Source organism: Artemia franciscana, chromosome 14 (genome assembly GCF_032884065.1).
Source record: "Artemia franciscana chromosome 14, ASM3288406v1, whole genome shotgun sequence".
Lineage (NCBI taxonomy): Eukaryota > Metazoa > Arthropoda > Branchiopoda > Anostraca > Artemiidae > Artemia > Artemia franciscana.
In genome coordinates, this window is record NC_088876.1 from 16,978,778 (window position 1) to 17,087,925 (window position 109,148).

Genomic DNA, 109,148 nt, shown 5'->3' on the forward strand with positions numbered 1-109,148 from the left:
TTTTCTGCTAAAGATTTTTAGTGCTTTAAAAAAAACTTCTTATTTTAATTCAATGGCCCTAGTGTTTCAGCAATCCTTCTTATAGAATTAGGGCAAAAAGTCAAAAGTTTAGTGCAAAGAGCAAGGTATTGAGGAAGGGAGAGTCCCCTTCATACACGGAATAATTTCTGTTCGTTTTAAGATTCAATGTTGCTCCTTACTTTTAATTGAAACAGAAACATTGAATTTAATATCATCATTTTTCAAATCATGCCCAGACCTAGCCAAGATATGATGTGGGCTACTGGCCCACGAACACAAAACTCAATTTCTTTCTGTTAAAATCTATGTATGAAAAATTGTAAACTGATTACCAGCGTTCTGCTTTTTCAATTTTTCTGCTTAAGAATTAAAATGTCGAACTATAGTTAGAATGTTGGACAAAATTCGCATATTTAGTTTGAATATTTAGTATTTTGGATGAAGAGTAGTTTTAGTCCTTAATAATATTTTCACTACAGAATTTTGGGTGGACGGAAAGGGGTATTACTGTTCATAGAGATGGAAATTATGTGTGACTTTTGACCTCCTATCCGGCTGCTGAAGCCATCGCCATGTCTTAAACAGGAATTCTGATGTTTACATGCATTATTTACATATGTTTAAGGACATTGAAGCGTCGTATATAAACAAGAAAAGAAATAAATTACCATTTTAAATGGCTGAAAACAAAGCTACTGGTAACACTTGCCTGACCCGCAGCTGGCATCACCCCACATCACCATTACTCAGGCTTAGGCCCAGCGCCCACTGGGCAACTGTATTGAGACAAGAGACACTAATCAATTGTGCAAGCGACTGTTTTGTGACCATGGCCGTGAAGTAGAGCGGGGGCCCGCCCACGAGGCAATCCTGATGAGACTGGTTTCCATTCATTCCAAAACTGGTTCAGTATGAGCCTCCAGCCGTGGTCATAGTTGCATTGCAGAGTGTTGTCCCACACATTTTCAGGATCTACAGCGTTTATATCGTCCAATTATTTTGGTTCTCAAAATGTCAGACCAGGAATTAAACGTGAAAGTTGTAGGAGAAATGGAGATACATGAAGAGCTGTACAGCTATAAACTTCCAGCGTACTCAGACTTCTTTTGCTGCTAAGAACAGACGAAACTTTGCATTGTGTTCTAAGCTGGGATGGACCCAATACTCCCTCTGAACCCTAAGAAACCCGCGAAACCTCCTCATAGTAATCAAATATGTCTTCCTCGTCGGAACTCAACATAGTTAACCACACTTCACTGCTCAATAAGCTAAACGCAACTGATCCACAACCACTCGCGTCCGTGGGCAGAGACACGTTTCATTTTGGCTGTAAACTGGTCTTAAGGCAGATGCAGATCAGACTAGTTTCTAGCCACTGTCTTGAAACAGTTGCCCCGTGGCCGCTGGGCCTTACTCTAAACTAAGAGAAACTTAATTCTTAACCCACCCCCAGCCGCTTTTTATATATGTTTGAAGGTTCATGGAGATTTGGATAACTTGAGTATTCAAATGCACTCTTTAAGGCGTCAGACCCCCCTCTCTACACACTGAACCACCACCAATCCTTCATAAAAACTAATACTTATTTATGCATTATTAAACATAATTCAACGAAAAATTAATTGACTCAAGTTAGTTAAAATAAGCATTAAAATAAATGTCCATGCTAACCATGCATCTAGTATGGATTACGTTACTTTTCAAGATTGAATGTGACACTATGCGGCATTACTTCCTCTTCAGCTGAGAAGCTTAATAAATAGTTCTTTTTTTACTTTTACGATTGGTTGTCTCAGAATATTCAATTGACAGCAACTTGGTCCTCTTTGGGGCAGTATCGGAGTTCGGTGCTACAAAATGGCAGAGAACTCCACTTTCCCAGGGAAGAATTTTTTTGGTAACTTACAAAGGGCACTAGAAAATTTAATTTCCATTTCATTGAGCCCTCTTTCGACATTCTAGCACCACAATCACCCCTGGATTTTTTATACAATCACCCTTGGAAAAAAAAAACAAGAAAACAAGTAAATACGCATCGGTGATCTTTCTACACCCAAATATACAAAATTCCACATTTTTCTAGATAGAAGCCCGAGACCTCTACAGTATGGTTTTCTGATATACTAAATCTGATGACAAGATATTCATTAAGATCTCTTGATGATTCGGGGGTTTTCCTCCTTCTACGGAAATACGGCAGATTTTCTCAGGTTCGTAGCTTTTGATGGGTAACGTTAAACTTAATGAATTTTCGAAAAAGCATAAAAAGCCAGTTATTTTGATGTTATTAAATTAAAAAAAAAGAAGTTTTTTTCAACTGAAAGTAAGGACCACCGTTAAAACTAAAAACAAATAGAAATTATGTCGTATATGAGGGGGTTAACCCCCGCCTGAATACCTTGCTCTTCGTGGTAAAGTGTTGAGCACTTTTAAAAAAGCTTCCTGTTCTAATTATACAGGCCTTGTTTTTCAGTAGTTGTTCTCAAAAAATTGGGACAAATAGTCAAACTTTAGCGCAAAGACCAAGGTATTGAAGAGGGAGTTATCACTTCAAATACGCAATATTTCTGTTCGTTTTGAGTTTTAATGCTGCTCCTTACTTTCAGTTGAAAATACTTTTTTTTTTATCTAATTTCTGATCATTTTTCAAATAATGCCGGCCAATCTGGCTCACCCTCCATGAAAAATTTCGTCCCTTAAAAAGGAAACTCCTCCATGGAAATTTCCTACCACAAAAAAAACACACACCTCCCCTTAAAAGTTCTTCCATACAATTCCATTTTCGCTGAAAATTTCCACCCCATCCGTAAAATTTCTTGCAAAAGATTCAGCCTGAAAAACTCTCCTTGGCCTACTTTCATTAAAAAAAGACTTTAGTTCTAATCACTTTTGTAATCACTCCAGAAACTCCCCTTCCGTGGAAATCTTTTCCCGGAAGTCAAAACACGCTGAAAACTTCCCCAGGACAATTCCCCCGTAACATCTCCATATACAAAATTGAGTAGAAAAAGAGAAAATATGACATTAAGAATTTCGTGTCAGAACTCTGTCAAATCCCCCCAGTGTAAAATTTCCCCTGGAAAGTTAACTCCTGGAAATTCCCCTCTACAACGAAAACTGTCCCATGGAAACCAACCCCAAGCACAAAGTCCCCTCCCGAAAAATGCCTAAAGACACTAGAACTTTTTAATTTCCATTCAAATGAACCCTGTCCCGATGTTCTAAGACCATTGGTTCGATAGAATCACTTCTGGGAAAAACAAATAAAACACGCCTCCGCGATATTCCTTCTGACAAAAAATTCAAAATTTCACATTTCACATAATTTCAGCGATGACAGGAGCTTGGAACTTCTACAGTGTAATTCTCTGATATACTGAATTGGATAATGACTTTGACTTTTAGGAGATGTTTCACTCTTTTTCTAAGATCAAGCAAATTTTCTCCGGCTCGAAGCCTTTTATGACTAACACTAAGCTTAATGAATCTTATATATTTGAAACCAGCATAATAAGCCAATTCTTCTGATATAATTATTGATATCAAAATTCTCTTTTTAGAGTTACGGTTGCTATTGAGCTGCGTCAATCCTTAGTTACAGTTCGGTACCACCAGCTGTTTGATTAATTGCTGTAAAATTCTCTTTTTAGAGTTTCAGTTACTATCAAGAAGAGTCGTTCCTTACTTACAGCTCGTTACCACAAATATTTCAATTGTCGGTCGAGTTCTCATTTATATTGGGAGAGCTCCCTCGATTCATGACTTTTATATATACTATTTGTTTATATTAAGGGCCTTTTTGAACCAAACATTAAAAGATTAAAAAGGTAAAAGATACGGCATTAGGCTTTACAGTCCCTACCGGCGGTGCTGATCTCCGTTTCTTGGCCCTTCAGCCAGGAAATGCAATGGGGGGTTGGGGGCCAACTATCCTGTGCTTTCGCACACCCTTCCTGTTTACCTTCCCAAGATTTCTCCAGGTACCCATTTAGAACTGGGTCGACTCTGGCTAAGCTTACAGAGTGACGCCACTGACCCCCGTCCCAAACTGAATAATTGGGTACACTGGGATTCGAACCCGCGTCCTCTCAGGCAGAGGATCCTGAATCCAGCGCACCAATCCACTTGGCCAGGACGGCCAAAGCTTCAAACAAATAGCGTTGGCTTTATAATGTTTTATATGTCTCCCATACATCCGTAATTTTTCCTCGAGTTCTAGTGCTCTTTTAAAGATAAAAAGTGACTGGGAGCAACCAGTCTCTCGCAATTTCTGGCCCCTAACCTTGACATAGTCCCAGCTACCTTCATCATTGCATTTAATCAAAGTTTCTTGAGAACATTTTCTCACAAGATAGTCGAAAGGTGTAAACAAATGAGCCTCCAAGGAAGAAATAATCCATGCTGGAACATCTGGGAAGGCTAAAAATCTTAGAAAATATCCTATTAGAGGTTGAATGACGTACGATTAATTATCAACTATATATATGCTTTTTGAAGTTTAATCTATATATATATATATAAAAATAAGTTGTCTGTCTGTCTGTCTGTGGATCAGGTGACGTCATGTTTCTGTGTTGACTGACGTCATGAAATAAGTAAGAAAAGAAAGCATTCCGAGGAATCACAAGAACAGCAAGAAAACAGGCTTGCGGCTAAAGAACGCAAAACCACGCAGATGAAAATCCACCTGGACAGCGAGAGTCAAAACATATCAAAACTGAAAATGATAGCGATGATGATTGGGTTTGGGATTTTGACTTGGATAAGGTCATCAATGCCTACCAGATTTAAGTTAAAAAAACAAAGGTTCGTCGATATGTACTTCATAGTGACACTGAAAAATAAAGAAGAAAAAGAAAACTGAAAAAAGAAAAAAGGTGAAAAACTAAAAAAAAAAACTAAAAAGAAAAAACACTCAAAGAGAAATTACAGACCGGGACACAAATGACGACCGAGACAGAGGGAATATAAGTGACGACCGGGAACCTCAAAGAGAAATTACAGACTGGGACACCCGGACACAAATCACGACCGGGACACACGGAATATAAATGACGACCGGGACACAGGGACACAACTACAACGGGGACGCCGGGGGCACAGGCGGGATATATAAATGACGACCGGGACACAGGAATTGTTCGAATAGAAATTACAGACCGGGACTCCGGGACACAAATGACGACCGGGACACCGGGACACAGGGAATATAAATGACAACCGGGACACTCAAAGAGAAATTACAAACTGGGACACCGGGACACAAATGACGACCGGGACACAGGGAATATAAATGACAACCAGGACACAGGGACACATCATTAGAATAAAGAGGTATAGATCTGAATACAGATTGTTTTTCCCATGGACAATTATATGTTGCATGTTCAAGAGTCAGTAAACCTGACAATTTATTTATAAAAAACAAAGGTTCGTCGATATGTACTTCATAGTGACGCTGAAAAATAAAGAAGAAAAAGAAAACTGAAAAAAGAAAAAAGGTAAAAGACTAAAAAAAAAACTAAAAAGAAAAAACACTCAAAGAGAAATTACAGACCGGGACACAAATGACGACCGAGACAGAGGGAATATAAGTGACGACCGGGAACCTCAAAGAGAAATTACAGACTGGGACACCCGGACACAAATCACGACCGGGACACAGGGAATATAAATGACGACCGGGACACAGGGACGCAACTACAACGGGGACGCCGGGGGCACAGGCGGGATATATAAATGACGACCGGGACACAGGGATCGTTCGAATAGAAATTACAGACCGGGACACCGGGACACAAATGACGACCGGGACACCGGGACACAGGGAATATAAATGACGACCGGGACACTCAAAGAGATTTTACAAACTGGGACACCGGGACACAAATGACGACCGGGACACAGGGAATATAAATGACGACCGGGACACAGGGACACACCATTAGAATAATGAGGTATAGATCTGAATACGGATTGTTTTTCCCATGGACAATTATATGTTGCATGTTCATGAGTCAGTAAACCTGACAATCTATTTATATGCACAGACAATGGGACAGCGAAGAATGTTGTATATTCGCATGTTTTACGTAGTTAAAAACATATATTTATATCTATCTCTATTCACAGGTGGGACACAGGGACACAACTACAATGGCGCGTAACTAATATGGCGCGTAACGACTTACGTGCGCGGGGGGGCTTGGGGGGCGCGAAGCGCCCCACCAACTAGGTGTTGGGGTGGCGCGAAGCGCCACCGCAACAGCTAGTATATATATAAATAAGTTGTCTGTGTGTCAGTCGAGTGACGTCATGTTTGTGTGTCGACTAACGTCATGTTTGTCGACTGACGAAATTACAGACCAGGACATCGGGACACAAATGACGACCGGGACACCTATCTTCTATAAATATAAAAATAAGTTGTCTGTGTGTCTGTCGAGTGACGTCATGTTTGTGTGTCGACTGACGTCATGTTTGTCGACTGACGAAATTACAGACCGGGACATAGGGAATATAAATGACGACCGGGACACTCAAAGAGAAAGCGACAAGCACCGGGACACAAATGAGGACCGGGACACAGGGTCTATATTTATAAAAATAAGTTGTCTGTGTGTCTGTCGAGTGACGTCATGTTTGTGTGTCGACTGACGTCATGTTTTTCGACTGACGAAATTACAGACCGGGACATCGGGACACAAATTACCACCGGGATACCGGGACATCTATATCTTCTTCTATATATATATATAAATAAGTTGTCTGTGTGTCTGTCGAGTGACGTCATGTTTGTCGACTGACGAAATTACAGACCGGGACAACGGGACACAAATCACGACCGGGACACCGGGACATAGGGAATATAAATGACAACCGGGACACTCAAAGAGAAAGCACTCTTACTACCAAATACAAACTAATTCAATTCTAAATATTGATAGTACTTAGCTGGTTTAACGTTTTCAAGTACAAAGACAACAGATTACTGACCAATCAACTTTCCTCCAGATTTTGAGTGTGACTTATAGCTAAATTGCTTGCTTCCTTTTTTTATGAAACCAAGAGAACTTTCACATACATGAAACTTATGGATTTATAATCAGCTTAATTTATTACACTTAATTTCTCCGTTGAAAAATCTTAAGTTTAGCTTGGGACACGAATCATTCCTTAATAAATCACACAACGTGTATATGATGAATTAAAAGGGTAAAAATGATATTTCTTATTCCAATGTTCCTTTTTTGACTATTTACACGGTTCTTTACTGTAACCGATTTCAGAGACTCTTACCCTATAAACAAATTAAGTCTTCGATGTACATCTCTGAGAAGAATATCAATTCCAAAGTAAACTATATATTAAAAAACATATTTAAATTGTTTAATGTGAATCGTACAAAAGTTAACAAAAGGTAACTTTTTAAAAGCTAGGGACGAAAGGTTTATCTGAATACACACCTTAACCTTAAAAATTTTGAATTTCACTAAGGCTTCTCGTAGTCTAAAAAATGAATATCATGTGGTTTAATAACAGTAATATTCAATTTAGGCACTTCCACATTTAGAAGCGCCTTAATATTTTTAAATTGTGGATCACTATCCTTAAAAAATCCTTTAGCTCCTTCAATTTTCTTCTGCAACTCCAAGAAAGATGAATCAAAAGCTTTCATGGTCTTGACAGCCTCTTCTATACTTTCTTGAAGCTCTTGCTTCGTTTTAGCGAAATTCCCCATACTAGAGGTAGCTGATGTTTCAGGTATCGCACCACGCTCCGAGGTCAAAGTAAGGGTATTTGAGGCTATACTTTGTTCATTCTCCAATGGTTCTAAAACAGAGTTTGTCAAGGATGAAGGATTGTCTGCTGTATCTGCTGTTACTGGATTAAGGGTCGAAAAACGATCAGTCATCTGAATTGACTGAAATTCCTTTGCGGGTTTATGTGTAAACAAGTCACTGGTAACCTTCTGGTGTGTGTTTTCTACATTTGTGTTTTTTTTAATATTCAGTTTTTTTAATTTCTGTACGTCACTTGCTTTGTTTAGATCTTCGAGGGTTTGAATGTTTTCATTTTCGAAGCTTCTTTTCGGTCGCTTAGATTTTTTCCCAGTAATTTCCTTCAGCACATCTTTACCGTCATGTTTGCTTTCTACTAAAAAAATTTTGCCACTTGTGTCGTTGGAAAAGCTCTTAGAAACACGATTTTCTGATGCTAAGAGCGATAGATCATACAACCCTAAAGAATTATCTTGGGGGGAAAGATGTTCAACAGGAAAGTGAGACTCGTCAATATAACTTCCGGCCAACTGGAAAAGCTCGTACATGGTAATATTTCCGAGAGGCCCTTCTGTTGGAATAAAACCATTCAAACTTTTCTCCTGAATAGGTAAAAAATCCATAATTGTTTGCAAATCGCGGTAAACACTTGCATCACTGCTATATGGTTGATAAGACTCCAATAGCTGAGAAACTTCTGAGATACGCTTGTTGAGAATAGTCTCAGGAAAGTAAACATTTCCTCCCTGGTCATTGTTAAGATACTCCTGGGACAGAATAACAGGACGACGTGTAGGAAGAGGTTTAGCTCCACCTAGGAAATAATGAAAAATGTTAGAAGAGTATATTAAATTCTGCCATCCCTGGGAATATCTATGTAGCTTACGCTGCAAAAAAAAAACTGAAGGAAAAGATTCAAGATCCGTTAAATATCTTTAAATTTAATTAACAAATAGATCGTACAACCATAGACAAAATTATTATTCAGAAGATTGGAGATGTTTTTTTTCTTTTTTTTTAACTGAGTAGAAGAATATTCATAAAACGGTTACAAACTCTAATTTAGCCAGTCTCTATTGCCAATATTACCAATATATTAGAATTGAAGTTAAAATGTTGAGAAAAAGACTCGAAAAAACTTTCGGAGTGACCCCTTCCAGAGTTCTGCCTGCCGTAAGTATAAATCATTAGAGCGTAGAGGTCTAAAGTATAGTCCCATTACAAAAGCTAGTTCAACAAGCAAACCCGATTTAACTGTTACAATTCAAGACCATTTATCTCTAATACCTACGCTAAGACTCACTCACACATAAATTCTTAGCAAGCTGATTTGGAAAAGTGTTACCAAGATCATAACTCTTAAAATCCCACTTATTGACACGTCAATAATACTAAAAAAAAAGTCCAGTTGTCGAAGACATATCCTAGGTCTTTCTTAAAAAAATAGGTATGAAACCTACTAGAAATTTCTAAGATTACAAAACATGAACAATATAATCAATAAAAGACTTGCAAAAAAACGATATCCTAAAGTATTCCAGCGAATATCTAGATATTTTCCGATACCAAAATTTGCCAAAAACATTCTGACATTAGTTTCATATTTTCAGAGGAAAATCCCCATCTGACACTGATTCAGAAGAAAGGGCTGTAGGCTGTATCGGGAGTATCAATCTCACACGCATCGTTATGGTTGCATTGATATCAGGCGTATTGGTGTTTTTTCTGATCATGGTTTTCCAATTTTTTTTTTAGGATTTAAGGGTGGAATTTCGCATGGAGGGATATCCCATGGGAAGAGATTTCCATCCGACACTGAATAATAAAAAAGTTTTTCAGAGGGTAGTAAAGCGTAAAGTTAGATCGGGCGTATTGGTACCGGCGTATCGGTGTCAGGCGTATCGGTATCGGGTGGTTTTTTTTTCGATCATGGTTTTGTGCCTTCTATATGATTTTTAATTAAAACACATTAATTTAAAAATCAAAGTTTTTATGAAGGAATTAAAGAGCGATTTTGAAACTTAAAACGACCCAAAATTAATACTTCACAACCTCTCTAATGTATATCGATAAAACTAGTCCAAGTAAACCAACTGGTGATGTTTCCCTATATTTGTAGGATTATACAAAACTAGCGCTTTACTAAAAACAATAAAGGAGTTTTTGTACATTAAAAGTAAAAAATTTCAGGACACTTTCGACAGTATAAAAACAGAGCATTTTAGGATTGTTGCTTTATTTTATTTTTTTATTTAATTTGGCATCACTTCCGCGCAATGAACTCAGTCTAATGATTGACTGTTGTTTTGGATCTGAAAAGGAGACCTTATGATTAATTTGTAGACAAGCGAATTAAGACCAAGATGGTGAAATTAGGTGAGACCAAGATGTTACCTGATGAATCAATCCATTATTTTGTACACCGTTTAATGACTTCGCACATATGAAGATAATATTTATTTTTAAGCCTCAGTTTTTAATGTAATTTTAATTATATACTGAAAGTTACTGATATTACAGCTCGTTCAAAGACTATGTAAAGCGTTTCACATTAGTTTGTTGTTAGACCAGGGTAAGTATTCACTTTCGACTCCTAAATCAATATTTTTTTACACTTGGCTTTTATGCTTTCAGTAAAGCGCTAGTTATCTATAATCCTACAAACATAAGGAAATATCACCAGTTGATTTACATGCACTAGTTTTATATCCATTAGATAGGCTATGAAGTATTACATTTTTTCGTTTTAAGACCTATTTTTAGGAAATTTAAAGCATAAAGCTTTCCAAAAATGACTAGTTTCAAAAAGGCATCCAACAGTTACAAATATACTCTCTTTTGTTAGAATATTACACACTTATATCGCGAAGGCAGTTGGCAATTACTTGTCCCTTTGGGACCAGCTATATCTGAAAAGCTCATTAAGATACAGAGGATATAAAGATCTAAGATACACATATTAGAACTCCGTTTTAGGGGAGGAGGTAAAATGTGGCTTAGCCTGTTTCTCTTTAGGCAATTTTTAACATATATCCACAAATTAGCAGACAATTCCCGTTAGACAGAAAAGAATACAAAACATTAGTAATTGGAAGGGTCCTTTTGGACCCTTTTTGCACAGGAGCTTCGTAATTTAAAATCTAAGCCTCTGAACGCCTTTAAAATATTTCAATTCGTTTATAGAGTTTTACCACCAATTAGACATTTTGTTGTTATGAAGTTTCGTCATATTTAAATGTGATGTAAAATACTCTTGCTATTTTGTTAAACAAAAGTTATTGCTTAAAAAAAAATTTATAAACATATTAACTGTCTTAGATACCCTTTCTCTTCTACCCTTGTCGTGATACCCTTGTTCTGATGTCATAGTTTTATCTAGATATGGAATAGTACAGAACGACCCAGAGGAAATTAGGTAGCAGAGTCATTGAAATATGACATCAAACCCCTGAGAAGTAACTACTCAAAAGACCAATCTATGTATATAAAAATAAGTTGTATGTTTGTTTGTTTGCACGCATATGACGTCATTCTAAGTATATAAGGCTTTGTATAGGACGTAATTATAAATATATAAGGGGGCGATTCAAAGAGAAATTTTAGTATAAATCCTACAATGGCAGAAGAAACAGCCGAGGAAGCTTCTCAAAGAGTTAATGCCAAAAAGGCTTGCGGCTAAAAAAGTAACAAAAGAAAGCGTGCCGAGGAATCACAAGAACAACGTGAAAACAGGCTTGCGGCTCAAAGAGAAATTACCAAAAAATCGTGCCGAGGAATCACAAGCGCAACGTGAAAACAGGCTTGCGGCTCAAAAAGAAATTACCAAAAGAAAGCGTGCCGAGGAATCACAAGAGCAACGTGAAAACAGGCTTGCGGCTCAAAGAGAAATTACCGAAAAAAATCATGCCGAGGAATCACAAGAACAACGTGAAAACAGGCTTGCGGCTCAAAGAGATATTGCCAAAAGAAAGCGTGCCGAGGAATCAGGTACAGCCCAGCCAATGATTATAGCTTGAGTAGATGTGTTGCGCCTCAGGAAAAGTTAAACTTCCTCAACTGGCTGCACCACCAGAGCCATTGAAGACTTTGCTTACTGGAACTACGTCAGAGTCTAAGCAATTTTTATTAAACATCAGAAAATATAACTCATGTTTCCAAATGACGTCGTTTGGTGCCCAAATCGAAAATCAAGATCAATAAACCGGGACACAGGGAATATAAATGACGACCAGGACACTCAAAGAGAAATTACAGACCGGGACACCGGGACAAAAATGACGACCGGGACACAGGGACACAACTACAACGGGGACGCCGGGAGGGGGCACAGGGGGGATATATAAATGACGACGGGGACACAGGGAATATTCGATTATCAATCACCATCAACAAAGCTCAAGGGCAATCATTAGAAAAATGCGGTATAGATTTCAATACGGATTGTTTTTCCCACGGACAATTATATGTTGCATGTTCAAGAGTCGATAAACCTGACATTCTATTTATATGCACTGACAATTGTAGTTGTTTTTTTAAAACAACTATTTTTTAAAAAAGCAATTTTTATTAAACATCAGAAAATATAACTCATGTTTCCAAATGACATCGTTTGGTGCCCAAATCGAAAATCAAGATCAATAAACCGGGACACAGGGAATATAAATGACGACCGGGACACTCAAAGAGAAATTACAGACCGGGACACCGGGACAAAAATGACGACCAGGACACAGGGACACAACTACAACGGGGACGCCGGGAGGGGGCACAGGGGGGATATATAAATGACGACGGGGACACAGGGAATATTCGATTATCAATCACCATCAACAAAGCTCAAGGGCAATCATTAGAAAAATGCGGTATAGATTTCAATACGGATTGTTTTTCCCACGGACAATTATATGTTGCATGTTCAAGAGTCGGTAAACCTGACATTCTATTTATATGCACAGAAAATGGGACAGCGAAGAATGTTATATATTCGCAAGTTTTACGTAGTTTAAAACATGTATATATATATATATATATATATATATATATATATATATATATATATATATATATATATATATATATATATATATATATATCACAGGTGAAACACAGGGACACAACTACAATGGCGCGTAACGACTTACGCGTGCCGGGGGGCTTGGGGGGCGCGAAGCGCCCCTAACCAACTAGGTATTGGTGGCGCCCCTAACCAACTAGGTATTGGTGGCGCCCCTAACCAACAGCCAGTAAGCTATATTATCTTGTCAAAAGATACGTATGTTGTAACATCTTATATGTTAAAATGCAGTTTTCATGGAAAACTGCATTTTATTTAGATTTTGCCTTTTGTGGCTTACAAAATGCACTAAATATAGCTTCTTCCTTTCAGATGAGCCGTTATAAGTCTTACTATGATGTTTCAGTGCCCCACAAACGGCAAATAAAAAACAAAGGAGGACTTAAAATCGATTTAAAAGGAAACACATTTCTGCTACCCATACGAAAAAGGGATTTTCCTTGTTTTTCAAGAGGGGGGGGGGCTGTAATTCTTCCACATAAGATTTTCGCCTAAATCCTAAAATCAGTTTGAACTGAAGTCTTTTCATCACTTGATAGTTTTTTTTTCAAAACGCGTTTTTGAATTTTTAATTACAATCGGCTAGATTTCGTTCTTTACTAGGTTGATGAGGTTTGCTCTTTACTAGCTTACCCTCCATAACAGCAGGAAGTAACCTACTACAATAACACAACAAAATCAAAAGGAATTATCGTTTACAATACAATAAGACACGGACAAGTTCACGGGCAAGTTAAATACATGTTCACCTATGAGACCCCTCCGAATGTGGGCTCGTCAAGTTATGAATTGGTCGGAGACTAAGAGACAACAATATATATTACATAAATTACTTGAGTATATGTCACTTGTTTTCTAATTAAAGGAGAGATAATCTAAAAAAATCAAAAAAGGAGAGAAGAATATTGATGGTCCGTTCGCCTTTATCTATTTGCTGGAGTACTCCCAAAAACTTATCAAGCTTAACCAAATATTAATATTCCTTAAACCTCAGCAAATATTTACTCTATATTAATCGTAGAACGTAAAACCTTCAATTTTGAATGATAATGACAAAGAAGTTAAAACTGATAAGGATAAATTCATAGTCCCTATTTAACTAAAAAGTAAAAGAAACTATCAAAAAAGACTACTTTTAACGCTTTGTGTGAAAAAAAATTCTTTTTTTTTGTTATTTTTAAGCAGAAATTTTCTGTAGTCTTTTATTATCTTTTATGCATGACAAACGCGAAAATGACGCTAAAACTTCGCTAAACAAATTTCTGTAGTCTTTATTGCCTTTTATGCAAGAAAATACGAGAATGACGCTAAAACTTCGCTAAAAACATTTATGTAGCCTTTATTATCTTTTATGCAGGACAAACGCGAAAATGCCGCTAAAGCTTCGCTAAAAAAAAATTCTGTAGTCTTTATTATCTTTTATGCAGGATAAACGTGAAAATGACGCTAAAACTTCACTAAAAAAATTCTGTAGTCTTTATTATCTTTTATGCAGGACAAAAGTGAAAATGACGCTAAGACATCGCTATACGGCTTTATAATTTTTTCTTTTGTGTGTGTGTGTGTGTTACGTTAGTAAAAATGTTAAATTTTCTTACGTCACTAAGGATTAATGAGCCAAATATTTCAAAACTTAAACTTTAAAAACCCATACTTAACTACCCCCTCCATCACCCTCACGTAAGTGACCATTAAAAATATCTTGATTTTCTAGATATGTAGAATATATGGAGCCCATATTATTAGGTAAAGTTCTATTTAAAATCGGTCTGACAAGCAAACAATCTAAACTTAAAGTCATAAAAAAGAACAAGAATTGCTAAAAACATACAAATCTGTTTAATGATAACCAACAGTAAACAAATAAAAAATAAATATCAAACAGTTCGTGGTAACGAACTGTAGTAAGGAGCGACCCGGCTCATTAGTAGCCAAAACTCTAAAAAATGGAACTTTGATATCAAGAGCTACATCAAAAGAATCGCATTTTAATGCTGATTTCAAATATTTAAGTTTAATCAAGTTTAGTCTTACCCATCATAAGTTACGAGCCTGAGAAAATTTGCCTTATTTTAGAAAATAGGGGGAATCAACCCCTAAAGGTCATGGAATCTTAACGAAAATCACACCATCAGATTCAGCGTATCAAATAACCCTATTGTAGAAGTTTCAAGCTCCTATCTACGAAAATGTGGAATTTTTTTTACCAGAAGACAGATCACGGATGCGTGTTTATTTGTTTGTTTGTTTTTTGTTTTTCCCCAGGGGTCATCGTATCGACCAAGTGGTCCTAGAATATCGCAAGAGAATATCATGATAAATCAAATGATATCATTTGATATCATGATATCAAATGATAGAATATCATTTCCATTCTAATGGAAATGAAAAGTTCTAGTGTCCTTTTTAAGTGACCAAAAAAATTGGAGGGCACCTAGGCCCCCTCCCACGCTCATTTTATTCCCAAAGTCAACAGATCAAAATTTTGAGATAGCCATTTTGTTCCTCATAGTCGAAAATCATAGTAACTATGTCTTTGGGGATGACTTACTCCCCCACAGTCCCTGGGGGAAGGGCTGCAAGTTATAAACTTTGACCAGTGTTTACATACAGTAATGGTAATTGGGAAGTGTACAGACGTTTTCAGGGGGATTCTTTTGGTTGGGGGGTTGTGTTGAGGGGAGGGGGCTATGTGGGAGTATCTTTCCTTGGAGGAATATGTCATGGGGGGAGAGAAACTCAAGGAAAATGGCGGAGGATTTTCTAGCATTGATAAAAAAAAACAATGAAAAAATAAACATGAAATGTTTTTTCAATTGAAAATAAGGAGTAGCATTAAAACTTAAAACGAACAGAGATTATTAAGCATATGAGGGGTTCTAAAAATACTTTAGCATAAAAAGCGAGGTATTTAGGAGGACATAAATACGTCGCTCTTTATGCTAAAGTATTTTTAGTAATTTCAACTACTTATTCTAGGGCCTTTCTGATTCAGGGGTCATTCTTAAAGAATTGGGACAAAACTTAAGATTTAGTATAAAGAGCGAGGTATTAACAAGGGGACAAACCCCCTCATATACATAATAAAAATGTAAGAATATAAAGTTTTTTACGTAAGTTTATTTTTAAGCTACGTATATTTTTTACTAATAAAAACGTTCGTATAAAATTAAAAGTTCTAGTTGCCTTTTTAAGTAACCGAAAAATTGGAGGGCAACTACACCTCCTTCCCCACTCCTTATTTCTCAAAATCGTCTGATTAAAATTAAGAGAAAGCCATTTAGCCAAAAAGAGAATTAGTATGCAAACTTCATTTTAATAATTTATGTGCGGAGAGCCAAAATCAAACATGCATTAATTCAAAAACGTTTAGAAATTAAATAAGAAAACCTAGTTTTTTTTAACTGAAAGTAAGGAGCGACATTAAAACTTAAAACGCACAGAAATTACTCTGTATATGAAATGGGTTTTCCCCTCCGCAATCCCTCGCTCTTTACGCTAAAGTTTGACTCTTTGTCACAATTCTAATTTTTAAAACAATAAAAACTTTAGCGTAAAGAGCGAGGGATTGCGGAGGGGAAAACCCATTTCATATACAGAGTAATTTCTGTTCGTTTTTTTGCTATTTTTAGTAAAAAAAATTAAATAGTTTTTTACTATTTTAAAAAGTAGAGTTAAGAGAAAGAGTCAAACTTTAGCGTAAAGAGCGGGGCGTTGAGGAGGAAGCATCCCCTTTCATATACGAAGTAATTTCTGTTCGTTTTAAGTTTTAATGTCGCTCCTTACTTTCCGTTAAAAAAACTTGTTTTTTTATTTAATAACCCAAAAGAGCTTGGAGTTTACTTTGATAGAAAGTATTAAGACTTATTAAGCTTACAATAAATAAAAAAGTTTGCATAAAAATAATTTACCTGGATTTAAGAAAACTGGAAAGTAGCAGAAAGAAATGCGAGATTGATACAGGTGCTAATTAGAAGTGAATATACTAATTAAACATATTTATATATCAAAAATAGTTGTCCAAAAAGAAGTCCTAAATTCTTTTCTTGTCGACTCAAGGATAAAATCATAAACTCTAATATCGTCCCTTTTTTCAGTTATTTATCTATGTCTTCGATAAAAGTGAGTATTCATCTGCCTAGCCTCACACATTAAAATCTACCTGTCATTTGATTTTCTTTATTTTATAAATGCTTCGCTTTTATACCATTTCCCGTGGTTCAAAATCACACGAGGGAAAAAATTTCTCTGCTTGCATTTCATAACATCCTAAATTTTATCCTCGGTAATTGTCATAGAATTGGAATTTATGGATTTTTCCCAAGATTTCGAGGATTTTCGTATTCTGTTAATGCATTTATGCCCTAGATCAACTCCCCATTGTATTTAAAACTTTCTAAAGTTCCCACAGTTTACAAAAGACCTTAACAAAAAGTAGCCGCACCTAGGAGTGCCTCTGGTGGGTTTTAATTGAGGTACAACAAAATAACCGTAATAATAGCTCTAAAAAAAATAACCACCATTAACCCACAGTAGGTATTTTAAATTTTTCGGAAGCTCTTTAAAAATTCAACCTTATCCCTAACGAAAAAATTCATCTTCTGTAGTGGTGAGCTTTTCCCTGGGGCTTTTGAGTGAGGCGCAACAAAATAACCACTACATAAATTAATAAAATAACCAGCCAATTAGCTCCAATTTTGAATTTAAAGATTGTTGGAAGCTCAAACAAATTAATTTCAGCTTAACTTAAAAAGTAATCTCACCTGGTAGGAGTGCCTCTGGAGCCTTTAAGTGAGGTGCGACAAAATATCCACTATATCTACCTGTAGATAAAGCCTCCCGTAAGCGGGCAAACGCAGCTTCAGGAATATATTTTCCGTTTTTGGAATGGGGTATTGGTATCGATGACTGCGGATACGGTAAGGGACGGACGGAAGTGATTGATTTCTACGATAAAACACAATTTTCATAAGGCAACAAAAAACTGAATCAAAATAAAATCAAACAATGATTTGGCAACGTTAGACGTTGAAATAGCTTTTCACGGTACAAATCTTAATTATGGAGTTCAACGTTCTAAAATTAATATGGTGACATTGACATCAGTGAAAGGGTAATATTTCATGTGTCACGGTAAATCAACTACAACATTCGAGAGTTGTGATAACTTTAATGGTGAAACAGACCGCAGCACATATTCCGAATTTGGAGTAAACTTGCACATTCGAATATGCAACTTTTGCTAATGCTGAACTGTCCACAAGAGTAATTCTATATCAGAACAAAATTTATGAAATCTAAAAAAAAGTACGGAAAGCTTACAGTGCTCAGTAAGAATCATACCAGTGAATTCAGCCCGTAAGAAATCCAGGAGTTTCAGTTTTATAATAATTTAATCTCCAATAGACAAATTAGCGTCTTCTTGCAGCCTAGCATGGTAACTCAACTTAGACCCATCAAAAACACAAACACTGTTATTTCACAATTCTAGTAATGCACAACCAGAGAGTGGCCAGTAAAAAAGCTTCAGTATACAACTGACGCCTTTGCAGATTGATTAGTTTCCATAGACTGTATTTAGTAAAGAACCCTAAAAGCTTGTCGATAAAGGACCACAGAGCCTTTGACTAGTATGAAGTAAAATAAAACAAGTTTTTCTAAATGAGGGTAAAAAGTGACGTTAAAACTTAAACAAACATATATAATCCTATAAAAGAAGGGGGAGCCCCAGCTCTATGCTAAAGTTTGATTATTGGCTTATTAAAACCATTTTAGACTAAAATAGATATAACAAGTTTTTTACCGACTCCTTTTCAAGACACCAGGACAGTAAGTTACATTTAGTCAATTCACTTTACAGCCATCGTCAAGTCAGTAAAGAAAAATTGGGATTTTTTCCCCCTAAAGATGCATAGCAGACTTCAAATGGTTTGATTCTGGCTGAAAATTGAGAAATTGCCTGAATCTAGCCAAGCGAAACCCGTATGATGATAGACTCGATGAGGGACAGGTATTGGCATTTCCAGATTATTAATTTAAGAAAAAAAAACTTAAATATTTTTCAAAGAAAAATAAAGAGCCACATTTAAAACTTAAGACGAGCAGATATAAAATCCTATAGTAATCCAAACTTTAAACTGACCAGAGATTTCCGTCAATGAATAATTGAAACTCAGAACGGACAGAGATTAACATAAATAATCAAATGAAACTCAGGTATTGATATAGATGAACAATTAAACGCTAAAGCGAGAAAAAATCAAATAAATACACATGTCAAACTTAAAATGAACAAAAATTTATACACACAGGAGTTTGACTACTGCCCCTCATAACCGTAAGCCTTCTAAAGAGTATTGTATTATTTATGTTTTGTTAAAAAAATTTGTATTTTTAAAAGTGTGCTTCAATTTTAAAACATCGACAAGAAATAAAACAATAAGATCAGCATAAAAATTAAGATGACTAGAAAGAATTGATGAAAATGAACTGAATGTTTAATATACGATGACATAAATTCCTGGAAATCTCAGAAATTCAAGATTTACTTGACAGTAATTTTTTTTTAAATAAAGAGAAAACGAACAAAAACGAGTTTTTTATGGCCAAATAAAAATACTGAAAAAACAAAGCGAATATTCCGAAAGGACAACTGCCTGTCTTCTTTTGCACGAACAAAAAAAATATTTAAGAAAAATGCCAATAAGGACAAAGAAAACCAAAAAACAACGCGGAGAGTCAATTGAAAAAGAAAAATTGAAAGATGAATAAAATTCAATAAAAGCCAAAGTTTGAAGAATTTAAATCAAATACCAAACAACCAAAGGCGAGTCACTCCCCAATACCCACGATTGGCACAAAATCCAAGAAACAAATTGTATATATTGGTGAGTGACTCAATTTCGAATCTCAAAAGCCCTTACAAATTTTTACACATATAGAATCTACAGGGAAATAGAAGCAGGTTTTGCTTGAACAAGTTCTTAAAGTTTAGCTGCTCGCCTTTTTCTCTTCAGGCTTAATATATTTCTGTTAAAAATGAATTCAGACAAAACTTGCATTTTTGTTGTTTTTACATTGCACACATGTACCACTAGGCATGCCATCTGCAACATCAAAGTTATCCCCTCATCATCTTAAAATGTTCATTCCCTTTTAATGAAAGATCTGGCAAAGCTATTAATCACGTTAAGTCTGTTTTGAAAACTACTCTTAATTTAAGACAAACTTACCCAACTTTTGGCATGGTAAGTTAAGTCATTTGTCAGATTGCCAAACTAGGGATGCTATTCCAAGGTTTGAATCCCTAAGAATTTTAATGGGAAATTTTCCAAAAAAAAATATGCAGATCAAACCAACTTCTGCTATCATGCAGATTCCTATTCCTAACATTTCACACTGCATTTATATTTATACTGCTGAAAGGGGTGGAGGCTCAGTTTGGCAAGTTAAGTTGGCCTTTGTCATATTGTCAAAATAGGAATTATATTCCAAGGCTTGAATCCCTAAGACTTTTAATAGGAAAATTTTCCAAAAAAATATGCAGATGAAACCAACTTCCCCTATTATATAGATTCCTATTTTTAACATTTCACACGACATTCCCATTTATACTGTTGAAAGGGGTGGGGGTCAGTGGCCACACACCCATTTAAAGTAATGCCTGGATACATCCCTCTACAGATAAACAAGATGTACATCAACAAAATCCCCGGCAGATACTTGAATTTAGAGATATTTAGCACTAAAAAAAAAAGAAAAAGAAATACCCTGTATTTTGCTAATTATTGAGAAAAGTAACGAGTGAAAACCTCGCAGATCTATTTAGAAATTTAAATAAAGTTAAAGAAAACTGTTACAAATATTTATGTGTGTCATGGTTTCAATTTATTTATAAAAATTAGGAGATTGTATATAATAGCTTCAGTTTTATTCATGTTGTTTCTACTTCTCGAAATCGTTTTTAATAGAAATGATTACCTGGAAAGTGGAAGGATATGTCAAATCGGCCCACTTTGTTAAATCCATATATGGTAATATAGAAGATTTGCAGCTGACTCGAGGATTGCTGAAACAAAAATACGTATATAAATGAAAATTAATCAACATCTTAAGGATAATAAAAGCAACCGGAGGAATTTTTATAGCTATTATAAAATGTAGTTTTGCAATTGTTTGCCCGTGAAACAAAAAAAAATGTACACCTATAAAAAAAAAATAATTAATATATTTAGAATATTAATCACGTCTGGAATTAGATATAACTGTTGTCGACAGACATTTCATTTTCATTTCAATCAACGTGCAAATTCCTGGTAAATATTTCTAGACCCTTAAACAGTTTTAATGAGCTCAAAAATATAATATTTTGAAATTTGCTTTAACACATTTGTAATTAAAGCCCCTATTTGGAAGAGGAGACAAACCAAAATTTTGGTATTTACATTCATCCCCAGCGGTATTTGTAGTCAAATCAGTCCCAAGATATCCCCTATTATAGAAGATGTCCGAAACTGACAGGAGAAGGTCAGTAGAATTATCAGGGAAATTTTATGCTTTTGAATGCTAGATAAGACCCTTACTTGAACGGAAAGGGCTAAAACAATAATCCATAAGGACAGACGGTTCATTAATACTTTACGGTACATATTCCTTATTAATTCGTTCTCTATTTTTCAAAATTCGGCTCTTCGTCAGCTAGAATTGGCAAATTTCATGCTGCCATTTAAAAATCGCTATTTATACCAAAGTTTGGAGGCCAAGGGCGCAGTATAATCCGTCCTCCAATTATGGAAACTGAAAGACTTTATCTGATTAAGGTTCAAAGTAGGCACAACACACTTATCTTTCTGCTAAAAAGTTTGCGGTGGGTTGGGGTGGGGGTGTAGGTGTCGCTGGTCCACTTTAGTTCTCTGGTCATACAGATTGAAAGTTCTTACGCGATTCTATTTTAGATAAGGAGAGACAAACCTGTCTCTGTCAACAGGGGAGGTTTTGGAGGGGTTAAGTGTTCCTTTGTGTCTTCAATCATACAACCTGAAAGCCCTTGCGTGATTATGCTTGAAACAAAGTGCAAAGTGTGTGCCAAATCGTTAGTGGTAATAAAAATAGGTTTAAGGGGGGCTACTAGGTGCTATTTGCCTAGCTTTCTTCTAAAACATTGGCAGTAGGGAGGACTGAGAGCAAGTTAGACCAAGCTCGTTTTTACACTTGGTCAAGATTTGGATTTGTTTTCACCAAAGAAGGATTTAGCTCTTTTTACAACAGGTTAGGACTTCAGTCGCTTTTTCACCAAATGAGTCTGCAGCCACCCTCTAAAATTCCACTGGTTAGACTTGGCTAATTTTGCAACAAGTAGTCAACAGTTTGTAACTAGCTCCCTTTAGCAACAGGTCAGGACTTGCCATGTTTTTGCATTAAGTTTCTAAGGGCAGCCTTTTTACCCCAATTCTATAATCCAGCCCAATCCAGCTCAAGAATATGCAAGCCTTTCCACTTATACGCCAACTTTTCTGGTAAAATTTACAGTGCGAGATGGAGGGGTTTAGGGCTCATTTCATGGCTGAGTGAATTGGTGCGCTGGTTTCAGGATCCTTCGTCTGAGAGGGCGAGGGTTCGAATCCTAGTGTACCCAATTATTTAGTTTGGCACGGGGGTCAGTGGCGTGACTCTGTAAGCTCAGCCAGAGTCGACCCAGCTCTAAATGGTTACCTAGAGAAATCCGGGGAAGGTAAACAGGAAGGGTGTGCGAAAGCACAGGATGGTTGTCCCCCAGCCCCCATTGCACTTCCTTGCTAAAGAGCCAAGAAACGGAGAACAGCACCGCCGGTATGGACTGTAAAGTCTAATGCCGTATTATTTACCTTTTTTTACCTAGTTTCCCCTATCCCTCACTTTTATATGGATTTAAATTCTTCCCAGATTCTAATACTTTTTACTCACTATTTCTACTAATTAATTTGTGAGAATCCTAAATATAATGCTTAGATCTACTCCGGGGGAGGAGTGTAGAAGCAATTCTACAAAATTACGTTTTAAAATCTAAGGCTACATTTTACAGCAGATAAGCTTGAATTTAATGTGTGACTTCGGTTTTTAAATCGTTTTAAAGATATTTCCAAACGACTGCATCGAGTAAGGTATGCTAAATAAGAGTCAAATTAAGAGCAGTAGATACAAATAAACCAAAAATGCACATAAATAATCGCTAATATTAGTTAATAAGGATATCCTTACATTTGATGATCAGGCAGAACCATTGGATACATTTGTAGGGTATCAATAGTGTCAGAATTATCACAAATAACCCTCGCAAGACGAACTTTCCGGATTTCAGCTAGTTGCTCTAGAAGATGTAAAAAAGAAACTACAGTTGAATCAATAAATCCGAATAAAAAGTCAAAACTAAGGGTCCTAAACGTAAATTCTATCAACCGATTGAAACATAAGTTAAAAAATAAATTTACTATTTGACCACGAAAAATCAAGTTACACTTAAAAAGCTACAACAAACAGGCTGAGCCGATGACATAGAAACATTTAGACTAGAATAGCATTCCAATTAGTTGGGATCTTATCCTCATAGGCTAGGAAGCCAGGAAGTATTTTTATTTCAAAACCTTTTTTCGCCCAACTCGATTTTCCCTCAATATAAGTCCAGCACAAGGCTTGTAGATTAACAATGCTATAAGTGTTATGCCGGAGCTAATAAAACACACTTGACACAACTTCATAGAACCCACAATTGAGATTGAACTTTTTTGGCACCAGTTTAATTTAGTTGCATTTCATTCACAAGTATAGGAAATTGATGAATAAATAAATCTTTTAAACGTCAATTTTTGAAGCAATTTGTTTAGTCTTCAGTAAATTACGAATCACGCTCGTGCCTTTAGGAGGTTTTAAGAGAGGAAACAGACCATGTTATAGTTGTGGCTATTACTATTCGTTTTAAGTTTGACTTTATTATTCATTCTAAATTTGTTGGTTCATTTATCCATTTATAGTAACTTATACTCGTTTTAAGTTTGACTTTTCTTTTGAGTTCATTTCTGATCCCTTCAAGTTTTATTATTTCTCTTTACTTCTTTCAATAACTCTTTTTAAACTGAATCAGTCTTTTAACCCATAATAATTGTAGGAATATTTATAGTATTCTCAAACGTTTCTAAAAAAATAATAGGCAACAAAATAGCAATTTAGATTTCGAGATAAAGTTAGCTCTTTTTGTGCCAAGTCAGGCCTTAGAACGTTTTTATACCAAGCATGGGCTTGGTCTGTTTTCGTACATAGTTATTCCGTAAAAATACTATAAAATTTCAAAGCTTGGATGTAGCTCGTCATTATACCAAGTCACTCCACGAGAATGCTTCAAAATTTCATCCCTTGGATAAAACTCGTTTTTACACCAAGTTAGCTTTTAGAACCTCTACGAATCGCTCAACAATGGGTTTAGCTTGTTTATGTAGGGATTCAAACCTTATTTCTATTTTGTACCTGAGCCCCAACTTATTCTTTTTGGCTTCGAGTCAGAATTTAGGTTGTTGTTGCACCGCTTTGCTAAAAATGTGACAATAATAGAGGGAGGGGATGTTGAAAGGGCCACAAATCCTTTTTGTGCCTTAAACAGTACAGATTGAAACCGCTTTCGTGATTTTGCTTCAGAGAAGATGCAGCATGCCTACCATTCTGCTAAACCATTGACAATGGGAGGCGATGGGGGGGGGGGGACACCGTAGGGTTAAAGGGGCCACTTTGTACCTCCAGACATTTAAATTGACAGTATTGGCATTTTTTGGTTTAAACAAGATGTTATATAAATATATATGTATATATATATACATATATATATTTATATATATATATATATATATATATATATATATATATATATATATATATATATATATATATATATATATATATATATATATATACATATATATATACATATATATATACATATATATATATATATATATATATATGTCTGACAACTAAAGCTTTGGCAGGAGAGGGGGGGACTAGGTGCAGCTATAGCTTAGCTCTTTTTAACTCTTTTACTCATTTTTTAACCAATGCAAGACCTAGTGCGTTCTTGTGCTGAGTACTTAGTCGGTCAGTACTCGTTAGCTTGAACTTTGCTCATTTTAGTACTGAGCCAGTCTACACCCATGCTTTCAAATTCAACAGTTTGGGCTTATTTCAACTTTAAACTGATTCCCACCACTGCATGGACTTCGCTCGTCTTGGCATTTTAGACGTATCTTTTTTCCTTTTCCAAGTTTCCACGCTCATCTTTGGCCTTCAAATCATACATATAGAAAACTCTTGCATGGTTACAGATTAAAACAAAGTACAACATGTACATTTTTCCGGTAGAGAATCTGCAGCGAGGGAGGGGGGGCACAGGTCCAATTCATGACTCAAATAATACAGATTGAAATCGGTTCTAACAAGCTGCAGCTTGCCTAGCTGTTATGCTGAAATATATGAGTCATGAATCGACATTAGCGCAATTCAGGGACCGCACCCCAGGAACAGCGTGGTCATACTCACCCAAGGCCTACTTTTCGACTTCTCAATGATTTTGAATGAAGGGGTTATTTTACAATTATTGATCCAATGCCATGGGCCTCCGGTGGTATCCAGGGGTCAACAGGCGCGCACGAAGAGAGGTGAAAATCCCCTAAATCATTATTTTTTTTCAGAAAAGGGGTACTGAATCTCAGAATCTACGATTAAACCAAACCTTTCACAACTTTCTGCAACAATCTATTCATTTGGATTATCCCTAGGGTAAGAAATACGAACGAGACAAACAAATCTCTACTAAGTGAACGCTACTACGTTGACAGTGATATATAACTATGAAGCTTCCGTTTTAAATGGGCTACTTGCATAACTCGGAGGTGTTTATTCTAGGACTGCCCTGATCTTGCTGCTGTCAAAGGCACATTTTCGGACCTTTTGGCAATTCTGACAAAGCAATTGCCTTGAAATTTTTATTAAACATTATATGGTGCTGCGGGGCACATGAGGCCGTGAATGGACGTGTGTTGGTCTCCAGTTGGTTTGTACCCTTAATAAAGGCACTAGAACTTTGAATCTGCGACGCAATGAGCCCTACCCCAAGTACCTCCAACAGTATGTTCTATAAAATGGGGCTGAGGAAAAAACATAGAAACAACATGTGAAAGACACATAATGACGAGTCTCCCAGCCCTATTTTATTTTTCGACACTATTTTGTTAATTGACCTTTCTCAACTAGTCTTATTGGTTTTATTGACTACTCGTCATTAAAACTAGCTTTGGTGAGCTTTGGTCTGTCATGGGATGGTTATTAATATTGCTCACAATTGCCTAATTTTTTCATATAATCAATACTCTCATCTCAAGAACAATAATCATCATAAAAATAAGAAAAAATAGCAATAACAGTTCCTCTTAAATTAAGATAAGGGAGTAACAGAGAAAAACAAAGATAATTTTGTATGATCCGAAGCTGATCTGAAAAAAAATGGTAATCCAGTGTTTGGACCAGTGATTTTCAGCTTCCACAGAGACGCAAAAGAAGTCAATTTTTCAGTTAAAATATCTAGATTTGCCCATTTATCTATCCTTTTTTAAAGCTCAACTAGATTAATTTCCAATTTGATAAAAGGCGTGTTTAGTTTTGCATGACAATAAAAATAAAGGAATCACATACCATGGGAAAAAGAAGATGGTTGGCCTTGAAGCTCATACCAGAATCGATCTCCTTTTCTAACATTGCTGAATTGTGTGGCTATAATGCAAGCGAAAGTTGGTCCAAGGATACTTCCAGGTAATGCACGCTCTACAACACCACCAGACCACAAATCGATGTCCTCAGGATGCCTAACAAATTTGTACAAGTTGAGTAAAGTACAAAATAACTTTCAATAAATTTTAGGAAATCTAAACATATTAAGCATGAGATTAAACTGAAATATTTTCTCTCTGGCTTAATGGACAAGAAGAAAACAAAGACTACAGATATCACTTTTATAATTAAATTAAGTAATGACAGGTAGATTACTCAGTCCAGGTCCTCTTGAAAAATCAATTAGAAAGCCTTTTTCTACATATTTTGAAATCTTTTACACCACAAAATAAAATATTATCTCGCCATTTTGTTTTACTTATAGAGTTTTTACGGTGGCTTTCCAAGACCATGTTCAGGTGTCACACAGGGTTCAGTATCACATTGAACGAAGACATTTCTTGTACCAGTTTTATATACCAGACAAGTGCATTAAAGTTATGAGTGCAGTCTATGGGAATAATTGTACTGTGGTTAAGGTGGGAAGTGAGCTTAACAGTTGCCTTGGTGTGGAATCAGGAGATAACCAGGGTTTGACCCAACTCATGTTTATGTAAATTATTCGGAAGGATTTTTGTCATAAGGAACACAGCAAAATCTATAGATGAACGTGTTATCAAATCGGAGTGTAAAATATCTTAGATTTAAATTTTGCATACAGTTTAAACGTCCTAGGTAAAACTTTTAACAAAATCAATGATTTTTAGAGATCTTGAAAATTCAGGGTGTGCAAATTCAGGTTTGAAAACTAATATTAAGAAAATTAAGTGGCTTTGATAAGGAATAAATGAGGGCGATGAGGTGATTTTAGGCAACAAGAGAATGGACAAGTGGATAGCTCTGCTTACCTGGGAAGTGCTATTGAAAAGAGCATGGGTTTAGCAAAGACACAAAGAGCATAATAACCATGGTGCAGAGTGTTTCTTTTTAGTTGAAAAATTTTCTGGAATAATAGGAAGATAAGTCAGCAAACTAAGATTGGAATAATGGAAGCTAATAACCATGGTCAGGTTGGCTCTGAAACATGAGTGCTTCAAAAGGCTTAAGAATATTGTTGAAATGTTTTCCAGAGACTATTTTAAGGATAATATTATATATTCATTTGATTGACTGTAAATCAAACAAAAAACCACAGAACAAATATGGTTTGATCCCATTTTCTATGGCCATAATGAAAGTAATGATAAAATGACAAGGCCTTATTTTACAAATAAAGAATAATAGATTGCTAAGGACTGTGCTTTTCAACCATCCATCTGGAGCCAAACAGAAAGCAGTTCTTTTCCGAACGCATCGGAAGAGGTCATAAAGAAGGCTTTAAAGAAAACTGGAGTTTTATGGCAGGGGTAAAGAGTCAAGCTTTAAATAGATTGAGGTGGAGGAGGAGTGTGAACAGCGTTTAGACTGCTTAGTATTGCAGTAAGTTATTAATAGTAGTAGCAGTAGTAGCAGTCATGAAGTTGAATAGATAAAGCTTGAATAGATCGCAGTGGAGAAGGAGCGCGCACAGCTATAAGAAAGGTTAGGTCTGCAGCGAGGTGTCAATATCAGTAGTAGTCATGAAGCAGAGAAACGAGGCTGATTGAGATTATGAATATTGTGAAAGGAAGGAACTGGTCTATACCTTGACAGCTACATGTTGTTTATGTCTCAAATTCTTGACTTGGATCAATTTATAAGAGAACAAATGGTTGAATGAAAGTGTTGAATGAATGGTTGAATTTTTAAGAATAATATTTTTGTCAGTTTTTGCCGAATTTTACCATTTGTGGCAAAATTTGGGTATAAATAGGCTACTTAAAATTTGTACAACAAAACTCAACCTTACTGGTTTTTTCTTGGACAAATTTTTGTTCCAACAGACCTGGTTTTGTCTACGGTTCAATCTGTGGCTCCAAAAAATTGAGCAAGTAAAAAATTTATTTAACATTGATAACCCACTTTATTTTTTAGCTGTTGCTTTATTACAAAGATAATAATGATCAGAAGAAATACTACCAACTGCAAGTTATTGCAGTGTAATATTAACCAATTAAAGTAATGAATTTTAAATACCTGTACACGTTTTTATATTTAAATACTGTAGCATTGCTCATTGATCCAAGCAGGTCATCCCAGTCGTTGATTTCAGGTATTCCACAATATCTCCTAAAACAAAAACTAAAAGTGTAAAGAGCCATAATTCATAAATAAAGCAGCAGTTTAAATTGAACTATGAAAAACTTTTTTTTTTCATTTCCGCACTCATTTATTAATAATACTTAAAACTATAGTAAACATATTAAAATTATATAAAACAATAAATTATTTATATCAGTATAAATATTAAATACAAGATATAAAAATTGTTGGTCTACTCAATTATTGGTTGGTCTAAAACTAGAGATTCATTATGCAGTGCTTATGAGGGGCTAAGGATACTGCCAGGTACTGGATTAAGACAGTTTTATGCAACTTTGTTCAGTTTTAGGCTATAACACATCACAAATCTTTCAAGATTTGATACTTTAACAAATTTGATATCTTTGGTCCATAATTTAGAAAATGAATCTTCTATGGAGATTAATACTCCACTGGCTGTTTCAATCCAGTTGATTTTTTCTGCGCTTAATAGGGGGATTAGGAGGTGGAAACACATTGATCAGAACATAAGAAATGTTTTTGATGTTTCTTCATTTAAGAAATGCTTTTCAGCAAGTATTTATTTTAGTTTTTTGGAGAGGGGGGGGGGGGTAAATAAAAAAATAAATTAATAACTATGGCCTCTCTGGGTATGAACAGAATTGTCCATTTGATAAAATTTCTCTGCTATAAGGTTTTGTGATGCTGATTAGGAATTGTGCTGTGAACTGGCTATTACTTTTTGTTTCAGCATAAGTTTTTTACTTCTTAGAGAGACCTTAAAACTGTAGTTGTCACTTTGTAATAATAAATTTCTCTCTCTAAAAATAGATAAATAAAACTAGGGAGGGGTGATGTAAACTTCAATAGGTTTGCAGAAAAAAAAATTTAGTCTCTGTTTAAGGGTATGATTTTGGTTCTATTTACAACTTAAAACCCTATTTTTGAAAATAATTTGCTAAGAGAGCTAAATTAGCTAACAGTACAAAAATTGCAGGACATGATTCTGCATGAAGAAAAAGTTGTAAATTAGGTGCAAATTATCCAAGTCTTAGGAGCAATGGAGAAATTTCTATTGGTTTACAGATTTTTTTTAATTGTCTGTTGAAAGGTATGCTGTCTGTTCTATATGCCAGATGAAAGCATGTTTTTGCATCAAATTTGCTATAAGATTCAAAATAAGCTAACTGTACAAAAATTATAGAATGATTTTTAAAAAATTTGAGAAAAGGTTGCAAAATTATGCCCAAAGCATGCAAATCTCTGTAAATTACTTCTTGCCTTTAAATAGTAGTGAGCACAAGGGATTTTCCCCCAACTATACTTCCCTTATATCCAGTCTGACATAGAGAGGATGGCCAGTAAATAAAAAGAAGACATGATGAATTGATGAGTACCTATTCTGTAGCCATGAGTTAATGCAGTAACAAAAACGGATCCAAATATTTGAGAAATGGTAGCAACAGTGCACAAAGTGACAAGGAATTATTGAGGGACATTGTAACATAATATTGTACTGATTTTTTTTTTTTTTTACTTTGTAAATATTGCAGTTCAAATATTATGTAACTGAACATTTTTGTGTTCATTCTTTTTCAAATTTCACAAGATCAGAGGAAATACTACAGTTGAGCAGCTAGAGGTGCAATTCATTAGATAAATATTTTGTAATTTGAAAAGGATCATTAAACCAGAAGCAAAAATGAACTTGCCTATATTGCATGTAACCTGGAATGCCAAATTCTCTTGCCCTAAGGAGGTTGAATGATGCCAAATCAACTCCAAAAGGTGAGCCAGCTTTTTTGAATAGTAAGTTTGTGACCTTAAAATAAAAATTTTTAATCTAAACATGCCCTCAGCTTTTACAAACTTGACTATTCTACTTATTACATAGATTTATATTGGACTTATAAATTCACTATCATGCTGATAACTGCAACTATTGAAATAAAAATATTAATCTTTCAAAGCCAAGCCCTTTTTGATATTATCTGCTCTTTTTTCTTAATAAGGGTGAATATGAAATCATATTCACTCAAGCTGGTGTCTACAAAATTTCATGCAGCTGTGGGGGTCTTATTGATGGGGTATAATGAGATCCATGAATAAGGAGTTGTACACACATAGGCCCACTGCCTTAATTGGTACCTTCTCAAAAAAAAATAACTGAATGATAATAATAACTTTCTGCCACAGTACATCTCATTTTTGAGTACCCTTCACAAGTCAACCTTTGTGACCAGGCAAGACTTCTGACTTATTCTCCCCAATATACAAAAGGAAGAATCAGAATATCCATAGAGATTACTAAAAACTACCATAGCATTCACCCAGACAGTAGTGAAGTTAAAATGAGTAAAATATGGAACCTTGTCATACAGAGCTTGGAAAAAATTCCCAATACAAGACAAACCTCTGAGAGCTAATTCTGTCTCAACAGATGGCTGCAATTGTTGTAACTTCTAAAATACATATAGTACTCAATTGACTCAAGTATTATTTTTTTAATTCTTAAGTTTTAATTATTTCATTTCAATACATTTTTGCAGGGTCATATCCAGAATTTTTCAGGTGTACAAAAAGAATAAGGATGAAGAGATTCTGTGGACTTTGTCTAGGCCTAATAGTCTCAAATAAAAACTGTCATTTCTTCTTTTATTTTTAAGACCAATTTTTTTAGTTGGAGAAATGTCTTTTTGTCCTTTTTAGAAGAAAGAGGTTTTTACTTTTATGTTTATGACCAGTTTATAAGTTGGAGAATTTTTTTTTGAAAAGAAGTTGGTTAAAACCAGGTAGCCCCTCCCCCTTAATAGAGCCCTGCATTTATGTCTAAATATACTAGTCTAAACACATCTATGCAGCTAGAATGCAAGTGTGGGTGAAAGCAAGAATTATTCCCTGAATGGTCAGAACTGTAATTTCAAATTGTTGTAGTTTGTTTAGACACAAAGAGTTGGGAGACTTTAGTCATAGGCTCTTAATCAGAGGAATATTATTTAGGTAAAAGTTGGGAGCACTAGTATGATTCTGGCTTCTATGATGATTTCACATGAGAGTGATGAAAGAATAAAGCACATCCTGGATATTGACAGTGATTTATGCTTTAGTGAAAAACTTTAATTGTGAAATTCCTTTTAAAAACATAGACTAGTTTCTAAGCCTTTCATGGACTTCCTATAGATAAACAGGTGCATATATGCTACTAAAAGTCTTATTGGCTTGTTGGTAATTTTACATTTAAAAATGGCCACATATAAGAATGATATCTTAAATATTCATATCAAATGATAACAAATAAGATGAATTGCATAGTAGGTTACATAAAATGGGTAATGTTTATATTAATGAACTTTTCAGGTAGACATATCTAAGAAACAAACTTATCTCTACAGTTAGAATTGCATCCTGAATCTAAATTTAACATTCACTTGTATTGGAAATGAAGTGGTAAATATTTAATTTTGTCACAAGCTGTCTAGAGTGTATATTACTTTATGTAGTAAGATTCTGATGATTTCATGTTGTTTCTTTGTAATTATTAGAGAAGCACATCCATTTTTTAGCTTTCTAAAAGCCCTTTCCAACAAGACTAAAAATGCATAAAGTGGGCTTGCTTACAAGTACCATTACTTATAGAGCAAAGTGTATTAGTCCATGAGCCCTGCAGGCAGCAGGGCAAAGTCTCTATTCTATAGCCTATTTATTCAACACAGAGTGATAAAACTGAAAAAAAAGAAAAATAAAACAAAAAAAAACCTCAACAAGGTTTATGAAAGTCTGTATTTATTAGTATACAGACCTTACCCTGCTGCCCATGGGGCTAATGTACTAATATGCTTTACTCTATAAGTAATGTTACCTGTAAGCAAGCCTACTTTATATATTTTTAGTTTGCCTTATGGAGGAGAAGGGTCAAACAGAAATTTCTATAAATTTCCAGAAATTTAGATTCAGGATGCAATCCTGACTATAGAGGTAAGTTTGAACTTTATCAAATCCCTCCTTTAATGTCCAAGTATATACCCTAAATTGGTATAGCCTATAAGCTATGGGGATGGGGGTAAAGCTCATAGCCTATCTGATGCAAATACATGTTAAATTTGGATTCAGGACATAATTTGGACTATGGGGGTAAATTTATTTCTTAGCTACCTGACTATCCTGTTAATGCAAACATTATTCCATAAAATAAGGTCTTACCCTAAAGTAATTAGCATATTAACAATAATGCCACAGGGCTTGAATACATAGGGTAAGACAACCAGTACTGGGACACTTCAATCACTTTGCCTATTCTTGGACAGAATCTTTGGTTGGATTGCAACATGTTCAATACTGGGACAAAAGACAACAGATTTTTTGAAAGCAACACAGAAAAATTATGGATTGGGTGTCCAAGATTAAAGTCTTTTGTCCAAGTATTGGACATATTGTAATCCAATCAAAGATTCTGTCCCAGAATAGGCAGAGTGATCAAAGTGTCCCAGTACTGGTTGTCTTACCCTACCTGATTATTGTTTTGGTCCTTCAAAGAAGGAATATATGTAACTATAATGTTACATAAATGTAATATAATAACTTAAATTATAGCTGGAGCATTTAATAGCTTGATGTTTGCTTTTCAATGACATCCACCACACTCAGGGAGTTGTTGAGTTCCACCCTAAACCAGTTACAAACTTGGAATCCTGTTAAAGGCGTTAAACTTTAAACCTTGGTTTTTAGAATAAGGTCTTTTTCAAATGGTATTTGAACAGCTATATATGTCTCAAAATTTGTCAGAGGTTGCAATTATTATCACCAGCAAGTCACATTTTTGAATTTTGAATTCCTTGCGATTTGCTTCTTCAATATTGCCAAATGCAAAAAATCACCGAAAGTTAGATTGCATTTTTTGGGAAGTTTGAAAGGCTAAGGGTTTTGGGAAAGAAAAATTTTGGAGTAGATGATGGGGATGAGCACTGGGTGGAGATCAAATGGTTAGCTCCTACCATAGAGATAAAATAAGAATAGAAGCAAGTTTCGAAAAATTCCTAGATCTAATTTTGCTACTTGAGTCAGAGTACCAGATTCTTAATCATGAACAACGTGAAATGTTTTTACTTCTGATGTATGGAAGATGTATGAATTGCTTTCTGTGATGTCTTGATTGAGACCAAGTCATTCGAGTTTAAGTACTTCGTGCAACCCGAAAATTGTAAAAGTACTCACTTCACCAGTAACAAAGTCATCCATAGCCTGTGCGACTTGGTTTGACAGCCCAATATAATACTGATCCATAACTCCTGGTTCATATAGCTGGAAAGGTTGTCTTATTAAATCTGAAAGTCTTGTAGAAGCTGAAAAAAAAATCGCAGAGAACCTTAATAGACTGATTAAACAAAATCTTGAACAACTTAGTAGCCTGATTATAAGTTACCTCATAAAAGCTCTTTCAATGAAAAAAGAATTTGTGGTTGTCAAATCAGACCCTATTTTGTCAATGAAAATACTTTTTCAAAACATAACTAGATCAGCCATCCGGAGTATCTTGGCACTTTATAGGTATCATTAAATCTTGCATAGAGTTTATCAGTCTTTTTTTATAGTGAAACCCCTCTGAATCTTAAGGCAAGCTTTTAGGCCCCATTAGAGCAGGTTAAAAACTTTTTACTGAAGCACTACTCTACAAGTGTGCCATTTTAGATAATTATTAGAATTTCTTTCTACATCCAATCATTGCAGCTACGTCTTCTATTATCAGAGGTGAGTTGGCTCCAGATTGGAAGCCCTTGGTTTAAAATACAATTGCTGATTCCCCTATTTAGGTTACCTTGGAATAAAACAGAATTAAAAGGGAGAATAATGACAAAAACAAGCGTCCTTTTTAAAGAGTTAAAACTGAATTGATTAGAACAAATTTATTGATTTTAAGACATTACTTGTTTTCATCCAGGGAAAATAATCATTATCTTGATTTTATTAAATATTATGGTAAAAAAAGGGTTCAAAAGTTTTATCGTTGAAGAAAAATATTTCATTTTAAAGATAAATACTTCAGGCAAGGTAACACTGAAAACTTTAGGGTTTGAGAAAGCTGGCCCCGAGCTGCTATTCGTGAATTTTTTTCTTTAAGCGTGTTTTAATATTCTTCAATTTCTTTTTATTTCACAGTTTTGTTTACTTATTTAAATCAAATTTCTTTTATTCAACTTTTGGCTTATTATTTGACTCTATCTCTGCTCTTTTCAGATTTTAATTCTACAATTTACCTCTCTAAGAAAAATGATTTTTTATACTTAATGCCTGTCCATTTTTAATTAGCATAAGCCCCTCAGCCCCAAGGGCAAGGACTCTAAATTACGCAAATTGGCATCGTTCACAGACGGGTCTCAGAGTCAAAAATAAGCGGCAATAATGGGCTTTCCGATCGGCTTGAAACTTTTGAGGATCGTTCCCTGGGCCTTGAAGACCTCAAATTTTTGCTGGAAATGGGGGAGGAGGTTAGTCAGAGAACCAAATATGGCACACCAAATTTTTGTGATCTTTCCGAAAAACACACCCGTAAGTGCCCAAAAGATGGGAACCCTAATGTGTCAAACAAAACTTAAGAATGGTGGCAAGGGCTCTCAAAAACAGAGTGAAAAAAATACCAAAGGATTTTTCAGACTGACTCGACAGTTATTTCCTTGAGCTCCTGGGCCAAAGGGACCTCACAGCACAAGATAAAATTGATGAGAATATATTGTTATGCCTGAAAATGGGCCCAAAAACAGAGGTAAGAAATTTTTTTCTGAAAAGTTTGGAACTTACATTCGTTAGTAAGTGGGCCAAGAGAAACCTAATGCAAAAAAATAGGCTGGATATAAAATTTTAGCTTAAAGTCCTCGGGCCAAGGGTATCCTAACGCAAAGGAACGATTGAAAGAAAATGTTCAGATTAGACAAAAAAAGAAGTAAGATAAAAGCCCGGTGTTTTTCCAAACAGCTTGAAACTTATACCCGTAAGTCTCTGGGCCAAGGGGACTTTTAATACATTAAAAAAATTAGCTAGGCCTTACGACTCCCTAAAACTGGGATACGAAGAAGGGCCAAAAAAATTTCTCTCGAACAGGCAAACACTTCAATCCGTAATCTCCTGGCCCAAGTAAACCACAATATAAAAAATAAGAAGGGGGAGCAGGCTCAACAAAATTAAGGTTGGACTTAAGGCCAATAGACCTTGCTTTCGATTGTCTTGAGACTTGTATTTGTCAGTCTTTGGGCCAAGGGGAAGGGATCCTAATGCACAAAAATCTAGGTTGGGAGGAGACCTCCAAATTTGGTGTAAAAAAAAGACTAACAATTTTTTTTTTAGATTTTAGACGATTATTCATTTTAAATTCAGTCAATTTTAAGTTTCATTTATTAATTCTTAGCAATTTCTATTTGCATTAAGTTTAATTTATATCTATGATTTTAATTTTGCTAATTTTATGTTGGAGTTCCACTTTTTTATTACTTTCTGTTCATATTGGGCTTCAATTATTCATTCATTGTGGTATTTGCTACTTTAAATTTTGAAGTGATTATTCATTTTAGTTTCTGCTCGTTTCTAAGTTCATTTATTCATCCATGCTAATATCTATTATTTTGAATTCGGACATAGTCATTCCCTTTAATTTCCATTCGTTTTAGATTTGATCTATTTTCGTCATAGTTTCTGTTTATTTTGCGGTCGATTTGACTTTATTCCTACTCTTTTAGTATAAATCAACACGTTTCTTTGAAAGAGTTTATTTTTAACTTTATTAGAATTATTTCGCTTTGTTTTTTTTATCTGACCTAGCTTTGCAATGGGCTAGCTGTAGGAATATGGAAACTCTTTCAGATTTTTTGCTAAGAACCAAAACGGTTCATTACAACTTCAATTTTTGGTAAAATATGAATATTCAGTCAAAACACCATAGCTTTTTGTAAAGATTAGTTTTTAATTTGCGTGAATAGAAAGGGAATTTGTAGTAGAAGAAGGACTGAAAATTGGCGAGATTATTTGTCTTCGAGGAACTTTAGCCGCTTTCGCTAGTTTTGTGTAGACAATCATGAATATAGACATATCTTGTTGCATCAATTTGTTAAAATAATTTTTCGTAATGTTCTTTTTTGTTGTAGCAGTTAGTACCCTTAAATAAATGCATGTCTAGGTCATTTAAAAAAAGGAGCCATGTTCTACTAATTGGTGCAGGAAACCGATTCAGTCACTTTTTTACAAGAAATTTGTCTTCATCAAATTATACCGGGTCTTGTCTCCATAGACCAAAAGTTTTAACCCAATCCAAGACGAAACAACAGTTAGGCCTATTTTCAGGCTGTTTTCATAAAACCATTACCGATTCGTTTATTCTTCATTTGATCCCACTTGACCTTCACATTAGGGATGTAATTGAATAAAAGAACCAAATTTTTAGTAAAAACAAGTCAACAGTAATATTACAAGGTAAAACAAACCGAAAGTGTACCATACATGGTGGAGGCTGCTCTCTCCTCAACCGCCCGCTCTTTACAATTTTATCGTAACAACACACGTTTAACACCTTTACAAGTTTAATCGTAACGCTAAAGTGATACTTTAAAATAATTGTTATTCCAATTCAAAGCCTTATGTTTGACCAGTCATTCTTACAGAATTAGGACAAAAGCAAAATTTAGCGTAAAGAGCGGGGATTGACGAGGGGACAATCTTTTTCATATACAGATTACTTTTTGTTTGTTTTAATGGTCTTTACTTTCATTTAAAAAACTTATTAGCTATTATTTATCTTACTCTTTAAGATCACATCAAAATTCACCATAAACACAAATACGGCAACCAGTCCCTTAAACCCAAACCTTCAAATTCGAATTTAATTTTGTAGCACAGTGCCTCAAGAAAAAGAGCTCATTTAGTGTACTAAACATTAAACGCGCAATCTTCCTAACATTCACTCACTACATAACAAGAATGAGACATTTTTATGGCACTTGTTATCAAGTGACATTAACGATCGCAAATTCTATCGGTCTGTCTGTCGGTCCTGGTTTTGCTAGTTTAGGCACTTCGAGACAAGGTAGGACGATGAAATTTGACAGGCGTATCAGGAAACAGACCAGATTAAATGAAAAGTAGTCGTTTCCCCGATTCGACCATCCGGGAAGAGTGGGGGGGACGGTTAATTCGGAAAAATTAGAAAATTGAGGTATTTTTAACTTACGAACAGGTGATCGAATCTTAATGAAATTTTACATTTAGAAGCATATTGTGTCTTAGAGCTCTTATTTTAAATCCCGACTGGATTCGTTGACATTAAGAGGAGTTGGAGGGGGAAACCTAAAGTCTTGGAAAAGGCTTAGAGTGGAGGGATCGGGATGAAACTTGGTGGGAAAACTAAGTCCTAAATACGTGATTGACATACCCGGAGCATATCCGCTCTCTTGGGGGAGTTGGGGTAGGGTTAATTCTGAAAAACTAGAAAAAATGAAGTATTTTCAACTTACGAAGGAGTAAATACCTCAATACCTTCGGTGATTAAGATCATCAGATCTTAATGGAATTCCATATTAGGAGGACCTCATAACTCAAATCTCTTATTTTAAATCCCAACCGAATCCAGTGTCACTGGGGGGAGTTGGGGTGGGGAACCAGAAATCTTGAAAAACGCTTAGAGTGGAGAGATCAGGATGGAACTTGGTGGAAAAATAAGCACAAGTCCTAGATACGTGATTGACATAACCGAAACTGAATCCGCTCTCTTTGGGGGAGTTGAAGGGGGTGTTAATTCAGAATAAATTAGAAAAATTGAGTATTTTTAACTTAAGAACGGGTGACCGGATCTTAATGAAATTTGATATTTAGAAGGAACTCATGTCTCAGAGCTCTTATTTTAAATCCTGAATAGATCTGGTGACACTGGGGAGAGTTGGAGGGGGGAAATCGGAAATCTTGGAAAACGCTTAGAGTGGAGAGATCGGGATGAAACTTGGTGGGCACAACAACCAAATGTGTTAGATACGTGATTTACATAACTAGACTGGGTCCGCTCTCCTTGGGAAGTTAGGGAGGCCTAGTGATTTGGCGAGTTCAGTGCTTCTGGACGTGCTAGGACGATGAAAATTGGTAAGCATGTCAGGAACCTGCACACATTGACACATTGGGTATTTATAACATACGAGTGGGTGATTGGATCCTAATGAATTTTGATATTTAGAAGGACCTCGTGTCTCAGAGCTCTTTTTTTAAATCCCGACCGGTATTAAGGCCCTGATTCTCCCTTTAAGTTAATCTATTGATTCTTAGAATTTTGCTAGAGGTTATGCCATGTGAGCTCTTGGCTCTTCCGACCTCGTCACAAGGGCCATATGAGCTCTTAGCTCTTGTGCAACTTCCATGTTGCACAATATTTGTTACATGTTCAGTATAATTCCGATTTCTGAAACGGTGTCATTTTTCATGCTGAAATAGCTTTTGATGACGAACTTTAAGAATAATATATTTTGCACATTTAGAATCAGCACAAATAAAAGATTTTCTTTGCTGTATATATTCTATTCAAAACATCGTTTCTTTGAGTTACTGTTTGCTACTACTAATCATTTGCTCTCTTAAAGGTGAAGGAGGCCTCCTACTCCATCTTACGTCCGTAGTTATTTTTATATTCAAGTTTAGTATTCATAAGACAATGGTTAGGGGATTACAATCATCCCTGAAAAAATTCAACAATTTAAATGTTTGTTAAGAGAGAGAGGGTTTAAAATATCTGCAATTAATTATAGGATCCTCATTTTATGGTTTTCAAGGGGGAATTATTCGAAAAAACCTGTTTTAGAAAGATGTTCACAATGGACAATGATAAGCCGGTAATGCCCCCGATAAAACAAGAAGACATTGAACAATGTATATACACAGGAAAATGAGAAATATCCCCATTCAAATCTAAAGCAAAGATCCTGACAATATTTGCCTCCTACCTCTCTCCCCAATAAAGTTCTTTGCGTTGCTCATGCCTTTTCATCTTTGTGGTGGTTGGTATGTGACTGTAATGTTTATGTTACAAAATATAGACTGTTTGCAATAAGTGGACACTAGCCCCCCCCCCCTATGGCACCAATAGTACATACATATTGCAAGCATTACTTCAAACTATGGGGGAGGGTTAGAGATCAATTTTAAGCCCACTCCCCAAAACCTCCTTCTATATATATCTGCCTCAAAAACACCTAAAAAATGGACATTAAAGCACTGTTTCCATCACTTACAAAACACTCCTCCCTCCTGCACAAAGATCCACTAGTTCTCCTTTATAATAGCTCATATAGAATTATACATCAATATGTATAGCTTTAACAAGCATCAAGTGAATTAAAATAGCTAAATTTTTATCTTGAAAATAAAATTATATATTAACCGCTGGTTTTGTGTGAACTATGTGACTTCTTAGGAACGAATGCGCTACCGTCTGACAATACTGCCTCACTCGGAAGCTCAATGCATCGTTTTCAATTAGTCCAATTCGATTGGCTATCTCAGAATTCCTGATCAATAGCCACTAGTTCCTCTTAGGCACAAAATTGTAGATTCGTCCCACGAAATGGCACGAAACACTACTCTTTTTGGCTACTTAAAAAGGGGACTATGATCTTTTCTTTTCGTTTCAATGAAAATTCTCCCAATTTCCTACATCTATCAGTTAGGCATGATCAACCTTGTAAAAAAAACAAAAAAACCAGACGCATCACTTTGTATAAAGACATAAATCCATGATCTTCCCTCTAATAAAAAAAAGGCGAAATTAGTCCTTTTTACTGATACGAGCTTAAAACCCCTACAGTATGGTTCTCTCATATACTTAGGAGAAGTTTAGAACTACCTGCGACAAATTCTAAAACGCTTTCTAGGTAACTTGCTTGTCTGCAAAAATATTAACTGAAAACAGCTTCATAGACGTCATTGGCCAAAGCATCATACAAGCCACTCAACCTAGGACCATGAAACATCTTCTTCAAGTAGGACTCACTATGATTATTTTTATCGCAATTTTTTTTTAGGTTACCCCTTTTTATTTCGTACTTTCCCTAGACTAAAAAGCTCACTTTGATTTAAAGAGCTGTGTTGAGGGGGATTGCAGCTCTCCTCACATTTAGGGCAACCCTATGTATGCTATTACAATCGAAATAAGTCAGAGGCAACGCTATAGCGTAGCCTATAGCAAAGCCCATAAGGTTTAAATGTTTTGTTATATTTTATTTTCCCCAGAGGCATTTCGTATGGAAGGGGTGGTCACATTGGAAGTCCTAATAGATTTTTTAAGAGTAAAAAATGATCGAAGGGCAAATACCCCCCCCCCTGTCCTACTACAGCCGTTTTTCTTATAACACATCCGACCAAAATTTGTAGATACTTCATTTTGTTCAAAACAGCTAAAAGATGAAATAACTATGCCTCTAGGGTTAACAAAATCCCTACAACCCCCAGGCCAAGAGCTGTAAATATAAGGTTTTTATGGAAGGAGTGGTCGTTTAAACTTCGAACTATGCTCATTTGATTTGCGATCAAAAGTTTTAACTCTTTTAACTCCCCCACGCCCCTTTTCCCCAAATACTTCCGATCAAAATTTCGATATAGCCGATTTGTTTAAAATAGTCCAAAGGTCGAAGAACTACAATTCCTAGTTTAATAACCCCCCCCAGCCCTTGGAGTAAGAGCTAAATTTTATGCTAGTTGCCCATTGTTAACATAAAAGCTTTTTCTGGAAGTTGTAGTTGTATTAATTTTGGAGGGGCTCATACGATTGGACATCAAAAGTCTTAGTTCCTTTTTTAAGAGACCAAAAGTGATCGAAGCTATTAGCTTGAAACTTTCAGGGCATCCACTACTACTGTTACTATTTTGGCTGTAAATGAGGCTTAAGAATAGCAGATATAAATTCCAATAGTAATTAAAACTCAAAACGACCAGAAATTACTATTATAGAATATACGAAACCCGAAATGAAAATAATCATATCAATTAAACACACACCTGGTACTAAAGTAAAAGAATAAATAACTCTTAAAAGGAATAGAACTTTAAACTTCTAAAGGCGTTACCTGAACAAAGCAAGGTCCATTATAAGGCCTGTGAAGCACTATAAATGATTTGTTAGGAAACAATGGGGATCAAAAATACGAGAGAATACTTACTTATATGTTTATGACTTCTACTCCATCTTTCCACATTTGTTGGGAGAAGTGAATGTCCGAATCGGAAAGCTGCAGTAGCAAATGCTCCAATTATCCCAGGATTTACGTTCTTATCATAACCATTCCAGTATCCCTATTTTTGAACATTTAAACAACTTAGTACAGGGAAACAAATTGATACAAATAAAACAAGAACAGATTAAAGAATAAGATTATTTCATGCCTGGGAAGATAAAAAGCTTTTTCAAGTACACAAAGTTGACATAAACCTATATTGTAATTTACCATTTTAATCAAATCAGGCCATATGCGTCTAAACAAATAGCCAAATATTTGAACCCTATGTCTAATTTTTTTCATTTTATATCTTAAACTTCCATAAAATTTCACCTATCTAACTGAATTAAAGCTTTACATATTGTATTGAACTTTTGGAAAGGATGAGTGCCAATCAAGAGTAACAATAAATCTTTTTAAGGCTTGGAAAGAGCCCACGTCACGCTCAGAGAGCTGCCGTTTAAGACTTAAAAAAATCTGATCTGACAAAATTTCACTGACAGGCAACACCTGTCTCTTGTATAATTGACACATATTTATTACACATATAGACTTTTTTAACTCACACTAATATGTCCCAAAAAAGGAACAATAAATATATAAAATTAGATTATATAAAAGCTAATACCAGCTACCTTTATCAGTCACGAATGTGGGGCATTTTTGCCAAGCATAAGGATTTTTATTTCTTATAGTCTCTATTATCATTTTTTGGCTATTACGAATTCTCATGGGCTATTACACATGATACACGAAACTGGTGCATGTGCCAAATCGTTAAACTATTTGTTTATTCCCTGTATTAAAGTTTTTTCAATGATTATATTTCACCGTTTATTGCTACTTTAGTCAAGGACATGTTCTTTGAACCTAAGCCATCTTATTTACCATCCTATGAATTAATATTTTGTACTGCTGAATGTCCTTCCCTTTTCTAAAAAAGGCTGATAATGTATTTTCTGTAAACTTGTATCGCTATCACTTCCTTGATTTGCCTGGTCGGAAATTATTGCGAGAGCTGCCTTCACACTTGTTGAAGTATTTTGGCTCACACTTCAAGAACTGTCTGAGCTCCCCGTTAGTTACTTAGTCTCTGTGTGTTGTGATAGCTCGGTGATGTAGACATATAGTCTTGAACGCCAAAATCTTGAGTTCATCCTTTATCAAAAGGAACAATTTATTTAAAATGTAGACCACGAAGCCTTATGACAGTTCTGAGTGTGTTTAAAACTTCGTAGCTGTAATTATAAATGATAACTCTCATTGATGAATGAGAGTATTCTTTTGAAACTTAAAATTTCTCAGTTCATTCAATGCTCTCGTCAGAGTAAGACGCATTCAAGACCTCTATGCGGATTTATGTGAAAATTAAATAAAAAAAAAAGTTTTTTCAACTGAAAGTAAGGAGCGACATTAAAACTTAAAACGAACATAAATTACTTCGTGTATGAAAGGGGCTGCTTCCTCACCAACGCCCCGCTCTTTACGCTAAAGTTTTTTACTGTTTTAAAAAGAAGAGTTGAAAGAAAGAGTCAAACTTTAGCGTAAAGAGCGGGGCGTTGGTGAGGAAGCAGCCCCTTTCATATACGAAGTAATTTCTGTTCGTTTTAAGTTTTAATGTCGCTCCTTACTTTCAGCTGAAAAAACTTGTTTTTTTATTTAATTTCTGAACGTTTTTGAATCAATGCATGTTTTAATTTTGGCTCTCCGCAGAGTAATAATTAAAACGAAATTTGCATTTTTTTTTTTTTTTTTTGGCTAAATGGCTTTCTCATAATTTTGATCGAATGATTTTGAGAAAAAAGAGCGGGGGAGGAAGCCTGGTTGCCCTCCAATTTTTTGGTTAATTAAAAAGGCAACAAGAACTTTTAATTTTTTACGAATCTTTTTATTAGTAAAAGATATACGCAACTTATAAATTAGCTTACAAAAATAATTTTTTATTCTCATGTTTTTATTACGCATATGAGAGGATTCGCCCCCTCGTCAGTACCTCTCTCTTTACACTAAATCTTAAATTTGTCCCAATTCATTAAGAATGACCCCTGAATCACAAAAGCCATAGAATAAATAGTTGACATTACTAAAAATACTTTAGCGTAAAGAGCGAGGAATTAGGAGGAGGTGAGCCCCAACTATGGTTAATAATTTCTGTTCGTTTTAAGTTTTAATGCTGCTCCTTACTTCCAGCTGAAAAAAACTTTTTCATATTTATTTTTTCATTGTTTTTTTTTAAATAATGCTAGTAAATCCTGCGCTCCCTTCATGGAAATTTTCTTCCCCCATGACAAATTCCTGGATAGAAAGTTACCCAAGTATATCTCCCTCTTCTCAACCCCTCCCCCAACCAAAAAATCCTCCTGAAAACGCCTGTACACTTCCCAATAATCATTACTATATGTAAGCCCGACGAGTAAGTCGTCTCCAAAGACATAGTTATAAGATTTTTCGACTACGCTGAATAAAATGGCTATCTCAGAATTTTGATCCGTTGACTTTGGGAAATAATTAGCGTGGGAGGGGGCTTAGGTGCCCTCTAATTTTTTTGGTAACTTAAAAAGGGCACTAGAACTTTTCATTTCCATTAGAATGAGCCCTCTCACAACATTCTAGGACAACTGGGTCGATACGATCACCCCTGGGAAAAACAAAACAAAAAACAAACAAACAAATAAACACGCATCCGTGATCTGCCTTTTGGCAAAAAAATACAAAATTCCACATTCTTGTAGAAAGGAGCTTGAAACTTCTACTATAGGGTCTCTCATGCGTTGAATCTGATGGTGTAATTTTCGTTAAGATTCTATGACTTTTAGGGGATGTTTTCCCCTATTTTCTAAAATAACACAAATTTTCTCAGGCTCGTAACTTTTGATGCGTAAGACTAAACTTGATGAAACTTATATATTTAAAATCAGCATAAAAATGCGATTCTTTTGATGTAGCTATTGGTACCAAAATTCCATTTTTTAGAGTTTTGGTTTCTATTGAGCCGGGTCGCTGCTTACTACAGTTCGTTACCACGAACTGTTTGATATTATTTCAAGAACTTTTGGATACTCATTCAATGCCGAAAATATTATTTCAAGAACTGTTGGATATTTAGTAATACGTGTTAATATTTGGATATTAGTACAATATTAATGTACAATGGGACGTAAAAGGAAAAATCCGAAACGAGAAGGTATGAATATTTCATTAGACACCTCAGATGGTAGCTTCAGCTCGAAACCGGAAATATCAATTTAGGTAATCTTACTACAAGGGTTGATAATCTGGATAAAGAACATTCGCTTCTTAAAGATAAGATGGTTAATAGTGAATTGAAAATTGGAAAAATTGAAAATGATACATCCTGCCTCAATTTGCAATTAAAAACTTGTACTGATGAATTAACAAAGTTAAAAAGAAAAAATGAAGATTCAATGTGTCGGATTGTGAAATTGGAAGCCACAAGTTAGAAAATAATATCATCATACGGAATGCAGTTTGCGAGGATATTGATAAGGCTAAAGCTTTATTCACAGAAGTTGTTCGCCATGGATTAGAATTGCCTGAAGTAAATTTTACAATTTCGCAATATGACCGAAATCGTAAATTTTACAATCTCGCAATATGACCGAAATCGGAAATTTTCAAAGGTGACACTAAATAAAAAAGACAAGAAGTCTCCAGCTGGGGCTGGAGGACTGCAAGGGATACAATTGACACTTTTCTATCGACACCTGATACGGACATATTCGGTTTATGCGAAACTTTTTAAATGAATTTTCAATTAAAAGTATTCAAGTTGATGGTTATCAATTGTTTCATGTTGGGAGAAGTATGCAAAAGAAAGGTGGTCTTGGTGTTTTAATTAGAAGTTGCATACCAGCCCGTCAAGACTAGATTTTTTGCCAATGAATATTGAAATGTTATTTGAATCTTGTGTTGTTGAATGTTTTTTTTCCAAATAATGAGAAGATTCTAATCGCAGTTATTTACCGTAGTCCGTCAGCTAGTCAGATAGAATTTAGGAATTGTTTTGAAAAATTCTTAGATAAATTAGTCTTAATACTTCTTATCTAGTTATGAGAGATTTTAATATTGACTTAATGAGCCTTGTTTCTGCTAATCAGAATAGACTGGATAGTAACCCTTTGAGGTTTTTAGAATGTCCGGTATCTCATGGATTACATCCTGTAGGCTATGTCTTGTACCATCCAGAATAACTGATACGTCATATTCACTAATTGATAATATTTTTTCACCTGAAAGTGCTGTTAGTACATCTGTCATTCCTGATGATTCATCTGATCACTGCATACTTATGGCTGATTTTTCACTATATTTCCCGTATAATGAAAAGAAGTCAACAAAGCGAAGAGACTTTGGGGAAAAAATTTGTTAAAATTAAAAGAAGCACTCGGTGACGTAGGGTGGAGTTCAGTAATTGATGAAATGGATCCAGATGAATCCTTAGATAACTTTTATAATATATTGACTGAAAAGCTTGATAAATTTTGCCCGTATAGAAATCTGAAAGGAAAGAGGCACACACCAAGAAAACCATGGGTAAATGCATCGCTTTTGAGATCCATTAATGAAAAAATCGCTTATATAAAATTAAAATGAAGTATCCCACTGAAATAAATATAATGCGTTTTAAAAACTATAAGAATCTGTTAGTAAGGATTCTTAGAGAAAATGAAAGAGTGCATCATGAGAATTCATTTAAAAATTCTGATTCTCCTCGAAAAACTTGGAATTTAATTAAGGATAAAATTGGAAAAAATAAAAAGTTATCACATCCTGAGGTATTAATTAATATAAATGGTATAGAAGTTAGAGAACTGCAAGATGTTGCTTATATGTTTATGATTATTTTGCTGGTGTTGGTCGAGCAATTATTTCAGCAGGAATAGATTTGTCCCCTTACAGGTCGCATAAAGAATATTTACCCCCCAATGAATGTACGAGCATATTTCTGGCCCCTGTTAGTTTTGCAGAATTCCATAAGATTATCGAAAATATAAAAACCGGTAATTCAGTGGGATATGATGAAACATAAACAAATTTGTTAAAGAGTATTGCCGGAGTTAATTTTGAACCACTTATCCACATTTTCAATTTGAGTATCAATTCAGGTATATTTCCCAGTAGATGGAAAATTGCCCGAGTAATTCCGTTGTATAAACAAGGCGATAAATCTGATGTGAGTAATTATCGTCCAATTGCAATTTTATCGCCATTATCTAAAGTGTTTGAAAAAAATTTTAAAGAAAGGATTTCTAGATATTTAGATAAAATAAATTTCTTTACCAAATATCAATTTGGTTTTAGGGCAAACCGTTCGACAGAACACGCAGTTGCAGCTCTTTTATTAGAAATAAATGATTGTTTAGATGATGATTTCCATGTGGCTACTGTTTTCTATGATATAAAAAAAGCATTTGACACTTTAAATCATGAAATTCTTCTTGACAAAATGATAAATTCAAGCATAAGAGGGAAAGGATTACAAATTATTAAATCATACCTGTGCGGACGCAAAATCACAGTAGATGTCGGTGGAAAAATGACTAATTTAAAAAGTCTTATTGATATTAGTGTCCCCCAAGGCTCAGTATTAGGTCCACTTTTATTTTTGATTTATATTAATGATCTTCCATGAGGTTTGCATGAGAATATTCGCCATGCAATTCTATTTGCAGATGATACAGCTGTAACAGTTAAAGCTAGGGATCCATCGACATTGATCGAATATCTGACTACAAGTGTTACCTCAGTAATCGATTTACTTCGACTTTAAATCGATTACCAAATTTTACAAAAACTAATTTTATGGTTTTTGGTCGTTCAAAACGTGCCACTCGAGAGATTTCTTCTCAGGAGCTTCAGGTTGGTGATCAAAAAATTTGTAGGGTCCAATCACATCGTTATTTAGGAGTTTCTCTTGATAACCTTTTGTCATTTCATAATCATATTGAGTATTTAAGATTAAAACTTGCTCAAAATATTGGGTCGATGTATCATGTGAAGAATATTTTTCCCTTTACCATTTTAAAAATAATTTATCATTCTCTAATTACTTCTTATTTGAATTACTGCTCAGTTGTATATCTTAATACATTTTGGAAGCATATAAAACCCTTACAGGTACTACAAAATAGGGCAATAAGAATACTTGGAAATTTTTTACATCGACCTTCAAAACTTGAAAATGTTTTTGAAACTAAAACATTATTCCTCTTCTTAAATTTGTTAAACTTAAATGATATACGAGTATTAAATACTTCTATATGGCATTTTCAGTTTCAAAATTCTAAAAATTATTTCTATGACAAATCTGTGACAAATTTCTATGACAAAATCTGTTAATTTTACTTCCTCGTTCGGATTGTCGGAGGTCTAGGATGTACCGAAATCCTTTTGTAAGTTCTGAAAGGTCAAGGTTGCCGATTAGGTAGCAAATACCCTTCTGTATTTGGTACAGGATCATTCTGTTTGATCCATCCCAAAAATCTCAATTAAATTTAAAAAAGCAAATATAAAAAACTGTTTGCTAAAATTTTGATTATTCACCATTGATGATGATTAAATGATTGATCTTCTAAATTACTGATGAAAATTAAATTATTTGATCTTCTTATTTGTGTGTTTTGATTTTGTGTCCCTGTATCTGGGATGGCCTCCCACGCCCCTCCTGCCCGATATTTATTTATTTACTTACCCTTGTTACTTCTCTTTTATGAGTTTTTTCTATTTTGTTTGTCTTTTGCCATGTTAAATTCTGGAATCGTTATTACGATGAGATGTTGATGTTTTTTCTATGTTTTTGCACTGTCCCAGCCTTACGAGCTCTGCTCTCTGTTGGGGCATAATATTGTTTTTGTGTGGGGCATAATATTGTTTTTTAAGTTGAACAAAGAAAAGTTGAAAGTTGAAGTTGAAAACAGGTCCCCTTTTAAAGGTTCTTACAGTGGTTTTTACCACGTTTATTGAAGAAAGCAGGTTACCAATGTAGATAAGACTCAAATTACTTACTCAAATATGTCTCCATTTACAGCGAAATATTCATTAAAAAAAACCACTGCAGTGCGTTCAAGATCATAAATTCTAAGGAAATAAATTCTAGTTTCTAAGGAAGAATCGACTTGCCTAAATTTGGCTGGATTTTCAGCATAGCTTTTGGTGTTGATAATTATCAAACACTGGTTCACACACTTAGTTTAACTAGTATTATTTCAGTAGCTCAACGACAAGGAGTTACAAGTAAAACTACTATTAAAGCCTAAATTATCGTGGTTGACCCTTTAAGGACAACCCAATAAATAACGAACCCTAGCCCTTACTAGCCTAAAATTTGAAAACACGTTTTGAAAAGACTTTCAATTGTGGAATAGTCGCCATTTGAAGCTGATTCAAGAATGGTAACCATTATTTCAATTAATCTTTGTGGTAAAAGTTTTATTGTGAAAACGAGTTTGTGGAAATTTTGAAAAATAGCCTTAAAATCTACTAAAATGGTGTTGTATTGACTAGAGAACTACACCACTGGGAGGTGTAAAACTCCCTTTTAGGATAATTACAGTCCCCCAAATGGGTAACAAGGAAAATCACTTTTTCATATGAGATGCATCCTTTTTATTCTTTTTTGTCGCTGCTAGTGGAGGGCTGAAGGGACTGAAGCGGTGCTGAAGGATTCATTTGAAAGAACGTTGCTATTTCTAGTGCCTTTTATAAGAAGATGTAACCCATGTATCTTTTGACAAGGGTACAATGTCACACTTTATTGATTTTGTTACCTGGTTTCCTGAAATGCTGTCATTTTACTTTTTAAATAACTTAATCAAATAGCTTCTGAAACAAGAAGAGTCAGCTATATGTCTTCTTGCTTACTTTTTATGACAATAAACGTCTAAAATAAAAAAAAAATCGAAAATTTGAAAAAAACAAAAATGGAGAAGCTGCGTTTTTATTTATGAATTTCTTAGAAAAAAATCCAGCAAAAAGGCCACTTGGTTATGGTTACTAAGTTCATGGTTGCCCTTATATGAGCAACGGATCAAAAATCGAACCCCAACCCACAGTAACCGAAAATTCAAAAACTGATCGATAAGAAGAATTGTCAAATGAGTAAGAATTGTCACTTTGAGCTAATTTAGGAATGCCAACTACATTTTTGACTTATGCATTTTTTTTGTAAGTATTAAATCATAATATTTAGAATAAAACGTACATTTTGATAAAAATTTCATCTTCATGTACAAGGCAATATAACGCACATTTCTTTTGACAGGATTTGGCAAGAAGATTATTACATATCAATGTCCTCGGTCATGAAGCAATGACAACTTTTTGTCCTCCGATTATTTGTGGCTTCATTCGATCTTTCAGGCGAATTGAATAAAAAAAGTTTTTTTCAACTGAAAATAAGGAGCAATATTAAAACGTCTAACAAAAAGAAATTATCTCGAACGTGACTAGGACTACCCCCTCCTTAATCCTTCGCTCTTCACGCTAAAGTTACTTAGTACTTTAAAAAAGTTTCTTATCTGATTAAATGCTTCTTGTGTTTCAGGAGTCGTTTTTATAGGATTGAGACAAAATGTAAAAGTTTAGCGAAAAAAGTGAGGTATTGAGGAAGGGAGAGCCTCCTCATATACGAAATAGTTTCTGTGCATTCAAGTTTTAATGTTGCTCATTACTTTCAGTTGAAAAAAATGTTTCTTTTAAATTTAATCCCTGTTCGTTTTGAGTTTTAATGTTGCCTTTTTTTAAATCATGCCACAAAATCCCTCCCCCCTTCCTCCATGTAAAATTTTCTAAGGAAAGTTCCCCTCCCCAGAAACTTTCCTCTGCATGGAAAATTCCCTGTGAAAAATTCCTCGGCAGAAAATTCCTTTCTCCCCCCCCAAAAAAAAATCAGAATATTTCCCAATAACAAATAACATAGTTATGTTAACAATCGGGAAATTACATAGCTTAGAGAACTTTCCCCAGGGACTATGGGAGTCATGTCGCCCCACATGTGTAATTTCTGAGCCTTTCAACTATTCTGAATCAAATGGCTACCCTCCAATCTTTTTTGTGACTTAAGAAGGGCATTAGTACTTTTGATTACCGTTCGAATGAGCCCTCTCCCGGTCTTCTAGTACCATTGATTCAGTAGGAAAACCCCTGGGGGAAAAACAAAATAAAATAAAAACACATTTTTCTTCTGGCAAAAAGCACAAAATTCCACATTTTTTAGATAGGAGCTGAAAACTCTGCAATAGGATTTAGGGGAAACCCTCTCAAATCTCTGCAATCTTAGTTGAGTCAGATGGTTTGATTCTCATTAAGATTACTTTACTTTCTATGAGAATTTTCCTCCTTTTTCAAAAATGATGCAAACTTTCAATGCATCGTAACAAAAAGATTATGCTTCTTTAAAAAAATTCCAAATTATACTTCTAAGATTTTCCAAATAAATTATATTTATTTGGAATCAGCATAAAATTCAATTATTTTGTTGTATCTATTGTTATCCAAATTCCATTTTTTAGATTCTCGGTTACTTTTGGGGCAAATCACTCCTTACTTACAGTTCTTTACCACGAATGCTTGATCAACAGTTAGGATATATTTTATGTCAAATCTATTTGGATGAAAATTTATACCTAGAGGAAAAAACGGTAAAAATTCATCATTGCACATCAACTTATGGTGGAAAACACTCCAGCTTACTTACTATTGTCAAGATTAGGCCCTAGAGGGGCAACGTAAGAGCCGTAAAACCCTTTATATAATTGTATAAGAATAACATCTTATGCTACAAACGAATGTTCTTCAAAGAAAGCGTTGGGACAAATTATTTGGAATGACATCGGAGGTAAATACAAATATGCTTTTGGAAATGTAACTATTAACTAACATTATGAAGATAAATAAGGTACTTAGTCAGAAATAGGTTGGATACTTACTTCTTTCTGTAAGAGAAGATCAAATTTTTTCATTATCTCTTTGCCCAGTAAAACTGGTAAAAATTCATTGAAGGTAATGTGCTGAATCATAGCCACGACAATATGTCTTGCTTCCTAAAGAAAATATGCATGTTGACTGACAAATTCAACTCAGACATAGTGACATAGTACATATGTCACTATGTACATAGTACATAGTACACATAGTGACAAATTCAAGACATAGTACAATAATCACACCATTGACTTATGGATGTATCTAATGAAAAACAAAATGTTTAGTAGGGGAAAGATACGGAAAAAAATGGTCGAACCAGGAAAAAATTGGTACAGAAATTATTTTTGCACCACTGTGTTCAGAAAAGAGAGCTCCACAACATATCAAAAATCTAAATCTCCATCCCGTTGCGAAATTCCCTTTTTCTCACGTTTTTTGCGCCTATTTTTTAGATATTTCCAGAATCCGAGAATGAGGAACCGTGAAAAGAAAAGTACTTTATTGATGGTTTCCCTTTTAAGAAACGATTGTTTTTGTGCTCTTTTATTAGACAGAAACATCGCGTTTAATCATTTAATTCTTTTTTATGTTTTGTTTTTGTTTTTGTATGAAGTAAAAAAAAAAAAAAAAAAAATCAAGCGACACACGATCACGGGGTATTTTTCGAAGAGGAGCACGAATTTTTCGGTTCAGAATGAGGGTTTTCGTTGTAACATTCACCGACAGCTCACTTATTCCCAGTTCTCATTTTTAGATGGCTGAGACCGCAGTTTTATGTCTCCTTTGTGACGTTCAATAGACACCTCAGAATCGTCGGTACTGGCAGAAAAAGGAGCTACGGCGATCAATGAAGCTAGCAAAACGAGAGGTACCAGCATCTCTGTCGAGGCAGGGAACCAAGTCCATGTTGTTTGCAGAAAGACTTTCACAAACAAAATATACCTGTCGAAAATTGAGAATGAGAGACGACGAACCTTGCAAGAAAAGACGGAAGCAGAAAAAGTGGTACTCCGATCACGGACTCCAAGTTTCAACTTCCAAGAGTGTTGCTTTTTCTGCACTACAAGGATAAATCTCCACACTACCCACAGAAAAGGACACGAGTGGTACAAGGTTCGGACTAAAGACTTTGAAGAGAGTATAAAGGCAGTGTGCAAAAGCCGTGATGATGATTGGTCAAATAACGTTTTCCGCCGAATATGTGCAGTGTCAGACCTGCACGCAGTTGACGCCATTTATCACGCAGCCTGTTCTTCTATGTTTCGATTAAATAAGAGCCTTCCAGCCAGATTTGCGACGCAAGAACTTTTGGAATACTCGAAGATACTGAGCCAGATAAAAAACGTCCAAAAAGGGGGAGGCCAGGTCACGATGAAAGATATCAGGCGTTTTTGAAGCTGGCTACTTTTTTCGAAGAAAATGACGAAGAACAGTATACAGTCAGTGAACTTGTTGTTAAAATGGGAGAGCTTTTGAATGGGACAGACCTTGAACCGTACTGTAACAAGTACTTGAAGAGCAAGCTTCTGGAATATTTCAGTGACCAGCTAGTATTTGCAACTATTGACGGTAAGGCTGACGTGGTGATATTCAAAGAAAAAGCATCAGCGATACTCCAGAATTTTTATTACTTGGACAAAACCGATAACGAAGAGAGTGAGAAAATCAAGCTTATTAGAGCAGCAGCAAAGATTATCAAAAGTGATATCAAAGGACTGCCAGCACAGAAGGAATCATATATGACCGCAAAGCAGATTTCTTCTGGAGAACAGCTGGAAGGCTCTCTACCTGATAGCCTAATGGTGTTCTTAGATGAAATATTCGTTGGAACCGATATTTCCTTCAAAGTGCTTGCCATTGGCAATTCCATCGTTCAAGCAGCTGGCCCGCGTGCCCTCATTTGTCCACTGCAACTAGGCTTAGCAGTGCAACTGGATCACCATTTCAAGTCCAGATTTCTTCTGCTCCTCCTATGCTGAAGTCCAGAAATTTTAACGCTGTGCATCAGTCCATGATGAATCTAGCCTTGCAGGAGTTACCTCCGCACATGCTGTGCAGCATGTAGCTGATAATGCAGATCGCGATGTTTGCACGATGGACGGAAGAAACACTTTCCATGGGATGGCTCTGCTAGCAACAGTCACGCCTCCTCTCATTAACAGCCGATCGCCCATTCCGAGAGTTGAAGTTTCATTAGATGAAGTAGCCCAAAAAGGAAAAATTCCCATCTACCCTTACCGCTTAAGTAAGACAGTGCTTTCAAAGGTGCAATATGAGAAGATCCCTGGCAAAAATGTCAACGACCCGTAGGCCTCACTCGATCAGCTCTGGTTAGCTACCGGGTTCCTGAATGTCCCAAGGCCGAGCTGGAATGGATTCATGCAGTCAGTTTTCTCTAAACAAATACATCATGAAACGGGAAACCTTCGCAGCAAGGCAAGCGTCTTGTTTTTGCCCATGATTGACCTCCCGTCTAGCAACGAATCCTGCCTTTACTCAACCTTGCGCTTTGTAGCTTCGCAAGGCAGAACCTACGGATTCACACCCGTTCTCACATTTGACCAGCCACTCTGGTGGAAGTCTATGAAGATCCTCAAGTCCGACACGACGAATGAGCTGAGTAGTATTGTTCTCAAGTTAGGCGGTTTTCATTTGATGATGAGTTTCGTCGGATGCACAGGACACCTCATGGAAGGTTCTGGTCTGAAAGAGGTTCTGGAATTGGTATACGCGACTGGTGCAGTGCCGCACATTCTTTCTGGAAAAGCGATTTCTAGAGCTGTTCGAGCTCACATTCTCGTGAGCTCGGCCATATATGCTCATCTCCTCGAAGAAGAGCAAGCGACGTTGACGTCTCTAGACATGTCTACTGTCTTCGCTAACGTACTGGATGGATACCTCCCACCCGAAGATCTCAGTCATGATCTCCAGCTCAAGCAACTTGAAAACTTTCTCAAGCAGAGACGCCAAGACCTGCTGACTCAGAGAACTGCGAAGCTCTGGTTTCAGTATCTTGACATGGTTGGGATACTGCTTAAGTTCATACGTGCCGAGAGACTAGGCCTGTGGGATTTGCACCTACAATCTGCAGTATAGATGCTTCCGTTTCTAGCAGCATCTGGACATAACCTCTATGTCAAGTCGGTCTGGATATACCAGCAAGAGATGGCTAAGCTTCAAACTAGTCACCCACCAATCTTCGAAGCATTTGAACAGGGAGGTCACACCATTAGAAGATCAGAGCGACGCTGGGCTGGGCTCTCATCAGATCTTGTCATCGAGCAGGAGTATATGAGAAGTCTGAAAACATCGGGCGGTCTTACAACTGGAGGTGGGATTACAGAACAGCAGACAGCCATTTGGGTTCTGTCAAGACCAGCATGCCTGGAGATCAACCTCTTGATGCAAAATTTGACAAAAATTGGTTACTCGACAAGTGAGCAGCACCGCGACATGAGTTCCAGTAGAAAGGAGCGTGACTTCGACGATACCCAGAAGCTCGTCGGATACTTCGGAGAATCTTCTCTGTTCAGAGGTGACAATCAGCTTAGAAACATTGCCAACGGCATAACTTCTTCCCAAGATGTTAATGTTAACGAGGCCGATGTGGCTGGAAAGTTGATTCTAAGTAAGATGACGGGAAAAACCTTGAAGGAGCAAGTCTTCAAGAAAAAAGACCAAGTGACCCTAATGAATGCCAAAAAGGAGGGGTCCTCTGTGGTAGCGCACATAGATCCGGCGCTCCTTTTACAGCGGTTTATAATAGTAGCCCAACGAACTGACCTCCGAGAAGAATACTTCAAGTACGAACTTTGTACGATTCCTCCTTCTCTTTTCGAAAGCGATGGCCTTATGAGAAAAGCAAATAAGCCAGAGCTTGCAAAAGCGATCTTTCTGGCTTGCGGGATTGAGACTCAGTCACCCTCAAGACCTGCTTTTGCATGTAACATCGTCTTGGATGATGGTTCTCTTCTACATCGAGTTCCATGGAAGGTAGGGTCAACCTTCAAGGTTATCTTTGCTTCATACGTCCATTACGTACAAGCAAGGTACCCTAGTGCGATCTTTGTGTTTGACGGATATGAAGGTGGTCCAGCAATCAAAGATGCTACCCATTTACGTCGAGCAAGGATGGTTGGCCGCCAAGTCTTTTTCACCGAAGAGATGACCCTCTGCATGAAGAAAGAAGAGTTTCTTTCATGTAAGACAAACAAAGGACGTTTCCTGAAGCTGCTCGGCAACCATTTGGAAGCCGTTGGTTTCCGAATTTTCCACTCGGAAGGAGAAGCCGACGGTCTGATTGTAGAAAAAGCCGTAGAAGCTGCTAGTCTTACAGACACAATCGTGGTTGCTGATGATACTGACATCTTGGTTCTTCTGATCAGTCGATCAGATTCGCGTTCCGGGCGTTTATATTTCTCACCTGAAGCTAAGTTTGGCGGTACTAGTTCAGCTTGGGATATTAGTGAGATGAAGCAGAAGCTAGGAACAGATGTCAGCAATCTGATACCGTTCTGTCCTGCCGTGCTGGGTTGTGACACAACCTCTCACCTTTACGGAATAGGAAAGGGCAAAGCCGTTCAGCTGCTACTTTCCAACAAGAGTTTCAGGGACAGCGCTGCTATATTTGGCGACAAGCTCGCATCGCTTGACGATATTGTGGCAGCAGGAGAGCGAGCATTGTTGATACTGTACGGTTGCCCTGATGTTTCGAACCTGGACACTGCCAGAAAGCTACTCTTTCACAGAAAAGTGAGCACTGCCACCACTTTCGTGCATCCACAAGAACTGCCACCGACTCAGGCAGCAGCGAAGTACCACTCGCTACGTGTCTACTGCCAAGTTCAAATCTGGCTCGGGAACCCAGTAGACCCTTTACGCCTGGGATGAAAACTGCAGGATAACGAAGTTTTTGCGCCAATAAAAACAGATCTCCCTGCCGCTCCGTCTCAGCTGCTGAAAATTATCAAATGCTCGTGTCGTATTGACGGCTGTGATAGTGAAAAGTGTACCTGTAAGAAAAACGGACTTGAGTGTACTACAGCCTGCCGTACCTGTAAGGGAAGCTCGTGCAACAATTCCAAGTTTCAAGAAGAAGAACTTAGTGAAGAAGAATAACAGTTAACTGTGATGATGAAAAATCTAGTTCCTATATTTTGATGATGTGCAATTTTTATATATTTGAAAAATAAGATAAAAGCTTTTCTCTGAACACATTAAGTTAGAACCTACCTTGTCTCATGGTGTTTGGCGCTGAGGTGTTTCGTCATTCCTGTTTATTGTTGTTTAGTCTTTTTTTTTTCTAAGCCTTTCATTTACATAGCCAAATAGACTACAACGCTGGTAAGAGTTTTTTTCCCCAAAGACACAGTTTTTTTCCCCATTTTTTTTTTTTTTTGCTGATAAATATTTTTCTTTTGGTCAGGTAACGAAATGAGTATCAGAAATGAATTCAGAGCCAAAAGCTGATCTAAAAAGATGTGTAAAACATTATAGTTTACGTTTTTAATTTTTTTCCCGGTTTTTGAGAAAATAAATAAAAAAACATTAAAAAAAAACAATTTTGCATCGAGCTAGAGATTTAGATTTTTGATATGTTGTTAAGCATTTTTTTCCGGTCCGGATGGTGAAGAAACCATTTCTGTACCAATTTTTTCCTGGTCAAAGACACAGTTTTTTTCCCCATTTTTTTTTTTTTTTGCTGATAAATATTTTTCTTTTGGTCAGGTAACGAAATGAGTATCAGAAATGAATTCAGAGCCAAAAGCTGATCTAAAAAGATGTGTAAAACATTATAGTTTACGTTTTTAATTTTTTTCCCGGTTTTTGAGAAAATAAATAAAAAAACATTAAAAAAAAACAATTTTGCATCGAGCTAGAGATTTAGATTTTTGATATGTTGTTAAGCATTTTTTTCCGGTCCGGATGGTGAAGAAACCATTTCTGTACCAATTTTTTCCTGGTCAAAACTTATTTTTCTCCTACTAGTTATACTACACCAAACTCGTAGCGAAAAGTCGTACGAAGCTGATACACCGTCGATTTTTTTTTTCATCCCAATTTCTTCAAACAACCCAATTTTTTTTTCAGAAGCCACAAAATGGTTAAGCCTTTTGTAGCAGCCAGTAACTTTTTTGTATATACGAAACCTAACCAGGGTGTACATTTTCTAATCCTTCGCCTTGCAGGATACTTTAATGATATTTAAGCTGAGTGGGCTCATTAAACTTTTAAAACATAGTTATTATATTCTTAGATTTCTTCATTTGTACTAGTTGGATTTGAAGATGCATATTAACTTCAAAAAGGACGAGGAAGACCAGCAATGGCTGAGAAAAGCTGTGTTAATACCTTCAAATTCAAGAAATCGTCAAATACTTTATTTATGAAGAACGATGCATAGGAAAGATACAGATAGGAGGAAAGATACAGGAAAAAATTGTCAAATCTCGGGGAGACCGTCACAGAATCTTTTTTACACCAAAATTTTCAGAAGAAATCAGCTTAATCACGCAAGAAAAATCAAACTGAATCCTCGTTGCACAAGTGTCTCAAATTTGCTAAAACTCGAAATTAACCGGCTGTTGGAATTGTTTGATCGTTTCCTATGAAATCAATGGTGGTAAATTCGAAAATGAGGCTAGTAATCTAATTTTAAGTCGTCAAGTACTTCATCTTACCTAAAAGAGTTCAATAAGTTGACCTGCATTATCTTGTTATTTTAATCATTTTTGGTGGATTTACCATTTCCTATCAAGCTAAGAATGACGCTTTAGAATACGAGTCTCGAACAGTTTATTTTACACCAGGGCTCCAGAATCGCCTCTTCCAGTATGCGAATTTCCATTCCCTATTGCAATTCTTTAGGTGACCCAATCAGTGGGGCCATCGAGCATAGTACTTGCGATTGCCTTTGACCAACTGCTTTACTGGAAGGCAAAGTATACCGTCGATGCAGAACCTGCAACAAGTGCTTCAAGAAATGCTTTTGTTTGTTCTAGGTGGATTTTACACACGCGTGAGTTTCCTAGGAGCCATTAGCTTCGTTATGGCTGATTCAGGACTTCTGGAAATCATAAGTCAATCGTAAGCACCTAACACAGGGCGTAGCATGTTACAAGGCAATGCTGTCGCTCGTGCTGTCCGAGTCCATAGTCTGTTAGAGGTAGCCCTTTATGCGAACCTTTTATCATCCAAACTGTGTAGCAGACTGTTTGAAGGCAATGACGTGTTACCAGAACCCCTTGAAATGGCAAAACAGGCATACGAGTTGCTCCTTGAATGAAATACCATCGACAAAGCGCAGGTGTCAGAATCAGTAGAGCTTTTCTATTAAATAGTTCATAGCGTAGAAGAAGGATTATCCGAGTCTAGAACCGCCCGTCTTTGGTTTCAGTATTTGGATCTACTTGGAATATTCGGAAAGACCCTGAGAGTTGGATAAAATGGCAACCTTGAGCTTTATCTACAGGCGTTGTTAGAAATTTTTCTTTACTCTTCTGCTTTCGGCTACAATCTTTACACAAAATCTACTTGGCTGCCTCTGTAGTCGATTTTTTAGTTGAGCCCAAAGCAGTCCCTAGCGTCACAGGAATACCTTTTCGTTTGGGGAACTGACAACTACCGGTAGGCACTTTCTCATGATTAGATGATCGGCCCAACGTTACTGAGAAGTATGAAAACGAGTGGTGGTCTGATGAGAGGTAAAGGTATGACTAAATTGTAGCGGACAATATGGACATCTGCTACGCTTACTTTGATTCCCATTAACAAACGCATGAAGAACCTGACTGGTCAAGCGGAGTTGACAATTGAAAATCGCACAGAAATGATATCTTTAAGGAGGGCTAAAGAACTGGCGGACATTGAAAAGATAGTTTGATACATTGAGCACCAGAACCCTTCAGGTGGGATTCAAAGCTGTTGAACGTGGTTACTGCTCTAAATCATCCATAAAAGAGGAAATTACCAAATCTATGAGAGAAACGATTCTGAAAGAAATGGAAGCGAAAGACATTAAAAATATGTTTTCAAGGGAAAGGAGGAAGATGGCTTAGAACTAACTATGGCTTAGAAGTTATCCGTGGTGATAGATACCGAGAGAGAAATGGCCTACACAGCTCTAATCTTCCAGCATCTAGTCACAGTGGCGAGCATCAGTGGCTATGATTTTACCAAAGTTCTGTTTTTAGAACTATTTACTTTTCCACCATTGCTCTTTCGTTCATTCGAGGTGATGAGGACAGCTGACAAAGCCCCTCTAACAAATGTATTGATGAATAATAAGGGTAGCTCGATGGTCATCTGACACTGTCAACTTCCCAGAGAGTTTAGGACGATGGCTGGTTAGTCCAAAAACTCTCGTGGGCTGCCGGATTCATTTACTCTGCGGTGACAGGATCCTACGCAGATTATCAAAGACCTTTCGGCAAGGCAGTGGTAGTTTTTGACTCTTACGTTGATACACCAACGACGATAAGTTGCACCCGGCATGCTTACTAAGAGGCTGGCGAACTAATATTATGAAGTTCTACATGCTAAGCATGTTATCGATGACTTAATTGTACAGTCAGTTTAGTTGCACTGCAATCAGTCCAGTCAGTTGCACTGAAACTTTGTCGACAACTTTCATTGGGAATGATACCGAACTATTAGTCCTTCTGCTGCACTATGCTAAGCTTGATGCATGTGATATCCTTATCCAGAGAGACAGGCACGAAAATAACCAACGAGTGTACGTCATAGAGGATCAAGAACAAACTAGGAACCGAAAGAGCATAAAATCTGCTCTTTTGCCACGCAATGTCTAGCTGTGACACAACATCTAGAGTTTACGGCTTAGGGAATCCAGCAGTGGTTTCCTTGCCACTTAAAGATGGGATTTTCAAGGAGGCTTACAAGATCTCCGTGACACCAGGATCCAACCACAAGGAGATCATCCAAGCTGGAGAGAAAGCTTTGCTCCCCATAGAGAAAGGGAAAAATAATGGAAAGACCCTGAATGATGTTTGAGTATGGGCATTTACAAGGCAGGTTGGAAGTGCAGATGCTTTCGTTCAAGCAGAGCGGCTTCCCCCGATTTTGGCTATTGTAAAATGCTACTTTTATAGGTACTATTTGTAAATACTGAACTTCCAAGAAACGCCCATTTCGCTAAGGCCCGAAGAGTGGGGCTGGTGCCTCTCTTCGTAAGGAAAAATGTATCTTCCCGATATGACAGATGCTTTACCGGCACCGGAAAATCTACTGAAGGTACTGTGGTGCCATTGCACCAGTTGGTTCAAGTCTCTCATATGCGGCTCCCTTCAGAACGGTTTGCCCTGCAACTTTGACTGCGGGGATTGTAAGGGGGAGTTATGTGCTAACGCTGCAGCAAGACAGGGTGAGAATGATAACGAAGACGAGCAAGAAGAAGAATTAGCTTATTATTGTGCTTGAAAATCAAAACATACTTGTGTTTAATTTACCCGAGTTCTAAACGTTCCTGTTTAATTTTTGATCTCGATTCAAAAAGTGTTTTTCAAGATGCTATACTTAGCAACCCCACATATTATAGGCCCCTTAGAAGTGGAAATCAGATAATTAGCGAAAAACTGCTTTTGACCTTATATTTGGCGATTCAGTACTTTATTTGATATAAAGTGATCCTTTTGCCAGCGGAATCCGTCAAATAATGATCTGATCCTTAAGCCAAAGACATCTGTCAAACAACGATCTGCTTACTTAACTCCTCCCCCTTTCCATGAAGGTGAAAATTGATACCTGATACGGAAAACAAGATTTGTGACGTAGGATTTGGATTTGTGATTCCTTGATTTGATAGGAAACGACTATTTAAGCTTGAAAATATAATAAACACAAAAATCGACCCCCTCCCTTCAAGGTCAAATTTGGAACACTTTCTTAAGGGGGATTCGGGTATATTTTTTGTTTTGTGTAATTAATCTAACTTTTTTGAACATTTTGGAGGAAAAAAAAATCTGTGACAATTTCCCCGAGGTCAAGCCGTATTTTCCCTCACTGTAAATACCTACATGTAACCAAGCTATTCAGTTATATATTGTGAAATTTAGAAGTTTTTTCGAAACAAAATTACAAAAAAATTGCTTCCATAAGCATATTTGAAATTTTATTTCCATTCCCCTGTAAAATTTCAAATTTCAGAAATGCCTGTCCGTTTAGCGCACAACAATTCGCCTAAAATAGCACATATTAATGAATAAACACAATTTGATAAATATGTCTGGGAATGTTGCTAAATATAAATAATTTCAAGTAAAAGAAAAGGCTGAAGAAAATTAAGAACACGACAAAAAAAGGTAGAAATAGTACGTTTATGTGGAATATTCAAGAGTAAACTAAAGTCACAAGATAAACCTAAAATGTTTCAATGAAATACATCAAATATTACATTGAAAGTCAGTATTGGTCTATTTTCATTGCTAGTTCGCTACGAAAAAAAAATTAACAAATGATAAATTTAATTCTTTAAAGACGAATTAATATTCGTGACGTTTTGATAAGTCCAAATATATTTTATGGATTAATGTCTCAACAAAGAAAAAATGAATCATGGATGGAAGATAAGAAAATCTGCCTATCTAAAGATAATGGCTTTATTTTCTAAATTAGACTTACATGATAGATCTGATCATCATCCCAATGAGGATTTATTAAAGCCAACTCATAAGCTATTCGATTATGTTCACGTGCCATTAGGGTGTGAATTGAAGCCAGAATAAGCTGTTCGTTCACTCGGATTTCCCCTGCAGAAAAAGGGTTTTAATCAAATACAATTTTACCTATAAACGGAAATAGGAGAGGTTGGAGTTGACCCCGACGCGATTTTTTGAAATACCCTATTTTCTAAACTTTTAGTTTTCTGTAGTTCTGACTTTACTAGAAAATGCGTATCTATTTATGCTAGCCTTGAAATTTCTGTCAGATTTTTTTTTTCGAAAAACGGAGAAGATCATTTTTTTAAATAAAAAAAAAAAAAAAAAAAAATTAGAAATTTAATTTTTTTAAATTAAAAAAAAAATTAATATTTAAAAAAGGGAAGCAATCCCTACTAACGGGTTTGACTGGACGGCTCAAGTATTTGTTCAGACAACATGCTAAAATATTATATCTGGAGGTCTTTTTTTCCAAATATGTATGAAATTACAAAAGTAAAAAAACAGGACGTCGGGTATATAAAGTGACAATAAATCATTAAAATGCTACCTGATCCACTATAATCTTAACGAGCTAAGATCGTAATCAAAGGCTAATCCTAGGTTGGCTCTTTATGTGCCTCCCGTGTTTCGTGGGCGAGGAGGTTTCTTAACCACGTCTTTCACACTGGCGTCTTCCTTATCTGGAATCTTTAAAAACACGACTTTCTGTCCATTATTTCTCATGACGGAAGACCTGAAATCACCTTAATAGAGACTTTTTATTTGAGTAACATAAAAAATCTCTGTAAAACGCTTTCTAAGCATAAACTTCATATGAACAAAATCTTTTGCTACATAGGAATTGGGATCAAAGGGCTGGATGTCTTCCGCGTCACCACAATGAAGTAAGCTATCACTTGAAACGTCAATGAGATTAAGATATTTACTATCAATGCTTTCAATAATGTTGTTAACTGTCCACGCTTCGACGATGCCAAGAGACTTGGGCTCTCAGGTACCATAATCAATGCTCTGTCTGATGCTATTAAAGACAAAGAACGTTGATCCAAGAAAATATTCGTGTTGAATGGGAAAATTCATATTGGAAGAAAAGCAGACATAGTCTTCACTGGGCCAAATGTTTCCAGGGAACATGTGAAATAAGCTCTTCTATTTCATAGGTTGAAATTCGCTATTGGAGTTGTGGTTATCTAGACGTAGAACAATAGGGCAGATTTCTTCTGATTTCGTATGTTTCACAAAATGCGTGACAGATTTAAGGAAGGTGTTGCCGTTGACCCATCTGCTTTGGTTAGCAAGACCTAGCACTCCTGGTGATCCACCGTATAGCATACGAGCTTTATATTCGATTCGTTGGAATATAGGCACAGGAGGCATAGTGGTACCAGACGCACGGCAAGAGCAGACATTTATCATAATTCACCACGTTTGGCTGATATAGTGCATGAAACCCTTTTCAACACCACTGGAGCCAAAACTTGAGATTGGGGCAGGACGGTTGGGGCTCCTCTCTCATCAATTATTTCCCGTCAGGCGTTTGCTTTCCTTTGAAACATGGATTGATACTCAAAAGTTTCCCGAAAAAGAAGTTTCTATAACGACACGGTTTAGGCAACATACTCTTGCATGGCTGGTCACTTCGGAGGAATATAAGTGATACATCCTTATTCTCTTTAAAAATGAAGTGAATCAGTCTTTTGACAAGCTTGGTTTCTTTAAAAAGTCTAAGGAAGTAGTGATGGAGGTCATGGCATCTACACGAGTTCTTGACATTATGCTAAGTTCTTAGAAAAAATTGTGGTTCACTCTTTTACTAGGTTCCAGCAAATAGAAAATCAAAACCTGTTTCCTGTGTAGTATACATGCACAAAAGAAATAGAGCAAGGAACCATGGTTGCAGCTATAGCTGCGATATTATCACAAGCAAACATATTTCCTTTTTACTAAGTATAAATTACTAATTGTCAAGGATTCATCTGTCTATCTCCACCCAAAATACCAAGCTTTTAGAGACAATGTTGGTTCTGACAGACATAAAAATGTCCGAAACAACCCCAACTGTCGTATCCGGGTCAACCTCATTAGTCCTTTCGCGACAAAAAAATTAATATGAAAAAACAATCAAATAAATGACACTCAATCCTCTATTCTAAAATTTTCCCTGTATGAACTACCTTTTTCATGAAAAAATCCTGTTGCAAATCCAGCAGCCTGGAACACTATAAATTTCAAAAAGAAACCCTTGAAAAAATTTTTTGCAATAAAAGCACTTTTGGTATAATAGGATAAAAATGGCTGCACATATTTAGATCCTAACCATCAGAATAATAGGGTAATAGATGGTGCACCTATCTTGATTTTTTTTTTAGAATTTTTGCTAAGCCATAACGGGTTCATACTTGAATGTCCAGATCAACCCTGTGTTCGGGTTAACAATATATAGCTATTAGGTTAAAAATGAAATAGGACTCACAAGTTTAGCCAACAACCACACAAGGAATCCATGGTAAAAAAGAGCATTGAGGAAGCGTAATATGAAACCTGGAGCAGAGACCTAATTATTGAATGAACTTGAACAAAAATCATTGCTTTGCAGTTTTTTGCAACAAATATCTACAAAATAGTTAAGATTAACTGACTTGTATTATTTCAACAGATTTGTAGAATTCTAAAAACTAGCACGCTCTACTGGAAAAACAAAACCAATACAGAAAAGGGTGTCCTTTTAGAAGCAGAAAAGTCCCTGAAGAGCCTGCAGAAAATAAAAGAATAGTGCATAAGGCTCTCAATAATCTTCTTCCTGCCATGATGTCAATAGCCTTAAGTGTACAATTAAACAAAAAAACAAGTTTTTTTTAACTCCAAGTAAGGAGCGACATTAAAACTTTAAACGAACGCAAATTGTTCCGTATATGAAAGGTGTTCTCTCGTCTGCAACGGCTCGCTGTTTACGCTAAAGTTTGACTCTTTGTCACAACTCTACTTTTAAAACAATAAAAAAACTTTAGCGTAAAGAGCGAGGCGTTGTGGAGGGGAGAACCACTTTCATATACGGAATAATTTCTGTTCCTTTTAAGTTTTGATGTCGCTCCATACTTGCAGTTAAAAAACTTGTTCTTTTTTATTTAATTTCTGAACGTTTTTGAACTAATTCATATTTTGATTTTGGCTCACCACACATGAATAATTAAAACAAATTTGCATATTTTTTTTCGTATGGTTTTGATCGGAAGATTTTGATAAGAAAAAGGGGTTGGGGGAGGAGGCCTAGTTGCCCTCCAATTTTTGGCTACTTAAAAATGCAACTAGATTTTTTATTTTGACGTACCTTACGAATTAACTTACGTAACGAACTTCTATATTGATATATTTTCATTACGTATATGAGGGGATTTGCCCCCTTGTCCATGCCTCACTCTTTACACTAAAGCTTGAATTTTATCCCAAATCTTTAAGAATGACCCCTGGATGACAAAGGCCATAGAATAAATAGTTGAGATTACTGACGAATACTTTAGAGTAAAGAGCAAGGTATTGTGGAGGAGACGAACCCCCTTATAAACATGATATTTTATTTTCGTTTTAAGTTTTAATGCTGATCATTACTTCCGGTGATTTTTTTTTTATTTATTTTCTCATTGTTTTTATTAAATAAAGCAAAAAAATCCTGCACCCCCTTTATGGAAATTCTCTTCCCTCATGATAAATTCCTCGATGGAAAAATCCTCCCAGGTGACCCCCGAACCCCGAACCCACTCCCACCCAACGCAAAAAAATGCCTCCTGAAAACATCTGTACACTTCATAATAACCATTACTATATGTAAACAATGGTCAAAGTTTGTAGCTTACAGCCCCTCCCCCGGGAACTGTGGTGAATTAATTCATCCCCAAAGACATAGTTATTAGGTTTTCGACTAAGTTGAGCAGAATTACTATCTCAAAATTTTGATCCGTGGGAGGAAAAAATGTGCGTGAGAGGTGGACTAGGTGCCCTCCGATTTTTTTGGTCACTAAAAAAGGGCACTAGAACTTTTGATTTCTGTTATAATGAGCCGTCTTGCGACATTCTAGGACCACTGGGTCGATACGATCACCCTTGGAAAAAAAAAAAAACAAATAAACACGAATCCGTGATTTGTCTTCTGGCAAAAAATACAAAATTCCACTTTTTTAGATAGGAGCTTGAAACTTCTGCTGTAAGGTTCTCTGATACGCTGAATCTGTTGTTGTGATTTTGTTAAGAAATTATTACTTTTAGGGGCGGGTTTACGCCTATTTTCTAGAATAAGGCAAATTTTCTCAGGCTTGTAACTTTTGATTGGTAGAAGTAAACTTAGTGAAACTTATATATTTAAGATCAGCAATAATATGTGTTTTTTTTTATGTATCTATTGGTATCAAAATTCTGTTTTTGGTGTTTTGGTTACTATTGAGCCGGGTCGCTCCTTACTACAATTCGTTACCACGAACTGTTTGATAATATTTGTCTAAAAAGAACTTCAGTTAAAAGAACTTTAATTTTCAGTAAAGTATTTTTTTTTTATGTTACAAATGCAAGAAAATACAACAATCTAGTTTATTTGGGAAAGTTTTGTAGATATATCTTGCATGATCTGCGAAGCGATAATTTCTGTCCGATTCAGATTTCAACTTCACCCTTTATATCCACAAGAAAATACTTTTTAATTAATCTTTGTTGGTTTTTAGTTTGTTTTTTTCATAACTTACACACACAAAAATTTACAAGAAGGTCTTTGTCTAACTTAGGTGATAAAAGTAGACAAGTCTACGTGAAGTTTTATTTAAATAGGTCGTTAAATTCAGGTTATTCTTACTATCTATGGTGCATGAACGATGCGGAAAAAGGTAGTCAAACCTTGGCGAAATTGTCATGGAATTTTTTTTTTTTGCACTAAAACGCTACAAAAATCAGCTATTTACGCGAAAAAATCAAACCAAATCTCCCTGGCACAAGTGTCCCAAATTCGCCCTTGAAGGGGGAAAATAAGGGACGGGGAAATCGATTTTTGTGTCTTTAAATATTAGGACTTTAAATTGTCTTTTTCTATCAGATCAAGCGTGCTGACTCCCAAATTGGAATTCAGGTTGGGCTAAAACTCGAAATTAAGAGGTTGTTAGATTGTTTGGTCGTTTGACCAAACAATCTAGCAACCTCTGTGTTCTCCTCGCCTCGTGGCGGCGAGTTCAAAATTGAAGTTAAAAAATTGATTTTACGTAGTCAAATGCCTCATCTTACCCGAAACGGTTGTGAAAATTTACCTACATGAACTTGTTTTGTTAATCATTTTTGGTCGATTCATGATATCCTCTCAAGCTAGGAATGGCGCCTTAGAATTTGTGCCTAGAGCAATTTATTTGAAACAAGTATTCCAGAATCACCCTCCTCCTCCAATTTACAGTTTCCATTCCATAGTGTCATTCTTTAGGTGATCTAATCAATGGAGGCATCTACCATTGTACTTGCTAGATTACTGGGTACAAAGCTATATATAATGTTTTATTGTTTCTAAAAAAAAGACAAAAGAACAAACTGGGATCCACGAGCATTGTGTATAAATATTTAGTGAGAGTAGAAATTTCCTCATTAGACTGGCTTTTCATTTCAGAGCCCTAATCTGAAATACCGTGGTTGCAGCGGTAGCTGCATCCTCGTTAGGGTGAATCTCGCCCAGTAGTAACCAAAATTGAGTATTTTGAAATCAATTTTTTTGGGAAGTAATCTTTCTACAGTACATGATCACAGCTTGAAAGTAGCGTAGTGGCATCAATTATGCCGCGAATTCACCACAGAATAAATTTGGCTGCACATCAAACACAAGCTACTCAGGGTGATTTTTAACCACCTACCCGTCCTGCCTCAGATAGGTTTTAATGCTTTATATTTTGTTGGGTGACTTTTCTGACGTTATCTTGTCGATGTATTTATTCGTACTGAACGTGATCATATCCAATGGGTAAAATTAAATCGGAAAACTATTTTAGCCGATAGCAGTGTAAGTGATTCCTGACTTGTCGACGACTTAGCTGCGAAACAGAATGCAGTTGTAAGTGAGAAAGTAATACTACCGTCACTATTCACCGGATCATATAGCAAAGAATGAACCCTAGTCACAACTGAGGTCCTCCCACCATCCCATTTTCCGCTTGAAAAAATTCCGCCTGAAAAACTCTCCTTATCATACTTTCATTTGAAAAAGACTTCGATCCTGATCTTTTCCAAATCATGCCGGAAATCTCCTCACCGTGGAAATTTTTCTCGTAAATCCCTCCCCACTGTGGAAAATTACTAAAGCAAAACTTTCTCGAGAGGAATTTCTCCCACTAAAAATTCCCCCCCCCCACCCGAAAAAAAATCTCTATAAAATTACAACCCTGTTTAAATTTCCGCCTGAAAATCCCCCCGGAACACCTCCACATGTAAAATTGAGTCGGCAAAGAGAAAGTAAGAGAAATAGAAAGAAACTTCAGCCCCTGAAAGTTTCTTCCTCGTATAAAATTATCCCCGTAGAAAATCCCCTCTGGCGAAAAATGTCCTTATGCTTCAAAATCATAAATACTATGAATAAGCTATGGGCAAATTTCAGAACTTAAAGCATCTTCCTATGGACTGTGGGGGTAATGCTGTCCCAAGAAGTATAGTTATTGGATTTTACAACAATGCTGGAGAAAAGGGTTACCCCAAAATTTTTATCGGACGACCTTGGAGAAAAGGGGGCATGTGAGGGGGGCTAATTGCTCTCAAATCTTATTGATCACTAAAAAAAGGGCATTCGAACTTTTAATTTTTATCAGAATTAGCCTTCTCAATATATTCGAGGACCACTGGTTTGATACGAACATCCTCGCTAAAAAAAAACAACAAAAAAACACAGTAAACAAGAATCCATGATATGAGGGTTTTAAATAAGGATAAGCATCAATTGTTCACACAAAACCTTACCTGCAAGGAAACAGAAAGAATTCTCATCAGGACGGGCGCACCCCTCATCAGCATTCTCAGTCCTTGGGGGCAAAAGGTCTTTTAGCCCGAATTTATTTAAAAATTTGTTCATCTTTAGGAGACCTCCGTATCCTGTTCTTAGTCCCCTGAAACAAGACATTTTTTTTTAAATATATGCTATTATATAAAGCTGTTCTAGAACATAAGAAGCCATAAGAATATTTTCCGTTTAGAAATAAATTATTAGATACATCTTATTATTAGATCATTTGTTATTAAAATGTATCAAACAACACTGTATACGCAACTTCAAGCAATTCCAAGTTTTAAACTAATATTTGATTTATTTCTAGAATATTTCTCTTAGATAAAAATAATTGTAGTAGATATGTCGTCGTCTTTTTTGATTGCAATTATTTTTTCAAGCACACAAGACAAAAATATTTAAACTCAAGAAAGGCTGTCGCAAAGCGTATGTTGCTCAAAAGATCATAGAAGGATATGGACTTACGAGCTCCCAGGAGTACTGCAGAACCTAATCACTAGGCCAAGATGGCATAATGGCCTGCTATCTCATCAATGGAAACAGGTCAAACCGAAATAACCTTCTGTTGATTCGTAATAACCGCACTATAATAAACAGAGAAGAAAAGAAGGAAAAAATAATCAAGCATCACTTTAACGTTTACAAACCTTTCATTTTAAGTTAGGATCTATCTTGAGTGCCCATAGGACTAATTGTGGCATCTTCGCAATGTAAGTAAATGCTAGTGTTTTGTGACATTAAACAAAAAAGTGTTTTTTTTTCTTATAAAAGTAAGGAGCGGTGGGACCTCTAACTGGATTATAGGCTGTTTAATTGACAGTTATTGAATTCATGGTGAGAAGTTTTATCTTTGACCTGATTCAATTCCCTCGCTTCCAAAAGAAAAAAAAAGAATTTATTTTTAGGAGTATATTCCTAATGTATTCTCTTTACAATGTACTGTATTCTATAACTTGAATTTAACTTAAACCAAACCAGAATATGCAATTCTCAAGTGTGGAGGACTCTGTATCGTTATGATAATTTTCCAGGATTTGGATGCCAACAATATCCCCTAAACCAATTTTCAATTTTCATTGAAAAGTTGGATGAATTGGATCGTTGTCCTCCAAGATATGGGCCAACATTATGGAAGCAGCCATTTGAAGCAAAGACTCCGTCGATGCATTTTGTAGTAAGACGGACTTGTTACACCTTTCCAAAATCAGAGCTTTGCAAGAATTTTCAATTTACATGATTAGAGGCCAAAAATGAGGCTACAGAACCCGTTACCTCTCAAATCTGTTCTTCGCTCTACTGCATATACATAACTTCAAACGTACAGATATGTTGTGCCTCTTTCGAAACATGATTAGTCAGGAAGCAATTATAGGATTTAATCATTATAAACTATAAAGAAATCAGTATGGCTATCCTAAATCAAAATGCACTGAGTCATATTTCATGTATGGTACTTGAGTTGCACCAAAATGTGTTGAAAGATTTCAGAACTTGTTGGCTGCAACGTTGCAACAATGCTTAAATACAGAATTCTAAAATCAACACGCATTAAGTATACATTCCAGAAATAGTGTTTGATACAGACAATGAAGGATATTTTTTGGTATCCTTGACTGCTGATTTTAGGTTTTTATTATAGTACAGAAGTCCGAAGGAAAATCGTACATGCTGGGGTCTATGGCCCTCATTGAACTATCCTACTCACCAGATGGTTCATTTCTAGCCATTTAGTTTACATCCAGTCGTCTAAGGCCGTGCTTTCTCGTGCAACCTACATATCCCTGCATCCCCAAATGCAGGGATCATGCAAGTGCTTCCACTTAGCCTGATTTATTCAGAAATTTTGGATTTATTTTTTTTTTACTTTGGGAAGATATCATTCACAATTCTTGAGAATCCATAGTTTTAAGGGTTCTTATCTTTCTCAGGATTTAACTGAATTTATCACTTACTTCTGTCAAAGTCTGGAATTTAAGGACAAATAACTAAAGAAGAAAATCAGTATTTTGATTAATATTCTTTAATTGTTTTGTGCTTCTTTTCATTATATCGTGCCGTTCAAACTTCCAAAGACCAGAATGACTTTAAGTCAAAACATTGATCTATTGCATTTTTTGGATTTTGGTACAGTTAGAAAAAGAAATTGTGATAAGCCTATACTGAGATATTGCGATAATAGTCTGTATACTTCTGTTATACAGTTAGAAAAAGAAATGGTGATAAGCCTATACTGAGATATCGCGATAATAGTCTGTATACTTCAGCTACGTTAGACCTTCTCTTAAATATGCATGTCCACCTTGGCATCCAGGTTTGACGAAAGATCAAACAGATAGACTTGAGATGATACAAAAAAGAGCTTTAAAAATCATAATAGGACGCAACTACGCAACATATGATGATGAAACAAATCAAGTGGAATTCACTTGATAGTTGTAGGTATGAGCTGATGTATCGAATTGGACTAAATTGTTTGAATTCCCCAACTCATCGTGGCCTATTACCTGACCTTGAGAGCCCCTCTACTGAAGGACCAGTCACTAGACTCCGGCAAATCAAAAAGAATTGTCCACGGTTAATGAATTACCCAGCCTCTACAGCTGAGAAATATTGCAAATCCTTTGTCCCTTATTTTACTCGATGTTATAGTATTAGCTTGACAAATATTTAGGGTTTCATGCAGTTTATTTCAGGTATTGGCCTGGAGTGTTTTTGAATGTACCCACCATTTATGTTTTTAATATTCTGATATATTTTGTATAAGCGGTCACTCTTTTAACCGCGGTAAACTGACACTTGACATATATCAATATTTCAATATTTTTATTTGTGACTTATTTTAATTTATTGCCCTTAAAGCAGCACTTGCTGCTTTTATTTTTTGTTCCTATTTATTTGTTTGTTTGTTTTTTCATCCTTGTTTTGTGTCTTCTTTTTCTGTGTCATGATGTGCTCATGTTAGCTCCAGCTTTTGTATAAACATATTCCATTGTATTTTATTTATTTATTTTATTTATTTATTATTACGAATAGCGGTAAGCATCAATGCTTGTCGCAAAAACACAAAAACACAAAATCATAATACTAATCTAAAGTAAATTGGCAACGACAAACTAAACAGCAAAAACTTCTAAATAACACGACACTACACAACAAAAGCGTCTAAATAAAAAGACGTATTTACTAATGTACTCTTAAAACTTCGAACACTCTCTGCCTCGGCAACCTCCAAAGGCAAACCATTCCATGGTCCGGCAACTCTACTAACGGAAGATAATTGACCAATTTTTTCAGTGGTTTTGGGGGATATAATTTATAATCATGCTGACGAGTAGATTGATAATGGCTAAATTTAAAAAATAAATTTGGATCAACATCATCCACTCCTTTAATTATACGAAACACATTTACAAGGTCATTGCGACGTCTACAAAACTTCAACGACAGGAGTTGAAGCCAAGAAAGTCTCTGCGGATAGGAAAGGCGCTGAAGGTATGGGACCAATCTAGTGGCCCTTCTCTGAACCTTTTCTATCCTATGCTCATCCGTTAGACTTAATGGAAACCAAACAGAAGTATTATACTCAAGAAGAGGGCGGACCATTGATTGGCTATTCTAAATACTTTGGAACAAAATAGTATTGATATTCACTTTATATATTAAGTTATTGCTGTTTCTATATTCCACTCTTTTGTAGAGCAAGTGTAACGTTGAAGCAAAAGATGAACGTCAATAATTCATGAGCCTTGTTTTTGTTTTATCGACATGATTGACTATAATGTAATTTCGGCACAAAGCCTTTTGCTGAATTTCGGCAAATTTACTAAAGAGGCGTAGTGAGGATATTTTATTTTATGCATATTTGCACCACTCAACCATGGAATAAATAAGTATTCCCGCAAAGAGTTTAATTATTTTTTTTCTTTGGAAATATATGAAAGTGTGTTTGCTACAGCAAAATAAGAATGATAAATGCAAGTGATATGAAACTTCACGAGAAGAAAAGTTTAAGATGGCTAGTCAGCAACGGTTAGGACATACTCAGAGAACCACATTGGATTTATTTCTAGCTGGGTGAAAGCCCTGGTAATATAGTTGCCATGATAATCTGAAACAAAGTCTTCGATAGAGTTTAGACCTTTGGAATTGTATTTTTTGGCCTTATAGAATTTAAGGCAGGATCTCCGAGAAGAAGCGAGTAAAAATACTGGATCCAGCTGATGTTATATTTTCAGTCTCACAATAGACTTGGCTACATAAACATTAATTTTAGTGTACTTTCAGGCCACTTCTTAGCATTTAGCTAGGAAAAAGGAAATTGGCCTGTTGAGTGTACCCTATGTAGGAGAAAAAAAGTTTACCTGGCTAGACTTGATAGGGTTATTTCTCGGTTAAGCATTATGCCTTTTGGGTTGATAGGAAAGGAGGAAGAATTCGCCTTTAGGTTTAATTTCCACGCTTATTTCCTTTAAAAACCAAACTTCATGTGTTATGAAATTGATTATATTGTTGCAACATAGAAGTCTGAAATCAAAATATTGTTGGTAAATATTCCCAAAAATAGAATTTATTTTTCACCAAAATTGAGATTTGAGAATTTCAAAGTTTGTGTATCGGAAATTATAGGCAAATATTACAATTTGGAAGTCAGATATCAAAGCCAGTTGGGTAATTGAGCTTAGACATTTCTTTAGGGGATACTCCTTCCTCTTTTGTCTTCATCCATGATATTTTATTTATAATATGGATCAAATACCTAGAAACAGATTCACTGACTCCATAAACCGTATTTCCATCGATTGTTGCCGTTAGTTGGTTAAACTGACTTCTTGCTCCTAGTCTACATCCATGAGGAACGCCTGGAAAACCACGTACAAAGTCCTGGCAAGTGACACCATATTTCCCGTAAAAATGATCGTCAGCGGGGATTTCAAGGTTCATGCAGTAACGGCTTCTTGCATCAGACGGCCTATGGCAGCAGTCTTCGAATTCATTCTTCGTATTTGGATCTAAAAAAAAACGTGGATTTAAGTACACCAATTAAAACTTATATTAGCATAAAAAGGCTATAGCAAATATTTTCAGTTGTTGTACAGTTTATTTATGGAATAACAAACGCATAAACCAGTTGGAGAAGCATATTGATACAAACAAAACGTAATGTAGTGACTTACTTGCCCATGGTACACCGGTATACTTAGCGCCTATTGGCTAAGTTTGTTCGAACAAAGAGTTAATTCAAATAAAGAAAAATAAAAATACGGAGATATGATTGAAATGGATGAGAGAGTGAGGAAATACATTCAACTGAAACAATTTTTAATGATAGACGATTCCTCCCAATAGGTCCTTCAAGTGTTTTAAATCTAAAGCTTTAAGTTCAATTTCAAGTTCTTTATTATTTTTAACTATACATATTTAAGACTATTCACATAACATCCCCGGCAGGGATCTCATGCAATGTCATTTTTACGCTGAATTTATTTTATTTCTTGTACTTCTTGACGCCTTTATGTTCCAAGCTCATTTTTTTGGTACATTCATCTATTATTGTCACTTTTCCTAAAAAGAAAAGTTAAAACTGAATAGAAGGCTAAAAAGTATTGGAATTACTATGTTTTTACTGCAAATCCAGTGTAAATTAAATTGACAGGTAATTTTTCTGGGTTTTGTTTGTTTCGGTGGGTTTTTTTTCGGACAATAAACCCACTTCTTAACTAGACTGTCTATTATTGGCTGCCTCCCCATATAGTATAATATTTGCATGCATGAACATATGATGAGTCGGTTGTAATAGGCTTAGAGATTGCTTGTGCGGAACTGTGACTGTTTGTTGATCAAAGAGCATCGCTAAGCGTTAAAAACAATGTTCTGCCCTAGATAGGCTGAGGAATGAACAATTCTTACATATACTAGAGGTCCAGGGACTATAGTTCTAAGCCGATTCAAGCGCTTCGTATAGACTTTAGAAAGTAAAATAGTACCTGTTCTGCGCTTGTTTAGAACCATTGCTGTTCCTGAGACCATAACAATTCGATAATTTAGATAATATGGAGATTGCAACTTGAAATGTTGCAATGTTAAAAAACAAATATCGTATTGACATTTTGCTTGAAGAATTGAGATATTTTGAACTGCCCTTCTTAGGAGTTCAGAAACCCCTATCCCAAGGGTAGGAAACACAAAAATTAGGTGATACAAATATTGAGAGAAATTTCCCTGGAACGATTGAATATGAAATTGATGGGTCTGATTTGACAATGTAGAAGATGGATGAAATAATTTTAGGAAAATAGTTTCTGAAGTAGCAGATGGTGAAAAGCTGGAAAAGCAGCTAGGAATATTAGTGAAAACACTTGAAACTTGGTAGAAAAGAGGAGGGCTTTGTAAAAGAGGTATTTGAGTGGTAGATTATATAAGAATAAGAGGAATCTAAGGAAAGTAGAGAAAGCATTAAAACAGGAGTTGAGAAGGTGCAAAGTGAAGGACATGGATAAAATTGCCGAATATCTGGAAGATGTAGCCAGACGGCATAATAGTAAAATATTGTGTTGGTATTTTAAGAATTAAATGATGTTAAGAAATTTAAAACAATTAAATGGTTAGGTTCTAACCTATTTTAGGTTCTAATTCTATTTTATCGTAATTATGATCATTTAGACTATGTATAAATGATAGTACTTTATAATACTGAGTACGCCTACCAAGCCGTGTCCCTTGGAGGGTAAAATCGTGGTCCATGAATTGACCCAGGCTACAACCATTGAAGTTAAGGCGTGATCATGGTATATCTAATCGTTGTACCGTAATTATGATCATTTAGACTATGTATAAATGATAATACTTTATGATACCGAGTACACCTACCAAGCGGTGTCCCTTGTAGGGTAAAATCGTGGTCCATAAATTGTCCCCAGGCTACAACCATTAAAGTTACGGCGTGATCATGGTATACCTCATCGTTGTGCACCAGAGCAGATATTTTTCTGGGATTAGGCAAGGGATAACCGTCGTAACCTAACCGAGGCTCACTAATGCCATCTCCATAGACCGGTGGTAACATCCTAAAAAAAAGTACTCTTAAGTAATGCAACAAAAAACATCTGCTATAAGGAAAATGAACTTAATTTGAATTTAGCTCTTGTAGAGTGTCAAGGCAAAATCACTCCAAGACAATATCTGAACCCCTCATAGTCACAGGAAAAAAAAAGGATATGAGTTACTGATAAAGATAAATCCTAAAACAATTGAAAATTAAAATGGACAATCAAGTTAAACTTAAAACAGAAATAAGCTGCTACCAAAAGGAGTAGGGCTAATGCCCTCTCCACCTCAAAGCTTTGTAAATGTTACTACGTCATTTGCGTTTTCTTGAGAACTACATGTCTTTTGAACAGTGTTTTTTAATCTGTCAAAGCATCAATAAAAATTATAACATAAATTAAAATCCCCACAATATTCAAGATAAATAGGAAGAGCTAATGAGAATCAACTGAATATTTAATAATAATAACAATAAATAACCCCGTAAATATTTCTTTATTTTGACTGATTAAGAACTAAACTATCTTGAGTTTATAGGGAATTAAAATTATAGATAATTCCTTTTTTTTGAGTTTATAGCTAGTAAAAGACTATTGAGATCCTCATAATTGAGTCTATATTTTTTGCAAGCTATTTAAGGATTTTTCTGCTCTAAGTCTTATTGTGTTGCTTCGTTTTTGTGTTTTCGGTAAAGCACTAGTTTTTCAGAATTCTATAACAATAGGTAAATACTAAATGTGAGATAATTTGGGTTTGTTTATATGTCGCATTTACTGCGAAGCAGTAAGTTTATTTTGTTTCTTCACTCTTTACTTTCGTTAGAAATAGTTCATTTTTTAATTAATCAAATTCAATGGACGAATAACCGGTTAACCTGCAGTCTTTTGCCCATGTGCATGATTTCTAGTTGGATTTTTGCTGTTTTTCTCGCTAACAGTAACAAAATGGTTTAGCTGTAATTTTTTAGATGACTGTAATTTTTTGGGTAGCATTTTTGTCAACAAGATGGGACGAGAATGATAGGTGGTCCTATATTTCAGCTTAGCTCTCATCACCTTTACATTTTTTGGAGGAGGGGAAGGAGCTGACAAAAGCATAGGAATACGGAATAATGAGCCATATATCCCCTTCCCATAGGATGCCAAAAATATATTGGAAGGGAGGTGCACAAATACATTTCTATTTTATAACAAAAGGAACTTAACCTCCTACCATCTAGAAAATGTTGAGCCACACCCTCTCCCCAGAGAATATTTGCGCGGACAAACGGGAGATTCATACCAGGGTCATCTGGGTATTAATAAAACGACTAGAAAACTCTGACAAAATACAAAAACAAGCATTATGATTTCTTATGTTTAGCTTACAAATAGGACTTACGTCCAAGTGTAGTCACGCGTAACATAATTTATGTCTGGTAATATCATTTCTTGACGTTTAAAATCCACAATTTGCGTTTTAACCAGGGGTGTAAGTTCCTCTGGGGCAGGGGGGAATTCTCTCTCCAGACCTCAGTTTGCCCCCATTAGGAAATTTAGTTTCTACAAAAAGATCCTTTTAAAACTAAGATAAGCCTGAATCATTCAAGCAGCCAGAGAAAAAGATCAGTTTCCATTAGTATATATCTGTCCTTAAAGTACTATATGGCTTAATTTTCATTTTCCATGGTCACTTTCACTTGATTTGGGAAAATTGGCTCCAACTTTACCCCCCCCCCCTCCCCAGGATTATGGCCAAATTACGCCACTGTCCTTAACGCAATATGATTGATGGAATCGGAAACGCATCCTAGTTCAAATACTTATCCAAAAGCAATCAAGCCTGATTATTTCATTGAAATTGTTTTACACTTATAACCTTTACTGAGTTTTTTCATCTTCAGACAATTTAGCAAAAGCGAGAGACCTGTTCTTAATTAACTTGAACAATGACAAGTTTAAACCAAAAAAAGGGAAAGTAAGACGAAAAGGAAAGAATTTTCCTACCCAAAAAGTAGAAGAGAAGGTATATTCGTAAGGTATTTCTTAATGTAAGAAAAGTGTGCAAAATTCAAGGGAGTTGACTTCATTCACGACCTACCTGTTAAATGAGGTGAATCGTGCTCCCCATGTGGGATGTTCCAAGTTATTACAAAGGCCATCATGACGACGATATCTTCCAGGATAGCAGTTTATAGGCGATAGATAGTCTGGGCAAAAATGAATCAAATCGGTGTGCGAAGTGTCTAGCAGCGGCAAATTTTCAATAATCTGATAAGGATTGAGTCCATAGCTGGAAAACTCAAAACTATTATACTTTCTTTACTTCTTTTAACATTCAGGTAGCAAATAGGACACGGAAAGTGTAAAGAACCCTAATTTCGTTGTTGCTCCCTATTTTTAAATTACATCTGTTATTAAAATAAATAAATTTAACTTGCAAAATTTTGTTAACAAGAATAATGATGAGTTATTTTTAACCCACACTTTGAAATTGAATTGAACATCATCAAAGGAACATGGTCTTAAATCAAATAATAAAAAAAGTATTTTAAACGAAAGCAAAGAGCAACACTAAAACTCAAAAACAAAATTGGATTATTCTGTACATTAGAGGGGGTGGCTTGCCCCTTTCTTAAGCCCCAACTCTTTACGTTAAATTTTGTCCTTTGTCCCAATTCTTAAGGAACGGCTTGTTCAATATAAGGGTCGTTGAACCTGATTTAGCATTATTTTTGGAAACATTGCAAACCTTTAGTGTTCAGAAAATGGCAGCCCCCCCACATATACTGATTGATTTATGTACGTTGGGCAAATGGTATAGCTTGAAGCCCTTTCCCAGGGGATTTAAGGGGTTATGTCATCCCCAGGGACATAATTATTGGACCTTTTAGCTATATTGAATCAAATGGCCATCTAAAAATCTTGATCAAATGTTTTTTTGGGGAAAAGGGGGCGTGGCAAGAGGTTCTAGTTGCCCTCTAGTATTTTTGGTCAAACAATTCGTGGTAAAGAACTATAAGCAAGGAGTGACACGGCTCAATAGTAATCGAAACTCTACAAAACGGAGTCTTGATAACAATGGATACATCAAAAGAATCGAATTTTCATGCTTATTCGAAATATGTAAAATTCATCTAGCTTGATGCTACCCATAGAAAGTTACGAGCCTGAGAAAATTTGCCCAATTTTGGAAAAGGGGGAAACACCCTCAAAACATCAAGTAATTTTAATGAAAACCACACCATCAAATTCAGCGTATCAGACAGCCCACCATTGAGGTTTCAAGCTCCTATATGCAAACATGTGGAATTTTGCATTTTTTGCCAGAAGTAAGATCACGGGTGGGTGTTTATTTGTTGCTTTTTTTTCCCAAAGCTGATAGTATCGAACCAGTGATCCTAGAAAATCGGAAGAGCGCTCAGTTGATCGGAAATCCAAAACTTTAATGTCTTTTTTAAGTTACCAAAAATATTGGAGGGTACCTAGTCCCCCTCCCACGCCTCTTTTAATTCCAAAGTTGTCGGATCAAAATATTGAGATAGCCATCTTATTCAGCAGAGTCGACAAATTTTATAATTTGACCTCCCCCCCGGGAATGGCTGCAAGTTATGAGCTTTGCCCATTGTTTATATATGGTATTCGGTATTAAGAAATATACAGGCATTCAGGGGCGTAGCTACAATATTTTATTGGGGGGGCAAGATTGGTTTCTGTTCAAGTAGGTGCTATTCAAGAGGTAGTGACGAAAAGTGAAGATTTAACAAACACACTACTAGGTGAAATTAAAAACATTATGCGATACATTATAAACAACTAATACACATCAAACAGTCATAAATATAAGTGCTGAAGCTTGGCTTTTACTAAAATTGTCAGAAAGGAGCTGCTGCAGACGACAATTGCATAGCATATACAAATTTTTCGGGTGGGTGAAGGTAAATGTTATATACGCTTGGCTTTTTTTCAGCCAGATTCACAACTAATGCCGCAGTAAATATCCACCCTCCCCTTCCCCCAACACCCAAGCCCAGCACAGGATGAACTATTTCATAAATGAACCATTCTCTACTCTACTGGCCCCGGTATCACGCTGTTCATTTACTCGTAATTTTGAATGGATTTTGACTCTGTAAGATTTAATTTGTTGTGATAAACTTTTAATTTACGTGATTTATTGAATTTTTTTATGATTTCTTATTGAATTTATTTGTTTTTGGGTTTGCAATTTTATATAAATAAATAGCATTGATATCAGCAGGCCAAATGAGGCCGAAACAAATATCTTAGGCAGCGCAATAGTGTTGTCTAAGTAAAGATTTAGGATTAGTCAAAGTATTACTACCGATTATGTAATACTATTTAGCGACATATTTCCCAAGTTTAAATAGCGACCGTATTTCAAATTTGATAGCATTCCTAATAGTTAAATTTAAAGTTAGAACTATCAACTTATCCGTTTGGTATTGTTTGACAAAGAATATCCAGAAAATCTATATAAATCTTTGCATCATTGCAGCACAAAACTTAAATAATTAAAATTGCCAGAGATACCAATTGGAACGGGAAATTAACTCCTAGAGTTTGAAAACTACCTTTCCCCTTGTATCTTTGTCAATAAAATGAATTAAAATTACGCAAAAGTTTCTCTTGTGTAAATCAGGGTATGGGGTATGTACATCTCAAGATCGAGGTTACATTGAATTTTGTTATTATGTCTGTAATTCTCTTCACAAGCAAAGCTAAGTCTCCCAGTGCTTCATGATAAAACTGATAACAATAGAAATTGAAAATGGGTTGGTACTACTTTAATGTGCACGCAAAATTTCTAAATTTTGAGAAAAATATACATATTTTGTTTAAGGTTACTTTAACCTATTCTCAGCAGACATTTCATAAAGCATGCTGATACAGAGATAGATGTCTCACAAGTAGCGCTGATGTTGTTTGAAATGAAACTAATTTTAGTCATGATTCTTGTCACATTTATGACAATTCTTTTTTTGAGCTGGTTAAAAGAAATATTTAGAAAACGAAAATAGCGACAAGTCAGCATAGTACTGTGGATAGAGGCAGTCCTATATTTGTGCATTAGCATGTGAATCCAAAATGTAAGGAATAGGATGCTTTCAGCGCTTATTATGCATTTCAATGACAAACAACAGAATCGGAGTTTTAATTAAATACTGAAAATAAAAACTAAAACAATTAAATGATTCCTGGTGCAGATCCCTCTCAGCCAAATTCCATAGCAAAATTACAACCGACTTGATCTATCTAGTTATAGCACGAATATTAATATAAAAAGCACTAATCTTGTTACTTTTTCAATGATTTCTTTTTCATTAAGGAAATTACATTTACTGTATGTCTACCTCCTTATTCTTCAATGATTCCATTTCTGTCCTATTTGTAGATGCAGATGGTGTATTCATTTCCGCTTTTGAAAATTTTAAAACAAGAGAATTTAATCTTGAACTTACAGGCTTTAGGAAGTAAAAGCACCTTAAATATCAGGGAAAAATTGACCTGAGCAAATATGGCGAAACAGGAAACATAGAATTTTTTTAATTTTGCAATTAACTAGGCTAATATCTTAGCTGATGTTAAGGTTTCAAGTTCAAGTTCTTTATTATTCTTTGACTATACATGTTTAAAACTATTTACATAACATCCCCGGCAGGGAGACTGGCTCGAAAGCTGGGCGACAATACAAGCAGTATAAACAAACAAACACAGAAGAAACGGATGTCATCACAATTCTCACTTTATCTCACACCAAAAAATAAATGCCGAAAAACATTTATTAAAATTATTGTCAATATTTATCCGATAGCTCAAGGGCCGGGAGCTACTCACAAATTAATATTTACTAATTAGCAGAGCTTTGATTTTAGTTTTTAATGTTAATAGCGATAGACTCTGATCAAAAAAAGATTCATTTGTGTTCCAATAATTTGTAATAACATTTTTAGGCGAAAATCTAGACCGCTCGGAGACAATGAAAGGAAGAGGAAGCCTACTTAAAGGACAACGATTATTACATGGTCGGACTGAGGGAGGGCCTTGAAAAAATGATTTAAAACAATCTGGTTGCAGATACTTTAGATAACGGACACGGAAAAGTATACATTGAAAAGCTAAAATTTGTCTAACCGGAATGATATTAAAATAACTCTAAAGACTGTTAGTTGGAGATTTACCAGGAAGAGAGACTGGGGAATAAAATAACATCTTAAGGATTCTCATTGCTTTATTTTGCAACTTCACAATAGGAGGAATATGTGACCGAAACGTACTCAAATAAATAATGGAACAATAATTAATATACGAATGAACAAGAGAAAAATAGATTGATTTTAAAGCATAAAAAGTAAGGAAAAATTTAAGTACACCTATAAGCCTTCCAGCTTAAATTCTGATGAACAATGACTCCGAGATACCGAGTTGTTTGCACTCGATTTATTTTTATTACTCGACCTCCAAATGTGACTTCAACCTCTTGTAACGCAGGTACTGTAGTAGAAGTTCTTGAAAAAATCATAAAAAAAGTCTTTGAAGTGTTTGCAACCAATTTGTTACAATGGAACCAGTGAAGCATCTTTCTCAGTGATAATTCGAGATTTGATTTTAGAGATTGATGATCTATGTCGCAGATAGAGTTGGCTGTATCATCAGCAAACAGTAAACTGAGATCCATATCAGTCTTATGGCAGGTTAGGCCTAGAGGGAGATCGTTTACATAGATAAGAAATAACAGTGGTCCAAGTATGAACCCCCTGAGGAACCCCCACAGCATTAGACAGGTTTTCCTCATCTTAAATGTAGCCATTTGTATCCAATATCTGTTTTCTGTCCTTGAGGTAAGAGTCAATTAGGAGACTCACTTGTCCTCTAACATCGCAATTATGTAGCTTAGATAGTAGAATTTTATGAGAAATAGTGTCAAAAGCTTTATCTATGTCAACAATTATTGTTGCAGGTAGCAGACCTTTATTCATGGCATCATTCAAAAACTGGGTTAGCTTTAATATTGCATGTTCTGTAGAGTATGAAGACCTGAATCCAAACTGAGATAGGCCGAAAAAATTTGTTTTCTTCAAAAAACTGTACAACCTGTTATATATACACTTTTCAATAACTTTGCTAAAAGCGGACAAAATGGAAATAGGTCGATAATTGGATGGTTCTTGCTTGTTTTCTCCTTTTTGTAGGGGAATAACTCGAGCAGTTTTCATCACTTCAGGGAAAGATCCGTGTTTGAAGAATAGATTGACCAGATGAACCAGCACTTGAAGATAGCATCCAATGTCTTATTTTTCAGTAAATAAGTAGATTAGCAATCGGTTCCTTCAGAATGTCCGTTCTTCCTGATTTTTACCAGATTCTTAAGTTCCACTTCAGTTACGGGAAAGAGAAATATGGAAGAATCGACGGGATGTGGTAGAAAGTCTCAAAATCCAGATTATACATCCAAGAGGTCATTCAAATTACTGTTTACGGTGGACTCTCCAATCTTAGCCAAGTACTGCTTCATTCCCTCGGATACCGTTTGCTCATCATTCACTGTTGATCCATCCGATACATTCATTGATTCGGACTGCCCTTGACTTTTGCTTTTGGTTAAGACACTCGTTAATTATTGTCCAGGTCTTTTTTGGAAATCCTTCAGCTTCGAGGAATAGTTTCTCAAAATGAATCTTCTTCACCCATCTTTTCAGTCTTGTAAGATGGTTTTTATAAGACTTGAATGTAGTTTCATTATTTGATGTGGGAGAATTTATGTATTCAGCGTAAAGTCAATTTTGTTTCCTCAATACTCTTAAGAAAGACTCTTGTTATCCATGACTTTACGGGCACCTGATATTTTTACACCTTTTCTTCACAAGAGGGAAAGTTTCATTTAAAGCAATCTGACATATCTCAGTAAACGACCTGGATACAAATTCAACGTCATCTGACTCCAGACATTGCGACCAATCAGTACAAAGTAACTTGGCATTTAATAGCTTGACCGAACCTTGACCCAATCCTTCTAGACTTTTTCATTTGATCCTTTTCACAGGAATACCGGAGAAACTTGCTCATAAGAATAAAATGATCAGACACATCCGTAAGTATTACGTCACACGAACCAACAGGGAAACTTACAAGTTGATCATCAATAATAGATGCATTTTGATTTGTAACCCGAGTTGGAATCTAGACGGATGGAACAAAGCCAGCAGCCAGTGATGTAGTAAGGAAGTCTGTAGCCAGAGTGCTCGAAGGCGTAGAAGTACTTGAGTCATGACTTACTGAAAAAGTGTCAATGTTAAAGTCTCCCATGAGAACGATTTTTCTTTTCTTGGAACTGACCATCTTAGCCAATTCTTCAAATTTATCCAAATATTTCTTGGTGCTAGAACTAGGAGGGTGGTAGAACATGCACGAAAGAACCTTCTCAGATGCTATGGTGACTTTGATAACCAGAAATTCAAACAGTATTTCTTCATATAGAGAGTCAAAAACTTTAATTTCTTCATAATGCAAAGAAGTATGGATGTAGAATGCAAATTCTCCTTTTTGATTATTCAATCTATTTTTCAGAAGTATTTGGTATCCAGGCTAGAAAGCACCCCACAACAATTCCAACTCGCAAGTCTAAAAAGGCCATTATTAACAGGAATAATTTCTTCAGGTAAAACATACCTATTATGGGGTGAATTATCAACAAGAGGGTCTTGGGCTAGATCATCACCTATATTTATTGAATTTAATATTTTACTCAACTCGGTAGAGTATCTCTCGAACCGTTTTAGTCTATCAGACATATCAAAAAAATTACTTAACAAAATAATTTGCTTTTAAATTACTTGCCAAATAGTATCCAAAAGCATGAGACATAGTGAAAAGTGCGCAACATACCGGATCCTCTGGTGATGGACATAAATTCAAAAAGATCAAACGCTCAATACCATTAACATCTAAAGCATTATTTTCTAATTCATCCAACCAATCTTTCTGGTGTAACGGCAAAACTAATTATCAAGAAATAAGAACAATATAAACTGTACAGATTCCTTTCGGAAAAAAAATAATAATACATAAAAAAAACTAAAAATAAAAAATAAATAAACACAATCTAAGTGACATCTTGCAACGACCATAGGCGACGGGGAAAAGCATCACTCGCAAGACGTATATAAACGCGACCTTGATCAGACCACACTTTTATTACCGTATTTTTCACGCTCTAAGTTCAGAATGTCCTGTCTCTACTTGTTAAGTTTTCTGATACAAAACAGAGCGCACCACCTTCGACTTAAGCTTAAAAACTTTCTGGGCATTTCTTTCGACCTGAATTTGACTAGGACATGAGCTATGGCATCTTGACGAGCTGCAGAACTGTTTAGTTTAAATCCTCTCACTTCCACAATATAGCCATCAGATACTCCAGATATTTCCATTTTAATGCGAATCACACCCCCGATTACAGACTTTCAGTTACTACTTGGAGGCTGTTTGATACCGTTGAAATGAAGACTGTCTAGCCTTAAGTCCTGATCATACATATCTAGTTTCTGCTCTGCATTTTTAACTCTCTCCTCAAGAAATATTATTTGATAACGACCAAGACCAGACTGCCTTTCCATCATAAACACCAAAAAAAAGAAGAACAATAGGGAATTTTTTAAGACAGTGGGAAACAAATTAGAATGAATATTGTGGCCCTATGTCCAAGGGCCGTCCTCAGCAATACAAATAAGAAAAAACAACTTACGAGAGGATAAAATCAATAAAACTAAAATGAACAATTTTTCAAAACAGTCCCAGCATCCTTACCTCAGCGAAGTTCAACCAGGACTGAAAAATAAATTGTTATGAAACGAGGCAATTCAATGAAATGAAAGAAAATGATTTAAAAACAAGTTTTAATGCCAGCCTAGATTTTTTCGCTGCCGACCTTATAGGTCTATTTGTGACAGGTTCTGTCTTAATATCTATTGTTTTTTTAGAATATTTTGTAAGGTCATTTTTAATTAAATTTGTGTATAAAGCATTCAGTTAATATTCTCATAAATCCCTATTTAAGGAAATATTATTATTAATCTTAAGTCTGATTTCAATTGCTTCTCGAACTACTTGCTTTATGCCTAGATCATTGCTAATAGTGGTGGATTCTTCAAAAAGTATTTTGTGGCTAGGATTTTCGAAAACATGGCTACTTAAAGTAGAATCAAAAGAAACGGAAGTAATATTATTAGAATATTAATATTCTAATATTAATATTAATTAGAATATTCTTATTAAATATTATTAATATTATTCTAATTAAATATTAATGCTATTTAATAACTTAAAACTCACAGCCGTAAGTTGAATAAGACCTGTCTTCAAAGCCAAAGGGGTGTGTGACTATCCCCCGTTAACAGAATATAGTTGAGCGAGAAATGAATTTATACAATTCAGATCAAATCAGATACACTAATCCGCTCATATAGTTATATAAATTTAGTCACACTAAAATAGACCGGTTTTACTCACAGTTCATAAATAAATGTTTCAAACAGGCTAAATTGGATACTTAGGTCTACTTTTGCAGTATTAGCAGAGTTTTTAACTAGTTTTCTTAGTCATTTAAATTGTCAAAGGTGTTTTCTATAGGGTGTTGGCTTGTGAGATGTTTCAAACAGGCTAAATTGGATACTTAGGTCTACTTTTGCAGTATTAGCAGAGTTTTTAACTAGTTTTCTTATTCATTTAAATTGTCAAAGGTGTTTTTCTATAGGGTGTCGGCTTGTGAGATGCTTCAAACAGGCTAAATTGGCTACTTAGGTCTACTTTTGCAGTATTAGCAGAGTTTTTAACTAGTTTTCTTATTCATTTAAAATGTCAAGGTGTTTTCTATAGGGTGTTGGCTTGTGAGATGTTTCAAACAGGCTAAATTGGATACTTAGGTCTACTTTTGCAGTATTAGCAGAGTTTTTAACTAGTTTTCTTATTCATTTAAATTGTCAAAGGTGTTTTCTATAGGGTGTTGGCTTGTGAGATGTTTCAAACAGGCTAAATTGGATACTTAGGTCTACTTTTGCAGTATTAGCAGAGTTTTTAACTAGTTTTCTTATTCATTTAAATTGTCAAAGGTGTTTTTCTATAGGGTGTCGGCTTGTGAGATGCTTCAAACAGGCTAAATTGGCTACTTAGGTCTACTTTTGCAGTATTAGCAGAGTTTTTAACTAGTTTTCTTATTCATTTAAATTGTCAAAGGTGTTTTCTATAGGGTGTTGGCTTGTGAGATGTTTCAAACAGGCTAAATTGGATACTTGGTCTACTTTTGCAGTATTAGCAGAGTTTTTAACTAGTTTTCTTATTCATTTAAATTGTCAAAGGTGTTTTCTATAGGGTGTTGGCTTGTGAGATGTTTCAAACAGGCTAAATTGGATACTTAGGTCTACTTTTGCAGTATTAGCAGAGTTTTTAACTAGTTTTCTTATTCATTTAAATTGTCAAAGGTGTTTTCTATAGGGTGTTGGCTTGTGAGATGTTTCAAACAGGCTAAATTGGCTACTTAGGTCTACTTTTGCAGTATTAGCAGAGTTTTTAACTAGTTTTCTTATTCATTTAAATTGTCAAAGGTGTTTTCTATAGGGTGTTGGCTTGTGAGATGTTTCAAACAGGCTAAATTGGATACTTAAGTCTACTTTTGCAGTATTAGCAGAGTTTTTAACTAGTTTTCTTATTCATTTAAATTGTCAAAGGTGTTAAATTGTCAAAGAACAATAGGGAATTTTTTAAGACAGTGGGAAACAAATTAGAATGAATATTGTGGCCCTATGTCCAAGGGCCGTCCTCAGCAATACAAATAAGAAAAAACAACTTACGAGAGGATAAAATCAATAAAACTAAAATGAACAATTTTTCAAAACAGTCCCAGCATCCTTACCTCAGCGAAGTTCAACCAGGACTGAAAAATAAATTGTTATGAAACGAGGCAATTCAATGAAATGAAAGAAAATGATTTAAAAACAAGTTTTAATGCCAGCCTAGATTTTTTCGCTGCCGATCTTATAGGTCTATTTGTGACAGGTTCTGTCTTAATATCTATTGTTTTTTTAGAATATTTTGTAAGGTCATTTTTAATTAAATTTGTGTATAAAGCATTCAGTTAATATTCTCCTAAATCCCTATTTAAGGAAATATTATTATTAATCTTAAGTCTGATTTCAATTGCTTCTCGAACTACTTGCTTTATGCCTAGATCATTGCTAATAGTGGTGGATTCTTCAAAAAGTATTTTGTGGCTAGGATTTTCGAAAACATGGCTACTTAAAGTAGAATCAAAAGAAACGGAAGTAATATTATTAGAATATTAATATTCTAATATTAATATTAATTAGAATATTCTTATTAAATATTATTAATATTATTCTAATTAAATATTAATGCTATTTAATAACTTAAAACTCACAGCCGTAAGTTGAATAAGACCTGTCTTCAAAGCCAAAGGGGTGTGTAACTATCCCCTGTTAACAGAATATAGTTGAGCGAGAAATGAATTTATACAATTCAGATCAAATCAGATACACTAATCCGCTCATATAGTTATATAAATTTAGTCACACTAAAATAGACCGGTTTTACTCACAGTTCATAAATAAATGTTTCAAACAGGCTAAATTGGATACTTAGGTCTACTTTTGCAGTATTAGCAGAGTTTTTAACTAGTTTTCTTAGTCATTTAAATTGTCAAAGGTGTTTTCTATAGGGTGTTGGCTTGTGAGATGTTTCAAACAGGCTAAATTGGATACTTAGGTCTACTTTTGCAGTATTAGCAGAGTTTTTAACTAGTTTTCTTATTCATTTAAATTGTCAAAGGTGTTTTTCTATAGGGTGTCGGCTTGTGAGATGCTTCAAACAGGCTAAATTGGCTACTTAGGTCTACTTTTGCAGTATTAGCAGAGTTTTTAACTAGTTTTCTTATTCATTTAAAATGTCAAGGTGTTTTCTATAGGGTGTTGGCTTGTGAGATGTTTCAAACAGGCTAAATTGGATACTTAGGTCTACTTTTGCAGTATTAGCAGAGTTTTTAACTAGTTTTCTTATTCATTTAAATTGTCAAAGGTGTTTTCTATAGGGTGTTGGCTTGTGAGATGTTTCAAACAGGCTAAATTGGATACTTAGGTCTACTTTTGCAGTATTAGCAGAGTTTTTAACTAGTTTTCTTATTCATTTAAATTGTCAAAGGTGTTTTTCTATAGGGTGTCGGCTTGTGAGATGCTTCAAACAGGCTAAATTGGCTACTTAGGTCTACTTTTGCAGTATTAGCAGAGTTTTTAACTAGTTTTCTTATTCATTTAAATTGTCAAAGGTGTTTTCTATAGGGTGTTGGCTTGTGAGATGTTTCAAACAGGCTAAATTGGATACTTGGTCTACTTTTGCAGTATTAGCAGAGTTTTTAACTAGTTTTCTTATTCATTTAAATTGTCAAAGGTGTTTTCTATAGGGTGTTGGCTTGTGAGATGTTTCAAACAGGCTAAATTGGATACTTAGGTCTACTTTTGCAGTATTAGCAGAGTTTTTAACTAGTTTTCTTATTCATTTAAATTGTCAAAGGTGTTTTCTATAGGGTGTTGGCTTGTGAGATGTTTCAAACAGGCTAAATTGGCTACTTAGGTCTACTTTTGCAGTATTAGCAGAGTTTTTAACTAGTTTTCTTATTCATTTAAATTGTCAAAGGTGTTTTCTATAGGGTGTTGGCTTGTGAGATGTTTCAAACAGGCTAAATTGGATACTTAAGTCTACTTTTGCAGTATTAGCAGAGTTTTTAACTAGTTTTCTTATTCATTTAAATTGTCAAAGGTGTTTTCTATAGGGTGTTGGCTTGTGAGATGTTTCAAACAGGCTAAATTGGCTACTTAGGTCTACTTTTGCAGTATTAGCAGAGTTTTTAACTAGTTTTCTTATTCATTTAAATTATCAAAGGTGTTTTCTATAGGGTGTTGGCTTGTGAGATGTTTCAAACAGGCTAAATTGGATACTTAGGTCTACTTTTGCAGTATTAGCAGAGTTTTTAACTAGTTTTCTTATTCATTTAAATTGTCAAAGGTGTTTTTCTATAGGGTGTCGGCTTGTGAGATGCTTCAAACAGGCTAAATTGGCTACTTAGGTCTACTTTTGCAGTATTAGCAGAGTTTTTAACTAGTTTTCTTATTCATTTAAATTGTCAAAGGTGTTTTCTATAGGGTGTTGGCTTGTGAGATGTTTCAAACAGGCTAAATTGGATACTTAGGTCTACTTTTGCAGTATTAGCAGAGTTTTTAACTAGTTTTCTTATTCATTTAAATTGTCAAAGGTGTTTTTCTATAGGGTGTCGGCTTGTGAGATGCTTCAAACAGGCTAAATTGGCTACTTAGGTCTACTTTTGCAGTATTAGCAGAGTTTTTAACTAGTTTTCTTATTCATTTAAATTGTCAAAGGTGTTTTCTATAGGGTGTTGGCTTGTGAGATGTTTCAAACAGGCTAAATTGGATACTTAGGTCTACTTTTGCAGTATTAGCAGAGTCTCTAATAAGTTTTCTTCTTCATTTAAATTCTCAAAGGTGTTTTCTATAGGGTGTTGGCTTGTGAGATGTTTCAAACAGGCTAAATTGGCTACTTAGGTCTACTTTTGCAGTATCAGCAGAATTTCTAATAAGTTTCCTTATTCATTTAAATTATCAAAGGTGTTTTTTTATAGGGTGTTGGCTTGTGAGATGTTTCAGACAGGCTAAATTGGCTACTTAGGTCTACTTTTGTAGTACCAGCAGAATTTCTAATTCTGCACATACACTTCAAGTAAGAAAAATACTTATCTCTATAGTCAGAATTGCATCCTGAATCCAAAGTTATTGTGCATTTGCATCAGAAAGGAAATTTATATTCACCATATACAGACCTAGCCTATACCAATTCAGGGTATATATTTGCACGTTAGTGAGTATATGTGTATGTATGTGTATATGTATGTATGTGTATATGTATGTGTGTATGTATATGTATGTATATGTATATGTATATATATATATATATATATATATATATATATATATATATATATATATATATATATATATATATATATATATATATATATATGTATATATGTAAGCCCTATAGATAGGTAGAGTAGCTCCATAGGAGGCTTAGGCCAAGTAGGACCTTGTCCCAGTGGGGCCCATAATAGAAACTGGGAAACCCTCCCCTGGGGGTCATAATTTCAGGTGGAGGAGGAAGAAGGCCCCTCAAATGTACACTCAGCAGGGCCAACTGCCGTGTTCACGCGTCAGATGAGTTACAAACCTTCTCCCAGTAATGGGTTAAATTGCATGGTGAAGCAGAACACCATCGTGGGAGGATCCTCTATAGGAGGACAACTGCGGCAGGGCGTAAGATCCAGATTTATGGACAACGGCCTCTGTAAAGGGCTGCCTCGACCCTTTCGGGGTACCTGCAAGACTGGGAAACTTGCGGTCAATTTTTCCCACTTGAGGAGTGGCGCCCCTCGAGGAAATTATAGCCTAGTAAACAACACAGCACTCGTACGGGATTCTGATTATTGGATAATTTTCTGGGCTTGGTTTGTTTTGATGGGCGTTTTCGGGCTGAAAAACCTCTTCCTAGCTAATTTATCTACTATGGGCTGCCTTCCCCGTAGTAGCATAATATTTGTAGGCATGAATATATAATGAGTCGGAGGTAATAGGCTTTGGACTGTCTGTGCAGGATTTCGACTCTTGTTGATAGAAGAGCATCGCCAAGTGCTGAAAACCATGTTGTGACCAAGATGGGCCCAGGATTGCACAAAGCCTCCAACTTACTGGAGGTCCCAGGGACTTCTTGCTGTCCGGTTCTAAGCCGGCTTAAGCGCTTCGGTGTAGACTTGAGAAGATATGTTGGTCCCCATCCTGCACTGGTATCCGGGATCACTGCTTTTCTTGAGGCCAAAATAATTTCAAAGATTTAAAGAACATGAAAATTGGAACTTGGAATGTTACGACGTTAAAAAATGACTATCGCATCGACATTTTGACTGACGAATTCAGACGGTTTGAACTGGATTTATTAGGAGTTTCAGAAACTCATATCCCAGGGGTAGGAAGCATGAAATTATGTGACATAGAATTTGTTTACTCAGGAAGGAAGGATGGGGTACATAGACAGGGAGTAGGGCTCATGATGAATAAGGAAGCTGCTAAGTCTTGTTTAGGCTGGGAAGGTATTAATAATAGAATACTAATTGCTCATTTTATGACTAAAAAGTTTAGGGTATCAGTTATAGTAGTATATGCCCCCATTGAACCAACCGATGGAGATACTAGTGACTCAGATGAATTTTACTTACAGTTACAGGAGCAAATAGACAGGGTACCAGGTAGAAATATGGTGTTTTTGCTAGGAGATTTTAATGCCCAGGTTGGTAGAAATAGGGACAGATGGTATCCTAGCCTAGGTAATTTTGGTGTAGGAAAAGAAAACAGTAATGGCTATAGGCTTTTGCAATTTTGTAGGTATAACAACCTAGTTATAACCAATACGGTGTTTGGTCACAAAATGGCCCATAAGTTGACATGGTATTCACGTGATGGTAAGACAGCAAACCTTATTGATTATGTTATTGTAAACAGAAGACTAGCAGGATCAATACAAGATACTAGGGTGTATAGGAGTGCCGTTATTGATGTTAAAAGTAAAGATCACCATCTAGTAGTGTCTAAGGTTAATTTAAAGCTGAAATTTCGGAAGAGTAACTCCCTCCCGGAAAGTTATGATGTTGGTAGACTTCAGGATGAAAATTTGAGAAAAAAATTCCAGGAACAGTTGAGTACTAAACTTGAGGGTTTAAAATTTGACAATGTGGAAGATGGATGGAATAATTTCAGAAAAACAATTTGTGAAGTTGCTGATGGTGTCCTAGGGAAGAGTGCTAAGACAGCAACTAGGAATATTAGTGAAAAAGCTTTAGGTTTAATAGAGAGTAGAAGGGGTTTGTATAAGAATTATCTGAGCGATAGGTCGTATGAAAACAAAAGGAATGTAAAGAAAGTGGAGAAAGCATTAAAATATGAACTAAGGAGATGTGAAATGGAGGCGATGGATAAAATTGCTGAGGATCTGGAAGATGCGGCTAGACGGCATAATAGTAAAATATTATACTGGCATGTTAATAAATTGAAAGGGAGTAGCCGATCCGGACTAGTCCCAGTTAAAGATAGAAATGGGGTCACAATTAGTGATAAGGAAAAAGTTAAAGAAAGATGGGTGGAACATTTTGAGAATGTGCTAAACCGAGATACAGTTGCAGGAAAAGATTTAGATGAAAATGAAAAAGTTTGTGATACGTTGGATGTGAAGGAAGATTTGTTTAGTGAGGAAGAATTAGCGACAGTACTAGAAGGATTAAAAAATAATAAGGCCCCAGGTGCTGATAGTATGATTAATGAGTTCCTTAAATATGGTGGCTCTGAGGTTAGGAATAAGCTACTGAAGATTATGAACATGATTTTTGAAAAAGGGGAAGTACCCAATGATTTTAGGAAAACCTTAATTAAACCACTGTATAAGAAAGGTGACAAGAGTGAATGTCGGAATTATCGAGGCATTAGTCTGGTCTCTGTAGGTAGCAAATTACTGAGTAATATGATACTTTTTAGACTGAGACATGCGGTAGACAAAGTTTTAAGGGAAGAACAATGCGGTTTTAGAAAAGGTAGAGGATGTGTCGACCATGTTTTCACTCTTAGGTTAATAATTGAGAAGTCCCTTCGTTGTCAAACACCTTTGGTCCTTAGTTTTATCGATTATGAGCAAGCTTTCGATTCTGTTGATAGAACAGCGTTAACAAAGGTCTTATCGTTATATGGTATACCAGAAAAATACATTAAAGTGATTTGCGCTATGTACGAGAATAATACTGCTGCGGTTAAGGTAGGAAATGAGGTTAGCAACTGGTTTTGTATTAAATCAGGAGTTAAGCAGGGTTGTGTTCTATCCCCCTTTATATGGATCATTTTGATGGACTTCGTCTTAAGGAGCACAGGAAAGGCAATTGGAGACCATGGAATCAAATGGGGAGGAAGAACGCTCCTGGACTTAGATTATGCTGATGATTTAAGCATATTAGATGAAAGTGTGAGCAAAATGAATGAATTTTTAGAGGTTTTACGAGTTCAGGGTGCTAAAATAGGCTTGAAAATTAATGTTAAGAAGACTAAGTCACTAAGGTTAGGAATAAGTGAAGATGAACAGGTGACCTTAGGTAACGAAAAGATTGATCAGGTTGGGAGCTTCAGTTACCTTGGTAGTATTATTAGTAAAGATGGTGGGAGCAGTGAAAGATGTTAAAAGTAGAATAGCTAAAGCTCAAGGTGTTTTTTCACAGTTAAAAAAAGTTTGGAAGAATAGAAAGATAAGCCTACAAACCAAGATTAGAATATTGGAAGCTACAGTGATGACAGTGGTCAAATATGGCTCTGAAGCATGGACACTCCGAAAAGCAGATGAAAATTTACTAGATGTTTTCCAGAGAAATTGCCTACGGATTGTTCTGGGTACCCGGCTGACTGACCGTATTTCAAACAGTAGGTTGTACGAAAAGTGTGGTTCAATCCCGCTTTCTGGGGCTATAATGAAAGAAAGGTTGAGATGGCTAGGCCACGTTCTACGGATGAAGGATGACAGATTACCGAAGATTGTCCTTTTTGGCCAACCGTCTGGGGCTACACGGAAAGCAGGTCGTCCTTGTCTGGGTTGGGAGGATGTCATAAATAAGGATTTAAAGGAAATGGGAACTTCCTGGGAGGGTGTAAAGAGGGAGGCTTTAAATAGATTAGGTTGGAGGAGGAGCGTGCGTAGCTGTGTTGGCCTCAGGCGGCTTGGTGCTGCAGTGAGTTATTAGTAGTAGTAGTAGTAGTAGTCATAAATATCCAATTCAAACCAAATCCTTTTACTTTGAACTCTAAATCAATATAATCCAGTTATTTGAGATGTTCTCACTTTGAAAGCTAGTTCAGTACTGAACCGGGCTTGGTGAGAGAAACTAATGTTTTTTCCTTAATTTTCCTTTAGGGTTGGTATTCTTTTAGCCAGCGCGTCCTAAATTATTTGCTTGTTCATTTGGCTCATCCTGGCCAAAAAACTTACGGCTGTGAGTTTTAAACCGATTAGGAACGTAAATTTCTTACCCGGTTTACACCCCTCTCCCCTGATAAAAAAATTTGCCATCGTTTTGCCATAGAAAACGACACTGGAAAGTTCTGACTTATTGGACTCCCAGGTTCAAACATACCACCGACCTTTTCCACAACAAAGGCCATCTCTACGCAATTGGCAAAATGTACAGTCTACGGCACTTGCCCCAGAGGTTAAGGGGGATCATGCCATCCCTGCGGGCATACTAATTGGACCGTTTGACTATTCTAAACAAAATTCTTCTCTCAAAATTTGGATCAATTGTCATCGGAGATTGCAAAAAATGTATAGCAAAAATAGCAAACAATAGCATAAGAAGAAGCTGTTTGTTCACCCAATCCTTTTCAACTCTGAGGAAGTGCGCTAGAGCTTTCAATTTCCCATCAAATGAGCCTGCTCCTAGGTTTTTACGGTCAACCTGTCCATACGAAATAGCGGGGATAAAAAGAAAAAAGGTATCTTTTCAGATGCGAATAACCATAGCGGATACAATAATGTATCTCAAATTACTAAAACAATTGACGTCCCTGAGACACTGAAGGAGCTTATAGACCAAAGAATAAAATTAACTCAGTGAATAAAAACAAAAGGGAGAATAGATCGTAAAGATTTAGAATTCTACAAAAGGCACAAGGTTACAAAATTGACCAGACCCTCGTTACCACTTCCTTGATTAATACAGACAATTTTTAAATCCGGCTTCTTTGACGGCTTTAAAAGTGTTCCGGATGGACTCAGTAAAAAAGATACCTCAAAGAGTAGCTATACTTGAAAAATAAACAAAAGGTACTTACTATTTTGCGAGTATCCTTGAAACCTCTAAGAATAATTCACCAACTGTAGCTAGCTCATCTTGTGACCATTCGTTGTCAGGTCTTCTTAATGCTAAAACCAGTTTCTTTTATCAAATACATAGTCAAACCTTTTCACAAGGGATTAGAAGGCCCTTTACCTTAAAAAGTGTCCAAGGATCCTTCTCCTGTAAAGTTTCACCAGAAATTGTTTAATATAAGATAAGAATTGAGGTTCGGACACTGTGAAGATGTTTGAAACTGAACTAAACCTCCCACAGTTAGAACCAATGGTCCGTGGGGGCCCATAAGGGAAGGGGCAGGGGGTGTCAGCCCCCCTAGCTGAGTGAAGCTGCTTTATATTTTTATATTTAAGATTTGGAATTTCCATTATACAGCATTGGAAGTACCGATTAGACCAGGTAAGCCCTCCCTAAATTCAGCGTATGGGTGCCCATGCAACGGTCCCATGAAAATCTGATAAGTTCCGGTAAATAAATGAAATTTTCTCTTCAAGTTAGTTATAGTTCACTGGGCTTTGGGGAAATGCCAGTCCACAACCATGACCAACTATGCAATCCTATTTGTTCTACTCGCAAGTAAATCTTAGAAACTTAAATGTTGAGTAACTGGTTTGCATACAAAATTCCAATTATGATCTAAAGTTCATTTTACCAGTGTTGGCACGTTTTCAGAAAGGTGAAGCTGTAGGTGGCACATGGGCCGATTATTCTTTTTCATATAACATCATACTCAAATCATCTGAAAAGCTACTGGTATTAGAATCCAAATTGAAAACAGTTGAAAATAATAATCGAAACGTTTTATGACTTACTTCACGATCGTCAATGCAGAACTACCCACTGTGAATTTGCTACAAAAGTTTGGGTCGAGGGAGGGTCTTAACATGGGGAGGAATATCGTAAAATGTACCTCGCAGGTGATGTACTGACGCTGTTGGATAGTGTCTGTAAAAACGCAGAAATCTATCAGGAATTTGGATTGGATTTGGGGTTTATTTTTCAACTCTTCATCTCTTGATGGATTTAATTCTTAAAATCCGTAACGAAAAAATAGGTCTGATCACTGACGTGGATCAGCACTTATTCTTAGATAGATCCATGCGGGAAGGGTATGTTTTCCACGGGGATTGTGTTCTGGAAACCGGTCTGACTGGGCAACGAACCGGTGAAAACTCGAACGCGGTTTTTCTGGATATGAACTGCCTATAGGAAATGTCTCACAACTTTTTGCCGTGTGGGAATTACAAATGGCTGGAGAATCCTTGTGATCCAAGTTCCCCAATATTGCCACTGCTGAAGAGAAGGGACCATAAGGATGGTTTTTCCAAGTTGATGGTGTAATACTAGTGGAACTTCATGACTCTGAAAAGGATTTGCTTTCTCGTGCATAAACAAACCGTGTCTATGCATTCACTGAATCCACATAATATTTCTCTGGTAGAGAATGAGGGTATGCACTGGACACCTTCAAAACAAAAGCTTATTGCCGACCTTTTTCCGAAACAGAATATTGTTTAAGAACGTACACCACGTTCTTTTGCAGCGGATACTGGCCAACGGTTTCAAGGTCACAAACATTCATAGAGGCCACCAATTCGATCAGAAGCCGTACATGAAGACGTTCACTGACACCTTTGTCAGTAAGTGCTCTGAGAAAAAAAGAAGTTTGAAAAAAAATATTTAAGTTCATTTTCAATTCAGCCTGAGGTAAGATGCACGAAAATTCACGCCATAGGGGTTGTTGTGATGTTTTAACCGACCCAACAGAATGTGCCCAAATCATTGCCGATCCGACTTTCATATTGTTAACATATACTCCAATAGGGTCCTATTGCATAGCAAAAAAGGAGTGTAATTTTAAATAAAAATATTACCGCTGGCAGTGCCATTTTATAAATAAAAAAAAACTTATGTTGGAATTTTATTACAATATGTTTAAGCTCTAATCAACGAGGAAGGGGCAAGTTCAAATGCATCACAGATACACTGATTCACTCCTGTTAAAAGTTAAAACAGACAATCTTTTGCATGATTTGGAAATGGTGAGTACATTAGCTGTCGAGCGGACTATACCAATTAGGGTGAGTCCAATTATCCGGAGCTAGTGAAGCGCCAGGCTCCAAATAAGTTATCATTTTTAAAATCCGAGACGGGGAGGGACTTTATACCCCATGGTGTTGTTGCAGGTCCAAAGATGTACTGTGTGCAAACGCACAAAGAGGATATTGAAAAGTCTGCAAAGGGAAGCCTACAAACTAAGTCAAGCAAAATTTTTATATCAGTGTTTATAGAAACTGTGTAGAAAATTATTTAGTTCCAGGAATGAATATCATTGCCATTCGCTCTTTCAAATTTAAAAACTACATAGTTAGAGTTGAGAAAAACACTATGACAGTTATTTCACTGTAATTTTTATTTATATTTTCGGTGCTGTAATAACTGGAAAAGCAAATATTTGTTATATAATTCATTTTCAGTGAAACACCGACGACGCAGTAGGCTTTAGACTTTTACAGTTAGGAAAGGGGGCAGAAGCCAAACTCTTGTTCATAGTTAAACTATATATGTCTTAAACAGTCTGGGAAAGAACTAAAACAATTCAATTATTTTAGTGCGTTATGTATGTTTATTCGCTATGATTAGTTATTTAAGTTCTGCTCGTTTTGGGTTTTATTTATTCTTTAATAGTAAAAGATTTTTTTCGTTTTAAGCTCCATTTGTTTATTAGATTTCAGTTTTACTCGTTTTACGATTAATTTATTCATTTTTAGTAGCACCTGTTGCATATTTCTTTGCTATAATTGTTTATTGAATTTCTGCTGGTTTTGGGGTTTTATTTATTCTTTAATAGGAATTGATTTTTTTTTTTCGTTTTGAGCTTGATTTGCATATTAGATTTCAGTTTTACTCGTTTTAGGATTTATTTATTCATTTATATTAGTAACTGTTGTATATTTGTTTGCTAGGATTATTTATTTGGTTTCTGTTGGTTTTGAGTTTCATTTATCCTTAAACAGTAATTTTTGGTCGTTTGGAGTTGGAATTCTAATAAGTTTTTGTATGTGTTGATCTTAAGTTTGTTATGGCCTTTACGTTTTTTTTAAACTTCTTTTCGGAAAATTATTTTCAATTATATCACAGGGCCAAACTTTTAGTCAAAATTAATGTACCTATGAAAAGCCAAGATTCTATTCTATTTAAAACTTTTATTTTCAGCGGAAACTATAAGAAACTTGAAGCAAATAGTAAGAAGTATGTTAATTTACTAAAAAAAAAATCAAAACTCCGTGGGACCGTTGATTCGAATTGTTCTGATGTTTGGTAAAATTTCTATAATCTTCACGTCCACCGATCAAAAAAGAGCCAGACCATGTAGTTTCATTCTTAAAATAATTATGGAACATGTTGATTATATTCGCAACCCTATTCTGCAAAGCTCCAATTAAATTGAAGGAAAAAAAGGAGAATGACATTAAAACCTATAACAGGTAGAAAAAAATTGTCTAATAATTGAAAGTAAATAAATAAATAAGAGAAAACTAATACGAACTGAAGTGTCATTTGGGTCACGTGTGGGCCTTGTCATCTCCATCTGTTGGTTCTAGCAATCTGAGGAAAATTACAATTTTAAAATTTTTATCCGGTACTCCATGAGACTATGGGGGTGTCTGAAAGTAAATATGACACGAGGGGACACTTCCATCGCTTTTGACCTTTAAAGAAAGCAATAAAACTCTTAATTTCAGATTGAATTATTCCCCTCTCAAGTTTGTACGAGCATCTTTTCCGCACGAGGTGGCCGGAGAAAAAGTGCTGTACATTGGAAACACTTCGCTGTTTACTATTTCAACGATGGTTGTTTCTTAGCCGCTTCTAACATATTGCATACATACCGTTTTGATAACTTGGTTGCACAGCGTTTTTTCATGTAATTTAATTTCCTGCTCTGAATTCCATGAAGGTTTTAACGTGATACCCTTAGCCGTCCTTGAGATTTTGCGGACAAGCCATTTTGACAAACTTCAAGCGCATTGTATATTTTGAATTATTTCAAAATCTCCCTCAACATTCCCTACAATTATCAAATTGTGCCACTTGAATGTTATCTCAAATATTCTTAGGCTCATAGCTTTTGATGGGTGACATTATTCTTAAAGAACTTTAAACTTGCATTATTAACATCAACTATTATTCTTGTTAGCAGAATCATGATGATTAAAAGAGAACCCGCCTTCATTTTGCTTCAACGACTATAAGGGGTGACTCGGCCAAATAGTAAACTAAACTTTAAAAAACGGATAAGCTCCAATTCAAAGCTATTCTAATTCGATTACAATCGACACATGAAAAGCTTCTTATGCTGATTCCAAACATATGAAATTTATTAAGTTTAATGTTACTCGTAAAAAGCTATAAGATTGAGAAAATTTCACTGAATTTTGAAAAAGAGATAAAAAGATCCCAAACAGTCAAGTGATCGCAATTAAAGTCACACCATCAGATTTAGCATATCAAAGGACGCTGTTGTGGCGGTTTCAAGCTCCTATCGACAAAAATGGGGTATTTTGTATTTTTTGCCAGATAAAAGACCATAGATGCGTGTTTACTTATTGATTTTTTTTTTCAGGGGAGATCGTATCGGAGATCGGAGCAGAGCTCATTCAAACGAAAATCAAACGTTCTGGTGTCGTTTTACCAGAAAAATTGAGAACAACTATCCTCCCTCCTATGCTCTTTTCCTCCCCAAAGTCATCGATCTGAATTTAGATATAGCCATTTGATTTAGCATAGTTGATAGTCAATAAGTACGTCCTTGGGGATGACAAGACCCCCCATAGTCCCTTTCGAAAGGTCTATAAGTTACATAATATGTCTATTGTTCACATATATTATTTGCAATTGAGAAATATACGAATTTTACGGGGGGGGGGTTCTGCAGGTAGGAAAGTTGCAAGAACGAAATTTCCATGGGAAATTTTACACGGGGAGAGGGAAATTTTCTGGCATGATTTAAAAACCGTGATAAATTAAATAAAAAATTGTTTTCTTAACTGAAAATAAGTGGCAACATTAAAAGATAAAACGAACTGAAATTTTTCCATTTATAAAGGGGGGGGCTGTCCCTGCATCAATCCTCGCTCTTTACTCTAAAGTTTGATTTTTTGTCACCATTCTTTAAGAGAGCCAACTCAAACACGAGGGTCATTGAATTTGGATAAGAAATATTTTTTAAAAGCATTAAGACTGCAGCGTAAAGACGGTTGAGGTGGCGATAGCCCCCTCCCTCATATAGGGAATAATTTCTGTTCGTTTTAAATTTTGATGCTACTCCTTACTGTCAGTTGAAAAAAACCTGTATTTTTACTTAATTAAAGCTTAAAACGTAAAATTTGTCTTTTTTAAGATAAACTAAGACTACCACTTGCGTGACTATTGATGATGATGATGAAAAGGAAAACTATAAGGAATACCTTTGCATAGTGTTTCTGAATTATAGTATTCACAATTTAAAGGGACTCTGTAACTAAATACACAAAAAATCTTACGTGTGTATTCAATTGCAATCTTCAATGCTTTATTAACTGCTCCATATGTTATACATGTTCCAGGGCCATGAAAATTCACCCTAAAAGAAAATAAAAAATCAAAGAAATATAAATCTAAGCCACAAGCCTCTGAAATATAATGAATTTTTATGGGATCCTCAGCTTTCCCAATCTACTGGCATAGGTTATAACAAATTAAACTAACAATTAATTAAAAAGTACTAAATAAAAGCAATTTGCAGAAAAAAAGCATAACAGAACCAGAAATCATAAGGAAAAAGCAGAGGGAAAATGAAGAAACACCGATTTTTTTTATTGTGTTCAGAATTTTCTTTTGTGAGTGACAAATGGATGTCCTTGCGCAAGAGCTTCCTTAGCACAGGTAGAAGACAAGTAATTTTTTCCATTGTCTTAACACGAATTTTATATGTATTTGATTTCTATAAAAGCCCGTGCCCCAAAGTTAAAATGTTTTCAAAGTTACAACACATATTATCTATTAGGTTTTACCAGAAATCTCATTCCTAACAATATACATGGACCAAAATGCTCCTCAATTACATTGGCTATCCATCAAAACAAGCCCGCCTGTTGTAGTATGGGATATCAATGGCCGGATGGGACGCCTGAGGCTCAAAAGATTTCTTGTGGATACGAGCACTATACGTCATACGCATATTACAGCCGGCATATATTACCTTGACTCCAACAAGAACATAATTTGCATATTCAAACGGGGACATATTTTTCATACTCAGCTATAGTGTGGACACAAAGAACTTCAAATACATGTTCAGTTTACATAATATTTTTGTATAAAAGGGCCTTGAGAATGAAAGATTAATAACAGTATTGAATTTGATACAAATGAGATAACAAATTGAAAATGTGCCTTTTACTTCTAATGTGACTACTTTCGGATTTTTTAACATATGTTTAACGAGGAGGATGGGCCATCATAATTTTTTTATTATCAAAATGTATTTATAAACCGTTTATAGCTACTAAATTTCATAGTCTAACAGATTTATAAACTTTACCTATAATTTCTCCTTTAAGGAATATGTGTTTTTTAAACAAATTTTCAATTTTTTCATAGCAAAAACTATATAAATCCACTTTTTTAGTTGATTGTTCAATAAAAAATCTTGAACCAAGCTTTTACCAAAGCTAGCTCTGAGCACTTAGCCCTTATCAAAACGACAAATAAAGGAATTATAATTTTGAATGTTAGTCTGAATAAATCTCAGGCATTTATTATCGAATGCCCGTAGTCGTTTTTCTAGTTGCGCAGTGATGCTCCAAGTTTAACAACTATATGTGAGGACGGAGAGGACATTGCTATTATAAATTCTGAGCTCTAGCTTCTGGGAATATTTTTTCTTTCCCCAAACATTTCTAAGACAATTGAAGGCAGAGCCAGCCAATGCTATTCGGCACATAATTTCTCTTTCAGGATGGGCATCTTCCGTAAAAATGCGGCCGAGATATTTGAACTTTCTTCAGCTAAGTCAGGAATGACCACATTTTATTGGCAGGATGTTAGAGAAGGAGGCGAAGTTGGCGAGGACTTCGATGGAGGAGCTTTGGACGAAGGCTCAGGATAGGTCGTCGTGGTGAACCACTGTTGCTGCCTTATGCACTTTCAGGCGTGGAAGGACCTAAGTCTGAGTAAGTAAGTAAAAATAGAGCCTTTCAGTTTAATTATTCAATGGAACAGTACAATATCTACATAAGTTCTCCCATTGACAATGAGAAGGCTATTATCAGTGATTATATGAGAGATGTTCTTGGTTTTAAACAAAATATAATCAATGGTAAAAGTGCTGGAAGCACAAGTAGCAAGGATTGTGATATTTTTACCGAATATTCCATGGCTTCTCCCCGGACGGTTGTGTATTTCTTTAAATATCTAGAGTTTCTCTAAACTTCCTTCGTTGAAATATCAAAAGTTGACAATTGCAACGTTTCTCTCCTACATATTAAACTAAAAACCATTCAAGATCACATTCATCATCACAGTATATAGAATCTTCAATGTATATCTGTAAACAGTTCTCATTTGGAACTCTGTCAGTTAACATTAAGAACTGAATTAGGTGGTCGTTTAGTAATAATAAAAGATTTGACTGTGATTACATGTTATTTACGAACCATTCACTATTATATTTCAACTTCTGCAATTTTATATTTCGTTTTCCGATGTCGTGACTATACTTACAAAGAATTTCTCAATATTTACGTTGACAACCCTCACCTTGATGACCTTCTAGTGGAATATACACTTTCATATGTGTAATATTGACTTTAGTGCCCTCCGAATAAAATATCCTAAAACTTTTTGTAAATTTGTTTATTAATAGAATTGTATATACATAAAATGTTTTTTTCTTTTATTTAGATCTCTTCCTCTGCGTATACGACCGTTGTGCCACTTAAAACCAATTCATCATTATAGGTTGACATCTGCACTATTATGTTTTGTTTTTCGATGTTGTGGTTATACTTACAATGAATTTCTCAACATTTACGTAAACAACCCTCACCTGAATGACTTTTTAGTGGAGAATCCACTATCATACCTGTATAATATCATACCATATCAAAATACATCAATTTATATTATATCAAAATAAATTCAAATCCATCAGTTTAGTTTTCTGCGTTTCCAGTACACAAATCAATTTTATTCTGATCACTGAACTTAACCACTCTTCCAGATTGGGTTTTATTCAGCATATCACCTTTGCTAGTAAAAACATTACGTAGGTCAAGATTTGACTTTGCATATGAAAGAAGCTGTAAGCGTGGTTTTGTAAGCGTCGCAAAAAGTAGTATCCCAGATCCTTTCAAATCCTTCTTTTGTCTGAGAAGCAGTTTACGAAATTGTTAGTTGCGAAATTTTAGAACTGGGTTTGGCAGATGCTTTGCCAGTTCTTATTGCTGAAACAGCATCAGACTGAGTAATTGGTATGCGAAGAAATTTCTCAGCAAAAAGTGACATGAATCGACTTCCAGTGTTTACAATGGGGGGCATCTTTTTTCAACCCACATACAATAATTTGGTTGCTCAAAGCCTGTTGTTCAAAGCGATTATTTAATCTTGCCGAGTTGGACTGGAGAGGCCTGAAAAACCTTTTAAGGTCCTTCATGGATAACTCCAAGGTAATCTAAGAAGATTCAATAGAAAATATGCATTTGTTATAGTATTTCAAGATTTTTATGCACTAGATTACTAAGATCTAAATTGAGGGCAGTATACACATCCTACATGATTGCATCCAGCTTATCTGAAGAAATCATGCTGCATGATGCTACAAGACAGCCTGTTCATCTTTCATTTTCACTGCCTCATCTACCTAGGTAGAGATCTTAGCCAATATGAGGTCATTAAGTAAACCTTTTATTGTAGATTTAAAATTGTCAGAAAGCTAGCCTTTTATGTTTGGTTTTCCATCAGTTGAAGTGTAGACCTGAGTCTTCCTCCCAAAACAATTTAAATCCATGACGATACTAATCTCTTAGAAATAAACTAATATCTCGTTTAGGGTTGTTTCCAATCATACCAGAATAGATATTCGTTTCAATAAAGGAGTTACAGTCTTTAGTTTGTAATGCATATCCTCTATGCATTTAAAGCGGATTGCATAATCTACACTTTTCATCCTAATCGTCAGCAATTGTACACTCCTCAAAAGATGACCAGCTGCCCAATGTACACAAGCATAGTAGACATGTATAGAACATTCTTCAACTTTTGACTCTCTCACTACCAAATATAAACTTACTTGCGATTGATGAAGGTGGTTTTCTTTTCTAGTTCTAGAGTGGAGGAGTAACCGTGTGATCACGCTTCAAATCAATTAAATTCGTCGGGAAATTTTTTTAAATTGTCGACTTATTAGTTTTTCTCATGAAAAAATATAAACTGAAAAATCATTTGAATGGTTTTAAATCATCAATGAATTTCTAGGTAGTGTCCGAATGCAAGTCCACAATCTCATTTTGTTTTATTTCAATCAGTATTCCAAAAAAATGAGTAAATGCGTTTGGGCCACGACTCATAAGCACCATACAATAATTCAAACTTGGAGATTCATTTTTTATATTATCGTCAAGCATTTTCCGGGTCAACATTTTCATTTGCACTTATAACTTTTGAAATTGTTCATTTAGATTCAAACATTTTTCCCAAATCCCAAGACTCTGCATGATTTTATTTTCATAAATCGATCAATTTTGTCAAATCTTAACTCTCTAATAGCTGATTAAAGACTAACTAACAACAAAGACTAATTAACAAAGACTAGCCAACAAATCCAAAGATTTTTTCTACTTCGATTATCCTTAGAGAGAGAGAAGAGAGATAACCTACTAAAAATATATCTAGCAAGGAAAAAAAACTAGATTTAGAAACATTATTATTTCATCATTACAATAGCACATATATCACTCATTTTTGACATACTGATTCCAGCTATTATGCTCAGTATATTTCACTATTGCATCCAAAGCATTTTAAAGTCTGTGTATATACATTATATTAAGTTTTGCTGCAAAACATAACTGCTCTAACAATTTCAATTTGCTCAATTATATCACATGTCTCGCAAACATCTCATCTCATTCAAGGCTTAGTAAACTTTCTCTTGTAATTTCTACTGCTACGTTTCGTACTATTGTCCTTGTATCTTTGCTGCTGCCGACTCCACTATCAACTTCCAATAGTGTAAATAAGCCACTCATTATTTGCTAGTATGTCTTGTCAAATAAAAACTTGATGAAAAATATATATTCAAGCTGTTGTCTCCCTGAATTCTACTTTTATACTAATATAAAATACATTTAAAATCCTGCTTTATATTGGATCTGGTTGCTAGGGTCTCACGGGTATGTGTAAATTATGCACTAACAGGAATATGCAAATGAGGTATGCCACTCGTATTCATAGAATGTCCGGTTGTTAGGGAAGCAACCAGACATACCAACTTGCATAAAAGCCTGATTCGGCCTACTTACCCTTCACCTAGTAGTGTCAAGTCGGAATAATCTACCAGACTTGACTTCCCATCATTGTCCAAATGTAATGCGCAGCTATCTGTGTATGCACTCCGTGTTGTTTTTTTGGATCCTGGCTTTTTCACCACGTCAAATGTGGCAACTCCAACAAAATAAAAGACCGCAGTAAAGATGATTACGGATCTGGAATGAATTTAATGTATCAGGGGTTTAATATTATAACGAGAAAACTATGAGAGATATTAATTTTTTTTAAACAAAAGTTTTTCTGTGGGAAGTAATGTACGAAGTTAAAACTTAAAATAAACAAAATTATTGCTTCACAGTCTATCTAGAATATATGGATAAGACTAGTGAAAATAAATCATCTGATGATTTTTTAAAAATAATCTTTGCCCGTTCTTAATTCAAATTTAATGTAGAAACAACGCTACCGTGATCTCTTTTATTTTTTTCGGGGGAAGGGGCAGGCACCTTCATACATGGAGTTTCTGTTCGGACTAAGTAAGTCGCTCCTTTTTTCCGGTTGAATTTTTTCTTTTTTAACTTGTGACAATATTTTTATTAATGCCAGGCAATCCCCCTCCCTTCTCGTGTAAAATTTTTCATGAAACGTTCCCCCAGAAACTTTTCTTTCCGTGGAAAATCCTCCCCCCCCCCCTGGCAGAGAGTCCACCTCCAAAAATATACGAAAGTTTCCCAATAACTAATACTAGGCTATATGCGAATAATGGGCAAATTGAGTAACTTGCAACTCTTTCTTTGGAGACTATAGGAACCAAAAGAAACAATGAATTTATTTTCTGGCACTTTTAAAAAGCTTCTTATTGTTCTGATAAAACGACCCTTGTGTTTCAGGGGTCGTTATTAAAGATTGGGACAACATTCAAACTTTAGCGTAAATAGTGAGGTGCTGAGGAGGGGGCAACTCCCCTCATACACGTAATAATTTTTGTTCCTTTTAAGTTTTTATGTTACTCTTTACTTTAAGTCGAAAAAACTTGTTTTTATTTAATTTTTGATCGTTTTTTAGATAATGCTGCGAAATCCGGCTCCACTTCCATGGAACCCCACCCCTCCCCCACGGAAAGATCCGTTCTTTTGGTTCTTTTAATATCTTCTTATTGTTCTAGTAAAACGACACTTGTGTTTCAGGAATCTTTATTAAAGAATTGGGACATTCACGTAATAAGACATTCACGTAATAATTTTTGTTCGTTTTAAGTTTGAATGTTGCTCCTTACTTGAAGTTGAATAACTTGTTATTTTTTATTTTATTTGTGACCATTTTTTATATAATGCCGGAAACCCGGCTCCATCTGCACGGAAAAATCCCCCCCCCCAACCACCACGGATAGATCCCCTAGACAATTCAATCCTGTAAGAAATTTGCCCCGGATAATTAACCTTGACATCTCCACGCGCAAAATTGAGTCAGCAAAGAGAAAGTAAGACAAATAAAAAGAATTTCGTACAGAAATTCTTGCACATTCCCCAGGTTTAAAATTTCCCTGAAAAAGTCATGTCCAGTAACTTTTCTCTCCTTGGAAAACTCTCCCCGTGGAAAATCACCCCAGCTGAAATTTCAGCCCCTACCCACCCAACAAAAGTATGTACACTTCCCAACAACCAACATCATACGTACACAATGGGCACATTTTATAACTTAAAGACCTTTCCTTAGGGGCTGTGGGGGATCATTTTATCTCCAAAAGCAGTTTTGGATCTTTTAACTATGTTGAACAAAGTGCCTATCTGAAAATTTTGATTGTATGATTTTAGAAAAGGGCATGGGAGGGGGGCTAGTTGCCCTCCAAACTTTTTGTCACTTCCA

General features: G+C 35.6%; 1 protein-coding gene across 1 annotated transcript; it reads right to left on the bottom strand.

The window, feature by feature from the left end:
- Positions 1-7,396: 7,396 nt before the first annotated feature.
- LOC136035403 (uncharacterized) lies at positions 7,397-107,490 on the bottom strand (the record flags this gene model as incomplete). The annotated part of the gene is given in 18 exon segments (XM_065717184.1): positions 7,397-8,616; positions 17,640-17,823; positions 20,857-20,944; positions 23,113-23,221; positions 26,587-26,756; positions 28,777-28,869; positions 30,555-30,664; positions 34,054-34,181; positions 42,015-42,147; positions 52,019-52,132; positions 62,655-62,782; positions 69,659-69,804; positions 74,461-74,713; positions 76,572-76,768; positions 78,828-79,019; positions 96,730-96,820; positions 102,296-102,375; positions 107,315-107,490. Coding segments are annotated over 18 exon segments (3,495 nt in total), but the record flags the coding sequence as incomplete, so codon positions are not given.
- Positions 107,491-109,148: the final 1,658 nt, after the last annotated feature.